Source organism: Saccharomyces kudriavzevii (assembly GCF_947243775.1).
Source record: "Saccharomyces kudriavzevii IFO 1802 strain IFO1802 genome assembly, chromosome: 13".
Taxonomy (NCBI): Eukaryota; Fungi; Ascomycota; class Saccharomycetes; order Saccharomycetales; family Saccharomycetaceae; genus Saccharomyces; species Saccharomyces kudriavzevii.
Window position 1 is genome coordinate 1 of NC_079284.1, and position 134,061 is coordinate 134,061.

Consider the following 134,061-nt stretch of genomic DNA (forward strand, 5'->3'; position numbering starts at 1 on the left):
CCACACACACACCCCACACCCACACCACACCACACACACCCACACACCACACCACACACCCACACACACCCACACCCACACACCCACACACACCCACACACACACCCACACACACCCCCACACCCACACCACACCCACACACACCCACACACACCCACACCCACACACCCACACACCCACACACCCACACACACCCACACCCACACCCACACCCACACACACCACACCCACACACACCCACACACACCCACACACACACACACCCACACACACTCTCTTCCAACCTCATTTCACTTTACCCGGCTTTCTAACCAAAATTAAAAAATGAAAATGATGATGATGAAAATTCTGTTCTTTAGCCCTATCATACTTTTACATAACCCTAAGTAGCCCTAGTAAACGTTTACATAGCCCTCATTTACTTCTCCTCCAAGCCCTATTCATCTTTACCCGGCCTTTCAGCCAAAACGCGAAACGAAAAAAAAAAAAGCCACTTGGCCAGCTCACCAGACGAAACTACTTCTATTTGGCCTTGTAGCCCTCCTCTCTCTGATGAAAACTGTTATTATCCATTGTTTCGGCTTACCTTCTCTGTCCCGTCATCATGTTCCCTGATAACCTAGCCTCCTGGCCACAGTCTTCCCACGACACAGTCTTCCCACGACACAGTCTTCCCACGACACAGTCTTCCCACGACTTTGGACCGTAGCCATTGATTTGGCCAACACGAAGACTCTAGGCAACATGTTTGGAAGGATTGAGACTCAATATGGAGACGTTGCCTTGCTACTACTCAGAGGTACTTTGCTCTTCTCCAAGAGGTCATGGCTTTAATTTTTTTTTTTTCTTAATTCTGAGATTTGCTATGACTTTCTTATTCGCTTTTAGATCTTTGCTGAATAATATCATGTCATCAACGAATAGACATATTGTGACTTGACTATTTTTGAACACACACGACCATCCACGTACTTCGTCCATGCCACATTGCTTTATTAAGTATGATTTAATAGTTTCATACCAGTTTGCACCACTTTGTTTTAAACCATAAAGTGATTTCTTTAAACTTAGTAATTTATTATTCAATCCTAGATGTGGTGGAGGTCTTATGTATAATTCCTCTTTGATGTCGGCATACAAGTAAGCGGAGGATACGTCTAGTTGTGTGACATAGTAGTCATTATCTAATGCAAGTGACAAAGATGTCATCAGTGCATAATGATGTACAGTATTGGATTGCATGCCCGGATCATATGTATCGGGATGCTGTATGTCACCTCTTGCAACAAATCTAGCCTTATGTGTTCCGTCACGCTTCTTGTTGAATACAAGCACTGAGCTTATCATATTCTTGGAACCCATCGAGTTTCTATCATAATACTTGTCTGTTTCCCAAGCATTCATTTTTAATAGTTGGTTAACTTCTTTATGATATGCTTCAGTATATTTCTCCTTTTCTTCATTACTCTTATTATATGTGATTGCTTCATCATATCTTAAGGTCGTTCGGAATGGTTTGATTGACTTTACCGCCTTTACAGCTGCAATTAAATGAATACGTTTTTTTGACCTTGGTGGTTCTAGACTATGCATGCTCTTTTCTTACCTTTGGTATTTGTAAAGACATTAGAATCATCCATACCACCCAAACTGGAATTAGTTTGACGAGAGTGGATAGGTGGAGGTTCTTTCAAAGATTGACGAAGCTTAATAGATAAGGAGCGGTTAAGCGATTGATATCAGCATCAAAGGTAAGTGCATCATAATTGCATTGGTCCAATCTGGATTGTTCATCATGCCAAATAACGTAATCAGTAGTGTCTATTGTTTTCTTCAAAGATGGAACATAGATAATATAACCATATGAGTTTCGTAATGGATGTAAGGCGCAACCAGGAATACCACGAGGGCAAATTTTTGAACCGGGACTGTGATTGTTGACTACAACAGTTTGACCGAATGGTAATAGAGTACTGATATCAAGTCCTGCTAAACCAGCATGTTGTCGTGGGTAATTCTTGTTTTTTGGCGAAATTAAAGAATTTCTGATAATGGTGGAGAATTCGACTGCTGAAAACCATAGACGATTTAATAAACCGCTGCACCGTAGATGTGTGCGACGGTCGTCTAATAAGGTACGGTTTGATCGTTCAGCAATACCATGTGCTCTGGAATCTGCTGTTGTTGTATAGCATGGAGTTATACCGCGTTCCATAAAGAAATTACGGAGGGTCTTGTTAGTGTACTCGGGTCCTCTGTCCATTTGTACGACTAAAACGTTGGCATTGAATTGATTGCCAATGAAGGCTATTATTTTTGTAAATACGTCTAAAATAGATTGCTCACGACGATCGAGTAATGGATAAACCCATTTGAATCTAGTCTTCTCATCAGTAAATGAGATAAAATAGGAAGGTGCACTCTTTGGCAGATGGTGAACAGGGCCAAATATATCGGTATGTAAGTACTGAAAGGGTTGATAAGATTCTTGGTACTTTAGTCGTGATCCTTTGACATGTCTATGTTTAGTGCTTTTGCCAACTAAACAGTCTGGACATTGATAAGTAGTAGAATCAGACCAGTCTACATCCGATTCTCTCAAGTATGTGATCGAACTATTCTTGAGAGAATGTCTAATTGTTCTAGCGTTTGCATGCCCAAGCATTCGATGAATCAAAGCGTACGGATATTTATGTGTAGATTTGCTGGTGTTAACGTTATTAGCAGTTTGCCTCTGTAAGGTTGACGGAATTAAAAAGTCCTTGGAGAGCCAGTAAAAGTCTCCATGTTTAACAATAGGGGCAAGGATAGTACCGTCGGATAGTTCTAAAGTATTTTTAGTGAGGTAAGCAGTGATATTTTGGTTAGCCAGTTATGTTTCGAGTGTTTAGTGCGGTTATTGACGTCTGAACATTATTCTGAAAATTAAAGTGGAGATTACTAGTAGCGCTGATTGGCATCTCTTGCTTTTGCGCATCATGTAGACTTATCGAATCATTCGGTGATGCGGAGTGCAAGAATTGTGGTGACCGTTATTTGAAATGTTTCGGCGGGGATACTGCCGTTGTATTCAAGTTGAGCAAGTGTCATCTTGATTGTCGGTTTGTCAGAATTTCTGCATAATTGATTTTTAGAATCTTCTTTCACTGGTCTGATAATTCTTGTCATCTTCGTAACACCGTATATGATAATCTTCTAGTTACGTGATTGAATGTATTAATAAGCTGTAGCGGTAATTGATGGATAGTTGACTATTGTTCTAACATTTCCCATACTCATGCCCTTAGTCATGCGATTCTCTTCCTTCATGCCCATACGGTCATACTTTCAGCACATCGAACCATGACGTATCCTTTTCTACCTTCTGCCGCTTCCTCAGCCTAAACTACTCCAGATACCCTTCAACCAAGACTACAAACCTTACATCCTCTTGTGATCTACCATCTTGCTTACTCACTGCTACAAATCATTAATATTCTTGCGAAACTCTTACTCACTCACTACCTCTATTTTTTGTTTACTTTTTCTTGGTTGTCTTGTTAACCTTCCCCTTCGCAGTTGTCTCTCGCTACTACTGTGCAACCAACATTAAATCAAAACAGTGAAATTTAGAAAAAAACATATATTCTCCCAAAATTTTCTTATAATATACTACACAATACATAATCAGTGACAGCTATAACAACGTCCATCACTCTCCAACTTCTCTGCTGGAATCTCTACATAATAATATATCAATCTTACCGTCTGGAACATCATCGCTACCTAGCTCTTTGTGAACCGCTACCATCAGCATGTACAGTGGTACTCTCGTGTTATCTGCAGCGAGAACTTCAACGTTTGCCAAATCAAGCCAATGTGGTAATAACCACACCTCCGAAATCTGCTCCAAAAGATACTCCAGTCTCTGCCGGAATATTTTATTGTAGAACAGGCCTATTAGCATCGAGAGGAAAGGCGTCCAATGCGGCAGTTTAGATGGGGTACCTCCCAGCGCAGTCTGATCTCGCAAGTGCATTCCTAAACTTAATTCATACCTGCTCCTCAGCCGTTGATGATGCCTGCCAAACTGCAGCTTGACGTACTGCGGACCCTGCAGTCCAGCGCTTGTCATGGAACGCAAACGCTGAAAAACTCCAAGTTTCTCGAGCGCCTCCACAACGACCGTAGCGTCTTTTGCCTCCCATTCTTCCTGGCACTTTTTCTCGTCCCAGTTCAAAAAGTACTGCAGCACCCCCGTCTTCGATTCGCGCAAGTTGCTCCATGCTTCAAAATACAACTCTTCGATTTGCCTTCCAGACATGCGGAAAACTCGGCTCCCTTGCTTGCCTCTTGTCGAATCCAATACACTAATTGTTTCCCTTCTTCTAGTAATAGCCAGGTACCAAGCATAATTTCTTTGTATCTGAGAGTAGATCTCTCTCTTCTTTACGCTAAAAAATTTCAAATATCCTACAGGGTCCCCATGATATGGCTCGATATTTTCCAAGTATTCCTTGTATTCCTCGTCATTTCGCAGCATTCTCTCCACAGCTAGTGCTTCCCAAGCTATACTCCGATACGATACTTTCTGGCGAGGCCAGCAGACGCAGAGCTCGAACATCTTTTGACAGCCCTTGCATAATCCGTATTGTGTGAACACTCCCTCTGGGCAGAAGTATATATCGATACCATAGAGGAAAAGATGTTTAATTTCGTCAGACCGAAATCCAAGAAACTCTAATACATTCGTATTCTCAGAAGTATTGGGAAACTGTGCTTTCAGTTTCTTTCTCTCTAGAAAAACCATTTGACTCCCTTTCCGCTTATATGGCTCTTTAATAATGTCAGTGACTGGATGGATTCTATTACTCTCAGCATTGCCGCCTGTATTGGCGTCCTCGTTGGCACTAGCATTGGCACTAGCGTTGGCACTAGCATTGGCACTAGCGTTGGCACTAGCGTTGGCACTAGCATTGGCGCTAGCATTGGCACTAGCGTTGGCACTAGCATTGGCACTAGCGTTGGCACTAGCATTGGCACTAGCGTTGGCACTAGCGTTGGCACTAGCATTGGCACTAGCATTGGCACTAGCGTTGGCACTAGCGTTGGCACTAGCATTGGCACTATCAGCAGTATCAGCAGTGGTACCATCATGAATGCCCGCGTTGCTGTCCTCATCGCTGCTGCAATACTCTCTGTACCTGTCACTGCTATTTCTCTCCTGGGAACTAGACGGTAACGCGGAGACTGTGGCCTCATTTTCAGCCAATCTGTCCATTCTTTCTATCAGTTCCACTGTGTCTGCCGACAGGTCTGTCCTGGAGCCACAGCATCCAACATGCTGGCCCTTTTTCCCTTTCTTTGATTCAAGTCCATAGAACTCGCGCACCTGTTCGGTTATACAGCCTTCCTTAATTGGTGATAATTCACCCCTCCGATTCCTTGCCGCCCAACTGTTTTTTCTAGATAATATATAACAGAGGCCTCCATCTCTTAGTCTTCCCATGCCTTGAATGAGCTCAATAATATTAAGTCTATTATCAAGCGTGATCACCATCATCAATTCCTTAATGTCAATTCCTTCAGTGACTAATTTCGTTCCGATGAGAACTCGCATGCTACCGTCAGTGACAAACTCCTCCGTGCGAGACACCTTTTCTGCAGCACCCAGCTTCCCGTGTATCCACACCACCCGGAAATACTCCCTCCAAGAGCAGGCCAATTCTTCCACTTGGTTGGTTGTGCTTGCAACTACAATGGCCTTCGACTCTGGTTCAACTTCGAACAGGGCTAAAAGAAGCTTCAGTGCTTCTTTGGGAGGTGATTCGACTTTCTTCCGGATTTTATGCACATGCCCTAAAGGCACCTCAGATTTCTCCTTAATCAGATTGAACATCTGTGTTGGATAGCTGGATAAACCTCTGCTGAGATCTTCCGACCGTTTGAGCTCGTTGATGTCCATCGATTTTTTGTTCAGTCCCGTAAGCCCAATACGCTGCAACGCAGTATCGGCTACAGCCTCAGGTGCTGTGCCGCTCAAAAAGATTGCTTTCTCGAAAGCGTCAAAATCGAGGTTAGCTATGCCCTCAAATTGCGACTGCCGGTAGACCTCCGTTTCGAAGTTGTGAAACTCATCTACAATGAGGTAACCCAACTTTACATTGTTGGTCCTAAAGGTGCACTCAACAATATTATCCCACGCAGCTATCCTGTCTGTGAACTTAGCGCTAGCAAGGTCATCGTAGATCCCCACGTATAAATCAGTAACGCCATAGTAACCTTCTTCAATAAAGTTTCTGACAGGGGCCACATTCAAGCAACCGCCTCGGCTCAACCTGATCATGCAATTAGCAAGCAACACTGTGTATGGTACAAACAGAAACGACACATATTTCACGTCGCCCTTAGACGCCAGTGCTATTAAGGGGAGATGAAATAACTCCGTCTTACCATAGCCCGGGGAGGCCTGTACTGCCACAGAGGGTGTGTCCGCCATGTATATTTCATAACATAAGCGCGACTGATGCAAGTCCCTGAATTCAAAGGAGCTGCCAAAGAGTTTCTGGCCTGCGACGAGGATATCGTTTGTGCTCTTGGGCTCTCGGGGCCTTTTTCGCGTTACTCTCAAAATTTTTCGATGATCTGAACTCGCCTCACCTGCTACGTCTCCCGCATTCGCAGTACTGGAGGAACAATGGTAGTCGCTTTCAAGGCCTAACCATTGAATCCAGCGCTCAGAAGCTCGTTCCTGCAATAAAGTGGCGGTCGTTCCACTGACACTGGTTAACGAAAAGGAATCCACACCGTAGATCTTTCGCCCTGTTTGAACGGAATGATTGGCCATGAGTTCATTCGTCGCCGACTCGTACAAATCCGTTTCAAATCTGCTACCTACGCAGTGGCGCCCTAGGGCAATCAACCCCTGACGCATCTCCCGAAAATTCAGCTTCTGAGGTGCATTCTTCGGAAGTTCCATCATGTACTGCCGAAAAGTTGCATATTCAACGAGACAGCCCTTCGCGGTATTCAGAAACAAGTAGGAATACAAAACTATCCTCGAAGTATCTCGATTTGTTACTTGATCTGGATCCTCAAATCCCACGACATCCATCCAAGGATCATGTTTAAAGGCGTCATAACTGTTACCAAGCGCACATATTTGCATTTGCCTTAGCACAGTGACAAAATAAAACAAGTAATCTGAAGTGAGTCCGTCAAGTGTCTTTAGTCGAGGCTCCGATGAACCGTTCTTGTTATAATCAGTGTACAGTTGGATGCGTCTTGTTGTATCGTCGACGTATACGTTGCGCTGAGGACCGGCAAAAGCGAGTAGCTGAAGCTCTGGATAACGGTAAGGGTATCCCACGGCAAAATGGATCATCCACATAAGTGGCACCGTGAGCTCGTCAATTGCAACAGCCACTTTATTTTTCAGAGCCGCGGTCATTTTGTTAGCATCTCTTCTCAACTTTGGCAGCACAATTTCACGATATTTAACAGGTATCATTTGAAGAAAAGAATCGTTTTCCAGATACTCGTCAATTCCCCGCTTTGGCTCTCTGAACAAAACGTCTCGATTACGCAAAATGAGACTGGCAATATCAACCACTGTAGGCATATAAAAGCACTTGTTCAATTCGTCCCAAAGGCTGTCAAACTGAGCCTTGCATGCAAAGTAAAAGCCGCGGACATACTCGCGATTAAACAGTTTTCCACATACTGATATACCATCAGAAGAAGGTACCAAAGTTATTCTATAAGAGTCCTTCTGCGCGGTTTCCTGTGCTACTTCGTGGTACAGAATTTTGATCCATTTCCACATCGCAACGCCGTTGTTGTCATCAAATATATCTAAATCCTTTGCGGTGCAAGCACAAGAGGACACCAATAAAGCTTTCACGGCATCTAATGTTTTTCTGAGTCTTCGTGGAGTGTTCGGACTGCGCAACTTACATACTTTTAAGCCATGCTCGTCCACAGAGGGAATAATGGATTGTTCATTCGCAATAGATCGATCCTCTTCCTCTTCGTCACCAGCGCCACCACGGGGACCCGCCCCAAAATTAAGCGCACATGCTCGCAAGATAATATGCAAAATATCACCCAATCCGTCTTTTTTGTTCATCATATCGTTACATATCTGTGAAAAGTACTTTATCTCAGTGGGTTTACGTGGGCATAGATCACGCTTCAGCCGCCCTGTGCCGACTTTCTTACCGCCAGGTAAACTTGCTTGATATGCGGAAAAAATCGAAAGCTCATCTACGTGTAGTAACAAAAACATGTAGGGTGCCAAATTGTATCCATATTTCCTTATGGTGCTTTTCTGAAGACTCCTTACAATAGGCGCGCCAGAAACAAAGTTGGTGAAAGTACGCATCGTAGAGCTGTCGTTCGGCCTGGAACTCGCAGTTTCGTAACAACGTTCCAGGACACGAAAACTCAACTCACTATAGTATCCTCTGTTGAGGTAAAAAAGAGAAAGGGTATCGTAATCTTTCCTATTAAATTTCAAAGTATGTACTTGAAACAACGTGTAGACCATCAAGTTGATTTTCTTGGGAATGAGATACTTTGAAGGGATTGGTCCGCTCTGGAAATCTGGTTCGTCTTCAACAAACGTCAGAAACTTTTGTACATTTTTCTTGACCATGACGGCAATGACAATTTTTTCAAAAGATCTTTTCCTATCCATTGCATCAGTTCTGTATTTTACCACCTTGATTAGACTAGACTTTTCGTCTTCGTAGAATGATCGCACTTCCGTGCGGATCGATTCAAATAAAGTTATTGAGTGACAATGTACCAAGTCGTTTTTGTTATTGAGAGCCGACTCAAACTCCTCAAAGTTTACTTTTTCAAACTTACGCTTATCGGAAATTTTCATTTTATTTTTGTAAGTTTCGAAATTAACAATAGTATGTTGATTGTTATGCTTTTTGACAAGAAATCCATCAATATAAGCAAAAGATTGTCCAGTTTCCACCTTATCATCATCTGAAAATGTATCTATGAGAAGATGCAGAATTATGCAGCGAGCACCAAAGAAAATTCAGTTAGTAATGACTCCTTCAAGCACAACATAGAAAACAGAGGATGTCTGTTTCTCCCTGGGTATTGTCATTCATCGTTTGATTTTTGGCCTGCAAAAATAAACTAGTCAGTACGTACTTTCTTCTTCAATTTCCATGATGCGCAGTATCTCAACCATCTGCTTAGTCAAGGAGAACCAGGATTCTGTTGATTGCTCAAGCCGCTTCATGGATATTCTCTTTGATACTTTAAACATGGACCTGTTGGTCGCTCCAAGAAATTACGCGCTCAGCCTGCAGCTTCTTCCGCTCTCGAAAAGACCAATATAATAAAAACTTATGAATTACATTTCCTTATTAGGTATATGGCCTTACGCTGCGAAGTAAGGTAGACCTTTTTGGCGCACCTATATATATAACGCGTCAGACAACCTTCTCCAAAAATCTCCCGTAACTTGTCCGACGCTCCACCTCGAGAAAAAAGAAAATATATTACCCTGCTTGATAAGAAAATACGTATCAAGTTACTTCCTTGGTGCAATATCCCACTATAAAAAAATTCCTTGACGCCAGATCTTCGGTCACAATTAGCGTCCCCAAGTGCCTAAAGAGGAAATAATGACAGCTTTCGTACAAAGTTATTTCCACGGTGCAATATGTCCCTACGGCCTTGTCTAGCACCATCCAGCGTGCAATAAGGTAACATATATATACCCATTACACCATTAGCATCACCATCACTACCATAACCATAACCATCACTACCATTAACTATCACCATCATCACTACTAACAATTCTATTACTAACAATGCCATCACCATTACCACCACCATAACCATCCTTACCATATCACTACCATTATCACCGCCACCATAACTATCACTACCACTCACCTTGCTATTACCCTATCCACCACTCAAACGGACTGCTGAAACTCCCTCTAATGTTACCCTGAACATATGCCACCCCACCACATGCTTTACCAGCACCATTCCATCACATCACTAAGTACGGCCCTTACCTCAGCGGTTTATACCCTGGGTCATTTCCACATTAAACTCACAATATTGCACATTTATCTATCTATATCATATCTTTGCGTCCTGGACAATATATCCCCAACTCACCAGCTTCTCATCTCTTCTGTAGCCCGAAATACTATCACGTGGCTATGATATGCGCACCTGTCCTATATACGCACGTGACTTTGCCTATTTTCTTAGCACTATTCCATAACATCACTAAACACGGCCCTTACCTCAGTGGTTTATACCCTGGGCCATTTCCTCATTAAACTCACAATATTCTATGTTTATGTATCTAGATCGTGTACTTGTATCCTGAATAACATATTCCCAACTCACCACTTCCTCATCTCTTCTGTATCTCTCAATTACTAACCCCTTACTTTGATACTACCATGTGGCACACCCAGCGGTTCATACCTATTGTCATCACTACAAAATACTGCCATATCACATCTCATCACTATATATGACACTCATCTCAGCAGTTTATATCATATGTTGTTTACTCTCTCTACCTATTTACGTCACACCTAACTATCCCTAATCAATCACACATACTTGTAGACCATAAAACTGCACTCATTACTTCCATACTCCAACACCTTGACTATATATCAACTTCTACATAATGCCATTGCTAACATGAACAACATACAATCACCATCCCATCACCACCATCCCATCATCCCCGTGTCCTCTACTCTCTAACATTAGGCTACTCTCATCACCTCAATACGTATTCACTGACATTGACTCTACTCACTACTACTTCACCTGTCATACTACAGTTGTATAAGTATAGTAACATATAAATACTCACACAAACGCAACAATATATAAATTCTATGCCCATCAGCACACTATCGTAAATATAGAATACACAATATCATCATTTCAATAAACCGCCATTACAGTATTCTCAATATATTCTTAACATAACACCAGCACATACGCACACGGATGCTACATAAGCTAACATAATCACTTTAACCCCTACTCAAATTCCATTATTCATCACCATACTCTTCCTCTACTCGTTATCTCTTTTCTTCTTATATATTCTCCGCATATTATTCACCCGTCACAGGAACATAAATGATTACCATATCAGCCCAAGTTCAAGGTTCCTGTACTTCCAATATCACCACTTCATGCGTTATACTATAACATGATTACATACGCACACGGGCACTATAGAATATAACACTGTAACTTCCACTCCACAGCAATACCTGCCATAAAATATTGAACATGACCATAATCATACCCAGAACATAAATATTACCATCATCTGGCCAACTGACAATTCATCTCACTCTTAATGCCACCTTAAAAAAAACCATAATGTTTTCATATATCTAGACGGACGCTACCATATATAATATCATTACTCTTCTTTCTTATAATGAATCTCTCCATTTTATATTTTCTAACTATTTTCGACTTTTCCTGAAATATTCAATTATCATAACTAATTATTATTCCGTTTATATTAACAAACTGTACTTCCTTGCTCACTTTTCTCCACCACCATACTTCTTATCTTATTCCACAGATGCTTCGTATTGTTATCATCTCTTTTTTGCAATTTCGCTCAAATAATGCAACTTGTCAAATGACACATAGCACTCACTATTTCCACTCAACACATAGCACTCGGCATGCCGCCTATGCAAGTAGTTTAAAATAGCTTATAATGCGCTTTTTACTATCTGACAGTTGCCATATTCGATTTCGCACGTGAGTGTAATAGGACCGCTCACTGAAATGGCCTTCTTTTCTGTCACTTATCATTTAAGTCACTTTGATATGTTCATTCTCGAAAAGTCACCTCCCTGGAAGCTGTGAAATAAAGATGACATGCCTTTAACAGGACACATTGACGCTTTTTCAGGCTAAAAGCTTTTGCGGACGCAGACGAAAGATATAGATAGAAGTCTCGCATAATCTTATTCAGCCCTATTATTTCAAAAGCCTTGTGTATTGCAGCTCAAAAGTAATTTTTTAAATGGATCTCGATCTCCTCACAAGAAGATAACGCCCTACGGACAGCATTACTGAAAGTTTCCCCATTTCTCAGCATGTTTAACTTTTTTTCGTCTGATTGCCCTCTTTTAGTTCATCAGTTTAGATCAAGAAGAATTTCGTGAAGAAAATCTGCAAGTGTGCAGTGATTTGAAGTATGATTGCTGCTTAATGAAAAGGGCATGTCTATTCTTGTTTGAGATAGTGCATTGAAATTGTGGTACTAAATTTCTTATTATTATCGTCTGCTTTTCCTTGTTTTTTTGTGTTTGTTTGTTCTTTTTGGTAGGCTCAAATTAACGAAGGTTCACGCGATATTTTATTAGATTTATCAATTGAGTTATACTTTAATATGAGTGATTTCCTTTTTTCAGAGTTGCATAAAGTATTTTTAGCTCTTGTCATTCTAAATTCCTTAGTATTTTAGCCTGTTCGAATTGATTTCCCCCGGCCATCTCCCATCATAGGACCTGATAATGAAGAACTAGCAGGGTATCATAATATAATCTATATGCAACGTCAGTGATTAATACACAATCATAGCTTTTCAGTGAGTCATCAATTCATATATATTCTACTTAGAAGTGATATACATAACACCGTTTTGCTAAATTTTGCTACTTGAGTCCATCAGACTTTCAAAAGTACAATAAAAAGAGTGCGCCCTTTCTTACTGAACTTTAATACTCTATAGAGTTTTTGAGTGATGCAGGATGGCATGAACAAATCCATTTTTTCACATCAACCATCAATAAAGATCAATCGGTTCTCCCTCCAAAAAAATTTACAATTTCATCTGTTCTTTGGTTGAATTGGCATTAATATATCGTTATACATGGTATCATTTATTGTTGCGCAAGTGGCGATGGTTCATTCAAATCTCTGCCCTATCAACTTTCGATGGTAGGATAGTGGCCTACCATGGTTTCAGCGGGTAACGGGGAATAAGGGCTCGATTCCGGAGAGGGAGCCTGAGAAACGGCTACCACATCCAAGGAAGGCAGCAGGCGCGCAAATTACCCAATCCTAATTCAGGGAGGTAGTGACAATAAATAACGATGCAGGGCCCATTCGGGTCTTGTAATTGGAATGAGTACAATGTAAATACCTTAACGAGGAACAATTGGAGGGCAAGTCTGGTGGTGGTGGTGAGACAATAGTTAATTTTTATTGTTCCATATATAATACGGTTTGAGGATTCTAGCGACTACTGCCAAAATTAATAAAATTGGGACTTCTAACAGTGGCCCAAAAGTTGCAGCTATTGCTTGCTTGCTACTGTTACCATATAAGGAAATAGCAATCGCCAGGGATAGTTCAAAATTATTTGAAGCCATAGTGAAGCATTGAGTCATCGTAATAGAAAAGCTAGCTTCACAAGACTTTCTTCCCCAGATCCTCTTTAAAAGTAGTTCTTGGTCACAACTACATTCTCTTTGTGTATCGTTCCTAGATATTGATAAGTACCTCATTAATGCGAAAGTTGAAAACCATGCTATAAAGAAATAAAGTACCAATGGAACAAAACACAATATTGCAGAACTCATTTCGTGGATGAATTGATAACCTCTACTGATAAAAATAATAAATAAAGTGTAATGAAATCCGATCATTGCCCATGGAGAAATAAATCTCAAAATGTACTTTTCATAATTACCTTTACCAACTATAGTAAGACTTCCCAAACGTATAATAATGCCAATTCCCAGTGGTATGCCTAGAAAAACTCCGACAGACCTCGCGACCTCTTCGAACAATACTCTGTTTGAAGTATTCCGGTGGTCATGAGAAATAACATAACAGTAAAATATCTGAAGTGGTGCATATAATACCATTTGTAAAAGCGAGTTCATAATAACAAGCACGACGCAGAGATCATTGTCTCCTTCAGCAATCTGATTCCAAATCAGCACCATGGCAATGCATCTTGCTATTCCGATCATAATGATGCCTTGACGATATTCCTTATAATTAAATAGCGCCATCCACGCCAATGCTGTCATCAGTAAAGGACCGATGACCCAATTCAAAAATAACGAGAGGGCTAATTGCTTCTTTACATAGCTCTTGTACAAGTATTTGTGAATAGACTCCCAGGAAACTTTACAAATTGGAGGAATCATCATTACAATCATACCAACGGTTAGAGGAATGGATACCCCCATCAGATTGGGATGGCCTTCAGCGTCGAAAGTGTGACGGGAAGAGGGCACATAGACGGAAATTATCACTGCAATGATTATGGAGAGAATTATCGTAAAGGGCAACATCAAGTCAAGCCATGACATTGACTTGGTGGTATTTAGTATATCGGTGCGATTCACCATATTAACCTTAGAAGGTACCGAATTTTCACTTTTTTGATCTTCTGACGCTGCTCTACTTACACTGATGATTTTTTGGTTGGGCTCTCTTGAATAACAACGAGAGCATTCATTTATATTCTTTTCCGTTTACATTATAATTACGTAAGGGTCATTGCCACTAAAGTTGATTATTAATCAAATAAAAAGAAAATTAGGAACTTTCAAATTTGATTTTAAATCAACACTTTTGAAATCTTCATATAAAAACTAAGGTATAACAAACCAATATTGAGAAAAACTTGATAACTCAGCAAGCACAATGGTGAGTTTCATAACCTCTAGGAAACTCAAAGGCCTAATTGAAAATCAGAGGAAGAATTTCCAAGTTGTTGATCTTCGGAGAGAAGATTTTGCACGTGATCATATTATAAACGCTTGGCATGTTCCAGTAACAACACAGATTACAGAGAAGCAACTGAGACATTTAATTGAAGGCCTATTGGATAGTTTCTCGGATTCTGAATTCGTTAAAGTGATATTTCATTGTACTGGGTCCAAGAATAGGGGACCAAAAGTAGCTGTTAAGTTCGAAACCTACTTACAAGAACAAGGCATTACAACTAAGTTTGAGAGTTGTATCCTCATTGGAGGTTTCTACGCTTGGGAGACTTTCTCTAGAGATATTAATCTTGAATTGATTGCTAGTGGTTGAGCTGCTCAAGCTTTATTGTTTCAACATCAAAGTAAAAATCTTTAGGATAATTTATGTACGGCTAAAATTCTTAATCAAGTTTTTCTCGTTTCTTTTCTCGTTACCTTTGTAAAATCATCTTAGTAAAATCACTACAGCATAATACTAGAATTTGAATGGTCTTTAAGGAATGAGTCTTGAAACTAATATGTCAAAACGGAGGATAACTGATAAGATAATGTCAAAGCCGCGGGGAAGAAAAGGTGGCAGGAAGCCTTCATTTACTCCGCCTAAGGATAAGAGAACTGCACAACTTAGAGCATCCCAAAATGCATTTAGAAAGCGAAAGTTGGAAAGATTAGAAGAACTAGAGAAGAAAGAAGCTCAACTAAAAGTAAGAAATGATCAAATTCACGTATTAAAGAAGGAAAATGAACTTCTCAATGTTATGTTGGGGAGTCTTTTGACTGAGCGAAATATGTCTTCTAATGAACGGAACATTAGTAAGACCTGTTGTGAAAAAAATCCGTCCCCAAATAACATTCTAGATGGTAGTGTGATTCTCTCTACCACATATAATTCTCTTGAAATACAGAAATGTTACGTATTTTTCAAGCAACTGCTCTCGATTTGTGGTGGAAAGAGTTGTACAGTCCCTTCACCTTGGGATTCCTCGGATCGGTCCTTCTACCCCATAGATTGTTTGAATCTCTCAGCTGATGTACTAGACCAATCTTTTCTAGATGATCCAATAAGTGAGGTTCATACTTTTGATGACTTCAATGGGAAACTTGATAATATCTTCTCAAAGCCTAGTACAACTCAAATAGGGAAGCCAAATAACTTTTTCACTGAAGAGGTTGATGCAATGGAAACAGCAGCGGCGAGCACGGTGATTACGCCAGGTTTCCATTCAGGGCAGCGCTATACAACGGATAGTTTTGAATCGGACGTTCTATTAAGTGCGATGGATATTTGGCATTTTATAAAAGTACATTCAAGGGTTAACACGTTTGATCTTGAAAATTTGGGTACAGAACTTAAGAAAACCGCTATCTGTTCTAATTTTGATATTTTAATTAGCCTCAAGCATTTCGTTAGGGTTTTTTCGTCCAAATTATAGTATTTTTCCCGTAGGCACGGCGCAACATTGTTCTTTTATGGTTAACATACAAGTTAAAACCTAAATTTTTTTACTTTTTTATATAAATGGTATGAACATTATTACGGTCAAATATCTTCCCTTAGTTTACATGCATTAGATTCAAACTCCGTTGTTGTCTTTCCTGTATTAAATGTCATCTGTTTGTGAGCGGCACTTCTTTATCAGCATAATGCAGAATTACGTATTATCACAGTATTTATGTAGCTTAACTACTGGAATGATGCTGAATCCACATGGGACACTAAAAAATGACGATTATATGAAAAGATCTTGACAAGTTATCTTATTGTCGAATTCAAATAATATAGGAGGTGAAATTAATGTCCGGGCTTCTGAGACAAAACACAGCTTTTCAAAGAATTGCAAGATATTAACTTTTCTAAATGCAGAGGGAGAGACAACTCCCTCTTGGTACTTTATAACTGTACAAATAGACAATACAAGGTATGTCAAATTTTATGTCAACACGGTTGTATTGATTACTATCCACTTCTCTCTCCTCTCTGCAACCACCTAGCTATTTTCTTTTCCTTTCTTTTATTGCTATATCTGTTACAGTTTTGATTTCTGAGGCCCAGGTTTTACCGCTTTGCATATAGTGTCACAACTGTTGAAACAAAATTATAAGGTTATCGGAACTGTGAGATCCCACGAGAAAAAGGCAAAACTGCTACGACAATTTCAGCACAACCTGGATGTTCTAAACGAAGATTTTCCGGCGTCATTCTTTTAGGTAAGCTTGGAACAGGTCACCAGATCACCAGCCCTGGTGAAACTACTGACAATAGTTGTAACGAGGAGACTACTTGGCTTTGAATTCAAGAGCTCACACCAAACTGTCCACGATCATCAGACCAGTGAAATAAGATTCAGACTGTCATCGAATTTAGGGGAAGCTGAAGCGCAACGATTGATAATGCAATAGGATCAATGAATAACGACGTATAAATGAAGGATGAAATAAGAATAAGATCATGTAAAATTGTCGATTCCCTTTTCGTGGATTCCCTTTCGTGGATTCCTAAATCCATGAGGAGAACTCTAGTATGTTCTATGTACATAACATTATTAACCTTATCAAGAATGAAATCCCGACAATTGTCACAAGATTTTACTGGCCAATAGAAACTCACAAAAGAACTTTCCTTGTGGCTAACCAACACCATAAACCTTTTTTATATAGTCATCACGTCCTGCGCCTTTATGATTTTCTTTTCTGGGCTAGGAAACATTACCCTTTACTCGACCAAAACTCAAAAAATACGTGCGCCTCAAGGAGGCGTTTATGCTCTAGTTCTAGATATTTCCAGCTTTAAAACCATGCAGTATAAAACTATGAGACGGTTGCAAAAAATAGATGCTACCTTCACTTTACCTTCTAACATGAAGAGATACGGTGAGAAGTATTTCATTGTCTTCATCTATGATTGCGGAGCCGTTAATGACCACCCCAAAGCTAGGAGCTGAAGCGCTCGGAGAGCTCTCCCAAACTGAAAACATCATTCTTCCAAAAGATGTTAATCCCGATCACTTCCTCTATTCTTCCAAAAAGCACATTCTAGTATTTTTTTTCCTATTAATTCATATTATGGTGGTGATCATTTTAGGCTGCTTAATATGTACTCATCACGCGAATACTTTCATCGTTATTTTGATGATCATATCATTCTTCACTTTGCCTCTTTCTCTGGTTGTTCTCACATACTTTCTTGGAGAAGATTACATACTGGACCTTCTTGATGATGATGGCAAAATGAATTTGTTGGTAGAAGTCATTCATCATAAGCCCAACGCGGACAAACGCACATGGGACCTTATTGCACATAATATGAACCAATTTGCATACGATCATGGTAAATATTGCGATAAGTCACTTTTCTATGATGGTGATTGTTGTTATAGAGTCTTCAGATCATTAGCAATTGTGCCATACGGAAATAACTTAGACAGAAATAATGAAATTGTAGATCATGAAGTAAGAAGTACTCACGGCACTGCAAATACCAATGAAAGGTGTCCTGAGATGAATTTCGAATTACGAACTTATATTCTGAAAGCATTGGCAGTTTACAGGGAATCCGTTGATAGTTATTGGGCAAATAAATATCCAGAACTCGCAGTTTGAAATGAAGGACATTTTCGAGTCTTATTTTTCTTTTTTGATAATAATATAGACTATAAGAAAAAACGATTGGTATTTCAGGGCCCCAATTAACAATAGCGGATATTGTCAAGCTTTATGTTCATTGTGTTTATATGTTTTATATCTTTGGTTTGTGCCGATCAGGCAACGTTAGCCATCATATACCGCATTCTACAGAGGACAAGCACATCCAGTGTGACTACGGGTTTACACAGTACTGGCACATGCTCACTTTTTAGTTTTGGGTACGAGGCACAAAAGTCCCGGCTTTTCGTAGTTCTATTCTTTACTTTTGCTTAATAATCTTGGCGCTCATTACGTAATAAACTAACCCTATTTTGATTTTCACCCCCAATTCCCAGGAAGCTCAACATTTAGGGAATTTTCTTCAAATAAAGCAGTATAAAGTGAAAGCCACTAGAGTTTCATCAAAGCAGTCAAGAGAGCTTAAAAACAGAACCGTAACTTGAACAAAGCGTACGAGCAGTATGGTATTGGCTAAGCAATGGGTTTTAAAGAATCTTCCAATTCCTGGTGAACCATTCAATTTTGATTTTACCGATCCTGAATGCACTTTCGAACTTATTGAAAAAGAACTCTGTTCAAACCAATTAAAGGACGGTGAACTACTGCTGGAAACACATTATTTGTCCAATGATCCTGCTCAGAAATTCTGGATTTCATCGCGGGACAAAAACTATGCGAAAGGTGTTCAACCTGGTGATATTATTCCCGCAAGAGGGATCGGTAAAGTCTTGGCTTCTAAAAACAAGGAGTACTCTCCTGGTGATTATGTCTCTGCAAAGACCTGTTGGACTACGCATGTCATAGTTCCACAATCAAGCGTTAAAGAATTAAGAAAAGTTGATAAAGACAAAGTGGGGAAGTTGTGGTGGTATTTATCCGTCTTAGGTGGTACTTCGCTAACAGCTTATTTCATATTCTTCCACTATGCTCAACTGCAAGAAAGAGAAGAGGATTATGGCAAAGTTTACCTAATCTCTGGTGCGGCCGGTGCTGTTGGTAACATTTGCATTCAGCTGGCTTTGAATGTGTTCAGGGCATCAAAGGTCATTGCTATTGCTGGTGGACCAAAAAAAGTCGAATTTGTTGAAACCTTCGGTGAAAATGTGGTCGGTGTTGATTATAAAGACCCAGAATTCAAAAAGAAGCTTATCCAAGCTGCTGGCGGTGAAAATACTGTGGATTATTTTATCGACAACGTCGGTGGTGATATCTTGGAAGCTGGTGTTGTATTATTGAAGCAAAAGGCTATGTTGATAGCATGTGGTGCCATTAGTGCCTACAACGATCCATCAAAATTTATGTTCAAAAGCTATGGATACGTTCTAACCAAAAGGTTGGTAATCAAAGGTGTATTGGTTACAGACCATACTGATGAATTCCCAAAAGCATTGGAAAGATTGAGTGTTTTCCTAACGCACGGCCAAATTAGTGTATTGAATTCTGCCACCCTTAAAGATGCTGTGGGTGATAATTTCAAGAATGTTCCTTTGATTTGGAAGGGTCTATTCAACGGTATTAATATTGGTAAGCTTATCACCGAAGTCAAGAAGGATGAATGATTCCCTGTGTGATATATATATATACCTACATTATGTAAAAAAGTTCCAGAGCTTATGCTATTATTTTTGTCTTATCTGATCCCTTTTGACGCGAAAAACGCTCTGAAAATTAAAACTTTTTGATGCATTTTTCTTTTTCCTTTACTTGATATTTAAATGATTCTATATTTTAAATCTATACAGTGCGTATATAGAAAGAAACAGATTAACTTTTTTTTATTTTATGTCGAGCTTATAAGAAATTGGCTCTTGCATTTCTTCGCTAACATAATCGGCAACACCAATGAATTTATTCCAGAATTTGTAAGCGTTCGTCATAGTTAGTCTCCATATGTTCCTAGGCAAATCCATGTAGCTTCTATAAATAAAATTGAATGCTTCCAAAACATTGTTAATCTCAGTATTCCAGCCCTTTTTCCATTTATTTTCTACACCAGCGGCAGGCTTTGAAACGCTTTTTGGTTGAGGTACCTTCAAATCGTCAAAAGCATGTGCCTGTGAACTGTCATTTTCTTCCTTTTCTTGTTTAGTATTGTTGATGTTTTCTATGGTATAACGAATGGATTTGCCAGCCTTTTTCAAAATGCTGAAAAAGTTGTTCTGAAAGAAAGAACTTAATCTGTTTTCGGTCCCGTTCAATCTTTTTCCGTACATTTTTTCAAACATGTTGACAGATTCAATGGATTCTGATAATCTACCAAAAGTCTGTAACAGAGCAATCAACTCATATTTGGTTAGTTTACCAACAATATCTTGTTTGGTGAATTCATCAGCATCATTGATTTCAAATAGGATTTTCAAAGCAGTGGCGTAACCGGTGGTTTGAATTTTCCCCCACAGTCTACACCTGTCGCACTGCACACAATCCATAATCTTTGTGACATTCTTGAAACGGGATCTGAATTCGTCCTTTAGAGTCAAACTTAGGTCGTTCGCAAAAACCAAATCTTCGTTGAAAATATTTGTGTCTAGTTGAGAAATAACGTTATCCATCTTGTTCTTGATTTCTTTATTGACCAAATCACAGAATGAAAATTCTGGTAAGTAGGGCTGAATTTTCCAAAGAGCTTTGGCCACGACGGCATAATTGAAATACATGTTCGTCACTCTGTCGGGGAAATTCCCGATTCTTGCCATAAACAGATCCAAATTTGGCTCCCACTTACCAGTTTTTGTGTTTAGATATTCTTTTGATAAATGGGTACCAATAGAGGCGTGGAATCCAGATACAAGCCTATAAAATGCATCTTTCGCTAGCGACTCACCAGTTTCACCAATCGTGAAACAGTTATCTTGGTAGATAGTGGACCAAATTTGGCCAGCTTGTTTGCCACCATAACCTGTGAATCGTTCTGGATTCGCTGCCAAATCAATCAAAACGGCATCTTTCCCATTGAAATCATTTATATCACAATAATTAATGGTATCCTCGATATTTACAGGTTTTTTCCCAGTTTGGCATAGCTGATCGAGAAATTTACATTCATCGTCGTTATCATCTGCTTCCTTCATTGTGTTGTTATTGAAGCTACCCAAGATCTCGGGTTGCCAGTACTCAGGCAGTTTGTCCCAGTCCTCTACCACGTCAACGGAACAAGCGCGATTTAGGCACAGCCCATCGTTGGCGTCCCAAAAGGAACATTGCTTGTACAGATCTAGTCGGAAGTATTTGAAGAAGTCGGACTTTAGTAGTCCCGATAGATCATCTCTAATATTTTTGTTTATGGCGTTCAGCTCATTGAAAGTCACATTACAACTGGGGCTAACATTATCGTTTCTATCTAGTTTACAAAAGTGAGTGTCATTAAACGCATTTAGTGCTTGATCATTGCTGATATAGCTTGTGTTTGTAGTTGCAGATGTAAAAGCCGTTAGGCACAGTGTGGCAATAGCGGTTCCGAATCTCATATTTGACCTACACGTTACTGCTGTAATATAACTCTCACAACCTTGGAAAAATGTAAAGAACGGGTGGAGCAAAATGTGTCGAGTTCTTTATAGTTGGGTTCAAGGATGATTAAACAAGTTTTTATGACACGTACTCCGTATCGTTTCTTTTTTGTTCTCTTCTTTTCTTTTTGTTCTTACTAAGGTCCAAAGCCGGAAAAATGTGAAAATTTCCAGGGTCTTCTAAGGAAAAGCCAAAAGACAGAAGGAAAAGGACCCAATGGGTGGTCCGATTTATTGGACTACCATTCAGGATGTGATTATCGATGCGCATCTTCCCTGATAGCGGCTTATCGGGTTCATTTGTATAATGCGTTTCCTTGAATGGTGCTAGAATTTTCGTAACTGCATAATATATGATACGTATTTGCTTCTCTTTTATACCCCATCATTCTTGCATAGTAAGGAAAGTGAATGTAGGTTTCTTAGAGACAAAAGCGCCCTATGAGATCGTTAAAAGTAACTCGTACCGCAATATGAATCACGGCTTGGACATGATTAATCAACCGTTATTGCGAATAGAACTAGACAGGGGCGAAAAAATCGGCAAACCTTTTTTTAGTAGCAGTAACCTGGGAGTTCTCTACGCCTGGCCTTTATTCATCAAATACGATGAGCCGTTGACTCTAAGAGAAGCCCAGTTAGCAATCATTTAATCGTAGGGGCCATCATTCAGTGAATACAATTATTGAATGCTGTCCTCGACGCGAATATTTCGCAAAAGTCTAACTTGAATGTATTGAAGTATGTGCCAGTTCTGCACACATCAAGACAAAGTAATGAGATCCTGCCGCACATTGTAGCCTTGGCAACGAACGGCTCAAGAAGATTTTGTTAACTTGAAACTTGTTATGATGACATTTCTCCATCCGTTTCTGTGAAGTTACTCATGATGATACCTTTGCAAAGAACTCCACTCGGAAGACATCCACAAGCCAGCAGATCGCTCTGAAGCAATGGCAAGCAAAGGAAAACAAACGAACCCTTTAAGACGAAAGCCAGAACAGCAAATGAGGCAAATTTAAAAATAAAAAGCCCCATGCAGTCCCTGAACTTCTGTGGCTGTTTTCCTTAGCAAGAAATAGGAAGGTACATAATCATGCATATGTTTGTGTTGCTTGCTTCAATCTGGCAGTAATGTTATTTATTTTTGGTTTTCTTAGTTTAATTATTATGTACAGGTTCGTAAATATCAGCATGGTAGCGAGGGGAAGATGGAGGGCAGCACATCATGTCGATGGGCTGCCCTTGAAATGTAATCCAGCACTTTCCTTTATTCTTCAGCACCGCATGCGTATAATTTATTCCGTGGGAGGTGCAGTAGGACTTTGCAACTGTTGGTTGTCCTCCTCTAATGCCTTTTGTTGGGTCATTTGCTGCTCATACTTCTTACCATTCATGTATAAAGTGTAAGCCAAGCCACCGGACATGTATAATGTACCACCGACTAGCGTCAGTACCGTCAGACGATGCAGTGTGTCTGTAACTCTGGTATACCAAGCGTATCTAGACATCGTTATATGTGTTCCCTCGTCTTTCCCCTTCTCCTGTTTTCCCCCTAATATGTCGCCCATCTACTGAACAGGATATATATATGCACATTTTAATGACTTCCCTCCAATCCTTCTAGCTTTTCTGTCCGTCGGGTAACACCAAAGAGGGGAAAGTGGCAAGCAAGACCAATGGCTATAGCAAGATCATGGCTGAGGCCCGTTTGTTGAGGAAGTAGCAGAGTAGTTTTTGAACATTTTTTTTCTTAAAGAGAGTGTATTTCACAATATGTAACATTAAAAACAAAATACTTAAGCAAATTCATTTTAGAATGACGGCAGTCTTTTCGTCCTGCAGCTTATTTCCTTTCTGCCTACCCGGTTTCCGGTAAACTATGCGAATGAAGGGTGCATTGCATCTCGCATCCCTATCCCTAATGGAACCCCAGTATACTCTTTGACCAATTTTGGATATTGTGCAGATATCTCTTGTAGGTTGGTTCTTGAACAGTTCCAAATAGCCATTGGGTGTTTTGCTTGGCCAAGTTAATCAAGTCATCCTTTGTGGAGGATTGCTTTACCGGAACACCAAAGGATTTCAAGTACTGTGACAGATCTTCTTGGGACCAGCTCTGGAAAGTGTTTGACCAGGTTTTAGAGATTTGATCCTTTGCGTCATTCGTATTTTTGGAGACCTTGTCGAAGTCTTGCATGATTGTCGAGTAGACCTGAGAATCCTGGAAATCGTCCTTCTTGTCAGCAAACCAATTCTTTATATCTTTCAAAGACCAGTTGCTGTTGTCAAAGTACTTTTGATAGTCCTTTGGTAATATCTGAAGTTTTTCATTTCTAGACTTCTTGACCAACTCTTTCAATTGATTTTCAGTGGACAACATTGAGTACTTGACACCACGAGCATCCAAAAACATCTTTAACTTATCTTTTGGCCACGAGTCGAGGCCAACCAGGAAGGTGTCATTGATCACATCGCCAGTCTTGCCTCTGAACTTGGAGTACAAACTAGTAAACATGTTCTTGGAAGAGTCCCAAACGGAACCGACATATTCTGGAGTTTTGGTCAGGAATGGAGAGGATTCTCTCTTCATATAGTCCAAGTACCAGTAGATATCATCCTTCAGGTTCGCACAGTTGTCTTTGGCGGTTCTAACCAAGTAGTCATGCTTCTTGGCCATGTCCTTGTCAATTTTCACCTTGTGGCTCTCCAGCCAATTGGTCAACTGATCACTGGACCATTTATCAAAGACGGTGTCCTTGATTTGGCCCGTGGTGTCCAAGATTTGCTGGTGAGCGAGGTCCAGACTTTCAAGCAAGCCTAGGCGCTGCTGTTCCGCCTTTTCCGAGGTTTGGTAAATGTTTTCCTTGACTTTCTTGATCAGTTCGTTCTTGTTCTGAACAGCCTGGTCGTAATCAATACCATTGTCGTTCAGCCAGTTCTGCAGGTCTTGGGTGGACCAGCTGTCAAAGTAGGAACTGGAAGGATAGTAACCTGACGACTTCAACGACTTGGAGATCTTGTTGAAGTTCTCCTTGGCTGTCTTCACCAATGAGTCCTTAGACGCTTTAGGGTCGTCCACGTCTACACCGTTCTTCTTTAGAAAGTTACGGAGAGTGTCCGTGGACCAGGTGTCAAACAGCCAGTCGGACACTGGGTGATCTGAAGACGCAGAATTGCCGAACCATCCAGAGTTGCTGCTGCTACCGCCGTCGCTAGACCACACCTGCCACCATGGCTTTGGCTGCGCATGCTTGTCCCATACCTGCGACGCCTCCTTCTTCAAGTCCTCAATGGAGTCCGTCGCGTACTTCTCCAAGCTCTTCTTATTGTCGCGTAAGTAATCGGCCAGGTCCTTCTGAGTCCACTTGTCAAAAACTGAGTCCGAATTAGCCATCACTAAGCCAATAAGCACGAACGATGCGGAAACCGCGTTAATCAACCTGAACTGCTTCATCTTGTTTTTCTTGGTTGGCAGTTGTTATAGTTCCTTTCTTCTTTTACTACTTTTGCAGATCCTCTTCTGAACCGCGATGCACAAACTCATGCTAAAAATACGACTCCATGAGCGGCTTTAAATACCCTGTCGATCCCCTTCTGCCGCCTCCTTGTTTCCTTTCTCTCCCTTATTTTCCTTTTAGTTCCAAAGATCCCTTATTCTTCCCCTCTGGGCCAGGCCGGCGTAATGCTGTTGCTTACCGACGTAATGGCGGAAAGGTGAAAAAAGTGAAAAATAGTGATATTCCAGGGAAAAAAATGAAAACAATAAGTCGTGTTAGGAGTTACTACTGCTTTGGGAAAGAGGTCAAACAGAAAGAACAAAAAGCTAGAGAAATAGTGGAAGAAAACTCGGAAATGAACTCGTTGACCTCTAACACGTCGCTTAATGGCACTCCCGTGAACGAGGCGCCTGTCGCAAGCTCCGAGCCGGTGAACATGTTCGAGACGATGGTGGCCAATCCTATAAAAGTGTCTCGGTTGCAGTCCAATGGAGTTCTGACGGGGGCTGCGGCCAATACCAAGTCTATCCATTACTCGCTGGCGAACTTTAATGTGTTTCAATTGCTGCCCAAGGAAACAGCGCGAGGCGTAGACGATTTGACTAGAATGGAGATGGCTTTATTGAGTGAGATTCCGGAGGAAATCAAATGGTCCTTGAAAAAGTATCTTACGTACAGTAACAAGGCGCCGTACATGATCAGCTTGCGGACGTTACCGGACCTGTTGCCGCTTTTCAAGACGTTTATATTGCCCCTGGAGCGGATCGTGGAGGGGCTTAACCAGTCCTCTATATGCGATTCGGACGCGATGGACTCTTTGCAGATGGGCTTGAACGCCTTGCTGATCTTAAGAAATTTGGCCCAGGACACTGACTCCGTCCAGGTGCTGGTTAAAGATGCGGAAATCAAATCGTTCATTCTCTTCGTGTTGAAGAAGTTTCAGTGCGTCGCCACAGGAGACAACAAGTGGCAACTGTACGAAGGTAATGCGACTTTTTTCAACGAATTGACCCATTACACTCTGGACTTGATGGAAGCGATATCCTCGTATATTGCGCCTGCCATGAAGGACGACCATTATTTCCAAACGCTAGTGTCCATCCTGAACTACACTAAGGACAGATACATGGTTATTTCCATACTAAGGTCTCTTTCGAGGTTACTGGTTAGGTCCAAAGCTAATGAAGAGAGCGCGGCCGACAATTTGGACCACAAGACTTTGTCGTTAATCGTTTCCTTTTTACTGGTGGAGTGTGATAGTGAACTAATTATTGCATCGTTGGATTTCCTCTATCAATACGTCTTGCCCGGTTCTCAGAGAATCACAGAACTGTTCAAGAGTAAGGAATGCTCTTTGATACTGGAGGCCACGCTTCCCAACTTGCTATCGTACAATATTGCCACGCCAGACTATAACTCTTTGCAAAGGCACAAGATCAAGTTAGTGAAGCGTTTGAAGCCTCCCGCACCCAAAGAGCCACCCAATCTATCAGACGAACTGTTCCAACAGCTGTTCAAACTTAATGAGCCCCTGAGGTCGACCACCTGGTTGAGGTGTTGCTTTGAGCCCGTGCAAGAGGCAGAGTTTACACAAATATCACTTTGGAGATCATATGAATCCAAGTTCGGTCAGCTTGTCCGTGAATCCGGACGGAAACTGCTACCTGCTGTGGAGTTCATCAAAAACGTTTCCAATGCTTTCAACAACGCCGCCGCTATCGTGATTACCGACCCAGTGACGGGGAAGAAGAGATTTGTGATCAAGGGCATCCGGCCAAGATTCAAGCCCCTGAGCATTGTAGATGGCGAAAGAGAATCGCAAGTTCCCATCTCGGCATTAAAATCCAAGTTTTTGAACGACTCTGAAGAAATTACACCTGCAAGACAAAATAGCATACCTGACATAAAGTTCCCCCAAGAGCTATCAGATGTCTCGAAAGTCGCATGTACATTCCTGTGTCTTTTGTCCAACGACACAAATGATGGCGTCGGCTCCGCATTTTGTCAGCGCATCAGACCGTTGGTTTTACACAAATTGGCAGATATTCCACCCTTAACATTGGCATTGTCAGAATACATGGGAAACACGTCGGGATTATGAATGAGGAAAAAAAATTGGTTGGGCTAAAACTTCAAAAAAAAAAGGATGAAGGGTAGAATTATTGTGTTATAAATGTATAGATATATGATTCTATCTGAAACTATATATATATATATATATATATACCATTATTAAATAAAGAGATTCCTTAGTTTATAGATCAAAAAACTACTTTAATTTGTATGAGCCAAGAAAACAGGCCGCTAGAAAACTAAAGCATATATGAAAGCGTTTAGCAAAATGCAATCGAGGAGAGAAGATCATTTCTTAACATCGTAGGATCTTCTGAATTTGTCATCGATGTTGGTCAAGTAGTATACGCCAGATTGTAGGTGTTCAATGGAACCTTGAGGCTTGAAATCCTTCTTCAAATGAGCGTTTTCTCTTAATCCGATGGCAGCCTCGTAATCTTCTGGAGTTTCAGTGATTCTCTTGGCTAATTTGTTAGTGACATCCAATTCCTTGACAATGTGTTGGACGTCACCAACAATTTTACAGGAATATAGAGATGCAGCCAACCCAGAACCGTAGGAGAATAAACCAACACGCTTGCCTTGCAAGTCGTCCGATCCAACATAGTTTAATAGAGATGCAAAGGCAGCGTATACAGAAGCGGTGTACATGTTACCTGTGTTTGTTGGAACGATCAGAGATTGGGCGACTCTTTCCTCGTGGAATGGCTTAGCAACATTAACAAAAGTCTTTTCAATGTTCTTGTCGGTCAATGACTCGTCGTAGTCGCGGTTAGCTAATTCGGCGTTAACTTCTGGGAACAATTGAGGGTTGGCCCTGAAATCGTTATATAGTAATCTACCGTATGACTTGTTTACCAATTTACAGGTTGGTACGTGGAAAACGTTGTAGTCGAAATATTTCAAAACGTTCAAAGCATCCGGACCAGCGGGATCGCTAACCAACCCTTTGGAAATAGCCTTCTTGGAGTAACTCTTGTAAACTTGATCAAGAGCTTTGACATAACAGGTCAATGAGAAATGACCATCCACGTAAGGATATTCACTGGTGAAATCTGGCTTGTAGAAATCGTAAGCGTGTTCCATGTAAGAAGCCCTCACAGAATCAAATACGATTGGAGCATCAGGGCCGATCCACATGGCAACAGTACCAGCACCACCAGTTGGTCTTGCGGCACCTTTATCATAAATGGCAATATCACCGCAAACAACGATGGCGTCTCTACCATCCCAGGCATTAGATTCGATCCAGTTCAAAGAATTGAACAATGCGTTGGTACCACCGTAACAGGCATTAAGAGTATCAATACCTTCGACGTCGGTGTTTTCGCCGAACAATTGCATCAAGACAGACTTAACAGACTTGGACTTGTCAATTAGGGTTTCCGTACCGACTTCTAATCTACCAATCTTGTTGGTGTCGATATTGTAACTCTTGATCAACTTGGACAAAACAGTCAAGGACATTGAGTAGATGTCTTCTCTGTCGTTGACAAAGGACATATTGGTTTGGCCCAGACCAATTGTGTACTTACCTTGGGAAACGCCGTCAAATTTCTCTAACTCGGATTGGTTGACGCATTGTGTTGGGATGTAGATTTGGATACCCTTGATGCCGACGTTTTGAGGTCTGGCTTTTTGTTCAGTGGTCTTTTGTTTTTTTAGTTCAGTCATTTGCAAGTAGTGTTGTGTAATTGTTGTTGCTTTTGCTGCTTGAGTCTTCCCTTAATGCCTCACTACGAAAGATCAGTTGAGGCTTTCACGTTGCACCTTTTATAGTAATCTCGCAACGAAAATTGGCGAGGCACCCAAACAGCTCCGCCCGATGAGGCCGAATGAAGCCTACTTTCAACACTCTCGTATAATTAATAGCCCGGTCTATTTTCAACACGATACCGCAGCCATGGAGATTGTGGGTATCGATACTCTATAGTATTATGTAATATAGTATGAAAAAATTTTCTATTGTATATACGAAGCTTATTCCGTTAAAAGACAAAGACTTGATCGTCACCTGAACTTTTCGTCGAATTGACCTTCCAGCCTAGTTCCTTGGCGTATTGAAGGGCCAAGTTGTTCATTCCATCAGGTCCACAGATCAAGAGTCTGTTATCCCCCGAATACTCCGGTAGGTACTTGCTCATCTGGTCCTTGGTGATGTAGCCGACATCTCCGGTCCATGTGTCGGATGGGTAGTGTACTACGTAATGAACTTGGAAGTGTGCGTATTTTTCGGCCATCTCGTCCAGTTCCTCCTTTAGTAGGATATCATTTTCGGTCTCATTGGCATACAGCAGTGATACTTTCGTCAAATCTTCGGGAACAGTGATGATTTCATTTAAGATCTGTAAGACTGGGGTGATACCGGAGCCACCGGCCACAATGCCCAAATGCTTGGAGGAATTTGGTTCGTAGTTTAAAGTGCCTATTGGTCCCTTGAAGTCGACCGTGTCGCCAGGATTTAAGCCGGCAAAGTACTTAGAGACTTTACCATCAACGTATGCCTTAACCACCAAGTCCAGGTGCCCGTCTTCCAACTTAGAAGTGATTGGATTGTAGTACCTGATTTCGTCTTTTCCGTCAACGGGGACACGTACGGCAACGTGGTGACCAGCAGGAATCTCCAAACTCTCCAATCTAGTCTTCAACCTAAAACGATACAGGGCCGTGTTCTTTGAAATTATGGTTTGGTCTTCCAATTCTAAAGGTGACCACTTGTTCGGGAACAGTGATCTTCTTCTTTTATAGGCTGTATATGCCCTAATGAAGATGATTGTGGAGAGAATGGGTAAACTCCACAAGATTTTCAACTCACCAGACATATACGTAGTGATGGCTACACCAACAATGAATAGTGCGGCAGGGATGTAGATCCCGTGAATGGGCTCGTCCAGAACATTAGTCCCTTCAGTCTCTTCCTTTGACATCTTCTACGCGGGGTTCTTGAAGTGTTTTCCTTCCGTTACAAGTTTGGGTGGCAACGAGATGAGCTCAAATATGTTTGTTTTTTATGGATATTTTTGTCTTGAAATTTATAATATTCCGCGGAACATTGAGAGAAAAAAATGATTGAGTATGCCATCGTTTTCATCACACATCCAAAAAGAAGAAATGAAGAGTTAATTAATAAGAGGTATCTTAATTTGTATACATATATATACGCACGCTGTGTAAATTTAAATCTGTGTGTGGTAACTGGCAAAAAAAACATGGGAGGAAAGAATTTCTCACTAGAACTCTTCGGCATAGGAATCGGCACCGACTTCGATGTAGTCTCTTTCCAAAGCAGCCAAGTCCTCTCTAGCCTCGGTGAATTCACCTTCCTCCATACCTTCACCTACGTACCAGTGGACGAAGGCACGCTTAGCATACATCAAATCGAATTTTTGATCAATTCTCTTCCAGGCATCGGCGATGGCGGTGGTGTTGGATAGCATGCAAACAGCTCTATCCACACTCGCCAATTCGGAACTTGGTATCACAGTTGGCGGTTCGTAACAGATACCGATTTTGAAGCCTGTTGGACACCAGTCCACCATTTGTACCGATTTCTTGTTCTTCACCTGTTCAACGGCTCTCTGAACATCTCTTGTCACCACGTCACCTCTGTATAACAGACAGTTGGCCATGTATTTGCCCTTTGTTGGGTCACACTTGACCATTTGGTTACCAGGTTCGAAACAAGCGTTTGTGATCTCTGACACAGAGTTGGACTCATGGGTAGCCCTCTGCTTGGACAAGATCGGAGCATATGAGACCAGAGGGAAATGGATTCTTGGGTATGGTACTAAGTTGGTTTGGAATTCGTTCAAATCGACATTCAAAGAACCATCGAATCTTAAGGACGCGGTCACAGATGATATCACTTGAGCAATCAACCCGTTTAAGTTACTAAAGGTTGGCCTGGAGATGCCCAAGTTTCTACTACAGATATCGTAAATGGCTTCGTTATCGACCATAAACGTACAGTCCGCGTGTTCTAAAGTGGTGTGTGTGGTTAAAACGGTGTTGTAAGGCTCCACGACAGAAGTGGACAATTGTGGTGCTGGGTAGACGGCAAATTCCAACTTAGATTTCTTACCGTACTCATAAGATAAATTTTCTAGTAACAGGGAACCCAACCCGGAACCGGTACCACCACCGAGGGAATGGGTGAACAAGAACCCCTGTAACCCGTCACATTGGTCGGCCATCTTTCTGATTCTTTCTTCAACTTCGTCCACTATTTCTCTACCGACGGTATAATGGCCTCTAGCATAGTTATTAGCCGCGTCTTCCTTACCGCTGATCAACTGTTCCGGATGGAAAAGGTCCTTGTAAGGGCCGTTACGCACTTCGTCGATAACATTGGGCTCTAAGTCCACATAAATGGCTCTTGGAACGAACTTACCATGTCCGGTTTCGTGGAAAAATGTGGAAAAGCCCTCTTCTCCCCCTTTGGGTTTTGATAGACCATCTTCTAGATGACCATCAGGCTTGATACCGTGCTCAAGGGAGTACAATTCCCAACAGGCATTACCAATTTGACAACCAGCTTGACCAACTGATATACAAAAATGGATAGTAAACGTTTCAACACCGCCCCTCTGAAGAAGACACAAAATTTCCTCCCTTCGTAATGGAGTCAATCGTGAGCTTCCTTCACCAGAGAATGTCAAAAAGAAAACAACGCAAACATTTGTTAGTAAGAGTGTTAAAAACAATCTAATCGGTTGGCGCAAAATTAAGTAATCCAGATCAGACCTGGGTGGATCAGATCAGATCGAGAACACTCGCCATCTCTCACGGATGCCATTGTTCTCAATTCCTGAGCCAAACGACATATACGTCAACATACCATTAATACTTATGACTTCTCTCATTGTCCTTGGTGCGGTCCTTAGGATGTTCAGCGAGCTCTACTGCAATGCTTGATCCGTGTTTATAGTCTCTTGAAGATGTGCCATATCGCTAAAACGTTTCGCACTTTCGAGGCTCGAGAAGTTTCATACCGGGTAATGCTTGAAAATTGGTAAAAAAAGGTAAAACGGCAGCAGTAAGAATAGTTGGCACGAGATTGAAAAAGGAAAAAACGGATAGAAAGAAAAATGAGACATTAGTGAAAAAAAAATTGGCCGAATAAATATGTAACCTGACAGTATTTATGGATTATGTAAAGGATTTAGTAGGTTTATAAAATGTTTTGTATTATTTGTACTAGTATACAAGCTTTAGTGCATCTTTCAGTTTCACTTAGGCCTCATGTTGAAGCTGAGATGGGCTAGAAGATTCGATGTCGTTGTTCTTGTTTCTGAAGTTGAGGGTACCAGGATCGACTTCATCGTGGTATTGCTCGTTAATTTCTTCTAGAGTCTTTCTCTTAGTTTCTGGGATCAACAAAGTGGTGAAGATACCCAACAGCATGAACAAGGCAAAGATTTCCATGACGTGAGGTAACCAACAGTTTTCGGCTTTACCGTCTCTGGCACAGTTATGGTTGATAAGAGTACCCAAAGCGGTTTGTGCAATAATGGCACCAATCTTACCGGATGCAGCAGAAATACCATGAGCAGTAGATCTGTAACGAGTTGGGAAACATTCACCAGGAACAATAAAAGTGGTAGTGTTTGGACCGAAGTTTTGGAAGAATTGACAAATGACGTAAAGAGCCAAAAGACCGTGGTCACCGATCTTATGGTATGCGAAACCAATGACACAGAACAGAATGGTCAAAATGATGAACCCGGCCAATTGGATTGGTTTTCTACCAATGACATCGACAGTGGCGACAGTGGCCCAATAACCAGGTAACGAACCAGCACAAATCAAAATCAAATTACCAACAGCAGAATCGTATAGTTTCTTGTAGACGTTTTTAGAACCAGCATAACCAATGGTTTGCAAGATAATGGCACTGTTTAAACTCAGCCCGTAGAAGGCAACATCTAGAGTAAACCATGAACCAGCAGTACCTAGCAGAATTTTACCATATTTCCATTGGCCAAAATGTCTGCAGAAATCTTTGAATGAAGCCTTTGGAGGGTGAGCGTCCAAAGATTCGACGGCAGTGGAAGCTCTTTCCAAACCATTGATGACCATGTCGTCATCACTGATCTCATGGATTTTCTTTTCGCTTTGCTCCTTTTGTTCGGCGAGTTCCAGTTTAGCGTTAACATCCAATTGATATCTGGGGGATTCTGGAATGGTCAATCTGAAGTACAAACATAGCAACCCAGGAACGGTACCCAACCCAATAAGGATTCTCCACATTTGGTCACAGGCCTTTTGACATCTGGCATCACATTCAGCACCGCTGTCAGCGTAGCTTAGTTCACTCTTGTAGGCAGCAACCAAAATAAGCGCGATAATACCACCAGAGATTTGACCCCAGGCTTGGTTAGCGAAAACAGCACCCATAATGGCACCTCTCCATTTGGTAGTGGCGAATTCAGAAGTAATAATGGAAGATAGCGGGTAGTCACCACCGATACCGATACCCATGACAATACGGTAGAAAGTCAAAACGGCAACGAAGTTGATAGCAGGAGAGTGAGCAACAGTGGTTTGCAAAATGGTACAGACAATCATGATGATAAGTTCCAAACCGTATATTTTCTTACGACCAACAATATCAGCTAATGTACCGAAACCAACCTGACCAATGACAGTACCGACAGAAGTGGAAACCTTCAACAAGGTTTGACTTGAAGCTGGCATACTACCGTGCCAGTAAACGTATGACATCATGGAAATACCCAAATTGATGGCGAAAATATCGTAAGAATCTGTCAAGAAACCAACACCGGCAATGGAGATGGTCTTGACCTGTTGCCAACCGAAACCTTCGTTATCGATGGATTCCAAAGCCAATCTTCTTCTTTCCAAAGGATCATCAATGTGTGCGAAATCATTTAAATGATTGTGGAAGGCAAAGTTACCACCTTCAGTTAAGTTTTCTTTATGAAGACTTCTTTCAGCAACGTGAATAGTATCTTTATTGACGGAACTCATTGGAAGTATGATCTTGGAGATTTGTTTGTCGTGCCCTGGAGATCTACGAGATGAGGAACAGTTAAAATAAGAGAATGAACTTTATCTGAGAGAAGAGATGAGGTCCAGTTATATATATACGTATACGAAGCACAATAGAAGGAATTTAAGTGGGTGTTACCGGTGTGCAATGTGGTTGCATCATGCTGCGAAAAGGGAATAATAATTAGCTCATGGATGGGAACCAACTAATTAATGAGTAATAAGCACGTTTTTGAGTCTAGCTAATGAACAGGCAAACGGAAGGAGAGGGATAAGGAAAGCCGCTCACATGAGATATTGTGCATAAGTGCACGGACTGCACTGCTCCCGATGAGCTACGGCAAACTATAAACAACTACTATCGCTAATTTCCGCCCACGTGCCGGAAATGACACCTCCACGTGGATCCATCAAATTGGCATCTTACGGCGCGGCGATGAGATGAACGGGTGTTTGTGGACCGGGCAACACCATCAGAATAGCCGCTGGAGGAACTATAAGGGCCCTCATGAGCGATGCTGCACGCATAAAGGCGCCTACAACACATGAACGTGCGTAATACTGTTTGGTGTCATTTCTTGGCACGCTGTCTTGATCAAGATCTGTGATCTTCCACTCCGGTTGTGTCTTGTCGTAATATTATGGCCTTTTTCATTCATAATTTTGCAGGCGGCTGATAAATAAGCGGCGGATAGGCCACGTTTCTTTTTTTTTTCTTTAATTTCTTTTTTCCACATTAAGGTTGCGCTTTACCCGGCCGTCTATCGTTTGAATTCATCACCGGGTAACAGCAGTCACGTGGGGATGTTTTGTTTTTTTTTTCTCGTTTCCCTTTTCGTTTATACCCTCAAATTTAGTATTCTATTTATCCGTCTCTGCATTTTGACTACTAGACGGAAAAAAGTGAAGAGTGAAAAATGAAAAATGAAAAATGAAAAATCCAATATAGGATAAGACCCTTAATATTTATTATGCTGGCGATTTCGCTTCGATAAGTGCAAAAAGCTTCTGTCACACTCACGCCTGTCGCACGAACATCTAGCAATGTCGTCGAATAATAGGAAAAAACTGCTTTTGATGGGCCGGTCCGGCTCCGGTAAGTCGTCAATGAGGTCAATCATCTTTAGCAACTACTCTGCCTTTGATACAAGAAGATTGGGTGCCACCATTGATGTAGAACACTCGCATCTGAGGTTTCTCGGCAACATGACTCTAAACCTATGGGATTGCGGTGGTCAGGACGTGTTCATGGAAAACTACTTCACCAAGCAGAAAGACCATATTTTCCAGATGGTGCAGGTGCTAATCCATGTGTTTGATGTGGAGTCCACCGAGGTGCTCAAAGATATTGAGATATTTGCAAAAGCTCTGAAGCAGCTGAGGAAGTACTCTCCAGACGCCAAAATTTTCGTGCTTTTGCATAAGATGGATTTGGTCCAGTTGGATAAAAGGGAGGAGCTGTTCCAGATTATGATGAAGAACCTGAGTGAGACCTCCTCGGAATTCGGATTTCCCAATCTGGTGGGTTTTCCGACGTCAATCTGGGATGAGAGTCTATACAAGGCGTGGTCACAGATTGTGTGTTCGCTGATACCTAATATGTCGAACCATCAGACTAATCTGAAGAAATTCAAAGAAATTATGAACGCGCTGGAAATCATTCTTTTCGAGAGAACGACTTTCCTAGTGATTTGTTCCAGCAATGGCGAGGATAGCAACGATGGTCACGGTGGTTCGAACGATAATAATGTTTTACTCGATCCGAAGAGGTTCGAAAAAATCTCCAACATAATGAAGAATTTCAAGCAAAGCTGTACGAAATTGAAGAGCGGGTTCAAGACCCTGATACTGAATAACAACATCTACGTCAGCGAGCTGTCATCCAATATGGTCTGCTTCATAGTGTTGAAGGATATGAACATCCCGCAGGAACTGGTACTCGAAAACATTAAGAAGGCCAAGGAATTTTTCCAATGACCGACTGAATCGGGAAAATATAAGGGGACGAGCCGGCCGTAGAATGTTTGTGAGGCATAAAGGACTATAAAGTTTTCATTACGTATATACAAATGGGGTTTGGCGTAAAAAATAAATAAAGAGAACATAAGAGGCAGAAATAAATAATCACAGATATATATGGGACAATTAATGTCGGCAGGAAAAAAGCTGAAGTGATCAACCATTGTTGGCTACTTTGCTCGTGTCTCGTTGCTGTCCATCATTTCAGATTAGTGGGAATATATAAATAGTAAAACATCATGTGCATGGTTTTTTAGTTTGAGGTTTTCCTTCAATGTTTATTTTGCGTTTTGCTTCGGTAGGTTGCAGAAAAGGATGCGAGCTAGAGGGAAACGGCGCTTGCCGGTACTCTACTTTCATCTATAATCCTTTGAAGAAATCCCTTTTGAAGAATGCTAATTTGATCCAGTCGAAAAACACCTTGAATCTCGACCTAGCGGACAATATCATCGACAAGTATAAAATTCTCCACAAGTAAAAGGTCATCAACCCCCCACCGGTGTAGAATGTTCTTTTACCCGAACGGATAGTTGCAATGGCTCTCTCAGAACCAAGGTATGCTAGGGCACCCAGATCATTGTATTTGAAGGGCCTAAAGTTGTTCTCCTCGAACAGCAGATCGATTTTATCCTTTCTAGCAGATAGGTTTTTTTGAAAGTTTGGTATTTGGGCCATTTTATCGAAGTTTTTGGCTAGATATTCAGCTTCTTGATGCGCCACTTGGGCAGTCGGAGGTAATCCCGCAAATGCGTTGTCACCAATGGCGAAGACGTTGTTGCTACCTTTCACTTGCAAGAAGCTATTTACCGCCAAGCCTCTTTTGGACGAGTTTTGTTCAGGGATCTTCTTGAAAAGGTCGGTTATGACGGGTCTCGCTTTGTTACCGGTGGCCCAAATCAAAGTGCCGTATGGAATAGTTTCTTCGGTTACTTTACCGTCTTCATGCTTGGTCTTTGCTAATAATTGCTTTTCTTCTACTTTAGCAACGGCAGTCCTCAAATGCACTTTGATCGAAGTGTTTTCCAAATGAGATTGCGCATATGATGAAAGCTTCTTCTCGAACATGTTAAGAACGATGGGCAAAGCTTCAACCAAATGTATTTGAACTTCCTCAGCCAATGCTGGAAGAAATTTTCTCAAATCCTGATGAACATAATCTTGTAGTTCACCGGCGGCTTCTACGCCAGTCGGCCCACCGCCAACCACAACAATGGACAATAACCTCCTCCTTTCGGGATCACCCTTGGGCAATAGATTAGCCTTTTCCAAATTGGCTGCAAAAGTCCTTCTTATTTCTAAAGAGTTCGGGATCTCTTTCAAAAAATGTCCATGGTCAGTGACCCCGGGAATACCAAAAGTATTAGGTTCCGCACCCACAGCGCTGATCAAATAGTCGTACTTGATCTCAGCGGGTTCTGCCTGGTGCAACCCTAAATGATTTTCCGGTTGATACAGTTGACTGACAGCGGACAATGATTTTATAGTGACGGTATTTCTGTCGGGGTTGATAGAAGTGGCTTCTGCCTCATAGTAAGTGACATTTCCCTTTTTCTTAAGGGCGAAATTAACGATGGGTTCGATAATTGATTTCTCATCCACGGTCCCAACTGGGGCAGAGGGCAGTAATGGCGTGAATAAGAAGTAACTTCTGGGGGAGATAATAGAAACATTGTATTTCTTGGTGTCGATGCGCTTTAGAAAAGAAATAGCCCCCCAGCCAGAACCCAGTATCAGTACGTTTGGTTTGTCGCTGTGTTGAGTGTCAATGACCTTCATGGTTTTGAAAGAGGTGGGACCAGCTCCGGAGTTTTCCACGCCTGTAGATCTGGTGGAGGCGGACCTGATTAGCGTATTCGTCGAGGATAGCAGTTTCCTGTTACTATACAAATTCTTTGATAGCATAACTGTTTTTTAGTTCTTTTTTTTTGGTTGATGTACAATTTGATGATGTGATTTGATCGACCCCCTCACTACCTGAAACCTATCAATGGAGGGCAAGAGATTGTCTCCACTATATCCATACATCTTATATATACTCTGGCGATGTTGCAAATACCGGTAATAACTCAGAAGACTAAGGGGTAGCCCTTTGGGACAGGTTACCCGACATGTCATTGCTCTCGCATGATTGGTCAAGCACAATAGGTCATTGGAAGATGCATATTTTGAGGGATTTCAGCAACGGTTAGTGGCATGCACATATTCACATCGTGTTTGTAAGTAGACCATTTGCAGAAAGGAAGCGTTAGGTTATTGTGAATGCTCCCTGTAGTCCCTGACAGTAAAGCTAAAGAATTATAGGTTCGTTGCTAGCGACAGCCAACATATAATCATGAACGTTGCTATGGTAATAGAGGGTTATGCTTCCATCATTGATCTTTCTAATTGATTGTTATCAATTACAGACTGGCCGTTGCCACTTGCAGGCGAATCATACGTACATTTTAGCGAGTCTCACCACGAACGTGCTTGTCACGTGCCTGTTACCGAATAGGGTAGTACCGCCTCAATATGATTTCCCGATTGGGAAAGAACATAAATAAAAACACAAAATAAGAAAGTGTCAATAATTGCAGCAGAAGACGGAAAAGATTTTCTTTCCTTTCTACCTGCACATGAAGACTGTGAATTCTCATAAGGCGTTCGTTTCTCTTCGAACCTTTTCTCTTGCTTGTAGCTCAACGAAGATAAGCAGACAGCAATGAGCCCAAGTCCATCGGTGTCGCCAAGAAGGACTCTCAACAATAAATCATCGTACATTGGCAATGGCAGCGGGCTGGTCCTGCCTCCTACGCAGGTCAAACTGAACCAGCAGCCGGTTCTGAGCTTCCAACAGAAGACAACTTTCGACTCAAACCAGCAATTCTTCTACTATCCAGAGTCGCCTACAAAGAGCCAAAGACCAAGGTTCAACAGCGTCTCGCAGATTAATAAAGACACTAACGAAAACTACTACGCCGGTGCCGCAAACAGCAATGGCAACAGACCGTCTAGATATCCAAATGCCGGTGCCGCAAACGTAAATGCTAATCCGCATCCGCACCATCAGTCGGTGTCTCATATAAATTCTAAAGCTCCTAAGTTCAATCAAACGAAGGAAGTGAAGAGCATAAAGGATATCTCGTTTCCTTCCAGAACTTGCACTGCCAAGAGATATTTCACCAGCCCGATAGATCTCCATGGTATAAGAAACAATAGTAGCAACATAACACCTACATTGACGAATTCTCCTATGAAGTCAAAGGCAAATTTCAACATCAAAAAATTCATTTTACCCAGGTCCGTTATCATTACGTATAAATTGGCATCACCGGTACATGAAACGATAGACGATATATCGAAAAAAATCATCATCTTACAAATCTCGTTGAATTTTGAGAAAAGTTACCATTCTTTGCAGCCGATTCAATTGTCCACAGATAGAAAGACACGGATCTTAAAATCACTAGACGAACTATGCGGTGAACACCTGGTCCTCCTACCCAAGCAACAGAGTCAGCCTCAAAATAACATTAAGCCCGTGAAGAATCTTCCAAATATCAATACTAAGCAGAGAACCAGTACCAGCATAGGCACAACCGCCAATGAGAGCTTTGAATTGAGCTTTGACGGGAAGGCAATGGATAGGTCTGATATATTTCGAATGGTAGACTCATTTAGCATTGCCATCTCAGATGAGGATGAGGATGATGACGAGGATAACTTCCAACAGAGAAACAAGAGCAACAGAATTCTACCGGCGGAAATATTAAGTAATGGACTCTTGAAATGATCTGGGTTCCTTGTATTATGCATATACTATTTTTATACATATACATTTTTTCTTCAATTTCAAATTTTTATTTTTAGTTGGGGGGGTTATGCTTTGTGGTATATGGATAAAATATAAACAAGAAAAAAGTTTACAAATTGGCCTGAAGTGATAATTAGATACTCAAAATATCAACCGTCTTTTTTACGTAAGGGCACACCCTGCCTTAAAATATGACCTAACATTCGAGTTCCTGACTTCGTGGTTATTTCTCCGCATTGTTCCACTGTGGCTTCGGCAGACAGTTTATTTTTAGCATTCTGTAATATAGTCCTTCTGTAAACTCATTGAAAACACTGTGAAGGAGTTAATACCTCTTAGTTTCTAACGAATTTTGTTTTATTTATTATGAGCTTGCCATTCCTCTTGTCAGCAATAGAAGCTCCGCCACCCCTAAGTCTCACAGAAAAAAAAGGATGACTTATATTGCTGCCATCAAATTTACACGACTGAAGTAAATTGGCTACCGATGAACAGCTAGCACATCAAATATATACTAGTTTCAATCTTAAAAAGCTACTGTTTTTGTTCTTTCTCTTCCATCGATTTCAGTCCGTATGAGCAGTCAAATGGAAGACGGAGAACCCATATCACATGGCAAAGCTCAGTCCCCCTCTAATTCAGTTTCTAGCTACTCTAGTGAGAATGATGTGACACATCAAAAAATCTTCAGATGTCCACTAGCTGATGATCATATCAAAAAAATTAGAGAAGAACGAGCTCAGAGAAGACAAAGTCGTAGGAACTCTTTAATATCTCAGGGCAAGGATCCTGATTTCCCCACGCCTGACTTGCAATTCATTGAAAGGCCATTTCTTCATGTCTACCGTGAAGTTTCACAAGATAGCAAGACGTCCGGAATGCAGGTTCCTCCGAGTTCATTAGATGTTCAGATAATGACCTATAATACTTTAGCACAAACTTTGATTAGGAGAGACTTTTTCCCACAAAGTGGTTCCGCATTGAAATGGCATAAAAGATCAAAAGTCTTAGTCCACGAGTTGAAAACGTATAAGCCTGATATTGTATCGTTACAGGAGGTCGATTACAACGAATTGGGCTTCTGGCACGAAAATTTTCATAAGTTGGGGTTTGGTTCAACATTCAGGAGGCATGAGGGGAAGACTCATGGGCTAATGGTTGCGTGGAACAATGAAAAATTTCAGCAAGATAACGAGTGGATGCTAGACTACGATACGATCTTGGCCGGTAATGCCATCTCTGCAAGAACAAGAACCAAGAATATTGCCCTTATTGTATCGCTGAGTGTCAAAAACATGACAAATTTATCAACCAGTGGAGTCATTGTGGCAAACACACATTTATTTTGGCATCCTTTTGGAGTTTTTGAGAGACTAAGGCAATCTTTTTTAGTTCTGAAAAAGATCGAGGAAATTAAAACTTGCCCAAAGTATTATGGCTGGCACAGCCTTCTGATGGGAGATTTCAACACCGAACCTGAAGAACCACCGTATATGGCCATAACGAGGAGGCCACTGACACTGACAGGCTCGGCAAGGGCCATGACAGAATGCTCTCTAGCGTATCGATATTCAAAAATGAGGAATGGGGAGGAAAGCGACCAAGATGAAGAATGCGATGAAGAATCCACTGGCGAAGGCCAGCATGACCAACCACAAAATCCTAAACCTAAATATTTTGTCGCAACAAAGGAACAGAAGAACTTGGTGAATCAGTTAGTCGCATTGCACAACTCATTGCATGTAAAAGGAATATCGCTCTACGGGCTCAGCTACGGTAAGGTGCATCCTGATAATTCCAAAGAGAATCATGGTGAACCAGAACTGTCGAATTGGGCCAATACATGGTGTGGATTATTAGATTACATATTCTATATTGAGCGTAATGACAACGTGAGTTCTAGCAAGGATGAACCTGTAAAAAACTTTGAAGACCAAAACAATGTAAAAATTATTGGGTATCTGAGAATGCCTCGTGCGGAAGAGATGCCCAAACACTCTCAGCCTTTCGAGGGAGAGTACGCTAGCGACCACATTTCCCTAATGTGCCAATTACGCTTGTTTTGGCAGTAAAATAGTACATAGCCTAGAATAAATAATCAATATATATATAGTTCTTCGAAGAAATAGTGAAAGCCGCTGGTTGACTTTTCAATGGCCTTCAGTTGTCAATGGGCCCTCTCTTTCGATTTAGCGTCACTTTCACCTTATACACAGTTTCTACGTGCTATTTTTGGTCACCCTTCCCCTTTCGTTGCGCCTCAACGGGCTAAAAAAAATAAAGCATAGAAGCACCACAACAAAACTGCCCTTTTCCCTTGTTTCAGGTTGAGTGAAAGGTATAGAAGGAAGATAATCCAAAGGTTAGAGAGGTGCACTTGGCTCATTGACGTCGTTCGTTTTGTACTATCTAGAAAAGTTCTGTTGATCTGCTTGAATAAGACCCACAAGAATCTGTTTTCTATTGCTTTTTGAGGATTCCAAATATGCCAAACTCAAATCCAAGGAAACCCGGTGCAAATTACGCATACCGTCAACAGCATGATTATAACGGGATGAACGCTATGGTAGGAAATCAAATGATGTACCATCCTGTCGATTTCATCAACGGTGTCGGCCAATATGGCTCCTCTCAACACCCAGCATATTACACCAACTCACCATTGCCTAATGTCCCTCCGACACCCTTTGATACTGCGTATGGTGCTAGCCTTTTGCCATCGCATTTGTTGATGGGGTCGCCGTTTGTTTCCTCGCCTAATATGCAAGGTGGCTATAGCCCTGCAAGATCATCTAATCTTAAGAGGAAAGCTTATTCGAGGCCTGTTTCGAACCAAAACGGTTATAACGGCAACAGCAGCAATCACAACCACAGTGGTAATGGGATGATGACCCCTTCAAATTATTATAGAAACGGAAGGAATTCATCCTCGAGGAATAATAACAGTACGAGAAATGTTAGTCACAACAATAATAAGGGGTGCGACACCAGGAACAGCAGTGGGAGAAGAGCATCCTCCAGAAGCAACATTTTTGATGAGATAAATCCTGAAATCCTCCTACAAAGGCCTTTTCGCATTAATTACAAGATTCTACCGACTGGTGATGATGCCTATAGAACTAGATCGTTGCTTATTGAAAATGTGGATCGTTCTACCGATTTACACTCCTTAGTCAAGAATTTTGTCAAATTTAATACTTTGGAAAGCGCCTATTTTGTCGACAATGATAAGAATGATGATCTAGAAGATGGAGAGACAGAGAATCTATCTGTTTTAATAAGCTTTTTGACCAGAAGCGACTGTCTGAATTTTTATAACAATATTTTACAAAGGTTATCAGAGTTCAAGATATTCTTGAAGTCCAAGTCACTAAATTTGAAATTTGTCTGCCTAAACTACGAATCGGAATGTCTCTCTACCTTTGTTGAGGGTGAGAAGCCGAAGGAAGTCGACGAGCAAGTTCATGCCGCCAATGACTCGATGATGATCAGCGCTTCGCTGCATCATGATGTAGAGAACAAAGATGCCACAAGATCTATTATCATTGAATTCAAAAGCGCTTTGGAAAAAACCGAATTATTCAGAAAGAGACTACAGTTTTTAGACGAGTCTAAAAACAAAAGATACATCTTAGAATCTATTGATTTAGTCAACACAGATGTACCTTCAAATCAATTTCCTGAAAACTACGCTGTACTGACATTTTTGAACATTTTTATGGCGGTCGAAGTTCTCGACTACTTGAAAAAGTTCTCCAAAAGTTTAGAAATTTCCAAATGTTTTTATGTATCTCTAACACCTTTGATGGTTAGCTCAACCAGGTCTTCGGTTGCCAATATTTACGAAAGCAAAACGACCACACGTCGTTTATCAGTACCATCTGTTCCCGCTGGGATCAAGAATGATAACAACAATAATAGCAATAAAGGTAACATCAGCAGCATCAACGCGCAAAATAATAACAGTAGTATTGGGTCGTCCATATATGGAAACTCTAATATAAGTTTAACTAGTCTTTCGTCATCTGTTTCCTTGAATGAAGAGATTGATCTGCTTACGACAAAACTTCAAGGAATAGAACTTGATGGAACCAGTTTAGAAATCACCTCTCATGACTATTCAACACCAACCATCAATGAACATTCTACCCATCTGAGTAATATTAAAATTTCAAAGACTGTAGAAAATTCCAGGCATTTCCCCCAGGACATTCCATCGCCTTTGCCACTAAATGAACAAATGTTCATGAATGACTCCAATCAATCAAATGGAGCGGTAATACCTCAACAATTGATAGCCGCACCTTCTCCGCTATCTTCCAATCTACAAATTAACCAAAGAGTACTACCAAACGCAATAACTCAGAGCTTGGAGCAAAATTTCAATGTTTCTGCCAAGGTGGCTTCATCAATGGGCTCGGATGTTGGCAATAGAACGATTTACATCGGAAATATCAATCCAAGATCTAGAGCTGAGGATATATGTAATGTCGTTCGCGGAGGGATTCTTCAGAGCATAAAATACATACCTGAGAAGAGGATAAGTTTCGTTACTTTCATCGAAGCTCCATCTGCTGTGCAATTCTATGCGAATTCTTTCATTGACCCGATAGTATTACATGGTAATATGTTAAGAGTAGGATGGGGGCATTATTCTGGTCCTTTACCAAAATCGATTTCATTAGCTGTAACCATTGGGGCAAGTAGAAATGTCTACGTCAGTTTGCCGGAGTTCGCATTCAAGGAAAAGTTCATTCACGACCCCCAATACAAACAGTTGCATGAGACATTGGCCTTACCAGACGCAGAACAATTAAGAGAAGATTTTAGTACTTATGGTGATATTGAACAGATTAATTATTTGAGTGATAGCCATTGCTGCTGGATAAATTTCATGAATATATCATCTGCGATAGGTCTTGTTGAAGAAATGAATAAAGAATCGATGGCACATCATGACGGTGGTGAAGTGATAGTGAAGACGGCAGGTGAGGAAAAATTTGATGGACGTTATAAAGGGCTTTTAATAAACTACGGTAAGGATCGTTGTGGTAATATAAATAAAAATTTGGTAGCAGGTAAAAATTCAAGATTTTACAAAAAAGTTAAAAGGCCGAGCTATAACATACGCTTGAGTAAGCTAGAGGAAAGAAGGAGACAAAATGAAAACGATAAAAAGGAGTCATTTGACAAAGTTTTGAATTTGGAATCCCTAGGAATTAGTCTTGACCCACATAAGGATGCTGGGATCGGTGTAATAGAAACCGAGAACATTACAGGCGACGAGATTGAGAGTGAGATAGAGGCTGAAAATGTAAACGATAACGAAACTACGGGTCTAGGTGGGTTAGGTCTTGGAGTAGCAAATTGTGACGTGAAGCGCGCGACTTCAGATGAAACCGATTATGAAGAATTGTTCAACAAATCTTCCGGATCTTCTGATTCGTCATCAGACATTGAGGTCATAATGCATTCCCCGAGCGATCCTGAATATGCTTTAAAGTCACAAACCTTAAGGAGTTCGAGCCAAACAGTCATCAATAGCAAAAGACCAGTGAAAGTAGAAGATGAGGATGATGTAGGGATATCGCAGCTCAATCACAGATCATCGTTGCGACAGGCTCCTCCAAGGGCTCCTTCAACGTTGTCCTATGATCACCTGAAGAAGAGTGAAACATCATTTCAAGACAGCAGAAATGCAGAAACTGCAAACAACAGGGAAAGGAAAAGAGGTTCTCTACCAAGGCATAGAACAATACCGGGATCGGATGTCATGGCGCAGTATCTCGCACAAGTGCAACATTCTACGTTTATGTATGCTGCTAATATTCTCGGTGCCTCCGCAGAAGACAACGCGTATTCTGAAGAATAAGGAATATAACGCTAACGCTACTGGCACACCTAACTCAGCAACATTTCACTGCAAGCAACGCGAGGCTACCTTCTTCTTTTTATTATCTTTTCTCTGTATAAACTAAATATCAGTTATTATCATTATAAAAGTAACCCTATAAACGTGCAAATGCACTTCTCATGCGGTAAACAATTTTTGTCGACACAATGCTTTATCAATTGAGTCACGATTGTGTACCTAGTTGTCCTTAGTCCGTTTTCTTTTCCATTGTTTTTTCAGCTTTATCAGTCGCGAGGTCCAGCTAGCGCGGGACCTCCTTTGACTCCTACCAAAACATTGATAGTTCTGGTCAGGATGAAATACGGTCACCATTTTTCTAGGTTTGATGCTAATAGTGTCAAAAGAAAATATAGAGAGTGATTTTTTTTTGATGAGTATAAGATGAGTTAGTTTCTTCTGATCTTCGCAAATTGCTGCAATATTCTAAGTTCAAAGAAGGAATCAATCAATCGCAAGAGTGCGAACAACTTATAAGTAATGAACGAAAAGTCATTAGTAAAAAGTGCAGAAAGCAGACAAGACTCCTTTGAAGCTGAAAATGAATCAGTGTCAGCGGTCAAAAAATCTTCACGACACGACGGTAATGAAGAAACTGTAACGATTTCCACGGATCATGGGGAGGAAATGACAGTTGACAAGCAAAGATGGCAAAACCCAAACTATTTCAAAAATTCGTGGCATGAGTATCTCTTCATTTTTACTTGTATGATAAGCCAGCTGCTCAACCAAGCAGGAACCACGCAAACTCTTTCGATTATGAATATTATTGCAAACAGCTTCGGGTCAAATGAAAACTCAAGGACATGGTTGATGGCGTCTTTCCCACTGGTTTCAGGATCATTTATTCTAATTAGTGGACGACTAGGTGACATATATGGGCTAAAAAAAATGTTGACAATAGGATATGTTGTCATAATCATATGGTCTTTAATTTGCGGGCTGACCAAGTATTCTGGTAGCGATACTTTTTTTATTATCAGTAGAGCCTTTCAAGGGCTGGGAATCGCATTTGTTTTACCAAATGTACTGGGCATAATCGGAAATATTTACGTGAGCGGCACATTCCGTAAGAATATCGTGATTAGTTTAGTCGGTGCAATGGCACCTGTCGGTGCAACTTTAGGTTGTCTTTTTGCTGGGCTGATTGGTACTAAAAACCCTAAACAGTGGCCATGGGCGTTTTATGCATATACCATAACGTCGATCATTAATTTGGCACTTTCAGTATATTCCATCCCGAATAATATACCAACGAATATCCAACATTTTTCCATGGATTGGATTGGCTCTGCTTTGGGTGTCATTGGCCTCGTTTTAATGAACTTTGTATGGAACCAAGCTCCCATTTCAGGCTGGGACCAAGCTTATATAATTGTACTTTTGGTCATTTCTGTCGTTTTTCTCGTCGTTTTTATCATTTACGAGAATCGATTTGCCAAGAGTCCATTGTTACCGCGTGCCGTTTTAAAAGATCGTCATATGATACAAATCATGCTAGCCTTGTTCTTCGGATGGGGTTCATTTGGTATCTTCACTTTTTACTACTTTCAGTTTCAACTGAACATAAGGCATTACTCGGCCGTATGGGCCGGTGGTACTTATTTCATGTTCTTGATTTGGGGTATTATCGCTGCTCTGTTGGTAGGAATTTACATTAAAAAAGTATCACCTTCAGTGTTTTTATTCCTTTCCATGATGGCATTCAACATTGGTTCAATAATGGCGAGTGTTACACCAGTTCATGAGACATACTTTCGCACTCAATTGGGAACAATGATCATTTTAAGCTTTGGAATGGATTTTTCATTTCCTGCATCTTCTATTATCTTTAGTGATAATCTGCCAATGGAATACCAAGGTATGGCTGGGTCATTAGTCAATACTGTTGTCAATTATTCTATGTCATTATGTTTAGGTATGGGTGCCACAGTGGAAACGCATGTTGATCCAGATGGCAAACATGTTTTGAAAGGGTATAGAGGCGCTCAATACCTGGGAATAGGATTGGCTAGTTTGGCATGCATAATTAGCGGGCTTTACATGGTCGAAAGAATCATAAAAGACCACAAAGCTAAGGCTCGTGGAAGGTAGTTATGTAAACAAAATCATATAATGCAATACCTTTTATATATGTTCAAAATGATAATTTGTAATTAACCAATAGCTTCCCTGATTCTTAAAATATTTCTCTACCTTAAGCGCTTGCACAGACTCAAACTTTACTAAAATAGTAACTTTCACCTATTCCTTGGGTACTTTACTTATTTTACAGAATATATATATGCATATAATTCCTATTCATTTTTCTAGAATGCAAAAAAGAAATATCAAAACAAAGGAAAATCAAATCAAAACAAAACAAAACAAAACAAAAATTAAATTAAATTAAAATGAATTAAATTAAATTGAATTAATAGTGAATGTCATCATGACTCGTCCTGATTCTCTTCTCTTCTCTTCTCCCTTTCCCTCGTGGCAATTTCTTTCAAATCATCGTCACTTGGTTCATATATATGCCAAATAGTATAATGCGGCAAACCACCGACTCTGTACCCCATTTTCTTTGCCATTTTACCAAATGCTTCCGTCTCAGCGTGATTTTCAAAAGTGAACGCAGGAAACTGTACACCATTTCTGAATATTTTCGCCTTTGCCAAGATAGACACGCCTCCAACACCGTCCAAATCAACCACTTCATTTGGATTACCTTCCGCATCTCTGATGTAGGCTAAATGGACCCTCCATGTTGGATATTCTGCATAACCCTCCACAATGACGTCGTCTTCGTCAAGTGTCTTTGCCAATTCCAAAGCTTCCCGAGATTCCATCCAAGAATTCAAATCGTATGCTTGCTCACTATTCAGAAATGTAGGCAGTGGTCTCCAAACGTTAGGAACAACAACATCATAGTTTTTGCTCATCAAGTCTTCAATGACTGACCCGGGGCAAAGCTCTACATCGGCATCTCTCCAATAAACCCATGAATGATATGGTTTTAAAGCATTAGCAGTCAACCAGTTTCTTGCCCTTCCCATTAATTTTCTTCTTATACCTTGAACTTTGACAGCATGTCTGTCACTGAAGCCTTGGCCAATTACTTGACCAAAGTCCTTTTGAAAAATCTGGACTGATCTAAACGGCTTGTCATAATTATCATGGAAAGGTGGTGAGAATGCCTGATGAACGCGATTAATATAATCTTCGTCCATATATTTGAGATACAATTTATCGGTACCTTTAGTTTGCGAATCAATGATTGCATCAATATCTTGGAAAATCTGAGATAACGTCCCATTTTGCAATTGTCTCGAGTACGCTATTAACGCATCCAATGTAGTATCACCCTCAGAACAGTCGCTGACCAAAAACGCCAAGTCAATCAGTTCGTGTGGGTAAGTTAAGTTCATTAAATGCTTGAACATCAAGGGTAATACATCAGCTGCGTTTCTTAGTGGGATGCATAAAAGAATATGATCACGTGTTTCTAATCCATTTGGAGCGCCTTCAAAATCCGATAAATCATACTTCTCAACGGTAGAATCCAAGAGCATGTTCAGTTCCTTTTGATACTCTTCTTCATTTTCGGGTGGTAAGACTTCTGAACCAAACTGGGATATCAGGTAATGCTGCTCACCACCATCAAATTTTGATATCACTTCAGGATCAATATCTTCGAAATCGTAGTTATAGTATTCTTCGTCTTCCAGGTCTATCGTCTTGTAGTTTTCCGACGATTCCGAGGGGCTCAGCAACGATTTCCCATCTCGTAAGGATACATTGACGTTCAATCCTGCAAGACGCGAAATTAACAGATATAACGACAAAACAGTGATAATAATGATGGATATGAAGCTCACTGAAAGCTGTAATTTAGATAACGTGGACCGTGATTGGTACCTATATTTGCCCTTTAATGACTTAAAGTCATGTTGTGAGCGTTTATTTTTGATATTATTCGAGCTACCGTTCCTTGAAATGGGCAAGCCTAGTCCATTGTCCATGGCTTTTTCCTTTATACTTGACCTTAGATTAAGAAACAAGCCCATCCTAAGTATCAATTGGTAAGTTTTCAAGCTCGAATGACCTTCACTGCACCTTTATGTCTGCTTCCTTTTTCTTGCTGTTTACTAATTCACAGGACATTACTTTCTTTGATTCTGAATAATTCAAACCTTGCTTAGGTATACTCGCCGAAAAAAAAAAGAAATTCTTTTCCGGAGATAAATTGAATTGGTATTATATTAAGGTTAAACACTATTTTATCGAAAGTAGTATTTACATAGTTATATCGTGGTCCGTGGCTTTGAGTATAGGAGGAGACGTTGGGGCATTTTCATTAGGAGTTGATTGGAAGGAGGAGAAGGAGGGGTTTGTGGCAGTCGCGTCAATGTTCGTTGTGTTATGTGTCATAGACGTAGTATTCGCGTTATCTTGCACTGTCGCCGTGGGGGGTTCTGGCTCCCCGGCCACATTCCCGTTTTGTATGCTGGGAGCTTCGTTTTCATCCCCGCTGCTGCCCAAAATTCCAAATAGATTCATATCATCGTCCTCATCATCCGCGTTCGCATTTATATCTATGGTAAAACTGCTTGGTGCATTGGGGTTTGTGTTGTTTTCAGTAGACTCCCTTGCGTGCTCATTATGGAGCAGGAGCTCCAGATCATGGCCTTCATCTTGTTCTCTTTTCTTTCGTTCCAATATAAGTTCTTCTTGCCGGCGTTTTAACGATCTTGATCTTTCTTCTATGGCCATTCGTATTTTTTCCTTTTTCAGCTTCTGGACTTTGGGTAGATTGTGCGCAAACAGCATCATTGATTTTCGAAATTGCAAGTCGATGGCTCTCTGTATCGCTCTATGGGGCTGATGTGGGCTCTTGGAAGAGTAGAGAGTTTCCGAAATCCTCAAAAATGGATTTTTTGTTCTTTTCAATTGGTTAACCTCGAACTTCGAAACACGCTCTCTTGCCAGTTCTACCCTATACTTAGCATACTGCTCGATGTTGTTTTCGTTGAAGGACTTTGATATTGCGGTTCGTTTCTCTTCTTGAAGTGCGTTGCCCCAAATCTCCAATTGCTGTTCACCGGCATCTGCATCGTCTGGAAGACGCGGCGGTGGAGCATGAGACGCTAAGGATATGTGGAGAAGACGTTTGTTTAGGTTCAGCAGGGCCTTTTCAGACTCCTTGCTCTCCTTTACGATTTCTCTCTTGATTGTTTTCAGGTCCGTAATTGGATGATTAAACTCTGGCGTAAATCTGTAAGTATGATCTGGTGGAAAGTTAGGTAGCCAACTCGGCATGAGTTTCTCCAAAGGATTGGAAGGTGGTAACAAGACGCTGATCTCATTCTGCTGCTCTTCGATATTATTCAATTCGTCTTCTTCGTCTTCTTCGTTGTGTGAAGACGCAGAAAACGATGACGAGCTAACCAGTTTTTCATACTCCACGGAATGGTTAGATTTAATGAATTCTGAGATCTGAAGCTGTTGGTAAAGAGAGGCCGGGTCCAGATTGAACTCCTTAAACAATAACTTCAAATCCGCTTGAGTAGCTCGCGATCTTCTTTGCAGAAGTGCTAGATTGTGTAGGTTCCGAAACATCCCGTCCATTTGAACGGCCACGAGATTGACCAGCTCATCCAATGCAAAGTTTGAAATGCAGATGTCCAACGAGTTCAATTGGAATAATACCGTTTTCCTCAAAATTTCCACTACGGGGGCATCTATCTTCAAGTGACTAATTTCCGTCAAATCCGGCAGGTTTTTCAACTGAACTAGGGTACGTCTAGTACCAAAACCGCTTTCCGACGTCGTAGAAGTCATTGCCCTCTATATATCCCCCAATTACAAGCTTATTTGCTTGCTTGCAACGCCTTTGATTGCTTTTACTCTTTTTTTCATAGGAATTCAAGATTTTCTTCAATACAAGCAACGGGTAACACAGCAAAACAGGCATCAGAGTCTGTCTTGGCACTGCTGACTGCATTCCATGGGTCTTTACGGATCAGTAACAGCGTTCAACAAGACTGCATATGTACGCGAACCCAGGCAATACTCTTTTCCAACTACCCTATTGAAGTTTGCATGTTTTTCTATTGTGATTCCATTTTAGCAATTTTTTTCGTTTATGAAGCCGATGATAATGTACATTTTTTTTTTGGTGATGAGTTTTGGAAGAAAATGAAAAAAAAAATAAAATATGTTATTGTTGGCGGAGTTTAGTACAGATCATCTAGTATCTTTGCAAAGTATCCTAAATTGCATTGGAGCACGACATTAGGCGATGGCAAAAACTTTGGCACAAGGAAGGAAACCTGGAAGCGGCAGAAAGCCCGGTAAAGGAAAGACGTTAAGAGAGGGAAGAAAGCCCGGCAGTGGTAGGAGGAGGAGGCAGGATATTGGAGGTAAAGACGCTGATATTACTCTACAGGATCAGGAATCACGCCCCATCAGTTCCAGAGACATGGAAGCTGTGGACGCACTGAGGGAGTTGACGCATAGCCCGTCTTCTCATCCAGCTCACAATTCAGCACCAGTTACCGCGGCGTTACCTCCGTCTATGGATTACACCCATCAGTCATTAATGGATCAACAGCTGCAACAGCAAAGGGTCGACGTGGTTCCTCCCAAGCCATTCATCACTCACAAGATTCTGTTATCTTCTACGGCGAACTCCGACGGGCACATGCATTCAAATCCAAATGGCAACCATACCCTTAATCATAACGCAAACCTTAACATCAACAACAACATCAACAGCAACAGCAACAGCAACAGCAACAGCAACAACAACGTCAACGTGAACATGAACTTTACTATAAACGGGAATAATCAGGACCCGTCATCTTCTTTTCTGATGGGACCCTACAACTATCTGCAACGGCCCTTCACTGTGAAACCATATCTTGATTTGTCTACAAGCACAGCATCATCAAACCAGCCGCAGCCGCAACCGCAGGCAACCCATATCACCAAGAATTCTGAATCTACAGAGAAAAACACAACTATATGACATTCATTTCTCGCATATGACTAAAACAACTGGCATATGCCACATCATAACTGCTTGAAAGAATCATAAATATTATATTTACGTGTATATATATTTGAATTTCTTTAGCAATGTATATTTAAGACTGATATTTTCTTCAGGTGTAATTTATAATTCACAGTTTTTCCTAATTGAGCACTATGTGAAAAACTAGAAAAATTACACAGACTACTCTACGCACCCAAGTGAAGAGATACTATAAATACAGAAACCAATCGTAAAGATGGACTCCCTCGAAGCTAGACTACAATTCATTCAGGTGCTGAAAAACTTGCAAAAGACACTGCACAAGACGACGGACTCCATCACATCATCATCGACAACTACACCACCGTCATCTCAGCAAAAACTGAATAGTGATCCTATACAATTTTACTTAAGAAACTACAGGCATCATTATGAAGACTTCCACCAGTGTCTGTTCGATACAGCCATGAAAATGGATCCATTGGATAGGCTGGATGTGGTGATATACTATGTCAGAATAATAAGAAATTTGTATCCTCACAGTCATTCCAATACCAACGTCGCCAAGGTGTTAAACGAAGTACTGCTAATGGACATAGATCTGGTTTTTGAGCTATGCCTTCCTTGCAACGACTGGAAATCTCTCACGAACCTAACGACCTGTAAAAAGCTATTTCTGGATTTGTCAAGACTAATCAAGTGTGACACCGCCACCGTTGTACCCACACCATCAGACTCCATAAGCCTGGATGCTACTACTTGGTACAGTATCAAGACAGAGAGGACTACACAGGACTACGAGCAGTCATTGCAACGAACAGAAGCACTACTTAAAGACAGAGACTTGAAAAAACTGGCTTTTTTCCAACAATTCACGTCCGATGCAACTACTATTGACCCAAATTTGCAGACTCAGCCAACGAATGCAAACATCCTATTACACAGAATGGAGGCAGATAGGGAATTACACAAGAGATCGAAAGAGACGAGTTGGTGCGTTGAAAGGCCCTCCAACGATATACTAGATGAATCCGAATTTCAGACTTTGTGGACGCATTTTGAAACTACCGATTCGGGGTTCGATAAGGACGACTATAAGAATATCAAGGCTTTGAATGACATTGCCACGTCATCCTACATGTACTAGTACCATATAATTACATATCAATCACCAAATTAGATAAAACGAGCGCGCGTTGAAATGAACCTACCCTTTTTCTTACCTAAATTTTGAGAAAACAAAAGGGTATGTGTTGAGACGGCGGCTAATTCTTTCTTCCTTAGATATTTGTTGTCCTACCCAAAATATGTCATGCAACTAGTGTAATGGTATATGAGCAAGGCAACAACGGGGTGTAATATTTAAAATAAAGTGTTATGAACGAGATCTGCTGTTCCCAAGCAGATGTAGTTGCGGCATAATTTTCCATCACAACAGAATTAGCGGAAGTGTATTACTTAGGAGAAGAAGTAGAACAAGTAAGGGATAACATATTTGGATTCTTCTCTTTGTTCCTTGATCCTATACCGTCTTTCCGCGTTGGTTCATTGACTAGCTAACAGCGTGGCTCATTGTATGATGTTCTTTCTGCTTTTTTGTGGGCTTGAATCATGTGAGGTAATTATTTTCTAAGAGGCCTGCCTGAAGTTCATCAAAAGACTGCTACAAACTCTTTGCATTGTTCTTTTGAGGAACATTCACCCAATAAGAACTTCTTCAGTGTAAATAGTGCGTGGAATTTGCCTAGTTACAAACTTGAAAAATTTGAAGGGGGGGGGAGCAAACTAGTTCATGGAAAGCTACGACAGAAAACGCCAAGAAATTCACTTTCTCTGTATTCAGAAAATCATTGAGGATTCCTTAGAACGTTTATATCTTTATGCACTTTTTTATGCATATGACATTAGCTTTTTTGCCTTTTCCTGTTCGTATATTCATAGTGTCGGCTCGCCATTGCTCGCCCAGTTTTCTGGCAGACTGGGCTCTTCGCATTTCTGTTTGATGGTTTTTATTTTTTTAACTGTCGTCACCTATTAAGAAAATTTTCCTAGATTGTTAAAGAGGCATGCTAAGAGCACTTCTACCCTTTATCTTTGCCTCGACCCAGCACTAGATCCTTTCAATCTAGTAGCATCTTCGAAAGAAACCGTTTCTTGTCCCTCCTGGTTGACAAACTTGCAGTTGAAATAACTGGTCTGAGGTATTTCTGCAGAAGAGAATATCAATGACCTTTACATTCTCCACCTCATCGAGGAAAAATGGGAGACCTTCTTTAAAATCAATATCTACAGAAGACAACATCCATTTATTGAGGAAGCGCCGTCAACAACAACTAGAAAGGAATTCTGTAAAAAGTTCATACCATCCAAATAGTAACCGCACTCCACGGGCAAATGATAATCAAGAAGATGATGTACGCAGCGCTTCAACAACTAATTTGGACCGTTTACGACAGGAACAAGAAGAAAATTCTCTCGAGATGGACTGTACGAAATCAACACTATCACATAGAGCAAATATGTTAGTGGATGTCCTGCCATCTTTTGAAATGTATAATGCTCTTCACAGACACATACCTCAGGGGAACGTTGATCCTGACAGACACGACTTCCCGCCTTCTTATCAAGAAGTTCGTACACAAAGAATGACCATACTACCCAGCAATGACAATTCTGTGGAAAGGTCACAATTGACAGCGGTACCAGGATCTGAAAGCGCGTGCATCGGTGCCAGTTCCCACTCCCTCACTAATCTGCACCCTTTGCAGACGCAGCATCTTACTATAAATACTACAACAAGTGGCGAACAATCACGTCATTCTTTATCAGACACTAATGTAAGCCAAATACCATTCGAAGATGACCTGAACGACTCAGATAATATTTTTATAGACAAGTTATACACCTTACCCAAATTGACTACTCCGATTGAAGTTGATATAAGAATAACAAGAACAGCATCACAACCCCACGAGCATCCCGAAGAACAATCCATATTAAAGGAATACACCTCCGGCGATATTATTCATGGTTATTGTTTGATTGAAAATCGATCTTCTCAACCTTTGAAGTTCGAAATGTTTTACGTTACTTTGGAGGCGTATATATCTGTTATCGATCGCCAAAAGGGAAAACGAACTTTAAAAAGATTTTTGAGAATGGTCGACTTAAGCGCATCTTGGTCTTATACAAATATTACCCCAAGTACGGGTATAAATATTGTTCCAGGAGAAAGAGATTTTGATGATGCCATCATTGGCCTTTCAAACAGTAGAGAGCTAAAGCCAAACACAAAGTATAAAAAATTCTTCATGTTCAAGCTTCCTACACAATTATTGGATGTGACGTGTAAACAAGAGCAATTTTCTCACTGCCTTTTACCACCAAGTTTTGGCATTGACAAATATAAAAATAGCTGTAAATACTCTGGCATAAAAGTTAATAGCGTGCTTGGATGTGGTCATTTAGGTACAAAAGGCTCACCTATTTTGACATTGGATATGGCAGATGATAATTTATCAATCAATTACACCATTGATGCCAAAATTGTGGGAAAGGATAAAAGAACCTCTAAACTGAATATCATGAAAGAAAAGGAATATAACTTAAGAGTTATGCCATTTCCTTTTGCCGGCGTTACTAATCAACAAAATGAGAAGACATGCTTGAAACAACTAAATAATCTGGAAGGATTGATTGAGGATAGATTTGAAGCTTTAAACAAGGTTTTCAGAAAATTGGAATCAAACGAGGCAATCTCGAATATAGACATTCATGACACAGATATAAGCGGGACTTTGGACGGCAGTGAAGATTTAGATTCTGATGAAATATTAAGGCGTAAGATGGATCAATTACACGTTAACAATAGGATTGACGATGCTGCTCACCAATCGCCATCCTACGATTCCAAAAATATGGTCCAAAAGGAAAACTTGGTTGAGACTGAGTTACGCTATAAATTCAAGAATAAAAACAAATCGAATTCAAGTTTGTTTTCTCATTTTTTGAGCTCATCGGAAAACAGCTCATCTTCAGTCAGTCCACATGCATACAATTCTGGGTTGATCGTGTTATCAGTTAAAAAACCACAATCTGCGTTACCTTACTGGTCACCGTCATTATTAAGGAAAACTAATAAATTTGAGGCAAAGAGTCAACAGGAAAAAGAAAACTGGCAGAGGTTAATGAGTATGCTTCCAGAGGAAGTAAAAACTCCGCTCACTAAATTGGATGTACATTTGACCTGCATTCAATCAAATAACAGCGCAGAGCATAAACCACCCGAGATAAGTTCTGTTACGACAGAATTTGTGGTTATTACAGCCAAGTCTGATAATTCCATTCCTATCAAATTCAGTACCGAACTATTAATGAATGAGGAAAGATTAAAAGGATTGAAGAAAAACTTTTCAGCCTACCAGAGGAAAGTTCATGAATATCGTAAAAAATTTGAAGAAAACCATGTGAAGTTAAATGAACTTTATAATAGAAATAGAGACCAAGACTCTTCAAGAGAAATGTTATTCACAAATTTTATATCTGATCAAATAAACAATGATATTGACAGTTTAGCTGGGTTAAAAGTCAGTGTTATTGATTTACATGACATCTTCAAAAAGCAAATTCATACTTTTGAACAAGAGACTGAGGATATTATTTCCAAGAAAGGAAGTAGTAACACCGCTTCGATGCCATCCAGTAATAACAATTTTCTACAGGCAACGTTTAGTAATGGCGCATCCACTGCCACTAAATTCACTCAACAAATTGTGCATGAATGGGAAATGGTCAAGCCCTTACAGTACAAGAGGGATGTAAGAGTTAATTTGAAGCTAAATTCTAACATCAAAGAGACTTTGGTACCTAATTTTGAAACATGCTTATGTTGTAGATTTTATTGCATTCGCGTGAGTATCAAATTCGATAACCACTTGGGTTCTATGAAAGTAGATATTCCTGTTGACGTGAAGAAATTACAAATTTAGACGATGTAACGCTCAAAGACTTGTTAATTAACAAATAATTGATAAAAACGGGAATAATTTTCTACCATTTGATATACCTATTACTATTATTATTATTTTTATGTACAGTCATTTTATTTTCTCTCTTTTTTTCTTTTCGATTAGCAAGTATACTAACTGAAAGTAAAAAAAAAGGATATAGGCATGTTTTATCATTTCTTCTTACATGAAAAAAAATTTGTCCTACTCACTTCAAACTTTGATACCCCAATGAATAGCACACACACCAAAAGTTAAGCTTTCGTAACCAGCCGATTTAAACCCTGCTTTCTCGATCATGGATTTGAAAGTTTCTTGGTCAGGAAATCTTTCGATAGATTCCACTAAATACTGGTAAGAATCGTAATCATTCGCAATCATTGAACCCATGACAGGCAAGACTTTCGCCCACTGTTGGTAAGCAAGATCCATTAACGGGTTCTCGATCTTGGAAAATTCCAAACAATAAAACATACCACCGGGTTTTAGGACTCTATAAGCGGTGTTCAAACCCTTTTGGATGTCCGTGAAGTTTCTGATACCAAAGGAAACAGTGTAAATATCCTTGGAATCGGATTCGATTTCTTCCAGCACTTCACCGTTAGAAACCAAGAATCTAACACGAGGATCCTTGAAGTATTTACCCTGCTCCATAGCCCGTTTCTCACCTTCTTTGAGCATATCAGCGTTAATATCTACAATATCCATTGTAGATTCATTATCCCCAAATTTCGACTCAGCATGGTCCAATAGTCCAAAGGCGATGTCACCGGACCCCCCAGCCACATCAATGAAGTTCAAGGGAGTCGTGGAGTTAGGCCTTTTCCCCGCGTCCAATTTGTTGATGAAATGTTCTTTCCATAATCTATGGATACCCAGCGACATAACGTCGTTCATCAAATCGTACCGGTTGGCCACGGAGGAGAAAACATCTCCAACCAACTTCTGCTTAGTAGACTTCAGAACAGTCTTCGAACCAAAATGCGTGTACTTCTGTCCGGGTTGTTCAGTTGTGGGAGATGGAGGGGCAGTGGGTTCTTCTTCTTTGTACACTCTACGTGCTTGAGTAAAAAACCTTGACAGTCTTAGTGGGGCATTAACCAGCGAGCTCCGAGCGACCAGTGAGGAGATCAACATAATACCTTTCTTGCTGCGAACTGTGCTGGTAGCTTTGCAATTGCGACAATAGCAAAGTTAAGGAACGAGAGTGGCAGATATCCTCATAGTCTTCAACTTGCTTGATCCTTTTTTTTTACTTTTTCATTTTTGCCAAATACGGAAGTTAGTTTCCATTTTGGGAAGCGTAGGCAACAGGGCATTATCCTTTCTGGAAAGACCTACATATAACGACACACTGGCCAAAACCAAGAGCACCATTGAAGTAGTTGGATATGGATCGTCGATTGATAGTGACAATGCATGTTCTGTTGTGCTGTTCTTGATTTTTAATGATAATTCTCACACTACTCCCCCAAGGAAAGTCGCAAAACCACGGCAGGTTAGAACAAGTGCAGACGATGATGGCCCAAACTTTTCCTGCTTGACTGGAATTCCACAGCAATTGCATTCGATGTAGCCACGGCCACTTGTTGTGCTTTATAAACGTGCACATATGGCATGCTGTTAAATAATTGACGCGTTGTACGGGTAACGTCCCGCGCTATATTTTTGTTTTCATCTCATCTTGATCAGATCCATAATGTTGCAATTGAAAACTGGAGTAGACCCTAAATAATAGTATCAAGATCGGTAGTCGCTGCTTCTTTTACGTTGGTCTTCGTTCACGTAATAAGCCGGGTTGAACAGAACTTCATGATACTGATGAAAGATGTGCAAAAAGAGCGCGTACAGAACGACCATGGCCATGATACTGTAGAAAGTAATAATAATGGTATGAACAGTAATAATAATATTCAACAGGGACGGATGAGGAAGACACAGTTGTCCAAAAAGGAACTTTTCGAGAAGAGGAAATCTGATGTGCTGATTGCTGCTAAATCCCTAGATACAGAAATCCAGAATGTGAAAAATTTGAAACGGTTGTCCATAGGTTCAATGGATTTAGTCTTTGACCCTGAACTAGAGTTTAAGCTGAGCAGCAGAAACTCGTATTCTTCAGATTCCTCGAAGGAGTCATTGCAAGAATCGCTGCACGGAGAGGAAATCAAACAACTGGAACAGGAGATAGAAGAAAGGGGCCAAGATGACGACGTGTATGAGGAGGACGATGCAACTAATGCAGACGACAGCATTGACATCACTCAAACGGAATACCTGCATGATGAAGAGACTTTGGAGAAGGAAAGGATATCTCGGAAGGCTTCTTCAACTTCATTCCCTGCTAGAGTAACGTCCAGAAATAGAAGGCTCAGTGGAGTAAAGTCATTTCCACACGATGAAGTTTTAGACGTGGTGGATAGTCATGATTCGAATGCGGTCAATTTTACCCAAAACTTGTTGTGGGTGCCCGCTAACCAACATCCGAATGTTAAGCCGGAAAACTACTTGGAATTGATTCAAGACACTTTACAGAACATTCAAATATCCGTAGATCAGGAATTCGATGAAAGCAAATTAGAATTGGGCAACAACCATGCATTTCCCAACAGACAGCGTTCGGGTTCTATAGTGAGAAATCCATCTCGATTAAAAACCTCTTACAGCAAGTTTGATGACGAACCTTCTCTTGCAGGTCAACCACAACAGGAGCAAGAGCAAGTGGAAAGGCGAATACCCTCATCTGAATTTAAATCCATGAGATCTGTATCCTTGAAGGAAATCACTGAAGAACTAACCAAGATTTCAAATAATGCAGGTTTGACAGATTCGGACGCAGTCACTTTGGCTAGAAGCTTGAGCATGTCAGGATCATTCACCAGTGGGAACCTTCACTTGAGCAATAATAACGCTGAAAATGATAATGAATTCGCATCAAATATGTTTAATGAGATTGGTGGGGGAATACCAGAAAGGTCATCTCTAAGGAGATCCAAATTCAATACTTACAAAATCAGACTAGAAGGCAGTGGCCTCTCGCAAGCATCAAGACCGAATAGCCTAATGAGCATACAAATAAGTGAGGGCCGCAGAAGTGCATCGTTGCCTGCGTCCTACGCACAATTGCCTCAGCAGCAAGGCTCATTGAATGATTTCCAGGAGATTTTCGATCATTACAGAAAAACGAGTACTGAATGGGGTACTGAAAATACAAAATATGTTGATAATACCAACTACTATTCAGACGAAGAGGACCTGACACATGCCTCCATTTCTCAGGATAGTAGCTTCTTATCCACAGATAGCTCTAATAATAGCGTTTTGATGAAGCCACACAATTCAGGTTCGATGATTTCCGAAAGACTGGATCAGGATACGATTTCCAATGAAAACGAAAATACCGGTATTAGCGAGCCAAACCATGGTTGGTCGTGGTTGAATTCTGGAAATGAAAACTCAAGTAACAACGACCACATTTACGAGCCATTGATGGATGAACAAGACGCTGAAGACTGCCTGGAAAATGAAGAGGCTAATTTTGTCAATTTGAGCGTATCTAGGAGAGCAAAATCCACTAAACGCGTCTCTGAAAGAATCAACCATTCCAAAAATAGGCATTCACCAATACTTCAGATGCCTTCAGATGGTTCAAAATCGGTAGTGATTACTTCCTCAGTCCCTTCATCACCTCCGCTGCAGTCATCTGAAGCCACAATACCCGCGGCTGCAGAGAAAGAGCAAAATTGTCCCGATGATAACAGACCCCTTTCACATAAGAAACAATCGTTAGAGAAAAGGCTCGCCAGGTTATTCAAAAGAAAGCAACATTGTGATGGTTCTAAATCGGATGCTAAAGTTCTCAAGAAAAACGTCAAAAACGAACTGAAAAAGAAGGCTTCACATTCGAGTTTGTCCAAATTCAGGAAAAGTCCCAAGAAAAAACGCGAAGAAGAGGAAGTGGTCCATGACCGACCTTCATCACCTGTTGAAACGATTACTACTGAAGATTTTGATACATCAAGTGATATTGAACCCGCCGTAGAGAGCCCAAATGCTTGTAACATTCTTCCTGACAGCAATACTAATCACAGTTCTGAATTCGTAGTGGAAACCATAAATGAATTAGACGGCGACGATTCATTTGATATCAGTGGTGGCGAGAACGACTGTAACATAGATGTACGTTCTGATATAGCCAGAGATACAACAGCTGGACCGAACGAGAGTATGGGGGAAGAGGAGGAAAGTATGGTTCCATCTCCTGCACCTCAAATCTCAACTTTACTTCCAAGAAAATTAATATTTGAAGATGTTATTAAACCGGAGTACCCAAACGCACCAATAAAATTCACGGACAGTGCATTTGGCTTCCCATTACCAATGATAGCAAACTCCACTGTGATCATGTTTGACCATCGTCTAAATATCAATGTTGAAAGGGCCATCTACAGACTTAGCCACCTGAAGCTCAGTGATCCCGGGAGAGAATTAAGGCAACAGGTGTTGTTGAGTAACTTCATGTACTCTTATTTGAACTTGGTCAATCACACTTTATACATGGAACAGATGGGCAGTGAAGATGCGGTATTCAACAGTGATCCTGCATTGGGAATGACGGATAAGAATGATTCTGATGGTGCAATTGTAATTCCCGATATTTGATTCACGATCACTGGAAAGGTTGATGTATATGTACATAAAGACACATATTTTAAACTACTCTCAGGACACATTTAGCGTCAAGCTTATTATTATCACGATGAACGTTGTGGAACTGTGTATAACATCTCGTTGTTTTCTTTTTTATTTATTTTCTAAGAAAATAAAGAAAAGCTCATCTCATCTCATCTTACATTTGAAACCATATTGAAGTGATGATCTACTAGAGTGGGGCTACTTTAAAAAATATTCTTTATCGTTTTATACTGCAAAAAAAATGTCTAAAAGTAATGCTTATCGTATGCTAGTCCTGCTGGAAGACGATACTAAGATTAGTAAAGAAGATGAAAAATTTTTGAAAGGCAAGCCAGGAAAAATGCATGAATTTGTTGATGAATTGATACTACCATTTGAAATTGATGAACTAGACGAATTAAACATTTGGTTTGATAAGTTCGATGCCGAAATTTGTATACCGAACGAAGGTCACATCAAATATGAAATTAGTAGTGATGGGCTGATTGTGCTCATGCTGGATAAAGAAATTCAAGAGGTTGTCGAAAAGGTAAAGAATTTCGTCGAAGACAATAACTGAAATGATAAAAATCACTTTAGTTTTTGCATTTTGAGTCAATTGTTGTCCGTTGTGTATACATATGTACATATGAACTTAAGAGAGATGTGCATCAATACAGGGTCATGCATACGCGTACGAGACACCGAGTAGTGTGTCTCATTAATTTATAAATTCTGTAAAACAGTCTCTAATTTGTCTAGTCTTTCCCCCACGCCTATTCTTGTTAGTGCGTTGTTTTCTCCGGGGATCAACTCCAGCAACATTTTAGGCAAGAACTCTTTATTGTAAAATCGACACCATAGAGCATGTCCATTGAAATCCGTATGTTCTAGCCCTTTGATAGACGCCCGGTGGAAGCAAGCTGTGCATTGAACCAGATTGTCTTCCTGGAATTTCATGTAGCCGAGAAGCAACAATCCGACGAGAGAATAGTCCTTGCAATTAAAAAAATGAGCCAATTTCTGCATTTCTCTTTCTGTTAGATAATGAAATATACGAGAAGAATTTCTCTTAATATAAAACTCTTTTGATCCGGATGAAATTTTGTCAATACTTGTGTGAATTCTCTCGATGTCCATTATAAGATTTTGTGAGTTCAAATAGTATCCTTTGTTTAGATCAAACTGATTTTTTCTCCATGGACACTCACGAAGATGGTTGCCAATAATATTTGAGTTCCAGATTTTTTCATTCAGCTTCTTGTTGTGGCCAGTGACATCATCGCCATTCTTAGATGACTGAATTGTCATAATGGCATGACAACAACAACACTTAAATACCGCTTGCGACTGCGATTGTCCCTGGTATGGCTTCCAACCCTTAGACGCTAAAGTTAGCGGATTAACCCATCGGGCGTCCCATTCAACGAGCAAGAGCCTTGTATAATTTTGAATCAGGCGTATCTTTTCCAAGAGCGCCTGCAAGTCATGAAGTCGGAACCCAGAAAATTCATTAGAGCTTTGCTGTACCAAATCATCGAACAATTGTACACGGTTCTTACATTTTTCAGGGAGCATTGAACTGCCGTTATGAGGTTTCTTTCTATACCTCCATTTAGTAATAACTCGCTGCCCTAGAGTATTCGTGGGTTTGCCCGAAGCGGGTTTGGCGTTCTTTTCCAGGGCATCTCTGATTAATCTCAATTTAAGGTCCAATGCGTCCTTGTCCATTAGTAGCAGCCTTGAAATTCTGTCAATTTATGGGAAATAGTGGTCAATTCTCCTTTAGCATTCGTTTTAACATGTCAATTTCGTTCGTTCCGAATGACTGAAGTTTGAAAAATTTTCAAACATTTTCCATATTGAATAAGCAAAACAAAGAGCATTTTGATTTGATAACATAGTTTGAAGATTTGACTTCATAATCAATCGAAAGTTTTTAACAATTTTATAATTTGAATACACTTCAAAAGGGAATTGCACGTTGTTTTTTTTGGGGAGAATTTTGTGGGGTATTTCGATCATTGTTCCAAATTTACGTTCCTTTTTTCTTGAATAAAAGACACCTCTTATCACTAACAGGCTTTTATTCGTTCAAATAGGATTCATTCAGGATTTACATAAAGAATTCTTTTTGCGATATACTACAGACTGAATTTTGGTTGCGTATTATTGTATCTGACATTGTATGAAAGATACACAAGAAAGCAGAAAGTAAGAAAGTCATTCAAAATGCCTATTATGTTGGAAGACTACCAAAAGAACTTTTTAGAGTTGGCTATCGAATGCCAAGCTCTAAGATTTGGTTCATTCAAGTTGAAATCAGGTAGAGAATCGCCATATTTCTTCAATTTAGGATTGTTCAATACCGGTAAATTGCTTTCCAATCTAGCCACTGCGTATGCAATTGCCATCATACAATCTGATTTGAAGTTTGACGTGATTTTCGGTCCTGCCTACAAGGGTATCCCACTGGCTGCGATTGTTTGTGTGAAATTAGCGGAAATTGGTGGCTCCAAATTTCAGAACATTCAATATGCATTCAACAGAAAAGAAGCAAAAGATCATGGTGAAGGTGGTATCATTGTTGGCTCTGCGCTAGAAAACAAGAGAATACTAATCATTGATGATGTGATGACTGCTGGTACTGCCATTAACGAAGCATTCGAGATCATTGGTAATGCTAAGGGTCAAGTCGTCGGTTCCATCATTGCCTTGGATAGACAAGAAGTTGTGAGTACCGAAGATAAGGAGGGATTGAGCGCCACTCAATCCGTTAGCAAAAACTACGGTATCCCCGTCTTGAGCATTGTCTCTTTGATTCACATAATCACCTATTTGGAAGGCAGAATAACAGCAGAGGAGAAAAGCAAGATCGAACAATACCTTCAAACCTACGGTGCTTCTGCATAAAATCATATTTTTTATCAACTGATTTATTTATCTTTTTTAAGAACTATTAATCTAGTTACTGCGGGACATGCACACCGCTTATCTATATATATAAAAACAACGTATATATACATACATACATATGTAGAGCGAGAGAGTTTTCTTGTGATTTTTCTTTCTTCTTGATCGCCCGTTCATCTTGCTAGTAATTCTGTTCAAGCTCTCTCTGTATTCAACAGCAGCTTATTTGCAATCGATATGAAAAAAATTAAGCCGACTTGGTGTAAGAAACTTAAAACTAGAAAAATAGCGTAAACATACATATAAATGGACAAAGTAAGGGAAATAATCACCTCCTCACAACTTTGTATTTATTTTTTGGGGCCTTAAACGACTTTTCTGCTGCGGTAATCTTGGGAGTTTCGTAAACAGATTTTGTCATTGGATGACCCATTAAAAATGGACTATGCAGTGGAACAATTACGTTCATTTTGAAGCCCTTTACACGAGGGATTTCTTTAAATTCAATGTTGTCGAAATCAGGACCATATGGAATTTCCCTCAGAGATTCAATAGTTGTTGGATGTTTTTTCATGTACTCCCCAACTGCTTTGATCAATTGCCTCTTACCGCCTTTGAATGTAGTGGCTGCACCAACCAATTGTCCATTTTCTTTGAAGAGTACACGGACTCTACCAGGATTACCAAAGTCCTGCGGATGACATTTTTCACCTTCGAAAATGCACAATATTCCTAATTCGCGGACGGCATCTGCCATAGTTTTTGCCAAAGGGTTCTCAACAGCCAAATCCTTAGGAACTCTTCTACCTTCTTTGTGTGATCTGTTTACATCAAAGTAGCAAGGGTAGAGTATCTGAAATCTTTTAACTTCTTCTAGATCTTTCCTAGAGATCGTCTCAGAACGTTCAACCTTACCGGTTTTAGGATTGATGAAACTCAGTTGCTCCTTTTCACTGCTATTGCTGTTGTTATTGTCATTGCTATTACTATTCATTTCGGGAAAAAGAGCAGGACTTTCTTGGTCTTGACTTCTTACCACTGTAGTCGTTATCTTCGGAGCAATCGGTGTCCTCAAAGAGGGATCTAACTCGGCCAAATCCATATCGAGATCATCGACATCATTGTAATCGTCAATTTCTTCCAGTCTGGGCATATTAACTGTATAATAATTCTATTCTTGGGTTATTTTTCTTCTATTTTGCAGGTGGCCTAGCTTGTTGAATGTTATTAACATTTTTTTTTCAGTTCATAAAAGCGTAAAAAATAAATATTCTGAAATTTAAAAGGAACAAAAGTTACGAAGTAGCTGGAAAAGCAATTGATTCGTTTGATTCTCTGACAATTGAATTTTTTTCTTGTTGGTTTGTTCGAGATATTTACTTAGTTTTCGTTTTCATCATTACATATTATATCCAATAAAATTGCGTCAAAAATCTCCAATAATAGGCTGGCATTCAAATACGGATTTTGCAACATGGCATGAACCCTACCAGCAGCTTCGTGAGAATCTCTTAAACCGACTACACGCCCACAAGTCTCTGCAAATAATCTTTGTAGACTAGTTAGAGCATCTTGTTCTGTTCGTAACTTTTCACCTTTTGTTCTTGTGGGCTCCACCATTCCATTCCTTTTCCTTTCGAACACGCCGCTATCACCCCATAGCATATTCTTAAATGCGACCACTGCTTCTAGTACCTGATCATCTGACCTCAATTTTTGAATACTGACTTTTATGTACTTTTCGATGGTGCTGCCAAGAAGTTGTTGTAAAACAGTAATTATAGCCCTGCCCCTTAACCAACCAGCATTCGTTTTATTCAGTACAAATAGCGAAATAAATAGATCACATATCTGTTTAACAAAGGATTTGTTTTGCGAATAAAAAGGGTATCCAGAATCAGTAAAAAAATGCCGTTCGTCTTCATAGAAATCCAGTTCGTTGCCGAGGCCTTCGGTGGTTTGTAATTCAACGACAGAACTGCTATTGCTCGTGCTGTTGCTGTTATTAGGTTCATGTGGCGGTTCTTCCGAGAAATCATCATGCATGGGATCCCTGTCTAGCTTGAACGAGGAAGGGTCCGTCAAAAATCTTCTGAAAATGTGGTCTTCGCATATTTCAGAAATAGACAGCAATTCTCTCAAGTACCTTTCAAGTTTTTGTTTTCTTTCTTCATAGAGTAATGTTTTCGTTACATGGTATTTCAATGACATTTTCATTTTTGATGGAAACAAGTCCTGCAACTGCTTCATTGAGGACCTAAAATGTTTTTTCAAGTATGAATTTAGTTCAAAAAACTCATTGAACCTTCTTGCCATATCCCAGGAGCTTACTTGTCCATTGTTGAAGTGGTGAATATTTATGATATAATAGGTAATTTCCTTTAGGTCATTACCGGAATTCTCACTAAAGTAAGATCTTATGTAGATTTTTGTCTTTCTGAACAAACTGTTAGAATTCTCTTGCACCATATATTGCTGTTTCAGAAGTTCTTTCATTTCTAACTCTTTCAATAGTGTTCTTTGTGATTTTTTCAAAATTTTTAATTGCGTTTGGTTATTGGTTAAATCTGCCTTCAAAATTAAATGCCTCAACAATTCTAATTCTTTTTCGATTTGGTCAATTGATATAGTCAAACTTGCTATATTGTCCCTGAAATTATTTGACAAACGGTGTTGGCTGTGATTTATATCCGAATTTGCACTAGAGACACTCGCTTTTTCCACACTACGTGCGAGATCCAACTGGTCCTCAGTAACGTAAAATTCAGAGGTATTATCGTTGTCATCGTCGAAGAGTTTATCTTTAAAAATATTATCATTCTCAGAGCCAAACAACTGTGTATACTGTGGATTTGAACTTATTTTTGTTTTATCTGGTTTCGACTCAGATCCATTTACTATATCGTCTAAAGCATCTGTGATACCAGGGTTTGCGAAAATTCTAACCGGATTCAAGAAATCTGTCTTTGAGCTTTTTTGGATAACCTTACTTTGCTTTATGTTATCACTACCGCTCGCGCTCAAAAAATGAGAATATATGTCTGTCGAAATGATATCCGGCGTTGAAAGCATTCTGAGAAAGAAAGAAGATTTCTTGAATAGTGGTAAATATTTATCATCAAGGCACTTTATAGCCTCTGTTTGTAGTAGCAGAGCACTTTTTCTGGCCAGAATAAATGTTTCTTCATCGTTATTCATTTGAAAGGAATTTGTAAAAAGTATGATATTCCTTACTAAGCCTTCGTCCAGCAACTTCATATTTTGTAAGTTATTGTCATGAAAAAACTTTGAAGAAATCTCTTTCAGTTGAAGGGTATTGATACCAGAATATCCTGAAATTATATCCTCAGAAATGGCATCTTCTAAGGGATTTTTGAATGATTCAATTGTTTGCGAGTATTCTAGAAATGTACTGCCCTGAGTTTCAGAAACGCTATTTAAGAATGACCTGAAAAATGTTATGCAATTGCTATCGTCTATAATGTCTCTCAAAGTGATTGCCGCGAGAAATGAGGTCATTTCCTTTGATACTATTTTACTGTCCATATGCAAATCTGAATAACTACTATCCCTGACAATCTTTTTGTTTCCTGTTTTGATTTCTGAACTGAGGAACGATAATTTTGATTCAATCAAATTCAAGGAGAGTAGTAAACGCTTTTTGTATTTCAAATCCTCCTTAGTTAAATGGTCATTATCTTTCAATTGATATATCTTGAGAGCTAATGAGAATGCAACGTACTTGATAGTATTCATGTCTACCAAGGAGTCGAGCTGGTTGAGGTAATGCTCAAACTGTTTTCCGGTATAATTAACATTAAGTTCCAACTTTTCATCCGAACCTCCAGCTTCTTTGTTCTCTAAGTTATTAATCGCATTCCTATGCTCTTGTAATTCCTTACTTAGCATTCTTCTTATCTTGTGAACTTTGTTTTTTTCTTCAAAGTAGTTTTGTGAAAGGCTAACAACTTTTAAATTCCAACTATCTGGATCAGTAAATTTGAAAATCAGTGGGGAAATAATGCATGTAGTTAAAACTTCCGTCACCAATGTAAAAACAAACAATGAGTCTAACTCATCGTTATCAAAGAGGTGAGGAAGAAGACCGATCACGGTTTTTCTTATAGACTCTTCGATTTCTTTTTCTAGAGCGTTCGGCTTCAATGACAGTGATTTATGTAACTTGTAATTCTTATTGAACTCTACAGCAATTTGTAGACCAATATTGGCTGCTTTTTGCCTTTCAAGGGTCAAATCACTCAATACAGCTTCTCTGGCATCACAAAAAGTACTGAAATGCTTGTTGAATATAGGCAACAGCTTCAAAACAATCAAACTAGCACTGTCATTCTTCATTAGCTTTTCTTTGACTACCACCAGCGTTTGTAACAATCTCCACTTCAGGACTTTCAGAAAATTTGCATTAGCATTTTTATCAATTCTTGTGAACCAGGATTCTACAAAATCTCTAATAATTAAGTCGACTATGGCCTCTAATTCCTTACCAATTTGTGCATTCCCTTCATGTATTAAATCTTCAGTTGAGGTCAATTCTTTATCTACTTCCACTATATTCGACTTCTCCGGCACAAGATGGATAAATTTAGGCTGAGTCGTCGGTAAATCAGGTAAAGATTTGAAGAATATGAAGTATCCAAATATGCAGATGCTGAAAAAGAACCCCAAGACAAAACTAACTATCGACCATGGTATCATTGCTAGTAATATCAAGCAAAATAAAACTGAAACCAATTGAAACTGTTGCAGAAAATTGAGCATACGATGTCATATCAGGATGCAAAATTTTGTCAGTTGTGGCGCTTTTGCAGTATCTGGAAGTCTTTTCATTATTTATCATTGTGTTTGTTTACATTTTTTAGAGTTCAGTGAGGCGATAATAAAAAAACAAAAAATACTGAAGAGGAAGCTGAGCTGATCGACTACCGACAAAAACAACAACATAAGCTTGCAGCACGCCATATACAAACTAGTTCACTTTCGAACAAATATTTAAATTGCCCCTTGTCGTTATGATATGTAATCTTACATAATTCACAGAGTAGCTCAAGCATCCTTGAATAGTGATTCTTGCAACGATTTAATATCTCTGCTGATACCCTTGACAAATTCCAGTCTCTTTGGTTCATCATCAAAAAGCTGCTGCTCTTCTAGAGTAGTAGGTATTATCCTTGAATTCAAATACTTCGGATGAGTTAGAAATTTGCTTAATGCACCCCCCAACTTTTTTTTATCATGATCTGAATCTAAGCCAACGACCAATTCTACGGGGTTTTCCTTGTCATCGAAGTTCACGGATTGGGTAAATAGTTCTTGATAGTTTAATAAGCTTAACATTTTCTGCAACAAAACCAACTGATTGGTTTCCTTTATTAATGAACTTGATACTGCTAGTTTGTTGTCGCCCCAGTTATATATTGTAGATTTTATTTGTTTGCCGAAATAGGAGACAAAGAGACACGTCTCAGGTAAAACTTTCAGACCAAATTGACTTAGTAGTAATAGGATGATAGATAATAAACCATTGCTCCAGATGTTATGCAATCTAGGTGAGAATTCAGGTTTTATGCCCCCCTGCTGTATGGCCACAGACAGTGGGCTTTCCAATAAAACGGTATACAGCCCACTATTGATAAATCTAGCACCAACTTGTTCGATTGAACATAATTCGGAGATGAAAGTCAAAGTAATGTGTCCAAGAATTGGTTCATCATTGATTCTGATTAAATGTGCACTGGAGTATAAGTTCAAAATTACCTTCAAAGTCCCAACCTCATTTAGAGATGATGCTAAAATAACTTTGAAGTTTTTGGATGGATTTAAATTTGTAATTTTTTTGAAAAGTGATAATAATAACAGCAAATCCTGGGTGTTTTCCTCTAGGTTGACAATCTGTGTGGCTTGGTCAGCGTTTAACCCCTTTGTAGAACATTTATTGATTTGGCATAATATGTCAGATAGTATCAAATAAACACCCTTACTAAATACTAATTCAAAAAATTCCAGTAGTTGGTCAGAAACTGATTCGATGAAATGGTCTCCTGAAGAGACTAATTCTAAAAGAATTAAGACAGATCTCAGTAGAGGTCTATAGAAGTCATTTTTCAAAGATCGGCCAATATTTTTTATGAAATCAATTTCGTCAAATTTAAAAATTGTGAAAATCTTGCTCAATAATTCAATTATTTTTGTTTCTTTCAATGATTTTCCAGACAACTTTAAAGAATATAAAATATAAAACGACAGTTCGATTCTCTCCAAGTATATCTGAGTGAACATTTGTTTATCCGAACTGAAATCAATATTCAACTTCAGAAAATACTCTACCAATTCGATGAAACTATCATTTAGCGGAGTAGGGCTTCTTTTTACAAATGTGGTGATCAGTGCGCCCCAAGCCTTTGCTGTAGATATTTCGTAATTGACGTATTGCAAATTTAATGAAGCATCTGTAACTTCTCTTCTAAAATTCGTCTGGCTGGTGCTTGGTTCATACCAATTACGGTCATTCTTCAATACTATGTCTAATAAGTGAATATCGTAACCAATATTCTCGCCTTCGTTTATTTTTGATAGGGGAATCTTTTGAAATGACTGTAACTCCAAACTGGGCCATTGCTTTTTGAATTTTAGATTTAATTCATCATGGAGACTTTTATTGAACCCATCGATTTGAAAAAAATGATGGACGAGTTCAAGTACGTCTTCCTGATTCAAAAAATTCAGAATTTTAGCGTTTGAGTCATTTGAGTTATAGATGTACAACGCGAATATTTCCACTATCCTTGAAACTAATTTGTACTTCTTGATTAGAGAAATAGTCTCATCGCGAGTCAAGTTTGTTTTTTTTTTAAACAAAGTTTTAGAGTTTTCCAATTTATTCAATAGGGAATCCACAAATTTGGCATCATCAATGAATATCTTAGAGTTTGTCCAGGTGTTTAAAACATATGTGATTGTCTCCAAAAGCTTACAACCCACTTCTTCAGGCATTGCGTCCAGCATTAAAGACTTTTTTTGCAGAATTGTTAATATTGAATTGTTTTTGTCTATGAATGACTCATCATTGATATTTTTACTGGAGGCAAATTGTCCTGTTAGGAAAAGGATTGATAACCCATCTTGCTTACTCTCCAACAAAGTTGCGAAAAAAATATACAGATTTTGTAAGAGATCCCAATTTTGTACCGTAGAATTTAAATCGTGCAAAACTTCTCTTAAAAATGTCATTGATTTTGTCTCACCGAGGAAAGATAACAAGAATGGGTAGTCATTATTCCAGGGGGCCTCCACCAAATAGCTTAATAGTTCTATAATTTCGGTTTTGAAGAAAACATAAGTTGGTAAGGTGTAGACGTCAACCAATTTTGATGAATTTACGAAAAGTAATTTTTCCAAGTTGCTTGGTTTGAAATCATGATTGCTGCCTCTGATGGAGATCAAAAGTTTGCATAGTTTGAAGGAGCTATTCAGTGATTTGGAATATAAGTTACCCAAAATCCTATCACCTAAGATCTTTGTTGTGGTATCTAGCGGCGAAATGAGAATATTCACTAAAGTATTCGGAGCCAAGTCAATAGAATCCATGGGAGTTAGGAAGACTTGCAACAATTTATTTGCTGAGGGAAAAGTAATGAGTTGATCCCTTTGAAGTGAGTTTATGGTAAAAACGTTATGAAGTACATCATAAAAGATTGAAGTCAAATGAAAGGCGATTTCAAATTTTTGTAGAAAATTATTGAACTTCCAATTGTAATAACTTTCAAAGATATGGACTGCATGCAGGACCAATTTATTGATGATATCGACTTTGGTTCTCTTGGAAATATGACTATTTTGCAATGATAGAGATTCTCGAATAAAGATTTTTGTTAATTTAAGCAATTGAATAGTGAAAGTATAATCCCCTGTCGATAATTCAATTGAACCAAGAATCATATTGCAAAGACCTGTCTTGCCATACTTATCCAGCAATTCAGATTTATTTAAGTAAGAAGAGACCAAATGAAGATAGTTTGGTGTCAGCATAGTCATGAATTCGCAACATTGCACAATTAGGCTGTAGTCTTTCCTTTGCAGTGAAACCTCAAAGATTCCGAAAACTACTTGAATAATCGACGGGCCATTTATAGTGCTGGTTGGAGTGTCTAGAGAATTTGATAGGTATGACAGAATTTCACTGGATTTTTCCATCGGTGTCTTTGGATTGAGAACGTTGGTAATCAATTTGATTATAGATATCATCAATCCGTGTTGCAAGTCATCCAATTGGGCCCCTTTTTCCATGTAAGAATGTAGTAGGTTTTGTAATATTCTTCCCACCAAGGACCAACCATTATACCTAAAAAGGAAAATAATGAGATTTGAAGTAGTAGGTGCCTGTTGTGCATTTTGTTGTTGTTGTTGATATTTGATGGTAAGAATTTTGGCTTTTGTAGATTTCGGTATTGACATTAGGCAGGTGGAATTTTCTTTTTCTAAGGGAGGCGTAACTAGCAAATCAGATTTTAATTCTATCAAGTCAGGCATAATGATTTCTGAGGACGTCGAAGAAGAATTGGCTGATATATCCGCTATCAAGTCGTAATCCAAATCGTTCAAACTGCTTCGGGAGATGGCAAATGAACTTATATCTTTTAGTTCGAAATTAGCAAATTCCGTATCAATTAATGATAAATTTACCAACGGGATGAGCGATTCGTTTAGTAACGGTAATTTAGCCTTTGTAATAGTCAATTTTTCTTCAAAAGTGTCATTAGTCAAGAAATTTTCAATAAACTGTCTTGGGGCCTGTGACACTATCTTGGCGACAACCCGGGAAGTAGACGCTGTTATGGGGATGAAGTTTGAAGAGTATTCCAAAAAGATTGTTATGATTGTAGTGTAAATGGGGTCAAAAGACAATGTTTCCGACAGAATGGTCAATTCTTGGAAAACATTATGCGATTCAGCGAATTGAGCGAATCTTGTTATATCTGGATCTTCAAATGACTCCGATGATTGCAATGACAACCTATGGTAAAGTATGAAAGACCAAGAGTAATGGATCATTGGGTGGAAAATAGGGTCCTTGTTCGCGATGTTAGTTGTAATATCACCTTCCAAAGCGGCATTGACACTTTGGAAAGTCTTTGAATCCGCGTATAACGGTGATTGAAGATCAAACTGAGCGATTGAAGTGTTCAATCCGAGCATCAACACAGTTGTGATAGTTAATAAAGATGACATCCTGGACACAAACGTCTCTGAAAGGTAACTGAAGTCTTGGAACTTTTGGAACTTATAAAACTGTAACGACGGAGTGTCTATAGTCTCGTCTGGGGAAATTATATGTTTGGTGAATTCAACAAATTGATTTTGATACTGTAGGAACCACCGATTGACGACGTTCACCGGTACTTTTGTGTTGAGGATGATTAAGTTCAAAATTTGTAATGTTTGCAAAACATGTTTCAGATCGGAGAAGTTTTTCAATTGCACCAGCGAAAAAATGGTGAAAGTATCCTGTTCATTATTTTGGCCCTCCTCTAAGGCAGCAGCCGTGGCAGTGCCATAGTTTTGCATTGTAGATGATATTAAAGAGATCAATTTTTCTGCGATACTGGATCTATCCTTGATGAAAAACGAGTACGTATCGAGGTCAATGTCTGGATTGATGAGAAGCAAGTACAAAATTTGTAGTCTAGAAGACCTCTCCGAGATAATGAATTGAGCAGCATGGCAGGGATCTTCAGAATGGGCAAACGAGGGGTCATGATCGACGTTTATTTGCAGTAAGTTTGCTATTATGGTGCGTAGTTTGTTGTCACCGCCTGAGGGGACGGCGCATTTTTTTGGCGTAGCCTCATCTTCAATGAGCTTTGTTCTATTAGCCTTCAAAAACTGTCTTATTTGGAGCAATTGGTTGGCATCCACAGCGGAAACATCAGCAGCAGCATCGTTAATGAAGTTGGCAACAAGAGTGAAGGATAATTCTTGAACAGATTTCCCAATTGAGCGTGCAGCCATTGCTCGTGGAGGTCTTTTCTTATTGGGCGGGGAGAAGGAGCTAGCCTATTGTTGTTTTCGTAGACTGTTAAAGATGTCTACAAGTGTTTATGTTAGCAAGAAAATTTTTGATGTTGTATAGAACTGCTTACCCGGACAGGGTGACCCTCCAGTTTACTGCTAGCCAGCCATCTGGCAAGAAATGACGGAGAAGTCTTTGTGTATGTGAGAAAAAGGTCCAAATACGCCCGTGGCCGAGAAGTCGCCACGGGTGTGACGTGGATCCAGCAAATGTTTGCTGTGTGTCCTTCCCTGGTATTGATATCAGCACAATTACGGCTCTAAGAAACGATGGATATAAAGAATAAAACGTTAATTAGGAATTTGACATATGTGCTAGTGGCCAAACCCTTTTGCGCAAGAGTGTGCGGAGGACACCTGTCCGTACTGCACATGCTTGCGGCGGGGTCTGCCACACTGATTGGGGTAGTCAGTGGAAGTCTGACATTTGGGTGATATAAGTTGAAACGGCATTACTGCTTTATATACAAGACGGTGAAAAAAAAAAAATGAAAAAAAAAAGAGCGGGTTTCTGCATGGATTACCCGGCGGACACGCTAATTAAGTGGCAGACTGATGGATTATAATAGTAGCGTGGTGGGACGTGTTGAATTTGCCATAACGAGGCAGAGGGACGCAGGGAAAAAGGCCGTCACGATGGAGGCTTCACATTTGCAAATATACTGGCACGACTCGCAGCCCGTGTACACGCTGACGTTCCAGAAGGGCGGTTCGAGCGATAAACTGTTCACCGCCGGTGGAGATAACAAGGTCCGGATATGGAGGTTGAACAGGAAGGGAAATGGCAAAAGCGAGGACGTACGCAAGATCGAGAGTATGGACTTTCTCGGGTCACTGACTCACCACGAGCAGGCCATCAATGTGATCCGGTTCAATTCGTACGGCGACGTCCTGGCTTCCGCCGGCGACGACGGCCAAATACTGCTGTGGAAGCAGGAGGATCCGAATGCGCAGCAAGAGTCCGTGATGAGGCCCTTTGGGGTGGGCCCAGAGGCGGACGAGGCGGACGAGAACAAGGAGAAGTGGGTGGTGTGGAAGCGGCTGCGCGGCGGTAGCGGTGCTACTGCAGCGGCAGAGATCTACGATCTGGCATGGTCGCCCGACAATAGGAGTATTGTGGTGGCATGCATGGACAATTCGATACGGCTGTTCGATGTTGGCGCCGGGACGCTGGTATGCAGCCAATCGGATCACGGCCACTACGTCCAAGGCGTTGCATGGGATCCGCTGAACCAGTTTATCCTATCACAGTCTGCAGACCGGTCGCTGCACGTGTACGAGATCGTCAAGTCGCCCGCAGGAGTGGTGGCAGGGTTGAAGCTGAGGAACAAGATCGTCAAGGCGGAGCTGCCCACGCCCGGCGATGTGCTGAGGACAAACTACCTCTTCCACAACGAGACGCTGCCTTCATTTTTCAGGCGATGCAGCGTCTCACCCTGCGGTGGCCTGGTGGTAGTGCCCAGCGGTGTGTACAAAGTGGGCGACGATGAAGCTACAAACTGCGTGTACGTGTACACTAGGTCTGGGATACTGAACGGCGCTGGCGGCGTGAAGAACAGGCCCGCATTGAGAATCCCGTCCTTGAAGAAACCAGCACTGATGGTGGCCTTCTCGCCCGTGTTCTACGAAACGCGCCAACACAGTGTGTTCCAGCTTCCCTATAAGCTGATATTTGCCATAGCAACGACCAACGAGGTGCTTTTGTACGACACGGACGCATGGGAGCCGCTCTGCGTGGTGGGGAACATACACTACTCGCCGATCACCGATCTAGCATGGTCCGGAGACGGCTCGACACTATTGGTCTCGTCAACAGACGGGTTCTGCTCGTATGTATCGATCGACACTGAGACGCAATTTGGTGCGAGCATGGAGCCGCCAGCGCTCCGTGCAGAGCAACTGGAGGACAATTACAACGATGTCACGACAGGGGCAGCAGCAGCCAAAACCCCACGCGAGTCGGCGGGAATCGTGAATATGCTGCTGCCCATGAGGAAGATTCCGGGCAACAGCAACGATACCAAAAAGAGGCGGATCCAGCCCACACAAGTAGACCTTTAATTCTTAGTTTTATTCATCAGTGTGTATGTATAGTGCGGTACATAAAAAATGCTAATCTAGTTTGCCGGCGAAGATGTTTTCCATGGTGCGCTCGATGGACCCTGTGCTCCTGAGATCTTGCACGACCTTCTGCTGGGGGACGTGCGGAGCCATTGTCATCACGATCTCAACCATGTCGTTATTGACGGGCCTCTTGCGGCTAACATCGTGAGCGTCCGACTGGGTGACGCGTTGTTCCGGCACTGGTTCTGCCACTGGCAATGGCTCTGAAGAGGGCTTCTCGGTGGCGGCTGTGGCCGCCGGTTTGGTATTCCGCACAGTCCGCGTAGGTGCTTCCTTAGCGTTCTTGCGCTTCAAGGTGTACATGAACAAGCACATCATGATCAGTACGAACACAATAGTCGATCCGTCCATTTTCCTTGTGTGTGTAGCCGTTCCTCTCGTGCGTGTGTGTGTTGCGTGTGAGTGAGGGTGTGTGAATGTGTCCCGATTTAATGTTTTTCCAGCGCTCCCCATTATAGTAATGCATCGCAAAATTTCAGTTTTCGTGAATCGCCCAGACATCGCACTCAACGCAAAAAAAGGGGAGAGATATTTTTGAACAACCGGGTAACCCCTTGCCCCTGCGTTTTGGTATGGCATATATGTGTGTTTGTTTTGCTCGAAAGTGTTCAAGTCCGCCAGGGCGCGCCTCGCGCCCTGGCCTAGGGGAGGCAAGAAGGGGTGGGGGTTCGGGCGGCGGCTATGGTGTCAACTGCCCAGAGAAGGGGAAGGGGGTAGAACCAAGGGGCTAGTGCGCTCACTCTGGGGCCCCCGTCTCGCCAGGAATACATATGAGTACAAATGCAACTATAAATATAAGGATCTACCGTGCCGCTACACGTCTACCCACCCGCCAGTTAGGAAAAAAGAAAAAAGGTAAGAATACGGTAGCAACACAACATCAACACAATGGCTCTCATCGTGGCATCGCTGTTTTTGCCCTACCAACCGCAATTCGAACTAGACACCTCTCTTCCGGAGAACGCACAGGTGGACTCTTCCCTTGTGAACGTCCGGTCCAAGGCGAATGACCAGCAGCAACAGCGTGCGCTTTCCAACAACATCTCGCAGGAATCCTTGGTTGCGCCTGCACCAGAGCAGGGTGTGCCACCGGCTATTTCAAGAAGCGCCAGTAGGTCTCCAAGCTCTTTCAACCGCGCCTCGTCTAAGACAAACACGGCCAATCTGGACGATCTTGTCTCCTCAGATGTATTCATGGAGAACTTGACTGCGAACGCAACCACCTCGCACACGCCCACGAGCAAGACAATGCTCAAGCCGCGCAAAAATGCCTCTATGGAACAATTCTTCTCCTCTTCTTCCAACATTCCCACGGCGGATCGTATCGCATCGCCGATCCAGCATGAGCACGATTCTGGTTCGAGGATCGCTTCTCCAATCCAGCAGCAGCAGCAGGACCCCACAGCCAACTTACTGAAGAACGTGAACAAGTCGCTGTTGGTGCACTCGCTGCTAAACAATACCTCGCAGACTAGTCTCGAAGGACCCAACAACCACATTGTGACCCCGAAGTCGAGGGCGGGCAATAGACCTACTTCGGCGGCTACGTCTTTGGTCAACAAGACCAAACAGGCCCCCGCCTCCTCCTCTTCTGGCTCTTCTGCGCCACCTTCTATCAAGAGAATCTCGCCACATCTAGCGGCGGCGGCCGCGGCGGCCGCCGCTAAGCAGCGCCCCGTATTGGTCAATCAACCTTCTAACTTGAAGTACTCGGAGCTAGCGGATATCTCTTCGAGCGAGACCTCTTCGCAGCACAATGAGTCAGATCCGGATGACCTCACTACTGCCCCGGACGAAGAATATATCTCGGACCTGGAAATGGATGACGCGAAGCAAGAATACAAGGTTCCGAAGTTCGGCGGCTATTCTAACAGGTCCAAGCTCAAGAAGTACGCGTTGTTGAGGTCGTCGCAAGAGCTGTTTAGCCGCTTACCTTGGTCGATCGTTCCCTCTATCAAAGGTAACGGCGCCATGAAAAACGCCATCAACACTGCAGTCTTGGAGAATATCATCCCGCACCACCATGTCAAGTGGGTCGGCTCCGTAGGTATCCCCACGGATGACATCCCAGACGACATCCTTGGAAAAATCTCAGGATCTTTGAAAGACGAGTACAACTCTTACCCCGTCCTCACGGACGATCTCACTTTCAAATCCGCGTACAAGAACTACTGTAAACAGATCTTGTGGCCCACACTGCACTACCAGATTCCGGACAATCCGAACTCTAAGGCCTTTGAAGATCACTCTTGGAAGTTCTACAGAAACTTGAATCAAGGTTTTGCGGACGCGATCGTCAAGATCTATAAAAAGGGCGACACCATCTGGATCCATGATTATCATCTAATGTTGGTTCCACAGATGGTCAGGGAAATTTTGCCCTTTGCCAAGATAGGATTCACCTTGCACGTCTCCTTCCCCAGCAGCGAAGTGTTCAGGTGTTTGGCCCAACGTGAAAAAATCCTGGAGGGTTTGACCGGCGCTGATTTTGTCGGATTTCAAACAAGAGAGTATGCAAGACACTTCCTGCAGACCTCCAACCGCCTGCTGATGGCAGACGTGGTGCACGATGAAGAACTTAAGTTCAACGGCAGAGTCGTCTCTGTGAGATTTACCCCAGTCGGTATAGATGCCTTTGATTTACAGTCGCAACTGAAGGACGAAAGCGTCGTGCAATGGCGTCATTTGATCCGCGAAAAATGGCGGGGGAAGAAATTGATCGTCTGTCGTGACCAGTTTGACAGAATCAGAGGTATTCACAAGAAACTACTGGCGTACGAAAAGTTTTTGTTCGAGAATCCGGAGTACGTGGAAAAACTGACCTTAATCCAAATCTGTATTGGGAGCAGTAAGGATGTTGAACTCGAGCGCCAGATCATGCTTGTTGTGGACAGAATCAACTCTCTGTCCACCAACATTAGCATTTCTCAGCCCGTCGTGTTCCTGCATCAGGATCTGGATTTCTCCCAGTACCTAGCATTGAGTTCGGAGGCGGACCTGTTTGTGGTCAGCTCTCTAAGGGAAGGTATGAATCTGACATGCCACGAATTTGTCGTTTGTTCCGAGGACAAAAACGCTCCCCTACTGCTATCTGAGTTCACTGGTAGTGCCTCGCTATTAAACGACGGTGCTATAATTATTAATCCATGGGATACCAAGAACTTTGCACGATCCATTCTCGAAGGTCTAGAGATGTCATTTGACAAGAGAAGACCTCAGTGGAAGAAACTAATGAAAGATATTATTAACAACGATTCCACGAACTGGATCAAGTCCTCTCTGCAAGATATTCAGATTTCGTGGCAATTCAACCAAGAAGGTTCCAAGATTTTCAAATTGAACACGAAAAGCCTATCGGAAGACTATCAGTCTTCCAAGAAACGTATGTTCGTGTTCAACATTGCTGAACCTCCCACCTCGAGAATGATTTCCATATTGAACGACTTGACTTCAAAGGGCAATATCGTTTACATAATGAACTCATTCCCAAAGGCGATTTTGGAAAACCTTTACAGCCGTGTGCAAAACGTTGGACTGATTGCAGAAAATGGTGCATACGTCAGTCTAAATGGTGTCTGGTATAATATTGTCGACCAAGTTGATTGGCGTAACGATGTGGCCAAGATTCTGAAGGACAAGGTGGAAAGGTTGCCCGGTTCCTACTATAAGATCAACGATTCCATGATCAAGTTCCATACTGAGAACGCGGAGGATCAAGACCGTGTTGCCAGTGTCATTGGTGATGCCATCACCCACATTAATACCGTTTTCGACCACAGAGGTATTCACGCCTATGTTTACAAAAACGTCGTCTCCGTACAGCAAGTTGGCCTTTCCTTATCTGCAGCACAATTTCTTTTCAGATTCTACAACTCTGCTTCAGATCCGCTAGATACGAGCTCCGGCCAAATTACAAATATTCAAACGCCATCTCAACAGAACTCCTCTGATCAAGAGCAACATCCTCCGCCAGCTTCTCCCACGGTGTCATTAAACCATATCGATTTCGCATGTGTCTCCGGTTCATCCTCTCCCGTATTAGAACCATTGTTCAAGTTGGTTAATGACGAAGCCAGTGATGGTCAAGTGAAAGTCGGGCACGCCATTGTTTACGGTGACACCACTTCCACTTATGCTAGAGAACACGTAAATGGGTTAAATGAACTTTTCACGATCTTTTCCAGAATCATTGAAGACTAGATATTACTATCGTTGTGATTTTTGATTTTCTTGGTATGAATTTTTTCTCTTCAAGAGTTACTTTTCGTTTATCATTTTTATAAACTTTTTCTGTCTTTAACGAACTAATTATAAAATTTTTCTTCCTTCATTTTTTTGTAGCGTCTTAACACAAATATATTCATGGCATATGTGATAGTGATTCTTCATTATATTTCTTCATAAGTTAGCAGTTTTTTCATCGCCTCTATTCCAACGTTGGAAAAAAAGTAAAAGAGGTACCAACAATAATCAATCATAACGACACATGTGAACACGGTGCCAGACGCAGAAAAATATACCACAAGCAAAAGATTGAAATATCAATAGGTATACACTCTTATACTAGTATATATTCCTGCCCTTAGTACAAACGCAATTGTAAAGGGTAATTTTCACCACACTATTCTTTCAATTACTGAATGCAATGATCCATAAAAAGCCAGAACTAGACATGTTTCATGATAGCATTAGATTCATTTCCCAATCTTTATAAATAGAATACCAATTATCGCCTGGTTCGTCCTCTTTCCGTCGTCTCCAAACTTCTAGCATCACTTGCCTAGCCCCCCAATAGGAGCCCATCCCACTTTCAGCTAATTTCGCTGCCCACTTTCTGAACTCTTGCTGCCTGATTTCATCAGTACAGGCACAACCCGCCATAAATCCTTGCCAAATCAAAGGAACGATCTTCACTTTCTTTTGTTTCACTAACTCATCCATGGAATTTAGGTGATCCAATACTTTAGCCACATAATTTTGCAAGAATTGACAATTCAAACTTCTTGCCATCGTAAAATAGTAAATAATCAAACTGAAGTAAAAGCTCATCGTGTGATGGTATAGCGCTTCGGCCGTTGAATTGATAAAGCTTTTCCCCCCAGAATTTTCTTCATAAAAATTCCATTCTGACTTCCATTTTAGTAACCTTTTCTCAAAATTCAGTGAGAGTTCGTTGAATTTTCTTGGTACAGGTAAGTATGTCAAGTTATAATATTCATTGTGCCTTACTATCCGAACACAATCCGAAAATAATAATATTAACGAGTTTGGTAATCCATAAAGCGAATCTGTCCCTATTATGTTTTCATCACCTTTCGGCAACAGCTTAGAGAGGTTAGATTTGTTATAATAAGTCTCCGTCGCTATATTAGTAAAAATGGGGGGGGTGGTGGAAGATGGGGTGGAATCAGCCGACGTGTTCGCAACAGGCTCCTTAACGAACTCGATGTGTATTTTACCGTCGTTTTCGTCAAGAGCTTCTCTGAATAGTCCTTCTTGCATGATGTCAATTTTTGCCACATCATCAGATACAGCAGCATTAGACATGTCTAATGGTTTATATTGGTCATCTTCTTCACTTGGTAATATTACAATTTCTTTAGCCCTGACTTTATCCAAGGCAGTGCTATCCTGTATTAGTTTCAAAAATGAGAAAATTCGATGTAAGGTTTTTGCCTTTTCGGAAATATTGGGTCTTAATTTCATTCTTGATTCAACAAAGTCTTCACAAATGGCCAAGTGGTGTTGGCAATCCGCCATTGTCCCCCATACAACATCAATAGAATTCATTGATAAAATTGCAGTCAGCACGTCTTTATATTTCTCAGGTATACTTGACTTGGTATTTAAGCACAGTCTCAAAAAATGTGAAGCTTGATTTCTTAACTCGATACCTAGACTTAAAAAATACTTTTGCAATTTGTAATTTCTAGGATACTTGCTTTGTAGATGAAAACAAGAGACTGCTAAAAGGGCATTCAGCAACGCGTTTCTCGAGTTGGAAGATTGGCCCAACCCTGCTAGATCGCCTAAAGCCATCAAAGCTCTGGGGAAATATAAAGTTTTCCATGGGTTTTTTTCAAGCACGAAGACTGTCATTTTATCTGCCACGTCGTTAAAATAATGATTCAAAAGGAACCTCGCCAAACCATGCACAGTAAGATCCGTTTTGGGTATAATATCCATCAATTCTGATGGTAGGTCAGAAGAAAAAGATGTGATTTCTAGCATGGATTTGGGCATACTTGACTCATCATTGGGGGGAGCTAAGGTTATTTTGTTCAAATCAGACGCTGGTAGTGATCTTGGTTCAATGTTGACAAAGATATCATCAATCAAAGCCTGGGGATCGAGTTCTTCGTTGTTTGAAGAATTTTTCTGCAATAATAATTTCAAGTTTTGGTGGTACAGTTTATCATTTGCTGTAGCCTCTTTACTAAGCGGCGTCGTTGAACTTTGGTTGTCGGAATCAATTCCACGACTGTGTTCCTTAGAGTGCATTTGTTGCTGCTCGGTTGAAATTTTGGGATTTTCCTCCAACGACACTTCGTGCGGTTGTACCTGGCCTAGATGATGCCCCTGAAGGGTCACTGCGGACAGCAACGCATCATCTCTAAGCTCACTCGAGATCCACTCGTAACCCGTTATATTTAGATTGTTCCAGTCATAATCTAGGAGATTCGGCGTTGGCGGTACCGTGTTATTGACAGAGAGTATACCTGTCCCAATATGACCTTTATTCTTCGTCTTGTCGTCAGTACGCTTGGTCAACAGGGACAAGGTCGAAGAAGACGGCGATGAGGACAAGGAATTTGGGCCGGAGTTTTCCAAATTTTTCGTAGTTCTTCTCCTATTGCGCTTTTTCCTTGGGGCATATTGCTTGTCAACTTTGTCTGTTCCTTTAAAGACCCCAAATTTCTTCAAGATCCACGTCTTCTCATCACTTATTTTATCAATGGGAGGGGTATGCAACATTGTTAATTCATCATCCATGTCTTCATGGTACACATACTCTTCATCGTACCGTACAAAATCAATATTCCGTCGCTGATACTGTTGTTCATCGACGCTACCTGATAGGTTCGTCGTTGTTGCTGGAGAGCTTTGTGAGATTGGGACACCGTACGGGTCAAATTGCATAGGTTTAGACCACCGGAGTTTGATATCGTACCCACCACAGGGCAAATTAGACTTCTCGCATCTTTGGCAGTGGGGATGCCGAAGATCACACTTAACTTTCCTTCCTCTGCATGTCCAGCATCCAGTAAACGTCTTCGCCCTTCCCAATTTTCTAACTCCACTCTTGCTTGCAATTCCCATCTTTTCTGATACTTCGAATTTTCAAGATACTGATATCGGCAACTATTGCCCAGTAAAGTGTCAAATCTTAACGTGGGGCCAGGATATATAATTTTTCACTTAATTTTTGCGTTCTAGCGGAAACCGCAGGCGAAGAGTCGTTGACATCAAAGAGGTCTCAAAGTTCCATCAAGAAGAGAAAGATAACGCTCAAAAAGAGGTATCAGCAAGCGAGTGTGAACCAATTAAACTATGTCAAGGAAGTTGAAAAAAACCAATTTATTCAACAAGGACGTGAGCTCCTTGCTTTACGCTTACGGTGATGTGCCACAGCCGCTGCAAGCCACGGTGCAATGCTTAGATGAACTAGTATCGGGATATTTGGTGGATGTTTGTACCAATGCATTTCACACAGCTCAGAACTCTCAGAGAAACAAACTTCGATTGGAGGATTTTAAGTTTGCCCTGCGAAACGACCCCGTGAAGCTTGGAAGAGCCGAAGAATTGATAGCCACCAATAAGTTAATCACGGAGGCTAAGAAGCAGTTTAATGAGACAGACAATCAGAATTCATTAAAAAGATTCAGAGCGGAGGACGAAGAAGGTGATGAGGTGGACGAAGATGAATATGAGCAACAAATAACGGACGACGACGATCATACAGTCCGTCGTAATAATGCTAAACAATCTACGGATTCGAAGGCGACAAAAGGTAGGAAGCAAGGGTCTAAGAATCTCAAGAAAACGAAAAAGTGATATAAAATATTTAGTACGCCTATGCGCCTTTACGTATGTTCAATTTCGGGTATACGTAGAGGCATGTATCTCCTTAATTTAAGTTCACAGTGGTGGTGAACAAAACTACTTGCTTATGACTACATAAATCAGTGCTTATGCGTTGATTTCCTATTCGTCTATGGCGGTTGGAGTTTCCACTTGTATGTTGCTGGTCTGTATCCATGAAGTCACTTGCGACTGATACTCGGAAAAGAAAATGTTGTGCTATCAGCACTAGAAATTGCTCTGGAGGAACGAGGAAGTAGAAAATCGTCAAAGGCTGCTTAGGGCTCTACATGGCGCCTCAATTCTATAGTATCCATCGCAATAGAGAATTCTCCGTGGTGAGTTAAACACTAATTTTTTTCTTTCAAATACATATTGCTAGGCAACTCTACGTGAATTATGTACACGGGTCCATTACTCGGATAAGGAAAGTAAGGCATCAACACAAGGTCCGATACGTGATTTCTTAGCAAAACAGACATCCTCTATCAGGCTTGGCTCCATGTCAGGAAACATATTCTGTAGAGTCTTCAGTGTTTCCTTGCGCTCGTTCTCTTCAATTTTCTTGATCAATAGAGAAACGTCCTCTTCTTTACTACTTCGTTCAGAGTTTAAAGTCTCTTCTTGTGTAGGTTCTTCAACAGGAGAGAATAGTTCAGTGAATTTGGAGATTACTATATTGGTCACTTCATCTAAGGGCTTTAGTAAAGTGCCGTTGGATTGTAACTCGTTTGGCACATCTAATTTTCTTTGTTTATGGTGTTCATCCTTCTCCTTGGCCACTTGTTTCAAGTTCTCCTGGTATTCCTCTTCAAAGCCCTTGTGATTTTCGATAGTCAGGGAAGATTCCGATAGATTCATAATAAAGTTGACTGCAGCTTGAAGGCTGCTCAGATAATATTCTTCTTCGCCCCGCAAAAATTCTGTTGATCTGAACCTCTCAATGTAGTTCACATTGGAGATTAGATATTGTATTTGTCCCTTCAAAATACAGTAGATTAGCACGGGTATGAAGCTATCAGCGCCGTTTTGTTCCAGCTTCGTATGTTTCAGTAGGCCAAATATGACTTTGCTTGCGTTTAGAACGCAAACCATCTTGTCTCTTGGTGATTTAAACCTATTTATCTTACCCAGTTCTGTACTTGCCAAATGGACAAATCTATTTAGCTTGGCGGTTGGCATGGTGTCGGGGATATCTAGCATGACTGGACTTATGAATCTATAATGTTCAATTTTCTCCTGTAACGTGTTGTCGTCGTTCAAATCCCTCATATGTTGGTCATCTAATGGCTTCTGCAGAGTGTCGTAGAGACTTGGCGAGAAACAACGGAAATAAAGCTTCCCCATTATTAGCTTTTCTATACCTTCTCTGGCGTTTCTGATTTTGGAACTATCGAGACTTTTGAATGGCTCATACAAAGCGAATTTATCATAAATGAACATTTTAAAGTCATTGATAAGTTTGATTTCTTCAGTGACTGTCCATAGAAGCCTTTGGGCCAAGAAGTTTCGTAAGAACGATTTTGTATACTTGACTAGAGGACTTGCCTCAGGGGTTTGAAGCTGTTTAATAAACAACTGGAAGTCATAAAAGGGCTCCTCATCTCCCATATCTTGAGCGGATATGTTCATATTCGTTTCTTCGACCGTCTGTGTGTTTGCATCATCTTTTTTGGACATCACATCTTCAACCGTGTCATCATTTTCAGAAGACACGAATTGGTTCAAAGGATCGAATTCTTTCAATATTTCACTCTTTCTATCCTCTGCCATGACTGTTAACTGCCGTTGTTTACCACATCTGAAAGAAAGAACCTTAAGCCCGTTAGGTGTAGAAATTCTCAAGGTTATGTGTCATAACTTTAGCTGTGGAACTTTGAATGCAGCCTTCTCGTGAAAAAGTAAGAAAAAGAAAAAAAAAATGAAAATATTGAAAGCATCGAGGTGTTTTAGGAGTAATAAAGCTTTAATAAGTCCGCATTGCCATGAGAAATGTGTGGAATTTTATTGCATTATTGCCCACACAAGCAGTTATCAGAGGATGAGTTGACGGAATTCCCAGAAGGTACTGATTTTGGCAAAACTACATGTGTCAATGAATCGTCCATTTTCAATAGAATTATTCCGTACATCGCTGCAAGAGGCCCAAATTACTCGTCCCTTCGGGTCATTAAAGCCCACCAAACACGTTGGTTTTCTTCTGTTTTATCTTTAAGACGGCCCTTCACCAAGCAGAGCATAAATGTAGACGACAGATATCATCTACAATTCAATGGTGAGTTGTACAATAAAGAGATCTCCGATTGGGACAATGATAGTCTATATATTGCCTCGTTATTGCGGAATCTGGAAGACGGCAGGAACGTTGTTGATGTTATAAGATCATTGGAAGGCGAATATGCTTACACTGTGTATGATGTGAAGTCATCGATATTTTATTTTGGTAGAGATCCCATCGGCAAGCGAAGTCTGTCCTACTCGGTCACCTTGAACAACGAACTATATGTAGCCAGTGTCACAGGGGCCGTTGAAGGGTTCCAAGATTGTATAGGTGGAGTTGTTTATGGGTTTGATACGCGAACTAAATTGTTAAACGGTAAACAGAGGTTACGTCCTCCATATGAAGTGACCTCAAGAATAGATCCCGAATTTGAGTCATTGTCAAAAATATCTAAAAATCTATACGATGTGCTACATGATTCTGTAAAAAAAAGAGTAGAGTCAATACATCCCGCGCATATTGAAAACTCTCCTATTGCGATACTATTTTCGGGTGGCATCGATTGTTCGGTAATAGCAGCGTTGGTTTGCGAAGTACTACTGGAACATCATTATGAATGTGGGAAGCCGACTATAGAACTGTTGAATGTATCGTTCGAAAATCCCAGAACAGGTCTTCTGCCCAGTGGCACACCCGACAGGAAACTGTCCATTAGCAGTGCGAAGATTATACAAAATTTATACCCGCAGATCGATATTAGGTTAGTTGAGGTCGACGTTCCTTATGAGAAGTATTTGAAATGGAGACCATATGTTATTGATTTGATGTATGCTAAACAGACAGAGATGGACTTGTCTATTGCTATTGCCTTTTTTTTTGCGTCAAGAGGTGAGGGCTTCTTGAAGTTGCCTCATGGTGAAAGAAAATCATACCAGCGCCAGGGTGTAGTGCTACTTAGCGGATTGGGAGCAGATGAGCTGTATGGTGGATATCACAAGTTTGCCAATAAGGCTCACCATGAACTCGTGAAGGAACTTACGAGGCAGATAAACAATATTTATGAGCGCAATCTGAACCGCGATGATAAAGTAATTGCTCATAATGGGGTGGAGGTGAGGTATCCTTTTCTGGATGAATACGTGATAAATCTATCCACGCTTGAAATTCCTATCAATTACAAGGTCAACAAATTGATTCTCCGCAAAGTGGCTTCGCTATTTTTGAAATTGGATGAAATAGCAGAGGAACCAAAGAGGGCTATCCAATTTGGCGCTAAGAGCGCTAAAATGACCAAAGATGGTAATAAACACGGAACAGACCTATTAAAGTGACGAAAAAATAATCATAGATTCAAGTACTCGATGTATTTGGCAGCCTGTTCAAAATTAAATGCTAAAAGTAAAGTGAATCCGTTGAATATGCAGAGTTTCGTGATCTCATTAAGAGTATCTTCAGAATTGTTATCGTCCACCGTAAATATCAGTATATTATTTTCATTTTTAGATAACGGTTGCATCCTCCTAGAAATATAGTCAACATATAACTTATGATATGTCAGAGTTAAAAATAACACATTCCTCCCGCGGACCAAATAGTCGTAGGATATCTTATTAATTCCCGTAGAAGATATATATTTCCAATTGGTGCTTTTCAAATGGTTTAGAAGTGGGTTCTCCTTCTGCGTGGTGTTCACCAGTACAGTTTTTCCTGGACCACTACCTTTAAAGGGCCTTTTTTTACTGTAACCATCTGTAGCTCTTGAATCGGCCCACTCTTCCGGTTTTTGCTGGTTGAAGGCGTTTATAACCCGATTCTGATCTATGGATCTCGATGCCTGCGGCTTCTGCTGAGGGGACTCCAACTGCTGAGAAGACGGTACATCCTCTTTGTTTTGCGATTGAGACGCTGTCTTGTCTGTGCCGCTCTTTTCTTTTCTTAGTTTGGCTACACCTGCCAGTATACTTTCAAATGAGGTCGGATCAGTATTATTCATCTTCTAGGGCTCAAGAACTTGTTTGAATGTGTCTTCATCTATGTTTCGTTGCTGTCTTCCCACAAGTGTCGACATTTCCTTTTTCGTTGAAACGGTTTTCGATAGAAAAGTGTCTTAGATGAAAATCTTACCATGACCAAAGCAAGAAAGAGAATAACCAAAAAACCAAGCCATGTCCTCCCAGAAGAGTATGTAAATAATTCCACTTTGCTATCGTGCTGTCACAGAAACACGTTACTAACCTATTTGTACATGCATCTTCCAATGTAGTCGACTTAACTAAACTGAATCCCGAGCAACTGAATGCCGTGAAACAACAATTCGACCAAGAGTTGCAGCATTTCACACAGTCATTGCAAGCATTGACCATGGCCAAAAGCAAGTTTACAGAATGCATGGATGATATCAAAACTGTTTCCAAAGCAGAAAATGAAGGACAAAAGCTGCTTATTCCCGCCTCTGCATCGTTATACATCCCAGGTAAGATTGTAGACAATAAAAAATTCATGGTAGACATCGGCACAGGCTATTATGTTGAAAAGAGTGCAGACGCAGCAGTTTCATTTTACCAAAAGAAGGTGGATAAGCTTAATAAGGAATCGGTACAAATTCAAGATATCATAAAGGAAAAGACTCAGTATTCTATGTCCATCGAGCTTCAAATAAGACAGGCCGCTATCAAACAGCATGAGGCGATGAGTAAACAGCAACAGCAACAAAAGAAGGAGGCTTCCGCAGCCTAGCGTATTCGCTTTCTACATCCATTTTATAAATCATCTGTAACTTTCTGATCTATATATATGTGTGTGTGAAACGTAAAATCCTAATTATCGTCACTTCATGGTTTCCGAAAGGGGAGATTGAAAAATTTTCAAGGCGATGAGCTGAAAAAATTTCAGTAGCTTGCATTAGATAAATACCTTACCATGCATCAATAAAGACGTTCAAAAACAACGTAAGCTGAGGTAAAGATGGCAAAGAAGAAATCTAAGAGTAGATCCAAAAGCTCTAGAAGAGTTTTGGATGCGTTGCAGCTCGCTGAGAGGGAGATTAATGGTGAGTTTGATGATTCCAGCAACAATGACAGAAGGCAAGATGCACGTCGTAATGGTACTGTTGTCAACTTATTGAAAATATCGAGGGGTGGTGCTGATAGTGATGAAGAAGATGTTGGCTCAGAGTCATTTGAAGACGAAGAACTAAACTCTGATGAAGCCTTGGGTTCTGACGATGACTATGACATTCTGAACTCTAAATTCTCACAAACCATCCGTGATAAAAAGAAGGGAAATGGCGAATACGAAGAAGATGAGGATAAAGGTGGATACACTTCTATTGATGAGGAAGACTTGATGTCATTGTCTCAGGTATGGGACATGGATAGCAAGGCCGTGCATAGTAACGCTAACGATGAGGAAGATCTTTCCCCTCAGTTAAGGTTGCAAAACAGTGACGTCAGTTCTGAATCAAGTAGTTCCGAAGAAAGTGAGTCTGAGTCTGAGGTGGAGGAGGATCCCTTCGACGAAATTTCAGAAGATGAAGAAGATGTGGAGTTGAACACAATTACTTCGAAACTGATCGATGAAACAAAATATAAAGGTCCAAGGAGACTAGATACATATGGTACAGGGGAAGCTAATGAGTATGTTTTGCCTTCTGTAAGTGCAACCAGTGGAATTTCGGGGAAATTAAGTCTCACAGATATGATGAATGCTGTTGATGACAGAAAAGTAATTGAAAATGTTAGTTTACTTAAGGGTAAATCATCCACGTACGACGTTCCGTTGCCACAACGTATCCAACAAAGACACGATCGTAAGGCTGCATATGAAATATCTAAACAAGAAGTAAGCAAATGGAATGACATTGTCCAACAAAATAGAAGGGCTGACCATTTAAGCTTCCCACTGAATAAACCCACTGAACATAATCAGGCCTCCGCTTTTAGTAGAACTCAAGATATTCCTCAAACAGAATTACAAGAGAAAGTAGATCAAGTTCTACAAGAGAGTAACTTGGTCAACCCAGAAAAGGACTCGACATTTGAAGACTTAAGTACTGCGAAAATGACACCTGAGGAAATGAGAAAAAGGAGAACCGAAATGAGGCTGATGAGAGAGCTAATGTTTAGAGAAGAAAGAAAAGCTAGAAGATTAAAGAAAATAAAATCCAAGACATATCGTAAAATCAAAAAGAAGGAATTAATGAAGAATAGAGAAATGGCTGATATTTCTAGTGACGAGGATGACGAAGACCATGATATTGCTAGAGCAAAAGAAAGAATGACTTTGAAACACAAGACTAACTCTAAATGGGCCAAAGATATGATCAAACATGGCATGACAAATGATGCTGAAACTAGAGAGGAAATGGAGGAAATGTTAAGACAAGGTGAACGTCTAAAGGCGAAGATTTTGGACAGAAACCCTGACGATGAAAACGATGATCGTGTGCAAACCTTAAGCGATGTTGAAAATGAGGAGCAAGGAAACATAGACACTACAGAATTAAAGAGCAAGTTGGGTAAAACCGGCGTAATGAACATGGCCTTTATGAAGAATGCAGAAGCTAGAGAGAGGGATGCAAACGAAGAAAACTTACGTAGATTAAGGGCTGTTGAAAACGGGGGTGATATCGAACTCTTTGAAAGCGACAAAGAGGAGACAAATGGAGAAAATATCCAATTAAATAAGGGCAGAAGAATTTATACACCTGGTACTTCAGAATCTAATAAAGAAATGGATGAATTAAACGCCCGTACCAGAAGAGAACATGGCGTTGATGAATCAAGAAATCTGGAAAATCGACTAAAGGCCAAGAATGGCAAGCAATCAAAACCTGCGAAGGTTAATGCAGAAGGTGCAATAATCGTAGAGGAATCTAGTGATGAAGAACCCGTCCAAGACAATCAGAAATCTCAGCAAGACGGCGAAGCAAATGGTGTCAACCCGTGGTTAGCTAATGAAAGTGATGAAGAAAGTGCAATCAAAAAGCAATCTTCCAAAGTCAGCATTGTTGATAAAGATAGTTCTAAGAACGCTAAATCCATGAATAAAATGAACAAAGCAGAACTGAAACAGAAATCGAAGGCGAAAAAAGGTAAATCAAATGTTGATGAAGATCTTTTGTTAACAGCGGACGATTCCACAAGATTGAAGATAGTGGACCCCTATGGTGGTTCTGATGACGAACAGGGTGACAATGGATTCATGTTCAAACAACAAAATGTCATTGCTGAAGCATTTGCTGGGGACGACGTTCTAGCAGAATTCCAAGAGGAAAAAAAGCGAGTCATTGACGATGAAGATGATAAAGAAGTTGACACTACTCTGCCCGGTTGGGGTGAATGGGCTGGTGCGGGTGCCAAGTCAAAAAATAAGAGGCGTAAATTCGTCAAGAAAGTCAAAGGTGTGGTGAATAAAGACAAAAGAAAGGATAAGCATTTACAAAATGTGATTATAAATGAAAAAGTAAACAAGAAAAATCTGAAATACCAATCATCTGCAGTACCATTCCCATTCGAAAACAGAGAGCAATATGAAAGATCTTTGCGTATGCCAATAGGTCAGGAATGGACATCTAGAGCATCTCATCAAGAGCTTATTAAGCCAAGGGTTATGACTAAACCAGGTCAAGTCATTGATCCATTGAAGGCACCATTTAAATAATCATAATACTAGTAAAAAATGCATACATATTTCACTTTCTTCTCTTTTGTATCTATTTATTATGAATTGTGTAAAATAATAATATTAGAATAATAAAAAAAAATATCGTTTGAAGATTATGTGATGTATGTACACAATTGGCTTTTTCTGTTTTTTTAATAAATTGAATGAGATGGATGATTGGTGTAGATGATTATAATATCACAAAGCTTCTAATCTATCATTTATTTCTTGAGAAGTTAGTTTTCTGAATCTTGGACCTTTATCGGTTGGAATACCAGTGTAGCCTAGCAACTCAGGGTTTTCATCACCGATGATAGCCAATTCAATGGTGTCACCATTGAATTCACCCTCTACCGATTCCTTCAGCGTTAGTAAGGCGATATGAATAGCGTCTTCTAGTTCCAATTCATCATTCCACCTCTTCTCCAAGAAAGTCTTTGCAGCGACAGAACCTTTTCCTATGGCAGTCGCCTTCCAAGGGAAGTAAGAACCGGAAGGGTCCACTTGATATAAACTGAATCCATTAAATTCGTCATGACCAGCGATTAGTAGCGAAACACCAAAGGGTCTAACACCACCAGACTGTGTAGCCTCCTGCATTATTTTGGCGACTTCAGAAACCAATAACTTTGTAGGAGGATATTCTCCATAAATTCGTTTATAACTTGTATGTGCAACCTTTCTCGATTTATCCACTAGAACTCTGTAATCAGGACCCATACCAGAATATACCGCACCAATATCTGGTGTCAATAGGGATACTTTCGAGAGTGTTTCTGACATGGCCAATGGTGAGGAGGACTTCTTTTCTGTGGCAATTACTACACCATTGGTGGCCTTTATACCCAATGAAGTAACACCTTGTTTAACTGCAGTTAGTGCGTAATCAATTTGACCTAATTTACCACTGGGAGAGAAAGTGGTCAATGAAAATGAATATCTGTCGGTCATAATTATAGAATTGTGTGATTGATGCTTTATGACTGCTTGCTATCGACTGAAAGGAAGAATCATGAATTGACATACCTTTTCCACTCTGGGTTCATAGTTCGGAGACTTTTTGCCACCTTAATATGACATTATCATTTTGTACGTCAAATACCAAAACTGAATATATATGTAACAAATGATATGATGAATTACCTATTATTATTATTATTATTATTATTATTATTATTATTATTATTATATGATTTTCATTACTCTAATAGTAAAATAAATAAAGAATAAAGCCTCAAAGGTCATAATTGAAAAGGTTTGCTACTTCCTAGTACGGATCTCAATTCTCTGACCTTTTCAATATTTGCATCATTTTCATTAGATATAAAGCTTTCTTCCAGATAGTTCAGTATTTTGTTGAGGCCTTTTTGCTGAAACGAGTAAATTAGCCCATTCTGAAGGACTAACGAAGGAGCGTGTTCGTTTAAGTAAATAGTCTCAACCAAGTTATTGAACAGCAATGAAGGAGTGAAAGGGTTTAAAAAAGACTCGATCGAAATCAAGGTCTTCAGCTCATTTATGTCCAATTCAGGCGACTTCAAATAAGCTTTGAATCTGCAGTAGTTCTTTACTTTCTCCCTCAATTTCTGCTTCATTAGTTCGTCATTATCAATGCTGGGAGATAACAATCTGATGGAGTCTTGAAGATTGTTCAGCATTTGAATTAAAATTTCCTTTTTAACCTTAGTAGCCATTCCACCTACATTAAAACCCATTAGCTGATATGAATGGGCGATCTGATTGTACGTTGATAATAAATTTATGAAGCTTGTTTGGCTGGATAAGATATTGGCAAACTGTAGTGTATTCTCTGGGCTTTCATAATAGGTAATGTCTCTATTGAAACTGTCCAAAAATAATGTGAATGTGTAAAGATCCTTAGTCTTATGAGGTGTCCTTAATTCTTTTGGGGTCTTTTTGAATAGTTCTAAGGCACTTTTAATATCATTCTTATTAATCATATACTCGAGCTGGATATCAATTGCGGAAGATTCGCTAATTTTATCGCTAAACCTTGTAGAAAGGTTTTCATATTGTTTGAATTCACCAGATCTTATACATGATTTTAGTAAAAGTTCTAAGTTTAATACGGGTACGATGTTATTGTACCTCAGAATATCGATATAGTTGCCACCGTCAAACAACCTTTCGTATATCAGCTCAATAGCACTCTTGTTCTCAGCCTGAATGGCGATGCTCTTGAACTTTTCTGGGAAATCGCAGACCTTTATGAAATTTAGTAAAGATTCACAGTTTTTGATTAATTTCACCATCGAATCATTTCGTAAGTTGGGCACAAAAACTTTGGTAAACTTTGGATTATTGATCACCAATTTTGTCAGGTCTCTACCAGGAATTTTGGAAATGATTAAATTCACTATTTTTTTCAGTTCAATTGAATCAGGACATATATCTAGGCATTTATCGATGACTTGTCTGTTAATAGCCCTGTGAACGACCAGTTCTTTATACGTGTCATAATCAAAGCAATAGCCTTCTTTGCTTAGTTTGGTAAACTCCCTTATACCGCCCCTAGAAGAGTTTCTGATAAAAGAACCCAAGGACAATGGATAGGATTTGTCCCAGTCTCCAGGATGATTGAAGAAGTTCAGTAAATCTTGGCCATTAGCAGTGTCATCTAGGTTGACCATTTTCAAAGCCTGCGATACTGCGCCTGTTAACGAGTTTGGATCTAAATTTAATCTGTAAAAGTTTTGAATCAAAACCTTGAATTGATTTTCAATTTCGTCTCTAAAACTCAAGAGAACTTGATTGTCACCACTTTGCAGAATTGGATAAGTGTCGAAGTCAAACAATTTTGTTATCAAAACGGCATGGATCTCTAAAATGTATGGAAAATCCTTTATTGTCTTTGGAACTTTAACAAAATTGTTAAAGCATGAAATCAACCCATTATAGCTGACCATTCCACAATTTTCTAGATTGAAATCTTTCACGAAGCTCTTGAAAAACTTCGCATGAAATATTTTGCCTAGTAGTGATTGCGATTGAAAATTATCAACTATAATATTTAAAAATTGGAATTTGCCGAGAGAATCGCCCCTCGTAATGAAGTCAGCGTGCGATTCAATAAATCTCATAAGATAGTCTTCTCCGCATTGAATTTCTCGTAGATAATTGAAGACAAATGGATAAATGCCGATGTCGAAGGAGAAATTTTTGACAATGGATTCCTCTAATATTTTCATAATCATCTCATTATCCTTCAATTGCAAAGAATAATCTAGTAAAGATGTAATAATGGATTCGGCCCCTATTGGATACAATAAATAGTCTGACAATTTTTGCTTCTTCAACGGAGACAGATTCCTCTCCATGGGAAAAATATAATCATAAATCTTCTTAGTCAAGTTCCAATCTTGGAAACTATTTGCCATAAACACCAAATAAAACTCATACGAGAACTCAGGTATCCAATCCAATTTATGGAATTTGAACCAAATTTCATAAGCTTTAGAAGAGTCTACTTTACTCATTGATATTAAGAAATTCGACAATAACAGCGAAATGTTTGAGGCTAACCCATTTGAATTTTGAATCCTGGACACCAAATCGTCCAGAAGATTGGTCGCTAGCTCAACTTCACCAGTCTCAATGAAACTGGAAAGGATTACGCTATAAACTTCGAATTGGTCATCGAGTAGACCTTGTTTTGAACCAAGGGAGGATAAAGATAGTCTAAAATCTTCATATAGTTCTTTGATGGCAAATTTGTCATTTGTTGATTTGGCGTACGAAAAGCATGCAATAAAGTAAAACGAATCCTTAACGAAGGCCGGAGAGGACTTGATGACTTGTTGAGCTTTTGATAGTGTGACATGGCCCGGATAAATGTTCATCGCTAAAAGATTGTAGTCCAGAACATCTTTGGAAAAGTTGCGGAACTTGACTACACTTTTCTGCTTGGGGTCATTAGTGGTGGTGTTGAACAATTCAATGGCAATTTTGTAAAAGTCATTGCCGTTTGGATTTTTGAACTGGTAGGCCAAAATAGAACCTTTGAAAAGAGATAATAATACAATGTTATAAATTTCATCGGGGGGTTTCAGTCTATTGTTGATCATATCTTGATAACACGTTAACAACTCGTACATTTTGTTGTCTAAATCATTATTATCCAGTGGTCTCTTACAAAGAGAATCTAAAACTTTTGTGAAAATTTCTAGTGGTGGAACTATGTCGTTTCTTTTTAATGATTGGTACAAAGAATTGATCTTATTGTAATTTTTTTGTTCATAACAACAGTTGATTTCATCGATATGGGTCTGCATATACGTAGACTTATTTAAACATGGTTCTGCGTCCTCCTTCCAAACCGGAGTATTTTCATCTTGAAGAAGGTTATACTCTTGTTGTTGTACTGATGGTTGTGATGATTTCAATTGAAAGTCCTGAAAATTCCTAGTATTGAAGCTTAAAGGGTCGTACTGGTTCGCCGAGAAGGTTGGACCAGTGGAGTAGTATCTATGCTGAGTGTTGCTATTATTAGTGTTACCCCCGTTTGGCTGCTGCTTCAGCGATCGAAGAGAAACGTTTTGGTTGTACAGTAGTTCCTCGTGCGTTAGAGGGTTGGTGTTGTTGTTGTTGTTGTTGTTGTTGTTTATGCAAGAATCCAAGTCGTGCAGGTGTAAAACATCATCCACGTTGTTATAATTCACATTCGCTACTACGACTGGATGGGGATGCAGATGGGATGCATGAAGTACAGGATCCGAATTTACCAACCCTTGGTTTTGCCTTAAATACTGGTAGGAACTATCGAAAAAGGAGGTTGCGGTTTTCTTTTGAGCGGCAGAACGATGATAGCCTTTAGAGTATATGAACGATTTAAAAGCCATTTTCGGTTGTATATGCTTATTTTTCTATTCTATGTGTTCCTTTTCTATAATTATGGATGGAAGGATCTTTTTATGCGAAACTAGCTGACTCGGTGATTGTCTATCTGTGGAAAAAAAAGCTTTTTCTATAACGTAGTGTTTAACTGAGGAAGAAAATGTGCCACCTTGAAGCTACTGCGTTTTTTGCAGTGTTTTTTTCCTTGGGTTTTGAGTTTGATGTTAGTAAAACCACGCAGATTTTTTTTGCTTTCTTATAACGTAGTAAATAAATTTGCTATTCTGTTATGTTATGTGGAAAAATTCTCACGGATCAATTTTATAAAGCATACAACGGTGAGTAAGAGTGAAATGGACAAACGAGAATCGACTTAATCCGTGGATTTGTAATTGACGTGTGTATGATTCGAGGAAGCGTTAGCATTTCCTTTGTCATGGGGGCAAGTGTAAGGCACACCGAGTCTCGGCCCCGAGTGTCCGGCCAATAAGAACGCGCGCAATCGGAACTCCCCCACTCTTTGTGCGCTCTCGCGTTTCATTGGTCTGCCGGGGGGTCTTCAGCGGTTAAAACCGGACCCGGCCGGAAATAATGCCCTTGCTTGTTATAGCCGTTAAAAGCTCCATAAACGTATTAGAATGTCCACACTCGCAGCTCCTGTAAGGGTCTTCGGCTAGTTACAATGGCAAATGAAGAAACTCGAGCCATACATGGCCAGGTCAATATAATCATGGTATCTGCTGTCAACGCTAATAATTTTGCTGAGCTTTGAGGGCAGTTTTCACCTTGCTATCTGGGTCGTATCGTTACCAACAGTGAATATTGCCGTGTAATCTTTTATATAGTTCTGATGAATACCATGTGGCATATACTGATGCTGCGCTCTTAGCTCAAAGTTGTCTTCTCCTTAAGTAGCATATTTTATGCCAACCCCAATTTTTTTGCCGCCGAAAGGTCAACGTCGATTGTCACGTGGTGCACGGCAGCTTACCTGCTTCGTTGTGTCTGCAGTTGAACTCTCATCGCGCGCCACAGCAGCAGCAGGGGTTGTGAGTATTGCTTCCGTTCTGCCGGTTTACCGCGCTTTGGCTCATATCTTCTGCAGGCTTTAAAGTGGTGATTCTTGCAAGTCGAGATACTCCAAACACGTTTTAAAATAGGGTCAGGCAGGAACTCATGGGGCAAGATTGTGTGAATAATCCACGTAGTATTTGAATTTGCAGTCGATTTTTATCACCCCTTTTGGCGCTGTGGAGAAGGCTCTTGATTTACATTTTTTCCCCTTCTTTGGCGGTTCGATCTCGGAGCGAAGTTTTATTACGTTTCTAGGCCATTGTTTGATTTTTGCTGCTTTAATTTTCCTGGTTTCTTTTTTTTCGCATGTGGCAATTTTCAATATTACTGAGATGCCTTAGAAGAAAACCTAATAAACAGATGATTATAGCGCAGGTAAAAAGTTTCATCAGGATTGCCACTACTAGCAAATAAGACAGCATGGAGCGGTCTGGCTTGTTTCTGCAGGATCTTCCACCTGAAATCCTGATAAACATTTTTTCTCACTTGGATGAAAAGGATTTGCTCACCTTACAAGAACTTTCCGTCCATTTCCGGAACCTAATTCATGATGAAGAGCTCTGGAAGAACCTGTTTAGGTCAAGGATTCATACTACTCATTTCCCTACACTTTCTCAGTCCACGAAGTTCAGTGTGGAGTATATTGAAAGAACCCGTGGCCTTCACCGCTGGAAGCATAACAAGGCCGTGAGAACCAAATACACTATAACGCCGACAAGGAACTGGGACCAGCCCAGTATAGAACGTATAGTGTTTGATTATCCGCGAGTGGCTTCTTATAATGATGGTACCATTACGATCCTGCAGTTACAAAACCACAAGAGACAGAAGAAGTTCAAGAAACTTATTTATATTCCATGTACGACTCCACAGGGTTGCTCTACTATGGACTTTAATATTAATGCTGCCGTATTTGGTAGGTTCGACGGCAGAGTATTTGGAAAATTGTTAAGTAACAAATCTTACTTGACGCCTGTGATGGAATTTAACGGAAGACACAGTGCGGGTGTTACTGCCATTTGTAATTCGGAATCCTGGGACACGTCAAGAGAGGACTGGTGTGTGAGCGGTTCTGAGAATGGGGAGATTATTTGGTGGTGTGAAAGCAAGCTTGTCAAGATGTGGAAAGTCTCCAACAGGGTTATTTGGAAGCTGGCTTTTTTCAAAGATTGGACTTTAATTATGGATGATGAAAAACTGTATATTATCTATCAAATGCAGGAACTGCATAGCATAGATATTCCTAGGGATGCCGACGAACAATCGATAAGAGTACAATTCTTCAAGATGGATTTTGGTTCCATGAATTTGGTCCTTGCTGATTTGAATGATGTTTATACAATATCGGTCAATCCCAACGGCAATTTTGGTAATTTGAGGAAACTAGAAATTCCGGAAAAGATATGTGCTATCGAGATAGATGAAAAGACTTCGCAAAGGGAGCAAAACTGGCAGTTTGCAGGTGATGACGGTTGCTACATCAGTGTTTTGACAACACAGAACACACTTTACATGATCAATATAAGAGATCTTTCCACGGCGGGTTTGAAAGTCCAATGTAAGATAAGATTTGACGAACAAGTTTATGTAACGCAGGTGACAAATTTAATTGTCGTGGCAGCATTGTCAAATGTTCTTCAAATATTGAATGCGATGACAGGTGAGTTGATTAAGTCTGTATTAAAGACGGACAAGTTTCCCGAATTTTTGAAAGTATCGCAAGATAAAATCATTATGGGAAGCAGTAACGTTTTGAATTATTTAATGTTTGTTTCAGGTGATTCAAAGAAACACCATCATTCCACTAAAGGTAAAAATGCAATAAGCAATAAATGGAATGAAACTTTGAACACGGAGTTGCAATATTACGACGAAGATGAGGACCTAAGAAGGAGGAGACAATCAGAAATATCAAGATTAATCAACGCCTACGGCGGAGATTTGGAAATTTCAGGCGATACCGATGAAGAAAACGACATTCAGTTGAGAATCGCGCTCTTAGAATCGCAGGAGGCACAAGTACGAAGTGAGGCGGAATCGGGAGCGCATGCCGAGGATAATGAAGAAGAACAATTACGGCGAGCATTGGAAGAATCTCAACGTATACACGAGGCACAAGTGAGCAGGTTGACTAATCAAACTGATACTGCCGATGACGAAATAGAAGAAGTTGAAGATGACCAAGAATTTCTCAGAGCCATCGAACAATCAAGACTGGAAGATGACAGGAGGAGGCAACTCAGAAACAATAATACAGGTCGACGAAATGGACCTCTGTGCGATGAAACTTTCGCTACAGATAGTGCCGATTCTTCTGAGCAAGTCTCAACTGAGAACACCATTGGTAGTGATGCTGGTGTCAATGCCGGTAATAATGTTGACGATGACCTGCAATTGGCAATTGCGTTGTCTTTGAGTGAAATCGACTGAGAACATAGATTGTTGGATGAGGATATGTTAATTTTTTTTTTTTTACTTTATAGATTTTGAAATATTCGACTTTTTTTTGTTCTTTTTATTTTTTTTTTTATTATTTTTATTTTTGAAGATCGAAATTTACTTATTTCTTTATTATTATCAGCATGAATATATATCTAAATATCATATTATGTATTTACACGCGAAAAAAAAATACTAGCCGTAATACTTGATTAGAAAACAAAAACCTTATCGCTTCCATTACCTTTGTGGAATCCGTTACTCCAGCCCAACTCCTTTGCATAACTCAGAACCAATTCGTTCATCTTGGGAGGTCCGCAAATCAATAAACGGTGATCCTCCGCCTGTTTGGGCAGATATTTTTTCATTTCCTCTAGAGTCACGTAACCTATGTCACCGTTCCATTTGCCATTTGGCCTATGAACCACGTAATGAACTTTGAAATGCGGATACTCATTAGCCATGTGGTCTAACTGCGATTTCATGAGAATGTCATTCTCTGTTTCGTTTGCATAAATTAAGGAAATATGTGTTAGATCCTCGGGCGATGGTATAATTTCTTGTAGAACTTGCAATACGGGGGTAATACCAGAACCACCTGCGATTATGCCCAATTCTGTCGCAGTATCTTGTTCATATTCCAGTTCGCCTAAGGGCCCCTTAAATTCTACGCACTGGCCAATTTTTAGTTTGTCAAAGTATTTGGAAACAACACCGTGTTTGTATGTCTTGACTACTAGTTCCAGGTGACCCTCTGTGTTAGGGACATTTACCGGTGTATAATATCTCACTAGTCGCTCCCCATTTATTGTGACTCTTACTGCCAGATGGTGCCCCATGGGGATATGCAGCGTTTCAAGCGGGTACTTTAGCTTGAAACAGTACAAACTCGTGTTACGAGAAATGCGAGTCTTTTTTGCCAAGGGAAGGGCTACCCACTTATCCTTGTAAAGGGATTTATCAGCACCAACTGTAATGAATACTGTGGCATACAGCACCACAAAGTGCAGTAGCGAAATGAATACGATTTTGCTATTTTGTGTTTTCCAGAGGTATAGTGGTGTGAACACACAGTTTAGCAGCAATCCAGTGGAAAACAAGTAAAGCGGATTTCCCAAAGCAAACGATACGCATGTATCTGTTAGTGACATTATTGACGGCCTTTATATAGAACAGAACAGATATACAATAATTTGTCACACTTAAGCATGTTTATACTTCTTACCGTAGAAAACTGCCCCGGTATATACAACAGGATAAAAATGTTGAGAATGTGTCTCTTATTTAGTTGTCAAAAACTTTCCTGTAGATGGATTTACGCTATGCCTTCCCGATATCCGTACTTGCTTATACGACCAATCATTACCGCGTTCGGCTTTACCAGAAAGAAAAAACAGTAATTACGGTAATGGAAGTGAAAAAGGGTCCTATGATCGCTCGAAATTTCTGACCTCAAAAAGTCTCCGGTAGGGAGCTAACAATGATTAATGGAAAGTACATGAACAGGCATCACAGTGCTACATGGAATATATATATCGAAATCTATATACATATCTCTTAAATTGATAAAAGGGAAGAGGTTGTGACAAAAATAAACTAATCGGAAAGCTCACTAGGATCTACGATACCATTTATCATAGCCCATTGTTTGTTTGCTAAAAAGATGTTGTCAGGATCTTGCTCTTTTCTTATTTTCCTAAAATTTTTCAAGTCCTCGCCATACCATTCTTCGACTTTTAATGCCATCCCTCTCATTTCAAAGTCATCGTAATCGGTATCCTTTTTCACTGGGCCAGCAGCTAAAGTGGTCGAACCTAGAAAGTTCTTAGCCCAATGTGGCTTACCACCTGCTACAATCATGGTATTTTCGAAAAGCGTGAACCATTTATGGATCGGCGTATTGCAGCCGAACGGCCTATAAATGGTGGCATTTATATACAACGTCAATTGACTGTTGGTAACATTTTCCAATGGAGCGTATCTGCAGTGGGACGGAGTATTGTCCAAGAATGGGCGGCAAACATTACCGTACACGGGGCCGGGACTAATGTTTGTTCTCTTGGAAGTTTCCAGGGGTTCAGAAGGTAGCGTAGTATTTGAGCAGCGGATTTCCATAGGCACGTGAACGTAAAAGTCTTTGTTGATAGCGGCCTGTGCAATAGAATGGTCTAATGAACGCAACACCTCTAAGCCATTATCCATGGGGCACCCCCATTCATCCACAAATTGCGAAAATAAACAATCCATATTAAACCCACTTATAGAATCAGTCACATTGACATCACCTGTAAGACTCTTCTCCAATTTGCCGTATTGCCTGTTGAAAACAAATTTCTCCACGAACGGAGTTAATGGTGCATAAACTTTAGTAGAGATCCATAATAGACTTTCGTAGAAAAATCTACCCAGCTTGGTACCCCACCAAGACATTGCGGGGCCATTTTGGGGGCTTTTAGTTTTGTTACCTCTCCATAGAACACATTTTCTGGTATAAGGATACCACCAAACTCTAATGAATTCAGAAGAAGTCCATAGGGTATCCCATTGTTCCAAAAGATTTTCAAAAGTAATCACTTCTTGAGTAGACTTGATATTAAAACCAGGAACGACTCTGATAGTAGCAGAGACGATGATACCAATTTTGCCAACTGAAAGTAAAGCGGCTTTGAAGATCTCCGGATCATTATCGGAATCCAAGAACTTCAATTCACCCTTACCATTAACAATAGTCAAGTTAACATACTGGGAAGAAATCAAACCGTGATAGGGGGAGGAGCCGTGACTACCGGTGGAAATTATACCAGCAACACTTTGCTCTGAGATAGAGCCCAAATTTTGGATAGAGTAGCCCTTCTCACCCAGAAATTCATTCAATTGGTAAAGCCTCATGCCGGCGTCAACAGTAACATCGGCATAGTGTAAGTCGGGATATTCCGCAAAATTTTGTACTTTGTTCAATTTGTCCAAGTTGACAAGCCATTCATTGGTAATACACATATTACTTGGAGAATGGCCTGATCCAACGGTGACTAAAGATTTTTCAGCCAACCTGGCATTCTTTACTAACTCGACCACTTCATTTATGGAATTTGGTTGGAAGTAACGTTCTGGTTTTGCGGAATAGATCCCGGCCCAATTCCTGAACACATAGTTCCTTTTAAATGGGATACTAGACATGGGTGAAAAACCTGATGATATCGGCAAACTTTTTTTACAATTTCTTGATTTGCTTTGAGTAAATTTTAATTATTGAAGAGCAGAGCAATCAGATGTTAAAAAAATAGATTCACTGAAGTTGGAACGTACTATTTCTCTTTCTAAATTCTTCGTGCTGATAGTAGTTTCCCCTCTTGTTTTCTCCCCCAACTCTCTTTCAAAGATGCCTGTTTTTCATTTTTTTCGATGCGACGGCAACGTGAAAAAAATGGAAGTAGTAACGATGAAAAATACTAGTGGTAATTGACGTCGTGACTTGCAATGAGTGTAGATGCCTGGTGCAATAGTTGATGAAGCTGTCGTCGCTTCACCGCCTAGACACGATGCTCATTGATTTCTTTGTCGAGTTTTACTTAGAAGGGGCAAACAATTATTTTTTTTTGTACGTAGATATTAGAAGATATAATGAGTAAACTATAGATAAGATATTACCAAAAGGGATATAACAATAAGGAGGGGAAACAAATAGTTACAATATATTTGAAAATAGAAAGAGAAAAAGAAGTGCGGACATGTGAGGGGAGGCCTAAAATTCCTCTTCTTCCGCATAGGAATCAGCGCCAACTTCGATGTAATCTCTTTCCAAAGCAGCCAAGTCTTCTCTAGCTTCAGTGAATTCACCTTCTTCCATACCTTCACCAACATACCAGTGAACAAACGCACGCTTAGCATACATCAAATCGAATTTTCTGTCAATTCTCTTCCAAGCCTCAGCAATAGACGTGGTATTTGATAGCATACATACGGCTCTATCCACGGTGGCCAATTGGGAGTTTGGCGTAGCAGTTGGAGGTTCGTAGCAGATACCGATCTTGAAACCGGTTGGACACCAATCGACCAGTTGCACAGTTTTCTTATTTTTCACCTGTTCGACGGCCCTTTGAACATCTCTTGTTACAACATCACCCCTATATAACAGACAAGTGGCCATATATTTACCATCTCTTGGGTCACACTTGACCATTTGGTTACCAGGTTCAAAACAAGCGTTTGTGATCTCTGACACGGAGTTGGATTCGTGGAATGCCTTTGATTTGGATAATACTGGAGAATATGAAACTAAGGGGAAATGAATTCTTGGGTATGGAACCAAATTGGTTTGAAATTCGTTCAAATCCACGTTTAACGAACCGTCGAATCTCAATGATGCCGTCACGGAAGATACAACTTGAGCGATCAAGTTATTCAAGTTTGCAAAACTTGGTCTTGGAATATCCAAGTTTTTTTTACACATGTCATAAATGGCTTCGTTATCGACCATGAAAGTACAGTCTGCGTGCTCCAAAGTAGTATGAGTAGTTAAAACAGTGTTGTAAGGTTCAACCACAGAGGTAGATACTTGTGGGGCAGGATATACAGCGAATTCCAACTTGGATTTCTTACCATATTCAGCGGATAATTCTTCCAACAGTAAGGATCCTAGACCAGAACCAGTACCACCACCAAGAGAATGGGTGAACAAGAACCCCTGTAACCCATCACACTGGTCTGCTAGCTTTCTGATTCTGTCCAGAACGTCACCTAAGATTTCTCTACCGACAGTATAATGACCTCTTGCATAGTTGTTAGCCGCGTCTTCCTTACCGCTGATCAACTGTTCCGGATGGAAAAGGTCCTTGTAAGGGCCGTTACGCACTTCGTCGATAACGTTGGGCTCTAAATCCACATAAATGGCTCTTGGAACGAATTTACCATGTCCGGTTTCGTGGAAAAATGTGGAAAAGCCCTCTTCTCCACCTTTAGGTTTTGAGAGGCCATCTTCTAGATGACCGTCTGGCTTGATACCGTGCTCAAGAGAGTACAATTCCCAACAGGCATTACCGATTTGGCAACCAGCTTGACCGACTGTAGAGGGCAAATGAAAAAAAAAAAATGCCTTGAGGTTAGTAAAGAAAGATGAAACGCCAAAAGGAACTAACACAAAGGATCTACCCTAGATGGGCAAAGTGCACATACCATTGATACTAATAACTTCCCTCATTGTTTGTTTGCAGTTGTAGCTTCACAGATGCTGAATGGCGAGAAGTGTTGTAGACGGATATACTGAATTGGGTAAAACGATATAGTTGGTGTTTTTGTTTTGTTTTGTTTTGTTTTGCAGTTTAGATTTTTTCCCTTTGGCTCGAGGCGTTTTCGCGTGGCGTAACCCGGCAGAGAAATCCTGCAATAATAGCAATCTGGCATGCATTGTTATATAGCCTTGAGTATTATCGCGCACACATTATCAATGATAGCGTTCATTCACCACTGGGTACCTGTAGCTCGAAGAATATGAAAAATATGCAAATGTGATTGTTAAAAGATATTTTGTATATAAGTTTGTATATGCACTTGAGAAAATTTAGTTCCTTTGAAATATATCGCTAGATGCATTGAACATGAAGAAATTGCCCGTAGGGATGATTCCCGTATGCATGCTTAGTGTGTTATGGTTTTCCGGCTTCTTTGGCGTGACATGGGCTTGTGATAGCGACGATGCCTGGTACAAGTTTTTAAAATGTCGTCTCTTTAAATATGGCAATCCTACTCTTTCGTGGTCAAGGTCTTTTAAGACGTCTCTCAACGCTAACTTCAGATCGGTGGGGTCTGTTGCCGTTTGGTGGCATTGTTTAATACAGTGGACCAGGAACAGGGAGGGCTTGATGATGTGATTGGCCGATATGGGATGGCAGTGTCCGCCATTGATAGACTCGAACTTGACTGTCCTGGTGCAGTGGTTGAAGGTCAGTATAAGTTTAGATTCGCAGATCAAATGTATTTTGTACTTCTCCGGAGTCCTTGTCCTTTGGATGCGCTTATTGCTGAGTTGTTCGTGAACGTTCATTTCACAAATGAGTTCATACTTGTTTTTGTTGACCTTTTTCGTCTTGTAAATGAAGCTGATGAAGGCGTACACCCTAACAAATTGTTCGAACGATAGGATACACAGCGATTCGAAGGAGGATTTGGGATGTTTGAAAATGAAATCCCTGAAATTTAGGATATTGGTGATATTGCCAATCTCATCATCGTTTACAGCGTGGTGATACTCTTGTGCACATGCAATTAACTGCTTACCGGATTTGACTTTGCTCAATTGTGCTCTTGTCCTTGCACAGTCAATGTAGTCTGGGATCCCTTTGACCAACTCTTCATTTTTGGAAAGCCTAGCGTTGCTGCTGTTATTACCGATCACGATCTTGGGCAGGATTGGCAGTATCGTGTCGCCCTTTACTGTGGCGGACACAGGCGAAGGTGGCAGTCTCAAATCTGGCAGTCTTATGGCGACGGGGGCCAACGAGGGTGAAGGAGTCGTTACTTCAAACTGTGACCTTGGGGAAGCCACGGGTGTGATCATGGGTATCATTCTAGTGTCACTTCGTACAGGGACAGGAATAGTGAGAGCCTGTTGTGGCCAGCAAACCTGCACATTTGCGCTCATAGAGGGCAATATGGGTGTGGGCAAGCACCTGGGGCTGGAATATTCGAATGTTTGTGGCCGTTGCTGGTTTAGCGCCAGTATGATTGGGGGAAGAATAGGCGATAGGCACGGTTTACCCGTGGGTGTCCTGGGTACATAAGCATGGTTGTTGTTATATACATGTAGATAGTCCATTGAATCTATATCGGGTTCTTCCTTCACGAAAGAGCTACTTCTACACAAGAATTTAAGTCACCTCCATAGGAAAACCTTACCTACGATGGCATGCTACTTTCCGATTTCATGTACATATATATACCAACACACATATATATACATATGCAGACACATACGTATACACCCAAATGTATTTATATGTGTATATGCATATGCGCACACGTAGATGCCAGAGGATATATTCTCCGAGCCGTTTAAAAGCAAGTACAGGTCAAGGTTTGCTGTCTCCGCTCGATTCGTACCGTTCCTACGATGCTCCCAGGCAAGCAAAAAAGGCCCTGCCTTCACCCACTCAACAGTTTTAATGGTAAACGATGGCCTTGCAGTCGTTTACCAACAGGGTCTATTGTTCTGCGTGTTCCTTATTAGGCACCGCCCAAAAAACCTTGATATTTCGTTTAGGTGCCGCCTCGTTCAGGGCCCATTTCTTCTCGCAAAACGCAGGCACCCGCCACGGATCGCAAATACCAACGATTCAAAGACAACAATAAAACGATCACGCTGCCCATCCTCCCTGTGGATGCCAAGAATGCACATGCAAGCCGTCGCTTTCCCCAATGTACTTGTTCTGACTGCCTTTGCAGCAGCAGCTACCATTAAATCGGGAAAGCCATGCTCTTATTACCCGACTGCTGCGCGATGCCGTCTGACAAAATTTCGCAATGAAAATTTGATGAAAAAATTGCCTCTTACTAGTGCAAAAGTAGTATAGCAGGGCCACGCAGGGAGCCAAGGCCACAGGCGAAGTTTTCATTACGTTTTTCCTCTTTTTATAGAACATCAAACATGGTCTCGGTGCAAGTGGCTACTGAGTTAGGACAGCCTATACCACTGGATACGCAACATGCAATATCTGTGTGCTTTCCCACATGGAGATCGGTGATTTCGTACGTGGAGAAGGACCCCAAAGTTTCAGGGTGCTTGAAGTCCGGCTACCCCAGGTTCTGGATCCATCCCTCGATTGAGAAGTTGCGGAACATTTTAATAGAGAAGTATGCCAAGGAAAACGAAACCTGCTTTTGCTTCCCCTCTTATAGAGTTGCTAAGCGGTGCAGAGAGTACATAAGAAGAAAGTGCGCGCATCGTAACGGCAAAGTAAGGATATTGCAGTTGGCCACAGCGAAGCCGAATAACGAGGAGCAAAGGACATGGAAAAGAGAGTGTAAGATCGCGGTAGTATTCGTGGACAGTGCGCACGAAAGCATATTACAGCAGTATTGGCAGTACACTGGTGAGATCATTTCCAGCAGGCTAGCCGAATATGTCTTGCATGAGCTTTTCATAGTAGAGAAAAAATCTAGCCCTGCCGAGGAGAAGGAATATATAGAGACCCGGTACGGAAGAAACCTGAATTTTGCGTTTGCTGATCGAGCAAAAGAGTTGATCAAGAAGAGGATCGCCACGAAAGTCATAGATAAAGATGAGCACGACGAGGAGGAAAACTATCATTTCTTTGCCAGGAACCAAGACGAACAGGATTTCCAGGAGACGTTTTTGGATTCGTCCCTCAATGAGGCTAACCATGGAGAAAGCCACGGAGACAGCATGGGTGAGGAAGTGGACGGTCGGCAGGAACCGCATACCGGTCTTGTTTCCACTATACCTCCGGAACCCATCGAAATGAGCACCATAGAAGAAGAGCAATCAGCAGAGGAAGATGCCGGAAGGTGTGCGCTCAGGGTCTGCCCTGAGAAAGACGTATTCTTATTTCCGAGCGGCATGGCATCCATCTTCACTGCACATAGATTACTGTTACAATGGGACTCACTGCGATTGAACAGATCCAGAAACGGTAGTGATCTCACGTCGTCACCCCCGAAGAAGAAAACCGTGATATTTGGGTTTCCTTATGCGGATACGCTGCATGTCTTGCAAGAATTCAATGAAACGTATTTCTTAGGGGACGGCGACGGCTCCTCAATGGATGAACTGACGAAGATTTTACATTCAGGCGAGCAAATCCTGGCCGTTTTCATAGAGACCCCATCGAACCCTCTATTGAAAATGGGCAATTTATTGGAACTAAAAAGACTTTCCGAGCTGTTCGGGTTTTTCATCATCATTGATGAAACTGTGGGCGGAATAGTCAACATTGACGGTCTACCATTTGCCGACATCGTGTGCAGTTCATTGACCAAGACATTTAGCGGGGACTCTAACGTTATAGGAGGCTCGATGGTTCTGAATCCACAAAGCCGGGTGTACGAATTTGCCACGCGCTTTATGCGATTGGAAGATGAGTACGAAGATTTGTTATGGTGCGAAGACGCCATCTACCTGGAGAGAAATTCCAGAGATTTCATCGCCAGGACCGTCCGGATCAACTATAGTACCGAGTATCTCCTAGATAAAATACTGAAACCACATGTGGGAGGAAACGAATTGTTCAAGAAAATCTACTATCCTAATCTAACCTCAAAGGAAACGCTAACCAATTACGACATGGTGAGATGTAAGAAGGAAGGCGGGTACGGCGGGCTATTTTCATTAACGTTCCATGATGAACATCACGCTGCGGCCTTTTACGATAACCTACAACTAAACAAAGGTCCCTCGCTGGGCACAAATTTCACGCTGGCATTCCCCTATACGCTTATGACGTACTACCAGGAACTTGCCATGGCAGAAAAGTTTGGTGTGGAAAGAAACCTTCTTAGAATCAGCGTAGGCCTCGAGAGCCAATCGACATTGGGGAAGATCTTCCAAGAGGCAATTGATAAAACCTTGGGGATATGACATAGAAAGGGAAAGACGGCATAATGAATCTCTCAATTTCATTTTGTTTATACTTTTTTTTTTCGATATTTAATATTTTCACGCATTACGAATATATTTCTATATACAAACATATGTAGTAGTGGCAGTAGCAGTCATCATTACGCACAACTGTGTTTGTCCCGGCATTACTCAATCGACCTCCACAAACTTCCCACCTTTTGCGAATCTTGGGTTTCTTGGATCATTGATAAATTCCTTCGTGTTAGAAGAGAAATCAGCAGCTTTGCTCACGCCATAATACACGGCGGCACCAGCCACAAAGAAGGGCCAATATACTTTAAGAATGGGGGTAGGGAATCTTTTCAACATGATGATACAATACAATACAAGCAATCAATGGGTTGTCGTACGCACTTTTAACGCTATCCGAATGGAACCTCTTAGCACGTCTTAACTGGGTATTCCTTCCTTGTATTTTCTCATAGGCCCTTTTAAACCTATAGAGATTTCTCCGTGTAAAGCCGCATGGTCTGACCTTATTGGGTCGTGAAACGTGATATCTACTATATTTGTAGTTTGGACGCCAATGTGTTGGCTTCAAGCCTTAGTTTTATGCTTGCATGACTAGAAGGAATTGAATTGATTTTAGCATACCTTGGTTGTTCGTTTAAGTGCGGTTTAGTACTGTTACAAGAAAACGATCTTTGCACGTGATTACTGCCACTCTTGTTTGCTGGGTAACCGATTCGTTCATAGTGGTTTGACGTTTTTCCGCTGAAAAGCCCGTAGATTATAGCAATAATGGTAGATTAACGCCATTGTTTGCCTCCAACAGAGTGGTGATATTGGCTGATCTGGTCATACTGGTGGCTAAAGTTGACTGTCGGATAGTATCGTGGATACTCTGGGTAATATAAAGGCCCAGTCGTCACCTGTTTCATTAGCAGCCAACTTCTTACTTTTTTTTTCAGTGGACATTGCATCAGCCATGTCATCGGAAGAATTTAAAGGCCTTCCATTCAAACGAGATATTTTTTCCACTGGTCCTGCTGATAGACCTCCGGCATTCTCTGCCCCTCCATGCGTTATTTCTACTGGGAATGATGAGGCACAAGTGCTACCGATTCCTAAGAAATCCAGAACTATCAAGACCGATAAACCAAGGCCTTTTCTTTGCCACATATGTACAAGAGGATTCGTGAGGCAAGAGCATTTGAAGCGACACCAAAGAGCGCATACCAACGAGAAACCCTTTCTTTGTGTATTTTGTGGAAGATGTTTTGCCCGAAGAGATTTGGTCTTGCGGCATCAACATAAACTACATTCTGCACTCGTTTCAAAAGAATCTGTGAACTCGAAGGACAAAACTGAAATAGATGCGATGAACGATAAAAATATAATTCAGATTCAAGGTAATAAGCAAACAATCCTACCGACGCCCAGCAATCCATTGGCAAAGACGGCTGCCCAGTTAAAAAAGGCAGCCAAGGAAAAAAAAAGTGGAAAGCAAGAAAAACTAGGGCTAAGCCCTTCATTTACTTTAAGTGGCGACAGTGCAGGTCCTCTACCCTTAGTAGGTAACTCTTCAACGCCTGCAATAATCCAAGAGATAGAGCCATCTTCGAACTTTCCACCTCCGCCAGGTATGAATCATCCCACAAAATCTAAAAGACATGCATCATTTTCAGCTTCTAGTGCATTCACATACAGCTCAGATAATTTTCAGAGGCTGCATCAGCAAACTCAATCAGATTTTGACGGATTACAAGAAAGCTTTCCGCATCAGGTGGGGTTTTCCACACCTCAATTGACTGCACAACAACTTATAGAAAATGCTATTGAATCTGGTGTTGTAGATTTGGAAACTTTGGACTTGCCACCATTTTTATCATTGGACGGTCAACCCCCTCTAACCTCAAGTGTGGCTGTTTCAGGACCTGAACAAATAGACCTATACCACTCTTCTGCTACGGGTACCACATCTGGCGCTACGACCACTCCAAACCAAGCAGCAACGGCCCCACCCTCTCATTTACCTATAGGAAGAGAAAGCAGCTCATTATTTTTAGCAAACACTCCTTACTTATCTGATTTTTTAACAATGGGCTCTTCGTATGGTGGTTCGGGAGGGTTTGTTAAATCTATTACTGCTGATCCTAGTTTAGATTATTTCAACTACAAGCACCACACTCATTCAGATACAAAGCACAGCGGTAATGCAAATGGTAGTAGTGATAATAAGGTCAAGATTGCTAGTGCTGATGGTAATAATGAGACCTCTGAAGGTACACAAAATAGCGGCGACATAAGTAAACAAATCACTGACCATACTGGCGCTCAGGCCCATCATGAGCACCCACTTATAGAAAGTGAAGAATGGCTATCTAAGTTCATTATGGACTCTCAGATTGAAAACGATTTGAAACTTAATATCAGCCATTTTAACGATATTGGGTTCAACAACTTACATTCTCAAAATCCGACGAGTCGTTCCGAGCCAACAAACCCGGATAATAGAAAGAAAAACCTACATGGCTCTGTCAATGAATGCCAGTCCGTACCGGCGAATATATCTCCAGCAGAACAATTCACCTTATTCAAAACTAAGCCAAACAAAAACATTTCAAGATTCTTGTCCGACGATAAGATACCTTCCACTGCTTCACCATCTTCTTCTTCCTCCCCAGTGCAATTTGGTAAGAAAAATGGTGATATTAATGAATTTTTACTAGATGAGTCAGTTTCTAATCTGTTTACCACTAGACAGATTGATTTATTCAAAAAAAACGCGAACTTATATTCGCCATTATTTCAAAATCAAAAAAATGCAGTTTCATCTTCAAGCCCAACGTCATCATTAACCACACCGACCGCACTGACTCAATCAAGCCCACGGAAGAAGGATTCTCCCAAAAAATTGGAGTTCTTCACAGAAGAGTTACGGAATTTGATTATTAAGGAGAATAGCCTGAAATCTAATTTATTTCCCGCCGTTGAAGAACTAAATCATTACGTCAATTTGTATCAAGTAGAATTTCACAAATACTTTCCCTTCATTCATCTGCATTCAGTCTTACCTTCAAGTGAAAACTATCCTTTAATAATATCCATCAGTATGATTGGCGCGCTTTATGGCTTCCATTCCACACACGCGTTATTGTTATCAAAGATAGCAAGGACAAGAGTGAGAATTTTTCTGGAAGACACCCGAAGCAATCACGACAAGACGCCAATTTGGTTAATGCAATCTTTGGTTTTATTAACGTTTACCAGCATTTTCTCCAATGATATGAACGCTTTTAGGACTGTGAGTACTCAAATAATGATTTTGGTCCAATTGATTAAAATTACAAAGTTAAACTTTCCATTAGAAAATTTTATAAAACCGCCAATCGAAAGTGATCATGTTCTGGAATATCAAGACAACCCTACCGTTCTAAACCAGTTCAAAGCTCAATATAATACATGGGAACAAATAGACAGAAACTTCAAATATTTTATTTTAGCTCAATCAAGAATAAGAATATGTCACATAGTTCTGTTAGTTTCTAACCTTTTCAAATCTTTAGTAGATTTCGATTGTTGCTTCCATTCAATTGATCTGAAATGTGGTGTTCCATGTTATAATGAAGTGTTGTTCTTTTGCGAAGACTCCAAGGTTTGGAATGAGAATTTGACAAGATTCAATATCGTTTTAGATTCTAAGTTTTCATTAATTGAAGTATCTAACGGTAAATCAAACTACGAAAAGTGCTTAATGTATCTATCAAATGGTAATCCCTATCTTTATGAGAACGCGAAAGTCTCATTCAAAACGTTGTTGTCTTTACTGATTTCTATTCATGAAAAGATCAACATTGAAAGAGATGCTTTGAAAGATGATTATGCAGGTGACTTTCATACGAAGGATGTGCAGTGGAGAATGCATTCAAGGCCCTTGGTTGCTACGATGTTGAAACACTGGGAATTGCTTTATATTAAGAATGGTGGGATACTGGCACTTAGTAACGAAAACTTACCAATAATAAATACGAATCCGTCATTTAGATTAATCATCCCCCTGTATTTCTTCGCAAAACTAAGGAAGTGTCTTGACGTGGCCCCAACACTAAGATGCATCTGGAACCAGGATTGGAATTCGATGAATAGCTCCTTAGAAAAAGTATGCTACGAGTGGGACTCATTACGTGAGGCAACAGAATACGCTGTTTCCGTTGTTGCATTTTGGATTGACACTGTATCTATAATGAAAGGCAGATCGACGCAAACGCCAATATTCACCATTACTTGTATCTTTGTTTCAATCTTGGTCATAGCTGGGTATATGAAGAGATTAGAAGATTTTGCACAAAGCCAAAATGACGATGCTATGATCAGCAGTTTGAAGAGCACTGACAGGATCTTGTGGTTGAAGGCATTCAAAACCTTGAAGAGGATTGAATCACACTTATCCGAACGAGAATACAAACTGCAAACATTCGCCGAATTTTTAAGGGTTCCAGACAATGGTAGCCTAGATATTGAAAGTTTGGACTCTTCCTTGATAGAAAAGGCTTTGGACCCACGTGATGCAAGCGATAGAGCACTAGAGATCATCACGAGGACAAGGCTTTCTTCGAGAACGCTATATTGCGGCGCTAGAATCCTTGGCGACGCACCTGTGTGGCCTGTGTCTCTGCTGTTTGCTCATGCTTTACAATCCAGGGCTATTTATAATATCAACCACAGGAAAACTGTAAACAAAATATAGACTTTAGATAGATATTTCATGGATTAGTATGTAACATTATATAAACATTAAGGTAGAGTGAAATTTTCGTTTTAATTTCTTTTTATTCTTAAAAGCGTAAAAAACAGGAAAATCGATGAGTTATGAATACGAAATAGTTAAAAGGCACTTCAACTACTTGTTTAGGTTCTGTTCACAACCCACAGAATCCTAAATTCAAGTTGCTGTCATCGACATTGTTTAGCTTTCCAAAAATCTGTAATCAAGTTAACAAGCATCGGCTACATATGACTGACTTTGCCGTGGCCACCGCTGATAACGCCTTGATGCAGAAACTTTCAGGTCGACAACTTTTTGACAAGATAGGTCGCCCTACCAGGATTGTTGCACCTATGGTAGACCAATCTGAATTAGCATGGCGTATTCTGTCGAGGAGATATGGCGCCACTTTGGCGTACACTCCCATGTTACATGCGAAACTGTTTGCTACCTCAAAGAAATATAGAGAAGACAACTGGTCTCCCTTAGATGGTTCTGATGGGGATAGGCCCTTGGTTGTGCAGTTCTGTGCTAATGATCCGGTGCATCTGTTGGCCGCAGCCAAACTAGTGGAGGATAAATGTGACGCTGTAGATTTAAATTTGGGCTGTCCTCAGGGCATAGCTAAGAAGGGACACTATGGGTCATTCCTGATGGAAGAATGGGATCTGATACACAATTTAATCAGCACCTTGCATAAGAACTTGAAGGTCGCAGTCACGGCCAAAATACGTATATTCGATGACCGTGAGAAGAGTCTGGATTATGCCAAGATGGTGTTGGATGCAGGTGCCCAATTTTTGACGGTACATGGGAGAGTAAGAGAACAAAAGGGTCAAAAGACAGGAATGGCAGACTGGGAGACTATTAAGTATCTAAGAGATGAATTACCTAAAGAAACCGTGTTTTTTGCTAATGGGAATGTTTTATATCCTGAAGACATCTCACGTTGTATGGAACACATCGGTGCAGATGCAGTGATGAGCGCCGAGGGAAACCTTTACAATCCCGGTGTTTTCAACGTGGATAAAACTGAGGACAAGGACAAAACTTTCCCACGTGTAGATAAGATTATCAGGGAATATTTCCAGATAGTCAAAGAATGTCAAGAATCTAAGGCCTCCAGAACAGCAATGAAGTCCCACTTTTTCAAAATTCTCAGGCCTTTTCTACCGCAACACATTGACATCAGATCAGAACTTGCCACTATGAATGCGAAAGCTTCCTGGGAAGAATGGGAGGAAAAGATTGTGAAACCTGTGGAAAGAGTCGTGCAAGATATATTCGAACAGCCTGATATCGAACTGAAGGATAAGATTATGGTTGGTGAAAAGCAGCCTTGGGGCGGTTCTTACAGAACTGTACCATATTGGAGGTGTCAGCCATACTTCAGACCTGTTAATGGTGTCACTGGTGATAAACGAGTTATGCAAGACCTAACAGACACAGACATGAACAGGAAACGTAAAGCTGACGTTCTGCTGGAATCTTCTGATAAAAAGAAGGATGTAAAAGTGTAGATCGGTCGTGGGAGGCTTGGAAATATGTACATCTCCTACGTTTTTTTTTTCTCGAACTTACCTTTATGTATATCAATAAAAGCAGAAAATATTTATATATGCGTCGCCTTTATAAGAAAACTCTACAATAATCTAGAACTCATGCAGTTAAACGAGAACCCGCCAGAACCAAACATGTCAGCCAACGTACAAGAAGCTGCGGATGCAGCCATAGAGCCGGTTAGCTTCGTTAGAGTCCCAGCACCTGAACCACCAACTAGTTTGCAACAGTTGATCCATGATTGGCAATTAATCAAGCATAGAGAAGGTGGGTATTTCAAGGAAACAGATAGATCTCCCTCAACCATGGAGTTGGAGAAGCCGCAAAAGGGAGATTCCAGCAAGACTGAAACGGTGATAAGGAACCAATCTACGCTTATTTATTACTTGCTAACTCCCGACAGCCCAATTGGGAAATTCCACAAGAATATCAACAGAATCACCCACATTTTGCAAAGAGGTAAGGGCCAATACGTGCTGGTGTACCCTGATGGTCAGGTGAAGTCATTCAGAGTCGGATTTGACTATAAAATTGGAGAAGTCTCCCAATGGGTCGTCCCCGGAGGTGTTTTCAAAGCAAGTTTTCTTGTGCCAAACGAAGAATTTCACAACGGCCTGTTGATAAGTGAAGTAGTGGTACCAGGATTTGATTTCGAAGACCACACCTTCATGAAGGGTGAAGATGAGTTGAAGACTATTGTTGGACCTGAAAAAGCGGCCGAATTGGCATTCTTAGCTTAGGTTTTGTAGCACGTTCACTCTATAAAATAACCAATAAGAATTAGTTTAGTTCCTTCGCAACGCGATTATCTATGTCTTTTGTATTTTTCATATTTGCCCCCAGCAAAAAGAGCAAAATAAGCTGCAAGAAGCAAACAATCATTAAAGGGCTACCGATCATGTTCAAACGTTCAGTAATTCAACAAACCCGCTTGTTTTCCAGCTCTACTTCTAGATTGGGCAAGAAAGTGTTCTTTGACCCCGCTGTAAATGGCACCAAAATCGGCAGAATTGAATTCGAACTATACGACACTGTGGTTCCCAAGACAGCTGAAAATTTCAGAGCGTTATGCACTGGCGAAAAGGGCTGGGGTTACAAAGGTGTTCCTTTCCACAGAGTTATCCCAGACTTCATGATCCAGGGTGGCGACACTGACTTGACCAACGGTTTTGGGGGCAAATCTATCTACGGTTCCAAGTTCGCCGACGAAAACTTCATCAAGAAGCACGACAAAGCTGGTTTGCTATCTATGGCTAATTCTGGTCCAAACACTAACGGATCTCAATTCTTCATTACCACTGTACCTTGTCCATGGCTAGATGGAAAGCACGTTGTCTTTGGTGAAGTGACGAAAGGTATGGACGTTATCAAGGCTATCGAGTCATACGGTACTGCTTCTGGTAAACCAAGAGCTGATATTGCTATCGAAGAAGCCGGTGAGTTATGAATATTGAAGGTGAAACTACTGCCTTTCATATTTTTCAACCTATATGGTATGCGTATCTTTATGTCTACGAGTTACATCTTTTTATAGTATTTTATTTACATAGTCTCTCGGGAGTCTATTTTAAGCTAATGAAATCCGTCACTATCCTTCTTGTTGCTTACCTGGGTCAGATATGGTATTATCTCTTTATTGACTCACTGTTGGCAATTTTCCGAGTATTATTTTTGACAACCGAGTTTCCAACACATACCATAGAAAAATACCAAACATAAAGAGTTGAAATCAGATAATCTGCATCTGGAATAAATAAGTGGGACATGGGGATATATTCATTTTGGATCTTCGATAGACATTGTAACTGTATATTTGATAGAGAATGGACGCTGGCATCCAATAGTGCAAGTGGTACAATAAACTCCAAACAAACTGAGGAAGATGCAAAGCTGTTATACGGCATGATATTTTCATTGCGCTCTATCACACAAAAGCTCTCCAAGGGCTCTGTTCAGAATGACATAAGGAGTATATCTACAGGGAAGTACAGAGTTCACACATATTGTACAGCTTCAGGACTATGGTTTGTATTACTGTCCGATTTTAAACAGCAATCTTATGCTCAGGTATTGCAGTATATATATAGCCATATTTATGTGAAATACGTGAGCAACAACTTATTGTCGCCATATGATTTTGCCGAAAGTGAAAGTGAGATGAGAGGGCAGGGCACAAAAAAGATTAACAATAGGAACTTCATTTCGGTTCTAGAGTCATTTTTAGCACCAATGGTCAATCAATGAGCACAGAACATGAGTGGGAAAACAACTAGAGTAAAATAAGAAGAGAAAAATTGCGTTTGTTACTGCATTATTAAAGGGATAGATTAAGTAGTTTTACATATTTACTAATACAAACTCAGGTCTAGTTTTGATTATAACCTTTTTTGGTGTTAAATGTCATTCATGAAAAGATCTGTCCAAAACTCGTCATTCAATGAATTGACACCCCATGCTAGGGAATTAATATCCGTTAAGTAATCGTTTAAATTATCAACTGATGAACTAGGCGATGGTTTCATATTAGTTGAATCAGTGGAATTTGTTACTTTACTATTTGAAATGAATGGCGGGTGCAATGGAATTGATCCTGTCAGACTCTCTCTGTGTTCTTGTGGGGACTCGTTCATGTAAGAAGTGCTATTGATATTCAAATCCACAGCGGCATTATTGTCATGAACTTTTGAGTATACTGGCAGCATTTCATCTGGAACTGCGGGTATGCTTTGACTTGCATTATTTTCGGTGATAGGACCTTTTGGCAACTTTTGCAGTTCTATTTCATACGCATTCATTTGCTTCGTGGTTTCATCATCATTACTCACTTCCTTTATGATTTCCTTTTGCTTTTGTCTCTCTCTATCCGCATTGTAGCGATCAGCAACGTCGATAACCTTGTTTGCGTAGGTCTGGCAAAACAACGCGATGACGTACCTAAATTTGTAGAGAGAGTTATTGAACGGGTATAGCTCCGATGTTTTTTCCAAAAGATTGTTCACCCTTATTACCAAGGCAATCGCATCATCCGTTAATGGCATGAGATCATGAAATGAAGGTATGGCAACTACAGAGTAACGTAATTTTAATAGGAGCATACCGACCGTGTATATGATTCTAGAAGTATGAAATAAAGGTAAAGAAGTAATTAGAATTGGTTCCAATTTGGAAAACTCTTCAAGGGCATATTTACAGCAATGGTAGCATTTGACAAAATCTTCCAGTATTTCCTTGGGTAGTTCGACTTTTTCGTTTATGCTATGGGACATTTCCCCGATAAACACAGCAAGTTTGTACTGATATAGATAGGCTTCTACAGAGTAATAAAATGCAATAACTCTCGGCCTGTTTCTATCAAGCTTGGTGAAAATCTGCTGTAATTGCTTGTGATACTTTTCCATCAGCTTGTTGAGATAGTTTTTAGTGAAAACAGGATCATCAAACTCATCATCATTTAAATCTCTCTCGTGTAAGTGAGTATGAATGTTTTCTAAAACGTGGTTCATTTTAGCAAATTGAACTAAGATAGGATCATCAGCCGCGTCGAACAGTATCTTATCCTCTCGTGATTCTCTTGTTTCTTTGATTAAATCCTGGCAAGCCTTTTCAGTGACGTGATTCCAACGAGCTTGTATTGATTGACGCAGAAAAATTGAAATGTTTAGTGCTGAAATATACACCAATAAAGTTAAACTGGCACCATTGCTGTAAAGTTCCAAAGGCGACTTGAATCTGTTGGGATCTTCATCACTAAACATACCAAAGGATCTGTTGACATACGTAGGCCCCAAATCCCTAGTTAAACAGCAACAAATGTAGTTAAATATGTGGTACCGTGTTTTGCTCGACCATTCGAAGAAATTATACCATAAACACAGTGTAGAAAGCGACTCGATAATTTCAATGGATTTATTATTGGCCTTGAAAATCTGATTTGTAATTAAATTTAACACAAAACTATCAAGCTTCATTATTGTTCCTCTGGTTGTTTGTTTCGGCATTAATACAATTGAAACACATGACATGATGACAGAAAATAAAATAGGCTTCCTCTTTCTTAATTCATCAACGCTAACATTTTCTTCGACCCTTATAAATGGCAACTTCGACAAATATGAAATTTCAGTCTTGTAAAGATGCAACCGTAGCGTAGCTTCTTCATGAGATATGATTCCTACCGATACAGGGTCCGCTATTGTCGGTAAAAACATGCTTCTTTCAACAAGGTCATTCCATTGCTTTGACCAGGTATCGAGCTTCATCGAAATATCTCTAATTTTACCTTTTTGAGAAACGATTAGTGATTGCAGCTGCTTTCTGAATGACCGAGTCATGTGCCTAGAATATGACTTTTTTTGTCTTTTTACTCTGCCATTATGAATTTCTTTTTCGCCCATAGCATTGGCTTCAGGTCTTAACGGTACTTTGCCGTGGACTTTGGTAAGGACAGAAGCAATCGGTATGGGAGAATTATGGGAACTGTATATTATCGGCGCACTACCGTTATTTGTATGCTCATTGGTAGATCCCAAGAGTGCTGGATTTGTGGGAATAATTTTACCAGATTTGGCCAGATCATTGGTGATTACGTCCCCATTAGACGTTGTTTCGGCGTCCTTTACTCTATCTGAAGGCGGTTGGCTTATTGTTGACCAAAGGTCTGACAAACTTTGTTGAAGTCCAGGTAAAACTGTTCGAGCGTTTAGAATCTGTTTACTATTCGAGTCGGGAGGGAAAGATGTGAGATAAGATGTGGTATCCTTTAAGCTCGATTCCTCTGAATCCGTTGGGAATTTGCTTTTGGTAGATATATTCACCATTGGAGATTCAAAAGATGTAGGGGATCTTGACCTAGGTTTCCTTTTCCTCGTCCTCTTCGAAAGGTCGAATTTGCACAACTTCTTATGTTTCAGACACCTTTGGCAAGGCTTCCTATAGATATCATTAGTGTCGGAAGGCTCGCATTTTTGCTTCAAAGAATGGCAACATACACATGCAAATGAATTTCTTTTGATCTTACCATTTTCAGTAGTCTCAAGTTTGGTGGGATACGTAAATCTAGGGTCATCTTCATAGCATCCTTCTATAATAGTCTGTGTAGCCTTATCAATATATGGTTCATCGGCCTTCGGTAAGGACATTTCTTCGTCGGCCTTCGAACTGCCATTGACTTCCTTTCCAATGGTACCTCCAGCTGCTGCAAACTGTATGTTCATATTATAGTTCACCCTCTGAAGACCTCCCCCGATCAGGGTTAATGCGTGCTAATATTTCGAGTATATTATATGAAAAATGGACTTTCCACTTTAAAGTCCCTCTACATTTATCGGATGGCGCGCATAACTAAAAAGGAAGAATTTAGCATGTAAAGGAAAAGAACTGCACGACTCAAGAAGAATACGTATTCATTGTTGCTTTTTTTGATTTTTGAAGAAGAGTTAATATAAGTAACTATTACAATAACCAGGTTGTTTCTATATACGCATCAGCTTGAATTTGGAATGAATGATGATGTACAAACTATACAGTAGAATAATTTATGTAATCCATATTGCTGTTGCTTTTTCTTTTCCATAAGAGGATATCAGTGGCGTATGACTAAGTTTAGGATTTAATGCAGGTAACGGACCCATCTTTCAAGCGATTGATATCAGTGGCGTCCAAATTATTGGGTTTTGGCTCGGCGGGCTTCCTGTTGTGTGCCATATGACTTTGTACCAAATGGCCGGCCGCTAAGGCCGCACATAAGGATAGTTCACCAGCCAAGACAGCACAGGCAACTATTCTTGCTAATTGACGGGCATTGGTACCAGGGGCAGTAGCATGTGGGCCTCTTACACCCAGTAAATCTAGCATAGCACCTTGTGGTTCAAGAACAGTACCACCACCAATAGTTCCAACTTCGATGGATGGCATGGATACGGAAATTCTTAAATCACCGTCTACTTCCTTCATCAATGTTATACAGTTGGAGCTTTCAACGTTCTGTGCAGGATCTTGTCCTAATGCCAAGAAAACGGCAGTCACTAAGTTAGCCGCGTGTGCGTTAAATCCACCAACAGATCCAGCCATTGCTGATCCAACCAGGTTTTTAGCAATGTTTAATTCAACCAATGCGGAAACATCACTTTTCAACACTTTTCTGACAACATCACCAGGAATTGTGGCTTCCGCAACGACACTCTTACCACGGCCCTCAATCCAGTTAACAGCAGCTGGTTTTTTATCAGTACAGTAGTTACCAGAAACGGAAACGACTTCCATATCTTCCCAACCGTATTCCTCTACCATTTGTTTCAAAGAATGTTCAACACCTTTGGATATCATGTTCATACCCATGGCATCACCAGTAGTAGTTCTAAACCTAATGAACAGTAAATCTCCCGCCAAACAAGTTTGTACGTGTTGTAAACGTGCGAATCTTGATGTGGCGTTGAATGCCTTTTTAATAGTGTTCTGACCTTCTTCAGAATCAATCCAAATCTTGCAAGCACCAGATCTTTTTAGGGTAGGGAAACGGACCACTGGACCTCTTGTCATACCATCCTTAGTTAAAACGGTTATTGCACCGCCGCCGGCGTTAATTGCCTTACAACCACGCATAGCAGAAGCTACCAAACAACCCTCTGTAGTTGCCATTGGGATATGGTAAGATGTACCATCGATAACCAAGGGGCCTATAACACCAACAGGTAATGGCATATAACCAATAACATTTTCACAGCAGGCACCAAATACACGATCATAGTCATAGTTTTTATATGGCAGACGATCGGATGCTAAAACGGGTGCCTCTGCCAAAATGGAAAGGGCTTTTCTGCGTACCGCGACAGCTCTAGTAGTATCGCCTAATTTCTTTTCCAAAGCATATAGAGGTAATTTACCGTGAACGACCAATGCAGCAACTTCTTTGTTCTTTAATTGATCAGTATTTCCACTTTTTAATAACACTTCCAATTCTTCTAAAGGACGAATTTTTTTGTCTAAAGTCTCAATATCACGAGATTCATCTTCTTCGCTGGAAGAAAATGAGGATACCGAAGAACTTGGTTGCACAATTGTTGAGGTTTTCGTTTTTGATTCGGAAATAATAGTTTTATTAGTTAAAACTGGAGTAGTAGTCTTCGACGCAGGAACTGCACGAGACTTTTTAGTGAACTCGGTCTTTACCAATTGATCTGCAGTGTAATTGGTATGGATTCTAGCAGCATTCAATAAATAAACATTGATGAAAGCACTGCATACCAAGGCAAAAAAAACTAACTTACTGACGAATCTATCACGAATGGCAATACTAACATTGCGAAGTAATAGAAGAATCATATCCTCGATACGTTGATAGGACTTAATAGGTTTATAATATAATAGTGGGGTGACACTAACAATAGCTTGCTCGTTAAAGTTTTCAGAGGTATTCGAAGTAATGAAATCTGGCAAAGAAATTTTTTCCTTATTGGAATATAAGGAGTTGAAGGCATCATTGACCCAATTTGCACCAAAATTGTAAAAGTTAATGAAGACAAACAATAATATGACGGATAGTTTCATGACAATCACGACCACGCTGAGGTTTAAGAAAGAAGAAATAGATTTCTTTTCTGCTTTAGAAATAATTCTTGCTGTAGAGGGAACAACACCATCTTCTTCCAAAGTTTGCTTGATGATGGTGGATCTGTGGATGATGTTCATTTCCAATCTCAGGGCTAGAATAGCGGAGTAGAATGTGGGAGTCAATATCAATTCAAAGATTAGGATAAACGCTGATAATATGCAAAAGTTTGTCAAAGTCTTTAATTGATGAGCATAAATAGAGCAACCTATGAAAGCGAAGATGCAAAGCATATGGTCTTGAATTAGACGGCCACCTTCCTCACCCACGGCTTCAAAAACGATTTCATCGGTAGTAATTCTTTTGGATAAACCAACTCTCTCAAATTTTTCTAGGGCATACTGAGCAATCTTGATTTTATGTTTGAAACCAACAACGACCACAATAAAGGGTAAACCTTCAAAAAGAGTTAAAGCGCATACTTCTTTTCCCAAGACGCATTGAGTAATATACAACGCTAAAAAAAGAGAAGACGCTGAATTGACCACCGTGGAGGCGCTTAGCCAAAAATTTGACCCAGTCTTTCTCATGTCATTGAAGAGGCCAAATATGGTGTAGAACATCATTAAATAAGCTGTAACGATAATGAGGACATCGAATGGGTCTGCTTGAGTTACGTTTTTTGAGAATACATCAAAGAGGGAATATGCTAATGTCTTTACGTCGAAAAGACTTTTTTTATCACTTCTCAACCTCCATTTTGTTCCATCAGCAGAGGAAACTTCTTTAGAAACGTCAAGATCTTCTTGCAAAATGTATTTTGTATTCTCCTTTTCAAAAACGGTATTGGATAGGTCTGGGACGGATGCGGTTTGATTTGGACTATTGAAATTCAAATTTAATAGGTAGTAATGGTGAGGAATTGACAGTTCACTAGCTTCATGTGGGGTTATTGAAACCCAGCCATCTAGAGAAGAATCTCTATAGTAATGAGAACATTCTTGAAAAAGAGTGTTGGAGTCTTTATTTGGAGCAGTTTCAAAAACGCTGTTTGAATCTAGCTGCCAACCATTGAAATAATACTGGATGACGGATAGATAAGCAAATGCAGATATTATCAAAGAAATCAGTATTATATGGATCGGACGTTTTGCTGAAAATCTAGAAACGTAGGCAATTGGTTTCGCCACCTGTTTTAGTTTCTTGAATAGCAGCGGCATGCTTGTAATATGTATTTAATCTGTATCAGTAGTCAGACAATGGTTCACTGTGCCTTCACCTTTGTGTCTTCCTGGCGAAGATGGAGTAGCAACAATGAAAATTTTAAGTTAATAAATATGAAAAACCAAAGATAAATACAGGTCTCTCAAGTCTTCTTTTTTAAAGGAAGGCCTTTGAAAATTCGATCTTTTTAACTTTCAAGAACTCTTGCCTGGATATATCGAACAACGGCGTCCCACAGCCGAAAAGATACAGGAAAGAAGAAAGAAACCCGATGAATTGTTTTCCAACGTCTCATCCAGTGATAGTAATAACTGAATCTGGGATGGCATACCTAGTACGGACCTTTCTCTCCAACGTTGTATAATATTTTAAACGAGCGGGCGCAGAGCCTCGCACTACGTTTTCTTCGCACCACGCTGATGTCCTCTAGCTCTTCTCCAGAAGGCTCTTCTTTCCCTTAGTCCACCCGATAAAAATGAGGCCCTTTGAAATTCCGTTTTCCAGCTTAGTTTCTCGGATTTAAAGCATGTGGTCACAAATGTTACCATCACCCGAATAGAGCGCAAGCGGCATCTCAGTGGATCGTATGCTGTGGTAATGGACGAACAATTGGGGCTGAAGGGGTTTGGAGGGAACGGCTGGAGGCCTTGTAAGAGCAACGTCTAACGGTCCAAATTATAATTTGTAAGGGCGATCAGTGAGAATTTCATTACTAATTTCTCTGATGTATGTGATCCAGCCGGTACTTAGCTGGGAGTGACAACAGTTGTTTCTGGCGGCTATCAGCTGCAGCAGATTGTTCTCTTCTTTATGGAGGTAGGCGTTAAATAATCGGCGTTTGCAACTGTGACTTCAGTAGTGGTACGTCCAGACTCTAAAGCGTTGAACTGCTGCCTGCTGATGATAAATTACTTCTGTTTTCCTGATAATGGAGTTGTAAGTGGAGAAAGAGAGGAAATGTTTTTTTTGCCGCCGTAATTTTGTACTTAATACAGACGTTCCACCATATCATCCGCCGAGAAAAGTGATGTAGAAAGCGTACAATTATACCAAATTGATAAGGAGGGGAGAAATAGAATGTTTTAGTCTTACATACAGAAGGCAATACTATTATTTAAATAGAAAAAATATATATAGAGATTCGCCTGTATGAGCGTACGCATCAATTTTTCATAGAAACCAGTTTAACATCGAATGTTAATTCAGAATTGGCAGGAATGCCCGGTAGGGCTTGCTTACCGTAGGCGTATGGGGCTGGAATGACGATCCTACGTTCGCCGCCAACACACATACCGGCAACACCGACGTCCCAACCTTTGATAACTTCACCACGGCCAAGCTTGAAGGCGAATGGTTTTCCGCTAGTGTTTTTGTCAAACACCTTGCCGTTCTTTAGCTTACCAATGTATCTCATGCCGATTCTTGCACCTCTCTTGGCTTGCGGACCGTCACCGGTCGTACGGTCTTCAATTACTATACCACCTTCCAACACTTTAGTCTTTGGTTTTTCTTTTTCTCCTTCATTTTTGCTTTTAGGCTTCGTTGGGCCCTCTTCTAAATCCTTCTTGAACTCAACCTTCTTCACTTTTTTAGCTTTCTTATTTTCTTCCTTTTCTTCGTGTTTTCTCTTCTTTTCCTTTTTGCTTTTCTTAGGTTCTGGTTTAGGTTCTTCTTCTTCTTCTTCTTCTTCTTCTTCTTCTTCTTCTTCTTGGACTTCCTCAATACGAACCTCTTCTTCTTCCTCGTCATCCAGAACATCACCAATAATTTCGTCCTCGTCCGGTGTCAAGTCGTAATCTTCGCTGTCATAAATGTCAGCATCTTCATCTTCGTCTTCGTCTTCATCTCCCATTGGGGTGTCGAATGGATGTTTGACATAGTTACCGCTCAAAGAGATGGCATAAGAGCCAGTGACAATAAACTGAATTTCTTCTTCAGGAGCAATGGTTAAATCCAAGGTCTGCTGGTATTGGCCTTCTGGAGACAAAGTCAAAAGGACAGATTCCTGGAACTCGTCGTCCTCGTCTTCATCATCATCTTCATCTTCATCGCTGTCGCTTTCAGCCTTCTTGCCCTTAGTTTTCTTATTATTTTTAGTTTCTACTTCTTCTTCTTCTTCAGCAGAGGATTCTTCGTCTATTTCGTCCTCATCAAAATCACCGCCCAAGAAGTCATCATCTTCAAAATCCGGGTTTCTCTTGATGATTCTTAAAGTTGATGGCTTGCTCTCTTCATCAATGGCCTCAGGGTTCAAAGCGGCCATAGTGATACGGATGGTGATGGGCATCGTTACATCGATAGCTGGAACCGGAGTGTATGGTTCAACATTCAAACTGTAGGTGGCTAATGGTAGCATGTGAGACATATTGGGCTAGTTGGATGTTTTCTTTCAAGTATTTACCAACATATTACATAAAAACGTGTAACTACACTCTTTCTCTTCAATATAAAATTTTTATTTCACTTTAGAAATTATGCCGTCTTGGGAAATAGCGACAACCTGTGAAAAGCTAAAAAAAAAAATACAAGTCAGGCTAGGTCATCTCAATAATAAGAACAGATCAATGGCATATCGAAGAAATGAGGTTTGGAAAAGTTGTTTGTCGCAAATCTAAGTAGGTTGGAAATTACAAAAAATTTGAATATACAGATATATAAATATGTAAGGCATACATTGCGCTTAGAAGAAGGACAGCAACAACCTTGCCGCATGCTCCCAAAACAAGTTGGGGTAGTTTGCTTGTTGTTGACCTGCTAAGCAACTAGCAGTCAATGAGTGAATTTTGAGCCAAATTTGTTTCCATCCCAAATACGCTGATAATGACACGAACACCTGTTCGAGATCAATTTCTTTTTTGCATTTCTGAATCATAGCTAAAAGAAGGACTTCTTTAATGACAAAAGGTGAGATTTCTTGTTCCTAGTTTCTGATTGAGTGAAATGACAGGCGGAGAACAATAATTTCTGCTATATCAATATTACTTGTATGCTTCATCTCGCATTGAGCTTACTAACAATAAACTATAGTGGGATTCATCATCGGAAGGAATAATAAAATAATTGACTTAATAAGCTTTCCTTTTGTTTGTGTTATTTCCTTGCATATTAGCCATGTAAAAAAAAATGTGTGCGTAACCCACATTGCATTCAATACAGGTGGGGAAATGCCCTTATGAAACTGTAGTTAAATTATAGTTTTACCTGCATATATATTATTATAGAAGTTCGTTAAAAAAATTATACTTAAAATTTCAACATGTGTGGCTTGTCACCGTTCTTTAAAGAGAAAGAAGCAGACAAGTATTGCTTCAATAATGGGGTCTTCTTGATTTCAGCCAATAAAGCCTTGTCGACAATCTTTTGGTCTTCAACACGTTCGGTCTTGATTTCCTTATTTTGTTGTTCTGGGAACAAGTTAGCTTCCTTCTTTTCCTTCTTGGTCAACTTTTCCTTGGCAAAGTATTCCACGTTGAATTTTTCAGCGTTGACACCTTCGACAGAGACCTTGGTAGAGGTAGCAATGACGTAACGGGCATTAACTCTTCTCAATGGGACACCATTGACCTTGAATGGACCAGAAATCAACAAAGTGTTGTCTTCTAGATGCTTCAAGTAAACAACTCTCTTTCCTCTGAAACGACCAGCTAGTAAGATCAAAACGGTACCTGGAACTAGAGAAGCACGCAACTTTTGTGGGCGAGCAGCCTTTCTGGTCTTCTTAAGAGCAGCGACGTCTTCGGATTGATACCACTTTGGAGCCTGAATTGAAAAAAAATATCAAATAACTTGTTAGTATTCTTGATTTGAAAAATTTGTGATAACTCCTTGTGGGGGAAGCATTTTAAAATTCCATCTGCAGTTGTATATCCTAACCTTTTGCTGACAATAAAGTAATTATGGGTATACGCTAGGTTCACAATTATCCATAATTTGCAAAAAATAGAATTCCGCGTCAATAGGTACACTTTCTCGATCACCTCCTTTCATTGTATGTGACGCTTTTTCACTTTTTATTATAGATTTGGTTCATCATTGGCTCACTATCGTCGTATTGAATTGGTTTTGTCATACTATTTTCAGAACTACTTTACTCTTGTCAATGCAAATTGGTATCTCCCCTTTAGAATTCTGAGTCTAGGAACATACTGTTTGGGCACTCATTTCGTTGGATGGCTATTACTTTGTTGTTTCGGCTAATATGGAAACTTCTAGTCAATTGTTAATAAGTAGCACATTCATTTATCTCATGTAACCCCTCTCTTTGGTAACCTCGATGCAAACGAATTTTTGCGAAAGGAGCAGAGCATTTCCAGTGGGAGGCTGCGCTGATTCAGTGAGTTCTTCCAGACAGGGAGAAATGCTTTCCCTATCCAGCGTCTGCCCAGCTGAGAATTTCCCGCCCCCCAAAAGGCTCCCGCCACGCGCCAAATGGTTACTGCGAGGTTGGCCATAATATGAAAAATAAAAAGTAGCAAACAAACCGCAACCCATACTTATTTACAGTGTACGGATGTTGTTGGGCATAAAAGTAGTCTTGGAGTCTTTGGAGTCTCCACTCAACCTGAAAGTAAACTAATTAACAATATTAAAGTCTGTATGATATATTATAGTAGTAACTATAGTGATATACAGTAAGAGTACAGGATTATTAAAGGCCGCAAAGAAAAAATACCTTGTTAATACGGTTGTCGAGTTTAGTAAATAAAAAGACCTCAGAGCTTATTATTGTGTATATTCTTGAGGAACTTCTGGTACAGGAGGTACTTGGCTATTCTTGTCTCTACCGTAATTAATCTTTACGATCAGATGACCGTCACCCAACTTTACAGAAATTTGACCATCTTGTTGGATTTGTGGATCACCCAAGTTGATTTGGGCAAAACCAAGATCTTTATCTCTCGATAGCTTCTGATGGGAAATCGCACCCAGTACCAAGTTGGCTTCAGGGGAAGCCTTGAACGAGCATTCTTCATCAAACAAGGCAATACCATCATTATTAGTCTTCTGGCTCTTGGTCTTGTATATGTGCTTTAGCCTACCGCCCTGGGTTAAGGAAACCCTGATCTGAACGTGTTTGGCAATGTTTTCTGCTGCGATCACGGTAATGAAACCGTTGTAAGTACCGTTAGGGGCCAAAGTACGAGCAAAACTACTTGCACGAGAATGTGCTCTGGGAGTGCTGCTGGGGGTATCTTTTTTGTTGCCTGAGCTTGAATTGTTGTCAACTTGCTTAACAGCAGAAGAGCCATTCTGAACAGCTGCGTAACTTGTGTTAGGTACTGATGGATCGTAGTCTAATGATGCTCGTGGGGTTGCACTAGCACCATTGAAGTTGCTTGGAGATTTTCTATCCAATGATTTTTTGTCTGATGACTTTTTTGGACCATCTGGCTCGTTACCATTACTACTCTTACTTCTTTTCATTGGGTTGCCTCCTAAAGCTTTTAGGAGATGACCACCTTTCTTTAAACCTCCCGCGGCAACTCCTGTGGCGGCACCTATACCAGTACCGGCTATGCCGACAGTTGCATGGGCTGCACCACTTGCCATCTTCATTGGCTTATCAGCGATACCACCCTTCACAATATCAAAACTTGGTTTGATGTATTCTGGGGTAAATGAACCCTGTAATTTGATACTACCTTGAGTGTTTAGATTTAGATTCCAATCGTAAGTTTTACCAGCTTCTAATTTTGAAGCATCCAGTGTGGCTTGGCCCAAGTCATCATTATCACCTGCGCGGTCCCAATCAAGAACGTTAAATATAACTTGGTTTTTATTTCTTGAAAAAATTGGGATCCTAGCGTCTTCATTCCAAACCGGATCTAATGTTTTCTTTTTGATGTTTGATTTGAAAACTTTCCTACTATTGACATAAATGTTAACAAATGGGTCAGAATAGCCATTCCTGTCTGCAGACTTTAAACCATGACCAGAAATAAGCTTCAAGTTCAAATATCCGGTATCTTTGACACTTTCACTGCTGGGTAGCTTCACGCCAGAAGGTGTGTACAAAAATCTAACTTTCATTTTAGATCCATTGAAGCTTAACCACGTAGGCTCTTGGTAAGCTTGCTTTAATAGCTTCAAAGTACTGTAGGAAGCTTCGGATATGACATCATCGGAGTCTTTCGCAATATGTTTTTTTGATATTCTCAAATATAGTTTGCTGTACTTTAAATCTCTGATGAAAATACTTGCCGTCTCCGAGTTTAATTTACCTTGAGACGGTTTCATGCAAGTGAAGACAGGATATGAAATATCATCAGCTAATATTTCCAAGTAAGCGGAAGAGGGGCTTAGAGTACCTTCTAGTATTTGCATAGACAATATGCCGGACTTCTGCTTGATCAAATCTTCCAAAGATAACTTAGCCTTCCTGTTAATCTTCTTCTCATCACTTTCAAATGGGTTTTCAACTTCAGCAACTTCCCATTCTTTTGGATTTTGTTCCATTTCTTTCTTGTTCTCGTTTTGGGTAGCCTCGAATTTTTTCTTCTTTTCTTCCAATTCCTTCTCTAATCTCTGAACGTCCACCAATTCCTCAGGTGAATATACGGGAGTTATTGGGATAAACGATGTTGATACATTAACAATGTTTTCTGTAACTTTGTTTTTGTGATCTTTTAATTTCAATCCTAATACTTCTTTCTCGTTATTAATTGCCACGTATTTCCCCGATTTAGGGTCTTTTTTGAAAACGTCGGATGAAGGAACTTGTACAGAACCAATAAAACGATCCTTACCAACCTTTTGGTAATCATGAAATTCTAGACTCAGAGCCTGATTTGGAGAAAATATAGGGACATAGGTACTATTATCGAAAACAGGATGATCGGTATTGGAATGATATATGGATTTGTAGAGAACGCGTCTATTCAAAGAGACAGTGTAATATGGATCGACATCACCAACACCAGATAAGTCACTCTTGATAATGGCGTCTTTAACATCTAGCTTAACACAGCCGATAGGGTTGTTTACAGAGTTTGCGGCGGCAAAGGCGCCTGTCATTTCAATAGA

The 134,061-nt window shown here is 40.4% G+C and overlaps 63 protein-coding genes across 63 annotated transcripts in view, besides 1 other annotated feature; 29 read left to right on the forward strand and 34 right to left on the reverse strand.

The window, feature by feature from the left end:
• Positions 1-822: 822 nt before the first annotated feature.
• On the reverse strand, positions 823-1,593 carry SKDI13G0010 (uncharacterized protein; the record flags this gene model as incomplete). The annotated part of the gene is made up of 1 exon (XM_056230088.1): positions 823-1,593. One exon carries the CDS (start codon positions 1,591-1,593, stop codon positions 823-825), a length of 771 nt encoding a protein of 256 aa, XP_056084042.1.
• A 97-nt stretch (positions 1,594-1,690) lies between these two features.
• Positions 1,691-2,665, reverse strand: SKDI13G0020 (integrase catalytic domain-containing protein; the record flags this gene model as incomplete). The annotated part of the gene is made up of 1 exon (XM_056230089.1): positions 1,691-2,665. One exon carries the CDS (start codon positions 2,663-2,665, stop codon positions 1,691-1,693), a length of 975 nt encoding a protein of 324 aa, XP_056084043.1.
• A 1,026-nt stretch (positions 2,666-3,691) lies between these two features.
• SKDI13G0030 (uncharacterized protein) lies at positions 3,692-8,869 on the reverse strand (the record flags this gene model as incomplete). The annotated part of the gene is made up of 1 exon (XM_056230090.1): positions 3,692-8,869. The coding sequence occupies one exon, from the start codon at positions 8,867-8,869 to the stop codon at positions 3,692-3,694; it is 5,178 nt and encodes a 1,725-aa protein (XP_056084044.1).
• A 4,360-nt stretch (positions 8,870-13,229) lies between these two features.
• Positions 13,230-14,396: a sequence feature (Protein overlapping with rRNA (SKDI_13G0040, CAI4047456.1) was converted to a misc_feature.).
• Positions 14,397-14,694: 298 nt separating this feature from the next.
• On the forward strand, positions 14,695-15,087 carry ARR2 (Arr2p; the record flags this gene model as incomplete). Its single annotated transcript, XM_056230091.1, has 1 exon — positions 14,695-15,087. One exon carries the CDS (start codon positions 14,695-14,697, stop codon positions 15,085-15,087), a length of 393 nt encoding a protein of 130 aa, XP_056084045.1.
• A 217-nt stretch (positions 15,088-15,304) lies between these two features.
• ARR1 (Arr1p) lies at positions 15,305-16,189 on the forward strand (the record flags this gene model as incomplete). The annotated part of the gene is made up of 1 exon (XM_056230093.1): positions 15,305-16,189. One exon carries the CDS (start codon positions 15,305-15,307, stop codon positions 16,187-16,189), a length of 885 nt encoding a protein of 294 aa, XP_056084046.1.
• A 1,465-nt stretch (positions 16,190-17,654) lies between these two features.
• Positions 17,655-18,356, forward strand: SKDI13G0070 (uncharacterized protein; the record flags this gene model as incomplete). The annotated part of the gene is made up of 1 exon (XM_056230094.1): positions 17,655-18,356. One exon carries the CDS (start codon positions 17,655-17,657, stop codon positions 18,354-18,356), a length of 702 nt encoding a protein of 233 aa, XP_056084047.1.
• A 506-nt stretch (positions 18,357-18,862) lies between these two features.
• SKDI13G0080 (uncharacterized protein) lies at positions 18,863-19,960 on the forward strand (the record flags this gene model as incomplete). Its single annotated transcript, XM_056230095.1, has 1 exon — positions 18,863-19,960. One exon carries the CDS (start codon positions 18,863-18,865, stop codon positions 19,958-19,960), a length of 1,098 nt encoding a protein of 365 aa, XP_056084048.1.
• A 216-nt stretch (positions 19,961-20,176) lies between these two features.
• On the reverse strand, positions 20,177-21,868 carry ERO1 (ER oxidoreductin; the record flags this gene model as incomplete). The annotated part of the gene is made up of 1 exon (XM_056230096.1): positions 20,177-21,868. The coding sequence occupies one exon, from the start codon at positions 21,866-21,868 to the stop codon at positions 20,177-20,179; it is 1,692 nt and encodes a 563-aa protein (XP_056084049.1).
• Positions 21,869-23,208: 1,340 nt separating this feature from the next.
• COX14 (Cox14p) lies at positions 23,209-23,421 on the reverse strand (the record flags this gene model as incomplete). The annotated part of the gene is made up of 1 exon (XM_056230097.1): positions 23,209-23,421. The coding sequence occupies one exon, from the start codon at positions 23,419-23,421 to the stop codon at positions 23,209-23,211; it is 213 nt and encodes a 70-aa protein (XP_056084050.1).
• Positions 23,422-23,831: 410 nt separating this feature from the next.
• MSC1 (double-strand break repair enhancer MSC1) lies at positions 23,832-25,367 on the reverse strand (the record flags this gene model as incomplete). The annotated part of the gene is made up of 1 exon (XM_056230098.1): positions 23,832-25,367. One exon carries the CDS (start codon positions 25,365-25,367, stop codon positions 23,832-23,834), a length of 1,536 nt encoding a protein of 511 aa, XP_056084051.1.
• A 398-nt stretch (positions 25,368-25,765) lies between these two features.
• On the forward strand, positions 25,766-27,511 carry RSC9 (Rsc9p; the record flags this gene model as incomplete). Its single annotated transcript, XM_056230099.1, has 1 exon — positions 25,766-27,511. One exon carries the CDS (start codon positions 25,766-25,768, stop codon positions 27,509-27,511), a length of 1,746 nt encoding a protein of 581 aa, XP_056084052.1.
• Positions 27,512-27,771: 260 nt separating this feature from the next.
• ERG13 (hydroxymethylglutaryl-CoA synthase) lies at positions 27,772-29,157 on the reverse strand (the record flags this gene model as incomplete). Its single annotated transcript, XM_056230100.1, has 1 exon — positions 27,772-29,157. One exon carries the CDS (start codon positions 29,155-29,157, stop codon positions 27,772-27,774), a length of 1,386 nt encoding a protein of 461 aa, XP_056084053.1.
• Positions 29,158-29,471: 314 nt separating this feature from the next.
• Positions 29,472-30,410, reverse strand: PGA3 (cytochrome-b5 reductase; the record flags this gene model as incomplete). Its single annotated transcript, XM_056230101.1, has 1 exon — positions 29,472-30,410. The coding sequence occupies one exon, from the start codon at positions 30,408-30,410 to the stop codon at positions 29,472-29,474; it is 939 nt and encodes a 312-aa protein (XP_056084054.1).
• Positions 30,411-30,713: 303 nt separating this feature from the next.
• On the reverse strand, positions 30,714-32,345 carry TUB3 (alpha-tubulin TUB3; the record flags this gene model as incomplete). Its single annotated transcript, XM_056230102.1, has 2 exons — positions 30,714-32,026; positions 32,321-32,345. 2 exons carry the CDS (start codon positions 32,343-32,345, stop codon positions 30,714-30,716), a joined length of 1,338 nt encoding a protein of 445 aa, XP_056084055.1.
• A 370-nt stretch (positions 32,346-32,715) lies between these two features.
• On the reverse strand, positions 32,716-34,473 carry PHO84 (phosphate transporter PHO84; the record flags this gene model as incomplete). Its single annotated transcript, XM_056230104.1, has 1 exon — positions 32,716-34,473. One exon carries the CDS (start codon positions 34,471-34,473, stop codon positions 32,716-32,718), a length of 1,758 nt encoding a protein of 585 aa, XP_056084056.1.
• Positions 34,474-35,538: 1,065 nt separating this feature from the next.
• Positions 35,539-36,471, forward strand: GTR1 (Rag GTPase GTR1; the record flags this gene model as incomplete). Its single annotated transcript, XM_056230105.1, has 1 exon — positions 35,539-36,471. One exon carries the CDS (start codon positions 35,539-35,541, stop codon positions 36,469-36,471), a length of 933 nt encoding a protein of 310 aa, XP_056084057.1.
• Positions 36,472-36,873: 402 nt separating this feature from the next.
• Positions 36,874-38,415, reverse strand: NDI1 (NADH-ubiquinone reductase (H(+)-translocating) NDI1; the record flags this gene model as incomplete). The annotated part of the gene is made up of 1 exon (XM_056230106.1): positions 36,874-38,415. The coding sequence occupies one exon, from the start codon at positions 38,413-38,415 to the stop codon at positions 36,874-36,876; it is 1,542 nt and encodes a 513-aa protein (XP_056084058.1).
• Positions 38,416-39,214: 799 nt separating this feature from the next.
• Positions 39,215-40,285, forward strand: SKDI13G0190 (uncharacterized protein; the record flags this gene model as incomplete). Its single annotated transcript, XM_056230107.1, has 1 exon — positions 39,215-40,285. One exon carries the CDS (start codon positions 39,215-39,217, stop codon positions 40,283-40,285), a length of 1,071 nt encoding a protein of 356 aa, XP_056084059.1.
• A 596-nt stretch (positions 40,286-40,881) lies between these two features.
• Positions 40,882-42,378, forward strand: NGL3 (3'-5' poly(A) RNA exonuclease; the record flags this gene model as incomplete). The annotated part of the gene is made up of 1 exon (XM_056230108.1): positions 40,882-42,378. One exon carries the CDS (start codon positions 40,882-40,884, stop codon positions 42,376-42,378), a length of 1,497 nt encoding a protein of 498 aa, XP_056084060.1.
• Positions 42,379-42,791: 413 nt separating this feature from the next.
• Positions 42,792-46,178, forward strand: NAB6 (Nab6p; the record flags this gene model as incomplete). Its single annotated transcript, XM_056230109.1, has 1 exon — positions 42,792-46,178. One exon carries the CDS (start codon positions 42,792-42,794, stop codon positions 46,176-46,178), a length of 3,387 nt encoding a protein of 1,128 aa, XP_056084061.1.
• Positions 46,179-46,697: 519 nt separating this feature from the next.
• On the forward strand, positions 46,698-48,311 carry ATR1 (borate transporter; the record flags this gene model as incomplete). The annotated part of the gene is made up of 1 exon (XM_056230110.1): positions 46,698-48,311. One exon carries the CDS (start codon positions 46,698-46,700, stop codon positions 48,309-48,311), a length of 1,614 nt encoding a protein of 537 aa, XP_056084062.1.
• A 335-nt stretch (positions 48,312-48,646) lies between these two features.
• Positions 48,647-50,266, reverse strand: VAN1 (Van1p; the record flags this gene model as incomplete). The annotated part of the gene is made up of 1 exon (XM_056230111.1): positions 48,647-50,266. One exon carries the CDS (start codon positions 50,264-50,266, stop codon positions 48,647-48,649), a length of 1,620 nt encoding a protein of 539 aa, XP_056084063.1.
• Positions 50,267-50,495: 229 nt separating this feature from the next.
• Positions 50,496-52,040, reverse strand: TAF8 (Taf8p; the record flags this gene model as incomplete). The annotated part of the gene is made up of 1 exon (XM_056230112.1): positions 50,496-52,040. The coding sequence occupies one exon, from the start codon at positions 52,038-52,040 to the stop codon at positions 50,496-50,498; it is 1,545 nt and encodes a 514-aa protein (XP_056084064.1).
• A 460-nt stretch (positions 52,041-52,500) lies between these two features.
• DAT1 (Dat1p) lies at positions 52,501-53,229 on the forward strand (the record flags this gene model as incomplete). Its single annotated transcript, XM_056230113.1, has 1 exon — positions 52,501-53,229. One exon carries the CDS (start codon positions 52,501-52,503, stop codon positions 53,227-53,229), a length of 729 nt encoding a protein of 242 aa, XP_056084065.1.
• Positions 53,230-53,491: 262 nt separating this feature from the next.
• On the forward strand, positions 53,492-54,382 carry CTK3 (Ctk3p; the record flags this gene model as incomplete). Its single annotated transcript, XM_056230115.1, has 1 exon — positions 53,492-54,382. The coding sequence occupies one exon, from the start codon at positions 53,492-53,494 to the stop codon at positions 54,380-54,382; it is 891 nt and encodes a 296-aa protein (XP_056084066.1).
• Positions 54,383-55,460: 1,078 nt separating this feature from the next.
• On the forward strand, positions 55,461-58,223 carry BUL2 (ubiquitin-ubiquitin ligase BUL2; the record flags this gene model as incomplete). The annotated part of the gene is made up of 1 exon (XM_056230116.1): positions 55,461-58,223. The coding sequence occupies one exon, from the start codon at positions 55,461-55,463 to the stop codon at positions 58,221-58,223; it is 2,763 nt and encodes a 920-aa protein (XP_056084067.1).
• A 231-nt stretch (positions 58,224-58,454) lies between these two features.
• COQ5 (2-hexaprenyl-6-methoxy-1,4-benzoquinone methyltransferase) lies at positions 58,455-59,378 on the reverse strand (the record flags this gene model as incomplete). The annotated part of the gene is made up of 1 exon (XM_056230117.1): positions 58,455-59,378. One exon carries the CDS (start codon positions 59,376-59,378, stop codon positions 58,455-58,457), a length of 924 nt encoding a protein of 307 aa, XP_056084068.1.
• Positions 59,379-60,062: 684 nt separating this feature from the next.
• On the forward strand, positions 60,063-62,900 carry ZDS2 (Zds2p; the record flags this gene model as incomplete). The annotated part of the gene is made up of 1 exon (XM_056230118.1): positions 60,063-62,900. The coding sequence occupies one exon, from the start codon at positions 60,063-60,065 to the stop codon at positions 62,898-62,900; it is 2,838 nt and encodes a 945-aa protein (XP_056084069.1).
• Positions 62,901-63,174: 274 nt separating this feature from the next.
• SKDI13G0310 (uncharacterized protein) lies at positions 63,175-63,492 on the forward strand (the record flags this gene model as incomplete). The annotated part of the gene is made up of 1 exon (XM_056230119.1): positions 63,175-63,492. One exon carries the CDS (start codon positions 63,175-63,177, stop codon positions 63,490-63,492), a length of 318 nt encoding a protein of 105 aa, XP_056084070.1.
• Positions 63,493-63,638: 146 nt separating this feature from the next.
• Positions 63,639-64,643, reverse strand: PML39 (Pml39p; the record flags this gene model as incomplete). The annotated part of the gene is made up of 1 exon (XM_056230120.1): positions 63,639-64,643. One exon carries the CDS (start codon positions 64,641-64,643, stop codon positions 63,639-63,641), a length of 1,005 nt encoding a protein of 334 aa, XP_056084071.1.
• A 501-nt stretch (positions 64,644-65,144) lies between these two features.
• URA5 (orotate phosphoribosyltransferase URA5) lies at positions 65,145-65,825 on the forward strand (the record flags this gene model as incomplete). The annotated part of the gene is made up of 1 exon (XM_056230121.1): positions 65,145-65,825. One exon carries the CDS (start codon positions 65,145-65,147, stop codon positions 65,823-65,825), a length of 681 nt encoding a protein of 226 aa, XP_056084072.1.
• Positions 65,826-66,153: 328 nt separating this feature from the next.
• Positions 66,154-66,978, reverse strand: SEC65 (RNA-binding signal recognition particle subunit SEC65; the record flags this gene model as incomplete). The annotated part of the gene is made up of 1 exon (XM_056230122.1): positions 66,154-66,978. The coding sequence occupies one exon, from the start codon at positions 66,976-66,978 to the stop codon at positions 66,154-66,156; it is 825 nt and encodes a 274-aa protein (XP_056084073.1).
• A 227-nt stretch (positions 66,979-67,205) lies between these two features.
• Positions 67,206-70,604, reverse strand: MDM1 (Mdm1p; the record flags this gene model as incomplete). The annotated part of the gene is made up of 1 exon (XM_056230123.1): positions 67,206-70,604. The coding sequence occupies one exon, from the start codon at positions 70,602-70,604 to the stop codon at positions 67,206-67,208; it is 3,399 nt and encodes a 1,132-aa protein (XP_056084074.1).
• Positions 70,605-70,889: 285 nt separating this feature from the next.
• Positions 70,890-75,851, reverse strand: NUP188 (Nup188p; the record flags this gene model as incomplete). The annotated part of the gene is made up of 1 exon (XM_056230124.1): positions 70,890-75,851. One exon carries the CDS (start codon positions 75,849-75,851, stop codon positions 70,890-70,892), a length of 4,962 nt encoding a protein of 1,653 aa, XP_056084075.1.
• Positions 75,852-76,547: 696 nt separating this feature from the next.
• CAC2 (Cac2p) lies at positions 76,548-77,972 on the forward strand (the record flags this gene model as incomplete). The annotated part of the gene is made up of 1 exon (XM_056230126.1): positions 76,548-77,972. One exon carries the CDS (start codon positions 76,548-76,550, stop codon positions 77,970-77,972), a length of 1,425 nt encoding a protein of 474 aa, XP_056084076.1.
• A 51-nt stretch (positions 77,973-78,023) lies between these two features.
• On the reverse strand, positions 78,024-78,488 carry CUE4 (Cue4p; the record flags this gene model as incomplete). Its single annotated transcript, XM_056230127.1, has 1 exon — positions 78,024-78,488. The coding sequence occupies one exon, from the start codon at positions 78,486-78,488 to the stop codon at positions 78,024-78,026; it is 465 nt and encodes a 154-aa protein (XP_056084077.1).
• A 435-nt stretch (positions 78,489-78,923) lies between these two features.
• TSL1 (trehalose 6-phosphate synthase/phosphatase complex subunit) lies at positions 78,924-82,235 on the forward strand (the record flags this gene model as incomplete). The annotated part of the gene is made up of 1 exon (XM_056230128.1): positions 78,924-82,235. One exon carries the CDS (start codon positions 78,924-78,926, stop codon positions 82,233-82,235), a length of 3,312 nt encoding a protein of 1,103 aa, XP_056084078.1.
• Positions 82,236-82,712: 477 nt separating this feature from the next.
• ARG81 (Arg81p) lies at positions 82,713-85,355 on the reverse strand (the record flags this gene model as incomplete). Its single annotated transcript, XM_056230129.1, has 1 exon — positions 82,713-85,355. The coding sequence occupies one exon, from the start codon at positions 85,353-85,355 to the stop codon at positions 82,713-82,715; it is 2,643 nt and encodes an 880-aa protein (XP_056084079.1).
• Positions 85,356-85,586: 231 nt separating this feature from the next.
• On the forward strand, positions 85,587-86,090 carry TAF13 (Taf13p; the record flags this gene model as incomplete). The annotated part of the gene is made up of 1 exon (XM_056230130.1): positions 85,587-86,090. One exon carries the CDS (start codon positions 85,587-85,589, stop codon positions 86,088-86,090), a length of 504 nt encoding a protein of 167 aa, XP_056084080.1.
• A 441-nt stretch (positions 86,091-86,531) lies between these two features.
• VPS9 (guanine nucleotide exchange factor VPS9) lies at positions 86,532-87,890 on the reverse strand (the record flags this gene model as incomplete). The annotated part of the gene is made up of 1 exon (XM_056230131.1): positions 86,532-87,890. The coding sequence occupies one exon, from the start codon at positions 87,888-87,890 to the stop codon at positions 86,532-86,534; it is 1,359 nt and encodes a 452-aa protein (XP_056084081.1).
• A 219-nt stretch (positions 87,891-88,109) lies between these two features.
• Positions 88,110-89,669, forward strand: SKDI13G0430 (putative asparagine synthase; the record flags this gene model as incomplete). The annotated part of the gene is made up of 1 exon (XM_056230132.1): positions 88,110-89,669. The coding sequence occupies one exon, from the start codon at positions 88,110-88,112 to the stop codon at positions 89,667-89,669; it is 1,560 nt and encodes a 519-aa protein (XP_056084082.1).
• An 11-nt stretch (positions 89,670-89,680) lies between these two features.
• Positions 89,681-90,331, reverse strand: RAD10 (DNA repair protein RAD10; the record flags this gene model as incomplete). The annotated part of the gene is made up of 1 exon (XM_056230133.1): positions 89,681-90,331. The coding sequence occupies one exon, from the start codon at positions 90,329-90,331 to the stop codon at positions 89,681-89,683; it is 651 nt and encodes a 216-aa protein (XP_056084083.1).
• A 172-nt stretch (positions 90,332-90,503) lies between these two features.
• On the forward strand, positions 90,504-91,074 carry GIM5 (Gim5p; the record flags this gene model as incomplete). The annotated part of the gene is made up of 2 exons (XM_056230134.1): positions 90,504-90,519; positions 90,602-91,074. 2 exons carry the CDS (start codon positions 90,504-90,506, stop codon positions 91,072-91,074), a joined length of 489 nt encoding a protein of 162 aa, XP_056084084.1.
• A 228-nt stretch (positions 91,075-91,302) lies between these two features.
• Positions 91,303-93,999, forward strand: UTP14 (Utp14p; the record flags this gene model as incomplete). Its single annotated transcript, XM_056230135.1, has 1 exon — positions 91,303-93,999. The coding sequence occupies one exon, from the start codon at positions 91,303-91,305 to the stop codon at positions 93,997-93,999; it is 2,697 nt and encodes an 898-aa protein (XP_056084085.1).
• A 201-nt stretch (positions 94,000-94,200) lies between these two features.
• On the reverse strand, positions 94,201-94,953 carry PRE8 (proteasome core particle subunit alpha 2; the record flags this gene model as incomplete). The annotated part of the gene is made up of 1 exon (XM_056230137.1): positions 94,201-94,953. One exon carries the CDS (start codon positions 94,951-94,953, stop codon positions 94,201-94,203), a length of 753 nt encoding a protein of 250 aa, XP_056084086.1.
• Positions 94,954-95,243: 290 nt separating this feature from the next.
• Positions 95,244-98,861, reverse strand: RPM2 (ribonuclease P; the record flags this gene model as incomplete). The annotated part of the gene is made up of 1 exon (XM_056230138.1): positions 95,244-98,861. The coding sequence occupies one exon, from the start codon at positions 98,859-98,861 to the stop codon at positions 95,244-95,246; it is 3,618 nt and encodes a 1,205-aa protein (XP_056084087.1).
• A 1,489-nt stretch (positions 98,862-100,350) lies between these two features.
• On the forward strand, positions 100,351-102,360 carry UFO1 (SCF ubiquitin ligase complex subunit UFO1; the record flags this gene model as incomplete). Its single annotated transcript, XM_056230139.1, has 1 exon — positions 100,351-102,360. One exon carries the CDS (start codon positions 100,351-100,353, stop codon positions 102,358-102,360), a length of 2,010 nt encoding a protein of 669 aa, XP_056084088.1.
• A 221-nt stretch (positions 102,361-102,581) lies between these two features.
• AIM33 (cytochrome-b5 reductase) lies at positions 102,582-103,520 on the reverse strand (the record flags this gene model as incomplete). Its single annotated transcript, XM_056230140.1, has 1 exon — positions 102,582-103,520. The coding sequence occupies one exon, from the start codon at positions 103,518-103,520 to the stop codon at positions 102,582-102,584; it is 939 nt and encodes a 312-aa protein (XP_056084089.1).
• A 445-nt stretch (positions 103,521-103,965) lies between these two features.
• On the reverse strand, positions 103,966-105,546 carry ALO1 (D-arabinono-1,4-lactone oxidase; the record flags this gene model as incomplete). Its single annotated transcript, XM_056230141.1, has 1 exon — positions 103,966-105,546. The coding sequence occupies one exon, from the start codon at positions 105,544-105,546 to the stop codon at positions 103,966-103,968; it is 1,581 nt and encodes a 526-aa protein (XP_056084090.1).
• A 565-nt stretch (positions 105,547-106,111) lies between these two features.
• On the reverse strand, positions 106,112-107,566 carry TUB1 (alpha-tubulin TUB1; the record flags this gene model as incomplete). The annotated part of the gene is made up of 2 exons (XM_056230142.1): positions 106,112-107,430; positions 107,542-107,566. The coding sequence occupies 2 exons, from the start codon at positions 107,564-107,566 to the stop codon at positions 106,112-106,114; spliced, it is 1,344 nt and encodes a 447-aa protein (XP_056084091.1).
• Positions 107,567-107,926: 360 nt separating this feature from the next.
• On the reverse strand, positions 107,927-109,180 carry SKDI13G0540 (uncharacterized protein; the record flags this gene model as incomplete). The annotated part of the gene is made up of 1 exon (XM_056230143.1): positions 107,927-109,180. One exon carries the CDS (start codon positions 109,178-109,180, stop codon positions 107,927-107,929), a length of 1,254 nt encoding a protein of 417 aa, XP_056084092.1.
• An 828-nt stretch (positions 109,181-110,008) lies between these two features.
• Positions 110,009-111,958, forward strand: SKDI13G0550 (putative cystathionine gamma-synthase; the record flags this gene model as incomplete). The annotated part of the gene is made up of 1 exon (XM_056230144.1): positions 110,009-111,958. The coding sequence occupies one exon, from the start codon at positions 110,009-110,011 to the stop codon at positions 111,956-111,958; it is 1,950 nt and encodes a 649-aa protein (XP_056084093.1).
• Positions 111,959-112,129: 171 nt separating this feature from the next.
• Positions 112,130-112,309, reverse strand: ATP18 (F1F0 ATP synthase subunit i; the record flags this gene model as incomplete). The annotated part of the gene is made up of 1 exon (XM_056230145.1): positions 112,130-112,309. The coding sequence occupies one exon, from the start codon at positions 112,307-112,309 to the stop codon at positions 112,130-112,132; it is 180 nt and encodes a 59-aa protein (XP_056084094.1).
• Positions 112,310-112,928: 619 nt separating this feature from the next.
• Positions 112,929-116,690, forward strand: TDA9 (Tda9p; the record flags this gene model as incomplete). Its single annotated transcript, XM_056230146.1, has 1 exon — positions 112,929-116,690. The coding sequence occupies one exon, from the start codon at positions 112,929-112,931 to the stop codon at positions 116,688-116,690; it is 3,762 nt and encodes a 1,253-aa protein (XP_056084095.1).
• Positions 116,691-116,956: 266 nt separating this feature from the next.
• DUS1 (tRNA dihydrouridine synthase) lies at positions 116,957-118,228 on the forward strand (the record flags this gene model as incomplete). Its single annotated transcript, XM_056230148.1, has 1 exon — positions 116,957-118,228. One exon carries the CDS (start codon positions 116,957-116,959, stop codon positions 118,226-118,228), a length of 1,272 nt encoding a protein of 423 aa, XP_056084096.1.
• Positions 118,229-118,252: 24 nt separating this feature from the next.
• On the forward strand, positions 118,253-119,008 carry CFF1 (Cff1p; the record flags this gene model as incomplete). The annotated part of the gene is made up of 1 exon (XM_056230149.1): positions 118,253-119,008. One exon carries the CDS (start codon positions 118,253-118,255, stop codon positions 119,006-119,008), a length of 756 nt encoding a protein of 251 aa, XP_056084097.1.
• Positions 119,009-119,166: 158 nt separating this feature from the next.
• On the forward strand, positions 119,167-119,715 carry CPR3 (peptidylprolyl isomerase CPR3; the record flags this gene model as incomplete). Its single annotated transcript, XM_056230150.1, has 1 exon — positions 119,167-119,715. The coding sequence occupies one exon, from the start codon at positions 119,167-119,169 to the stop codon at positions 119,713-119,715; it is 549 nt and encodes a 182-aa protein (XP_056084098.1).
• Positions 119,716-120,032: 317 nt separating this feature from the next.
• BET5 (TRAPP subunit BET5) lies at positions 120,033-120,512 on the forward strand (the record flags this gene model as incomplete). Its single annotated transcript, XM_056230151.1, has 1 exon — positions 120,033-120,512. One exon carries the CDS (start codon positions 120,033-120,035, stop codon positions 120,510-120,512), a length of 480 nt encoding a protein of 159 aa, XP_056084099.1.
• A 149-nt stretch (positions 120,513-120,661) lies between these two features.
• On the reverse strand, positions 120,662-123,481 carry WAR1 (War1p; the record flags this gene model as incomplete). The annotated part of the gene is made up of 1 exon (XM_056230152.1): positions 120,662-123,481. The coding sequence occupies one exon, from the start codon at positions 123,479-123,481 to the stop codon at positions 120,662-120,664; it is 2,820 nt and encodes a 939-aa protein (XP_056084100.1).
• A 388-nt stretch (positions 123,482-123,869) lies between these two features.
• On the reverse strand, positions 123,870-127,034 carry HMG1 (hydroxymethylglutaryl-CoA reductase (NADPH) HMG1; the record flags this gene model as incomplete). The annotated part of the gene is made up of 1 exon (XM_056230153.1): positions 123,870-127,034. One exon carries the CDS (start codon positions 127,032-127,034, stop codon positions 123,870-123,872), a length of 3,165 nt encoding a protein of 1,054 aa, XP_056084101.1.
• Positions 127,035-128,200: 1,166 nt separating this feature from the next.
• Positions 128,201-129,403, reverse strand: FPR3 (peptidylprolyl isomerase FPR3; the record flags this gene model as incomplete). Its single annotated transcript, XM_056230154.1, has 1 exon — positions 128,201-129,403. One exon carries the CDS (start codon positions 129,401-129,403, stop codon positions 128,201-128,203), a length of 1,203 nt encoding a protein of 400 aa, XP_056084102.1.
• Positions 129,404-130,281: 878 nt separating this feature from the next.
• Positions 130,282-131,199, reverse strand: RPL6A (60S ribosomal protein eL6; the record flags this gene model as incomplete). Its single annotated transcript, XM_056230155.1, has 2 exons — positions 130,282-130,797; positions 131,185-131,199. The coding sequence occupies 2 exons, from the start codon at positions 131,197-131,199 to the stop codon at positions 130,282-130,284; spliced, it is 531 nt and encodes a 176-aa protein (XP_056084103.1).
• Positions 131,200-131,760: 561 nt separating this feature from the next.
• Positions 131,761-134,061, reverse strand: part of TCB3 (Tcb3p) — a gene marked incomplete at both ends in the record, with an annotated part of 4,626 nt that continues 2,325 nt past the window's right edge. Inside the window, one exon of the mRNA XM_056230156.1 lies at positions 131,761-134,061. This exon is cut by the window's right edge and continues 2,325 nt beyond it. Coding sequence (XP_056084104.1) covers positions 131,761-134,061 — 2,301 coding nt within the window.